At 37.5% G+C, this 127,625-nt stretch overlaps 1 protein-coding gene across 2 annotated transcripts; it reads left to right on the forward strand.

Moving 5' to 3' along the window:
* Positions 1-54,806: 54,806 nt before the first annotated feature.
* KIF3C (kinesin family member 3C) lies at positions 54,807-121,485 on the forward strand. Of its 2 annotated transcripts, none has more exons than XM_051976333.1 (8): positions 54,807-56,333; positions 91,752-91,853; positions 96,113-96,235; positions 97,933-98,051; positions 98,675-98,791; positions 117,525-117,633; positions 118,543-118,715; positions 118,886-121,485. In XM_051976333.1, exons 1-8 carry the CDS (start codon positions 54,822-54,824, stop codon positions 118,977-118,979), a joined length of 2,349 nt encoding a protein of 782 aa, XP_051832293.1. In that variant the 5' UTR covers positions 54,807-54,821; the 3' UTR covers positions 118,980-121,485. The 2 variants fall into 2 exon arrangements, with proteins under 2 accessions (XP_051832293.1, XP_051832294.1); XM_051976334.1 differs by lacking the exon at positions 91,752-91,853 and adding an exon at positions 94,251-94,352.
* The last annotated feature ends 6,140 nt before the right edge of the window (positions 121,486-127,625 follow it).

Raw genomic sequence — 127,625 nt, forward strand, 5'->3', positions numbered from 1 at the left:
TGTACAGCAAAATAACTGTTTGGACATGTATGCTTATATTGTATTTAATTTATACTTTAACATATTTAACATGTATTGGTCAACCTGCCATCTGGGGGAGGGGATGGGGAGAAGGAGAGGAAAAATTGGAACAAAAGGTTGGGCAATTGTCAATGCTGTAAAATTACCCATGCATATAACTTGTAAATAAAAAGCTATAATTAAAAAAATACATAGAGCATCCTCATAGACATAGAGAAATGTGAAAATAGATAGATGTTGTCAGTAATTACTTATTTCTTCCTATAGCTTCTCATTTGCTTTTTTGGGGGGTAAGTAAAGACTTTTTAGTCTTCCTTATTATGGTTATTTTATTGTGATTAAATTTTCCTGGTACTAGTTGCAGTCAATATCTTTACTTTTATCCATTTTCTATTTTCAAAGTGAACAGTTGTCTAAATAAGGCAGATTGGAGTTTTAAAAATTGTATTTATTGTCTTTTTCCCCCTTACTTCCATCCTTTCTTCTAATTCCATGCTAATAACATTAATAATTTCCTTACTCAATAACCCTAAACTTTTCCCTGAAACAAAGACCCATCTTTTTATTTCTTTTTCTTCCTCCTTTCCTTCCTTCCTTCTTTCTTTAATTCCTTCCTTCCTTCCTTCCTTCCCTCCTTCCTAACTTCTTTTGTTCTTTCCTTCTTTCCTTCCTTCCTTCTTTCCTTCTTTCCTTCTTCCCTTCCTATATTTCAGGAAAATCATTTTGGTAGCTGTGTGAAGCATAAGTTTGAGAGGGGAGAAATCTAGGACAATGAGACCATTGAGACTATTTCAATAGTTCAGAAGAGATGTAACAAAGGCCTTAACTTGGGTGGTATCTCTATGAGTGGCGAAAATGGAACACATATGAGAGAGGTTGTGAAGGTAGCAAAGGTGAGATTTCAAGACAGCACTGTATTAAAAAATATTATATCATTTGAACCCTTCAACACTGGGAAATAGGTTCTGTTATTACTCTCTTTTAAGAGTTGAGAAAACTGAGATAGAAGTAACTTGCCCAGGATCATACAGCTATTAAGTATTTGAGGTCAGATTTGAACTCAGGTCTTCTCAGACTTGGTGCTCTATTTCCTAAGCAACCTAACTACTTCTATCACTAGCTGCTGGCAACTAACTGGATATGTAGTGTGAGTGAGAGAGTTAATGAGAGTCAAGAATGACTCTAAGGTTTCAAATCTAGGTGTCTAGAAGGAAGATGTGATACCCTCAGCAGAAATAATGAAGTTCAGAAGAGAGTTGAGTTTAGTAGGAAAGATAATATAATGAGATCCATGATGCAAGTCACATCCTGTGCAAGTTAATCTATCCCATCACAAATGGAAAGGGGGAATAGACCACTGCCCCTGAATGTAGAATCCATACAACCAAGTCATGTTTAACACAAGTAACAGGTGATGGGGAAAGGGGATAGAGTGGGGCTACATTTGTATAGAGAAGTGGTTTGTCAATGAAGTTGCTAATAGGGGTGTCCAAATTGAGAGTGAGTTATAGTTGTTCTGCAATTGAAAGCTGGTGGGAAAAGAGAAAGTTTGGGAACCTGTACAACCACTGAAGATCAGAGACAGAAGGTGTCAGAGTTGGGAAATATTGGGTCACAATAGGTGAAGGAGGTAGTATGATTGTTTTGGAGATGTACTCCATAATCAGCTACCATGGGGAAGGAAGGATATGACCTATCTTCCCACTTTTGATTGGTTGACCATTCATGCCTTGAGATCAAGCCATAATAAACCAGGGGACCAAGACACCCACTTTGAAAATCACTCATAAAGTGAAAACACAAGAGGCATAAATGCTCAGAAAAGAAGATGGGCCAGTCATGTGTGGAGGATGAGAAATTACCAGTGGGCAGTCCATGAGATATTGAGGAGTCCCCAAGCACTTTGGGTGGATGGTGAATTCCGATAGGATGAAAGGGTGTGGATGTATTTCAAATTGCATCAGGAGAAGGAATATCTACATTGATGAAATTTATCAAAGTATAAGAAAATCATAAAGGACAAATATGAAACCCATGCCCAGTTCTCCTAACATAAAGCTATGCTTGAGGAGCCCTATAAACATGCTCAATTTGTCTAAAATTGAGCCATCTATGTCACCTACAATGTAGATGGGTAACCTCTTTAATTAGCTGACATCATCTTTAAAATAATGGAGACTGAGCCATTCACTCTTTTCCCTACCACACTATCTTTTTTATTTTGTCTAGAACAGGACTTAATTTTTTTTTTTTTTAACTAATGACCCCTTTTCCCCTGGGAAATTTTTACATGATCCCAGGTATATAGGTATATAAAATAGATATCAAACATTTACTGGTAATAAATCATAATCTTGTATTCCATCTTCAGTTATGAGACCTTATATGAGCTAGCGACCCACATTTTAAGAAGGTAAGATCTAGAGGGTAAAAATTCCAGTTCACCAACAGTAAGAATCCCATGAGTTGAATTGAATTGAATTGAAAAGAAGTTCAATTTTCTTCCCTCAATAGCTATCTTTTTTTCCTGGCTCCAGTAAATGGCATGGGGTTGTCTATTTCTGTTCTGTGTTGTTTGTCCTTTTTAGTTTCAATTTTAGGTGCTGGAGTTCTTCCAGAGAAGATATTTGGAACTAGGACTGGGTTCTATAGATGGGGGCTAGAGCCATGTGTAAATAGCCTAGCTCCCCAAATCCACTTTAAGGATAATGGAGAAGTTCTGGGGGTGGCATTCAGGCAATGGAGCCAGGGTGCTCTATATTGCACATAGAATTCAACAGCAAAGATATATGGATTATTTGTCATATTCAGGGCCTAAAAAGTATTGGTTAATGTATCTAATGCCCTCAATTTGAACATAAGCTCCTTGAAAGCAGGGAAGGGATGATGAATTAGAGGGAAAATAACAACAACAAAAACCCATGCATTCTTAGTCACTGCCAGTGTGGTGATTTATTTGCATAACCATGTCATTTATTTTTTCATTGCCTATGGCCTGTAGCATACCATGGACTCTTGATAAACATTTTTTGATTAAATGAATGATTTACTCTTCTCCTAGAATTCCTATGGATTTCCTAGCTGCTAGTTGCATAGACTTTGGATATCCCAGCTGAGTTAGCCCTTTCATATGAAGAAGCAAAGTGAATGCTCCTTTCTACTCCTGTTTTAGAAAAAATTATTAAAACATCTTTTTCAGTATTCTAGTTGCATAAGCCTTTGCTTTAATCTGAATGAAAAGCCACATCAGTTTTTCTTTAGCTGGTACTGAGTCTGTTACTTTTGCTCTCAACTTTTGTTCAATCTTGACTATGAAATTTTGTCTGTTTGAAAATATTTTAAATTATAATTTCAAAATGGCTTATTAGAAAGATTTTAGTAGCACAGGGGAAACTGACTACATTTGGATCTCTCTCTCTCTCTCTCTCTCTCTCTGTCCCCTCCCCCTGCATCCCCTAGCAGAAATATTTAGAATTAGTTGAATCTACACCAATAAAAATTGTTTCTGAAAGGTTTATGCCTCAAACTCAGAACATGCAGTTTTCTCACATTTAAATAGAATTTTCACCCACAAGTGTTACATACTTCTAATTTCCTTACTCCAAATGGTTGCCAAAGTGATATTCCTCAAGCACCATCAGGTTTTACCATGTCAAGTTTCACCCTTCTCCACCTGTCTTACCCTCTATCCCCCTAAAAAAATTCTAATGTCCACCTATTGCCTCTAAAATAAAATCCAAATTCACAAAAACTGGCTCCAGCCTACCTTTCCAGAACTCTTCATGTACTTTATGCTATGGTATCATTGCTCATACATAAAATTCCATTTCCCAATACTGTTCATATCTAGCACGCATCCTCTCCTTCCCTCCATCTCTAGAATCTTTTGTTTGTCAAGATTTGCCAAATCCTTTTCAGAACTACTTATTCATCTTTGGCACTCACCTGCCACTCAGTTCTCCCCATATTCATACCTACTACTTTGGTATGTGACATCTTTACGATAGACTAAGATTGAGGGTAATCAATGGGCCTCAAAAAGTTCAGTGAATTAGGGGGAGTATCTACCCAAGTATGTGAAAACTTTCCTCCAAAGGAATGGGTGCATAGCAATAATTTATTCCAATAGCCAGGAAGGCAACTGAAGCAGGTGCTGTGGAACCCTTAGAGCTTGGTCAGATGTGGAAGATGCCAAAAATTATCTGTTGCATCCTGGAGCCATCACCATTTGTCTTTATTTTTGCTTGCCACTGGACTTTGATGACTCAGGAAGAGGGGTAAGGCTCAAGTCAAGACATCACTCATGATGTCATTGTTCCTCTTTGAAATAAAAGGACAAACAGTAACAACATAATACCTGCACTTATTGGTTAATGGAATCTCCTTCTTGCTGGCTTCTGACTCACTGATTTTAAATCTAGGGTATATGTCCCTGCTTCCCCAGATATGATCTCTTTCCCTATCCACTCAGTTCACTGCTACCCAGGATTTAAATCCAAGACTTCTGATTTCCAAGCCTATGATTTTTCTACAGTAGTATGCTGCTTTCTTAAATTAATTCAATGCATTAAACAATTACAAATTGGGCTTCTAATATGTGAAGGAAGCTAGATTAAAGAAATTGGGGTAGGAATGGAGTAATTCTAGGCATAACAAATGATGAGCAAAAGCATCGAAATAGGAAAGTACAGAGTGTAGCAAGTTGTCGAGTAGGACTGAAGCATAGAATAGGTGTTAGATAGACTTAGAAACAGAAAGAGTAGCTAACTGGTCCAATGGATGGAGTACTGGGCCTGGAATCAAAAAGATTCATCTTCCTGAATTCAAATCTGGCCTCAGAAACTTACTAGTTGTGTGTGATCCTGGGCAAGTCACCTAACCCTATTTGCCTCAGTTTCCCCATTTGTAAAATGAGCAGAAGAAGAAAATGGCAAACCACTCCAGTATCTCTGCCAAGAAAACCCTAAATGGGATCACGAGTAGAAAACAACTGAACAACAAAAAAGAATACTAAGTGACAGCAGATTAGAAGAGTTCTCAAATGCCAAGGTAAAATGGTTTACACATTACTGTTTCTGATAGTCTTAATGAGAGTGTCAGCATCTGTCCCATTTTGAAGTTATCTTAGATGATGCAGATTAAAGCAGGGAAAGTCTGATGGGGGAACTAACCATGTATCATTGGTTCTTTATTATCACTCTAACTGACACATCTTGATTATTGCTATCGAATTCTACTTTTATAATTCCATTCATTCTCACATTCCAAGACAACTTTGTTTTGTTTAAATTCTGGGCTTTCCTCTTGTTTATTTCCAATTTAATCTGCTTCAGAGACTGCCAAGACTACATATAAATGCATCACTGACTATAACTGGAACTCAAGTGACTTCCTGAGGGCTGGTGCCCAAGAAACTGGATTTGATTTTCAGTTCAGAACTGCCAACCCACTGAGAAGGAATCAGGCAGTAAGTGAGTCCAATGGTCAGGATCCTGGGTTCTAAACCTAGATTCTAAGACACCCACTAGTAATGGTTGCCAAATGGCTTTGTTTATAACAAAGGATGCACTGTAATTCACTAAAAAGAGCATCTGCTTAATTAGGGGGTGAGGTGGAACCCCAGCCAGGATACAGAACTCCTGGTTATCTCAATTACACAATCCTTGTCCCAAAGACCATCACCTCAATTGCAGTCAACCTTGTACTTTCTGTACTTAGAAGCAGCATTATTAAGTACAGCATTCCCGTACTTAGAAGGCACAATGAAAAGATCACTAGATTTTGAATCAGAGGATGTGAGCTCAAATTATGTCTCTTCCACATATTTGGACCTGAAAAGTTTGTTTTTGTTTTTGTTCTTTTGGGAAGGAGCTGGTAAGAGCTGATGGTTAAAGGGGGAAAAAAAGAGGAATAAATATTTATTAAGTACCCACTATATATCAGGCACTGTGCCAAGGGCTATATATTATCTCAATTGATCCTCACAATTCTGTGAGGTAGCTGCTATTATGACCCCCATTTTACAGTGGAAGAAATGGAGGTGGGTAGAGGTTACATAACTTGCCTAGAATCACACAACTATTAAGTGTCTGAATCTGGATTTGAATTCAGGGATTTTTAATTCCAGGTCCAGCACTCTTTGCACTATACCATCTAGTTTCTAGATGAGCAGCAATGTAAAAAAAATTTTTTTTAAATGTTATCTTCTTTTAATGGGGAAAGCAGGAGGGAAAAATGGGTTACTAGTTGGTGCTTCTAGGATGGGACTGTCATGTCTCAAATCTTTATTATTATTGTTTTTAATATGAGGTTTCTTTTCCCATCTGTTATCCAGGCTTAATTTTGAGTTAGATTCCTATGAGTTTGGACAATAATCCTCATTCCTTGTGCTCTCTTTTCCTTCCCTTCCCCCACCTCATCTTTTGAACATCATCTCCCAGAAAAATAAAGACCTATTGTCCATTTTTAACCTTAGAATCAAACCCATTCTTATAACAACAGAAGCCAAAGTCAGTTTTCTTCTAAAATTAACAACAAATTTTGCTTTTGTGGCTTACTGCTTGAGTGACCTTGTTATTCATCCTTCATTTAAATTTTTTTTTATTTAATAGTATTTTATTTTTCCAATTACATGTCAAAAATCTTCAATACTCATCTTTGTAAGATTTTGAATATCAAATTTTCTTTTCTCTTTACTTCTCACATTATCCCCCTTCCCAAGACAGCAAGCAATTGAATACAGATTATACATGTATAATTATTTTAAACATTTTCCATATAGTCATGTTGTGAAAGAAAAATCAGAACAAAATTCATCTTTCAGTTTTGAAGAGGATCATAGGATTGATATTTTAACTTTTGTGTGAATTGGCTGTAAGTGAGGCAGAGTTACACACACAAAGTCGTCAGCCTCATTCTTTCTTCCAGAGCCATCAAAGTCCAGTGGAAAGACAAAAGTAAACATGACTTGGGATGGCCAGGTTGTAGTGGATGACCTTGGTGTCTTCCACATTTAACCAAGCCTTAAGCTTGGCACACCATCTGCTTCAGTAACGTTCATGGCCATTGGAACAAACTGTTCCCATCCACTTATTTTGCAGGGGGAAATCATCATATGCTTGGAATAAATACCCCCCCCACCACCACCACTCACTGATGAATTTGAGGCCTGTTGGTTATCCTCAACCTGGTTTAGCCCGTTTGTCAAGACAATTTACCAAGGTGTGGCTGCTGATCATTTTTGGAGCTACAGGTTTGAGAACTGAGTGACAGGTGGTTACCAAAGGTGGATGAGCAGCCGTGAAAAGGTTTGTAAATCCTCACGCCAGAGATCCTAGTCCTCCTGAACAACTCTAAGTAAGGTTGGAATGGGCAATATCTTCAGTTGTAAAATGAAGGACTTAGATTATATAAAAACTCATCAATTCTATCTCTATGATCTTATGAAAGCCACTCCTACTGCAGACTCAGCTTAGTCTCTTACAACAAGCAGGACTGGGTAAACCTGAAAGGAAAATCCTATTCCATATTTCCTGGAAGAGGAACCATAGTGATTCTAATCCCTTACATTTTTATGGCTTCTTACAGTTACAAAGCAGTTTCATATTTAATCCCTTGTGAAATAGGAAATGCAAGAATTTACAGGTGTGGAAATTGAGACTGAAAGAGGACAAAGCACTTTCAATCTTGGTAGATCTGGAATTTAGACCCAGGTCTTCTGAAGCCAAGTCCAGGATACTTTCTATTATTTCATGTTGCTTGAAGGCTACTGAAGCTGTGGATAGAGACATAGTCTCACTCTTTCAGTCCTCTAGGCCATGACTTTTTAAACTTTTTCCACACTAGACCTTTTTTTTCTCCAACAAATTTTTACATGACTCTAAGTATATAGTTTTATAAAATAGGTATACAAATCAAACATTTACCTATAAGTCATTCACATTCAGTTATAAAACCCCATATGTGGGGTTATAACTCACAGTTTAAGATGCTTTGCTGTATGCAACTGTCTAAGTTGAAGGGACAGTACCAACTTGCATCAGAAGAGATAATCTCTACAACTAAGAGATATTAGACAATACTGATCTAATCCTATCATCATGCCTTCAAGACCAGTTGGAAAGATAGACTTTCAGTATTCTAAGGCCAGCTAGTCTAATGCTTTTCTGAATAGAAATCTTATAACATTCTAAACATCCCTAGCATGTAGTCATCCAGCCTTTCCCAGTGGTTGGGAAATCTCCACCTCTCATTTCTATTTTTTCCCAATCATTTTTCTTTTGTTGTTGTTTAGTTGTTTTCAGCTGTGCCCAACTTTTTATGATCCCATTTGGGACATTTTCTTTTTCTTTTCTTTTTTTAGTGTGAGTGCTATTACTTTTTAAAATAATAGCTTTTTATTTCTAAATATATACAAAGATAGTTTTCAACATTCACTCTTGCAAAAACTTTTGTTCCAATTTTTTCTCCCTCTCTTCCCTCTACACCCTACCTTAGACAACAAGTAATCCAATATATGTTAAACATGTACAATTCTTCTATGCATATTTATACATTTATCATGCTGCACAAGAAAAATCAGATCAAAAAGGGAAAAAATGAGAAGGGGAAAAAAACAAGCAAACAACAACAAAAATGATGCAAATACTATGTTGTGATCCACATTCAATCTTTACAATCCTTTTTCTTTATGTAGATGGCTTTCTTCATCACAAGTCCATTGGAAGTGGCCTGAATCAGCTCACTGTTGAAAAGCCATGCCCATCAGAATTGATCATCACAAAATCTTGTTGCTGTATACAATGTTCTCTTGGTTCTACTCACTTTACTTAGCATCAGTTTATGAAAATCTCTCCAGGCCTTTCTGAAATCTTCCTGCTGATCATTTCCTATAGAACAATAATATTCTATAACATTCATATATCATAACAGCTATTCCCCAACTGATGAGCATCCATTCAGTTTCTAGTTTCTTGCCACTACAAAAAAGCTTCTACAAACATTTTTGCACATGTGGGAACTTTCCCCTTCTTTAATATCTCTTTGGAATACAGACTCAGTAGAGACACTCCTGGATCAAAAGGTATTCACAGTTTGATAGTCCTTTGGGCATAGTTCCAAATTGCTCTCCAGAATGGTTGGATCAGTTCACAACTCCACCAACAATTTATCAATGTCCCAGTTTTCCCATATCTCCTCCAACATTTATTATTATCTTTTCCTGTCATCTTAAGCAATCCGAGAGGTGGGTAGTGGTACCTCAGAGTTGTTTTAATTTGCATTTCTCTGATCATTAGTGATTTAGAGCATTTTTTCATGTGACTAGAAATAGTTTTAATTTCTTCACCTAAAAATTGTCCATTCCTATCCTTTGACATTTGGGGGTTTTCTTGGCAAAGACACTATAGTGATTTGTCATTTCCTCCTCCAGCCCATTTTATGGATAAGGAAACTGAGGCAAATAGGGTTAAATGACTTGCCCAGAGTCACAATTATTAAATGTCTAAGGCTGGATTTGAACTCAAGTATTCCTGACTTTAGGCCTGGTGCTCTATCTACTATACCACCTAGTTATCCACTCAAGGAAAGGAAGGCTAAAAAAAAATTTCAGTGCCAAATTTAGGAAGATCATTGATCTACTAAATTGTAGTATGCCTGGGAATTAGACAAACAGGATGGTTAAGAGACTTGAATCTATGTCATCTGAGAATCAGTTAAACAAACTAGAGATATTTAACCAGAGAAGAAAAGACTTAGAGAGAATAATAATAGCTGTCTTGAGGGGAGGGCTTGTGGAAGAAGGATTACATTTGTTTTGTTTGACTGCAGAAGACAAAACCAGAAGCAATAGGTGGAAGTAATAGAGGTGTGCTTAGTTGTGCTATCAGGAAAGAATTTCTTAAAAACTATTCCAAAGTGGAAAGATTTGCCTCAAGATGTGATAGGATCCCGTTCACTGAATATTTTCAAGGAAAAACTACTTGTCTAATATGCAGTATAGAAGATTACTTTTTGGGTAAGTGTTCTTGTATTAATAGTCATAAAGATCTGTCCAACTTTAACTATATGTTGTATCAACTTCTATGTATACATGTTGTGTTTCCAAAAGAATGTAACCTCCTTGATCTCAAGGACTTTTTGATTTGCTTTCCCAGTGTTTAATACAGAGGAGATACTTAATTTCTTGTTTGTTGATTCACTGAAATTCTGTGCTTATTGTGGAAGTGAGGTTCCTGAGGAAAGTGTCCCTTTGCCTCAAAAAAAAAAAAAAAATCTCTATCACCTCTCTTCCATTGTGCCTGAAATCCTGACCAATAGAGAAATATAGTGCTTTGAATTGAAAGATTGTGTCACTAGATTTATCCTTCAAATCAAACCAATATTTATTGATCACCTAACCATATAATTGATCCTGTACTAAGAGCTGTAGAGGATCAGAAGAAATTTTCAATGCATTATGTCCATTGAGAATAAGCCCAGGGGCAGCTAGGTAGCGCAATAAATAGCCAGCCCTGGAGGACCTGAGTTCAGATGTGATCTCAGACACTTAACACTTCCTAGCTGTGTGACCCTGGGCAAGTCACTTAATCCCAATTCTCTCAGAAGAGAGAGAGAGAGAGAGAGAGAGAGAGAGAGAGAGAATAAACACAGAACTGAAAAAAAAAATTATTTTCCCCAGTTACATATAGAAACAATTGTTCTTTGGTTATGCATGTACATTCATTTTTTTATGTTTTCTAATGAAGCATGTTGAGAGAGAAAAATCAGAACAAAAGGGAAAAACCACAAGAGAAAAAAAACAGAAGAAAAAGAAAAAAGAAAGTGAACATAGCATGTGTTGTAAATACACTCAGTCTCCATAGTTTTCTCTCTATATTTGGATGACATTTTCCATTTTGCTGTTGCTTTGTACAATATTTTCCTGGTTCTGCTCAGCATTAATTCATGTAAATCTTTCCAGGCCTTTTTATAATCAGTCTTTTCATCATTTTTATAGAACAATAATATTTTATTACTTTCATATATGAAAAAAAAATTTTAGAGAGAAGTTTGTTAAATCATCTGGCAGGAGGAGACCTGGCGACTTGGTCTTCCAAACTGCTATGAGTTACACATTAAATAGAATTCAAACAAAGGAGCAAGGGAACAAGAGCTGATTGGCCAGCACATAGGCAGTTGCCAGGTAAGGCATGTAGGTTACTTGAGATGTATGATGGGAAAAACTCCTTCCATTTCTTGCATCGATCTTCTCAGTGCAAGATTTTTTTGAGTCACTATAACCTAGACATACGGAGTTAAGCAAGAAATACATCTGGTGTCTATCTGAGCAACAAGTCTGATCTCTCAGCCTCGCAGGGACAGGTCCAAACAATGCAACAAGATTTTCCCACAACTTCCTACCCTCATGGAGCTTTTGAAAGCTAGTTTAGGGTTAAATGCTGAATAATTTGATATGGGCTTTGAGAACTGTAGAAATTAAAGAAGAAGGAGAGCAATGAGGCAGGACTGGGAAAACCAGAAAGGGAAACACTATCCTAGTCTCTACTAGACAGGGATCTTAATAATATTAATGCTTGGCTTTTATTTTGCACCTTACAGTTACAAAGTACTTTCACATTCATTATCTCTTTTGAGTTCCCCAATAACTCCACCCCTTGGTACAGCAAGATAGTTTACAGATGAGGAACTAGAGATTCAAGAGGTTGAAGGCTTATTAAAAGTCACACAGTTATTAAGTAATTGGTTTACCTGGGACCTGAATTAAGGTCATAACAGATTTACAGCTAGAAGAGACTTTAGAAGTCACCTCACCTAATTATCTCATTTAATAGACGAAGGAAGCTGGGTTCCAATCCCTGATTTGCTCTAACTCTATGATCCTATGAACTTGTGATAGTAATTAGGAAGGGCATTTCACTCACAATCTGAGACTTCTTTGAAGGCAAAAAGGAAAGTTTCAGAGGAAAGGAATCAAGAAAGATCTGATTTTCTTATACATGCAGAAAAGGATGGGATGCAGGGTATAGGCCTAGGACAACTGAGTAAAGAGAGTAGTTTGAAAAAACTTTCTTATCTTAAGACCTGATAGATGTGAATATTGGATACTTCTCCACTGTTGAACTTTGAGAGAGATCACTGTAAATTTGTTTCTCCCAGTTCCTCATTACCTACTACTCTCTTCCTCATCATTCTGCAATCTAGTTTTTGTCTCAGTCATTCTACTAAATCTCTGCTCCCTAGATTAGTGACCTAACAACTAAATCCCCTGTCTCTTTTAGAGTCACTCTCTTTGAGTTCTTAGCAGCATTTGACACTCTTAAGCATATCATCTTCCTTAAAATCTCTTTTAAGATACTATTTTATCCTCATTTTTCTCCTGCCTGTCTCTTTTTTCTTTCAATCTCTTTCCCTGTTTCATCAATAATATTTTACAGATTTACATGAACTGATGCTGAATGAGGTGAGCAGAACCAGGAGAACATTGTACACAGTAACAGCAATATTGCCTGATGATCTACTTTTTTCCTAGTTAGCCAGTAAACAAAATTATTTCAGAGAAAAGGCATTGATAAAATAAAGAAACACTAGAATATTTCTCCCATAAATTTAGGTCTTTTGACTCATCACAAAAAATGCTATCCACATCCAGAGAGAGAACTATAGAATCTGAATGCAGATTGAAGCACACTATTTTTATTTTTATTTTCTTGTGGTTTCCCATTTGCTCTGATTCTTCTTTCACAACATGACTAATATGGAAATATATTTAATATGATTATACATGCATAATCTACATAAAATTGCTTGACATCTTGGGGGCAAGGATACACAGGGAAGGAGAAAAAATTGAAAGTCAAATTCTTATAAAAGTGTATGTTGAATATATTGTGTTTAATATATACTTTAGCATATTTAACATATATTGGTCTACCTGCCATCTGGGGGAAAGGGTAGAGGGAAGGAGGTGAAAAATTGGAACAAAAGGTTTTGCAATTGTCAATGCTGAAAAATTATCCATGCATATATCTTGTAAATAAAAAGCTATAATAAAAAAGTATATGTTGAAAATTTTAAAAATAAAATTAAAAAATTAATTTTGTGGACATAGTCATACACAAATATATGCAGAGACAGTCTTAAGCTATGTCTCAAGCAAGTGCTGTCAATACAAACAATAAATTTGTAATAAACAAAATGGACTATACCAGTGAAATAGTAATCACATTTATAAATTAGATGATCGAAGCTCCAAAGGGTGAATGAATTCTCTAAATTCCCACAGCTAGTAAGTAACTAGGAATTCCAACTGAAGTCATTTTATTTATTTATTTTTCTATTTAGTTGTTCGTTTATTCACTTAATTATTTATTTTTAAAGCTGATGTACTTTCCATGATTCCACAGCAAGGTTCTTTTTCTGTTTCCTGCTTACTAAGTATGAACATTCCCCAAGGCTCCATCCTCAGTGATTTTCTTTTTACATTCTGTCCCATGTCAGTCTCACGTACTCATATGACTTCGAAGTCTATATATATATTCAGCTCTGACCTCTCTCCTGAGCTCCAGTTTCAAATTTCTTACTGGCAGAGGAATGTTTCTGTGTAAATGTTCCATTTGTACCTCAAACTCAGTAGATCAAAAATATAACTCATCTTCTCCCTTAAATCTTCCCTTTCTCCTAACCTTCTTATTTCTATTAGTGATGGTCACCCAGAGTTAAAACCTCAGTTATTTTTGCCTCTTCACTTTCCTTCATCTACCACATTGTAAAATAGTTAGAAAGTCCCATCTCTATTTCTATAATTTTTTTTCCATCTGTCCCATCCTCTTCATTATTATTGCCAGCACCCTTGTTTAAGCCTATGATACCCCTTTCCTGGGGAGTTGATTCCTGTATCCCATAATTCCAATACACAGCTGTCAAAAAATAATTTGTGCTACGGGTCTGATCATGCCTTCGATGGTTCCCTATTGCTTATAGGACAGGGGATCACCCCTTTCCCTTAATGGATGTTTCCAGCATAGTTTCATTTTACCTCCTATTCAAACAGAAATGATACTGTTCATACAAGAGAGCACCTTGGAGAATGAGGGTTCTTGGTGCCTGGTACCTTGTTTCTAGATATAGATATTTTCCAATCCAGGCAGTACAGGCTAGTTTACAACAAAATAATCCCAGCATTTACTATGAACAATTAATAACATTCTATTCCCATTATATTGGGAACCAAAAAATTAATCTTTAAAAGAAATAAAACTTCAATTTCCTTGTATAGGTCATCAGGGACTGAGGTATTCTGGTCCATATATAGTGGTTACACTGTTTGATGATCACAACAAACCACTCTAGAAACACTGAAAAATCTTCTATCTTCTACCTATGTATTGTCCTCATCAATGAATGCTAAGTAATATTATTTGGGGATAATGTGAATTCGTGAGTCTCAAAAATAAGATCTTGAGAAGCAGAGTGAAAGAAGGAAACCACTTCAAGTGTAAAACAGAATGATGAAATTCAGGGGCACTAGTGAAGAAGTTATATAAATTTATTTCCTTTTTAAAAAGATTTGTTGTTGCTTTTTTATTTTTATATCAGAGTCTTTTGATTCAACTACACTAAATCCTCCTACTCTTAATCTAGGATGACAGTGAAATTTTTTTCTTCTGGTCAAATGCACAAATAAAATTAGATGGGTTTCCTACTGATACATACTTACATATGTATCATATGTGTATCATATACATATCATATATGTATATATACTTACATATATATAAATGTGAGTCACATGAGTAGAGAACAATGCTCTTGCCTCCTTTGTTTACCTTTTGTTCTTGTTCTCTATTTCCTTGACAAACTAGAGAGGGAAAATTCTAATTGAGAATTTCTATCATTAAACCAGTTAGATACAAACAACTGTGTTCTCAGCCCCAGATAGAGTGAGAAGAATGAAAGGTTTAACTGTACCCTGGTTGCAGGCTTCCTGACTTGTAAAGCTGGGTGTGGTCTGGCTTTGATTAAAAACCTATCAATTTTCCTTTATCAGGGAGAAACTTCTAGTCATTAAACTCTTGCAACTCAGATGCCTGGGAAGAGATCCTAAAGAAATAAAATACAAATGTTGGTAGTAGAAAGAAATGCCCAGCAGAAATTGAGACATATTACCTACTAGATGAACAGCAGAAACATGACAGCATATACCAATGCAGTCCTATCAAAGGACATCCATTAAGAATCTGGTCCAAATTGAGTGATTTAACATCAGCAGAAGACATTGGCAACCATAAAACATTTGTGTTTTCTCCTTCATACCTGTTCTCTGGTTATACACACTCTCTGTATAAGTGACCTTCTAGGCATATGCCCTGACTATTCATTTTCTTTATAGGTTTATCCTTCATATGCAATCCCAAGCATTCAGAATGATGTTATATATATTTGTGGGACAGAATAATCTAGATTTATGGAAATATTCTATTGTTCCTTTACTAAATTATACTATTTAATTAATGCCTTTTCTCTGAAATAAATTTATCCTTGGCTAACTAGAAAAAAAAAAAGTAGATATATCAGTGAGGGCTTATGAACTATGATACGTACTATAGGACAGCTATTCCTGGGATTCTGTGTGTGAGAGAAATGGTCCAAGGACCACAAAACAAATAAGAACATTGAGCACAGCATCCATGTTTGACATCATATACCATATTCTATATCCATAGTCTTTCCTGTAAAAATCAGATAGAGGTGTTTCATCATCAGTTCTCTGGGACTGAGATTGGCCATTATAGCTAATTAGTGTTCAACTGCCTTTTTAGTGTTGTTTTTGTTTACCTAATTGCACTAATTGAGCTTATTTCTCTTTTGACTCTATTCTCTTCACTCTGCTTCAATTCCTTTAGTCTTCCCAAGTTTCTCTGAACTCTTCATAATTATTTGTTATGATGTCTTTTTCTTTTTACTCCATATGGGTAAGAACATTTTTCATTTTATTTAATATTGCTACTAAAATTCTTCTTTCTGTATAACTTAAGTTTTTATTCTCTACTAAGGGAAAGAATTGCACTTTTCCCTCATCCTCCACATGTTCTATCTGTTCTTTTTTTTCCCCTTTATTAAATATTTTAAAAGTCTTCCACTAAGCTCTTCCTCCATCACTTCCTCATGGTATGGAGGTGACCCTGAATTCTTAAAAGCTATGTCAGTAGAGCGCAGGTTCTAACAGGTCCTGTCAAACTGGAATGACTTCAAGAATAGGCTGATGGTAAACTACGCCTATCACCCAAGAATCAACCTAGTTAAGTTTGGGAAAACCTATTCACAGGCTCAATGCAAAATGATGAATGTTTTGGCCACAGCATTTTTTGAAGGCTGTCTTCCTAGAGCAAGGAAGATGCTCTCTTTTGATATAGAATCCTTTCATGAAATACCTAATTATTAGGATAGAGCATCAGATCTGGAGTCAGAAGGTATGAGTTCAAGTCCAGCCTCAGCCACTCAGTAGCTGTGTGATTCTGACTAAGATACTTAACTGTCGAGGTTCCTCATCTATAAAATGAGCGGGAGAAGGAAATGACAAACCAATATCTTTGTCAAGAAGAGAGAAATGACAGAAGTCAAATAGAAAATCACACAAAACCATAAAAAAGCTTTTACAAAATAACATCTAATTTGCCATTTTCTTATTTCTGTCTACTTATTAGATTATGTTGTGTTAGTTTTTTCATAATGTCAATGTCTGGACATAGTGTTTGCAATATATATGCATAACATTTCTTGTCATAATAAAGGATTAATATAGTTTAAAAAAAGGACAACTCCAAATAAGGCCACGAAGACTTGGACATAACTGAAATGACTGTATAGCAACAAAACAAATACTACCCTCTGTAATGGTATATTTCTATTCACTTCATCTTTCTGTCTTTCTTTACCTATGTAGAGCAGGAACACTTGGTTTGGTTGCTTGACTCCAACGACAGAATGGTAGATTGGACAAAGCACATGTATCTCTAAGGAGCTAGGGAATCACCTCTCAGGTATTCTCAATCCCAAAAGTCAAACCAAGGTGGATAGAGTTCGAAATTTTCCACAATTGCTCCTGCTATCTCATTGCATGCCTCAAGACTTATGGGGGATGGCATTCGCTTCCTGGCTAGTCACCAGGGCAACTTGAAGTCTGGAGTCTAAAGAGCCAGTAGGATGGTCATCAAAAGTTCTGTGGTCAAGGGGAAGGCATCACCTATTGCTGATGCTACTAGTGATCCTGCAGTTAATCAGAGCATCCAACTGCCAAGCCTCACAGCCAGTGCTATATGTTGATCTGGCTTGGTTTCCATAGAAACTCTGTCTCTGTCTTTCTGTCTCTCTCTCTCTCTTTCTGTCTTGTTCTGTCTCTGTTTCTGTCTGTCTGTCTTTCTTTCTTTCTCTGCACTGGACTTTAGAGTTCAATGTTTATGTGCCAAATAATTCAATTCTTGGCCCTTCATTTCCTTTCTTTTCTTGTTCTTAAAAAACCCAGGAAATTGGAGGGGAGAAAACCCAAGCCATTTCAAAACATGGTTAGAGATAAATTGTGTTCTAATTCATTTTTCTCATTCTTTTGAGGAGTTTAAATGGTAAAGCCTTTGTTGGCTTTTAACAACCATTTTGTCTCCTCTTTTCAATACCTTCAAGGGGTGTAAGGTGTTTGAGCTGTGTCATTGTTATTACTCACATTGGATGTATGAATGTAGACAAACTTTTTCAAATCTTTGAGTGTTATAAACAACTTTATTTTAGGACAAAAAGCCATAGAAACAGCTGCCAATCTATATTGGTAGAGGGAATTTTTCCTTTAGGAGTTCCCTTTCCCAATGAAATCACAATTCTGGGGGGAAAAGACATTCTCACTACCCCTTGAAAGTTCTAAAGGGGCTTGTCAAGGTGACACTAGATGATGTCTATTCCTTTGCTTGTTGCCAACCAGAGCTATCTTTTACACACACACACACACACATACACACACACACACGTCACTCTCTAAGACTATAAGTTTCAGAAAGCGTGCTGACATGTATTTGTAAAAGGAATTTCTTATACCAGTGAAATCCCAGTTCCAGGTCCTATCTCCATCTCTATTACTATATATGCACACCTATCTTTGTATACAACATATATGTGTATATATATCTTTATATATGTGTGCTTTTTGAAATCTTATTTTACTGTATTTTTTCTTAAAGTTTTAAAACATTATTCTAGTATTCTGATGGAATTGGATTTCTTCGACAAAGAGCTCTAACTCAGTTTCAATTGATCAAGGATGGACAGAAGCAGCTACACCCAAAGAAAGAACACTAGGAAATGAATATAAACTGCTTGCATGTTTGTTTTTCTTCTCGGGTTATTTTTACCTTCTGAATCCAATTCTCCCTGTGCAACAAGAGAACTGTTTGGTTCTGCACACATATATTGTATCCTAGGATATACTGTAACCTATTTAACATGTAAAGGACTGCTTGCCATCTGGGGGAGGGGGTGGAGGGAGGGAGGGGAAAAATCGGAACAGAAGTGAATGCAAGGGATAATGTTATAAAAAATTACCCTGGCATGGGTTCTGTCAATAAAAAGTTATTTAAAAAAAAATTATTCTAAGAAGGAATCCATAGTTTTTGCCAGATTCCCAAAGTTCTCCATGACACAAAAAAAGTTAAGAACTTATGTTCTATAGGATATCCAACCAAATGATTGTTGAAATTTGGTCAACAGACATACTTCATTCACCTGGTCTTTTCTGTGTGGATGGACATGCCAAACTCCTTTGAATAATTATATTTCTCTTCTAAGAGACACTATAATGTTATAGGGCTTAATGCAAGCAGCATTAAGTCATCCTTAAAAAAATAGCATTGTGGAGGACCTTACCATCCACAGTGATTTTTTTTCCTGTTTGAACTTTGCACTGAATCTTCCACCTCAGGGTAAAGAATACCACTGGCGAACATATTTTATATATTTTTTAATATTTTGGTTGATGTTTATTATCATTACTGATAATAAATCAGCATTGAAAAGGATTGTTTCTGTTGTGATATCTTCCAAGGAGTCTTGATATATGGATTGGAGGCATATTGCTATAAAAATATTAGGAAGGCTGTGTTTTAGTCTTTGTTCAAATAAGCTTTATTTCAAAGCCTCTTCATAATCAACAAGTGATAAATACAATGAAATCTTAAAACATATTGTCTCCAACAAAAGAAAAAAAAACATACCTGACAAAGAGTTGTCTGGTTTTCTTGAAAATTCCCCAAGAGAAGGAATTAACTATCTCTCAAGCAACTCATTCCACTTTGGGGCTTTATTTGGAAACTTCATTAGGAAGTTTTTCCTATGACAGGGACCTACATTTGCTTTTATAACTTCTCCCTCTGTTCCTCCAAATTTTGTCCTTTGAAGCCAGTTAGAGTGAGTCTAATGTCTTCATATACAATGGTCCTTTAAATATTTGAAGGAGACTGTCATATCCCCCTAAATCTTATTCCCTCCAAACTAAACACGCCCAGTTCCTTTTATCTATCCTTATAACATAAACTCAAGGCCCCTTACCATTTTGGCTGCCACAATTTGGAAACTGTCCAGCTTATCAATGTCCTTTTTAAACACTGCCCAGAACTGAACACAATGGTCCAGATGAAGTCTGATAAGGACAAAACAAAGTGGGACCACCCCCACTCCCATTTCTGGAAGCTCCATGCCTTTTATGGCAGCCTGAAATCAAATTAGTCTTTTTTTTTTTTTTTTGGCTTCCTCATCATCCCACTGACTCATTACATCTTGCAATTCATTAAAATATGTAAATGTTTTTCAGAATAAATACTACCTGATCTTGTCTCTCCCATCTTATGCTTTTGAAGGTAAGGTTTTTTTTTTTTTTTTTTTTTTGGGGGGGGGGGGATTGTATTTAAAAAATCCTTGTCATGTCATCTGCAAACTAGAAATCTTTATTCAAGTCACTGATAAAAATGTTAAAGAACAAAGAGCATGGGATGTCTTGGTGGCACAGTGGATAGGACATTGGCCCTGAAGTCAGGAGGATCTGAGTTCAAATCTGAGCTCAGATAATTACTAATTGTGTGACCCGAGGCAAGTCACTCAACTGCAATTGCCTCAAAAAAAAAAAAAAAAAAAAGAAAGAAAGAAAGAAAGAAAGAAAAAGAAAAAGAAAAAGAAAAGGAAAAAAAAAAGTAAGAACATAGGACCAAGCATTAATTCCTGGGACATCCTGTTGAAGACTTTCTGCCATTACCATTGAACAATTAACAACTTTTGAGTCCGGTCATCATGCAACCATTTCTGAATCCATCTGATTATGTTATCCCCTATTCCTATTCTGCATCTCCTTCACAAAAATAACCTGACTTTGTCAAAAGTTTTGCTAAAATTTAAGTAACCTTATTCCTAGCATTCCCCTCATCTCTTAGTTTAGGAATTTTGGCAAAACAGAAAATGAAATTAGTTTGGTTGCATTTTTCTTGTTGAAGGCGTATAATGTTTCCTTTTTTCAGATGCTCACCTACAATTTCTTTAATGATCCTTTCCAGAACTTTTCCAGGAACTGGAATCTACTGACTTAGAGTTCAAAATTGTGATCTCTTCCTATTTTTTTCAAATTGCTATATTTATCCTTCTCCAATATTGTAGTACTTCTTCTATTTTCCATAATCATTAGGATATCATGGACAATGGCTCAGTAATTACATATTCTAGTTCTTTTAAGATCCAATCCAAATGACCTCCATTCCTTTGAAATATGATATTTTAAAATCATGACTACCTGTCAGACTATAACCAAATTTCTTCTCCTTCATTATAAACTCTAGAGCAGTTGTTAGCTAGTACAGTGGATGGAATGTCAGGTATGGAGTCAGGAAGATTCATCTTCCTGAGTTTAAATTTGCCCTCAGACTCTTAGTAGCTATGTAACCCTGGGCAAGTCACTTTACCCTGTTTACTTTAGTTTTCCCATCTGTAAAATGAGCTAGAGAAGGAAATCCAAATTACTATCTTTGCCAACAAAATCTCAAATGGGGTCATGAAGAATCAGACATGACTGAAACAACTGAACAAAAACATTACAAACTCTAAGAGTCCCCCCCATGGTTCCCATCATTTCTACCTCAGCAACCATTTGTTCCCTTTTGATGGAATTTATAACCACAATAGGATTTCCCTTCATTGGTTACTCCATCTTCTGAAGGATAAACTTATAACTAATATAATTTAAGAAATTATAGCTGGATCACTTCCTGATGATAGAGAGGTGATGAACAACTCAGAGTGTAAATTGAGACAGTTTTGTTTTTGTTTTTGTTTTTTTTGGACCTGGCCAATGTGGGAATTTTTTTTTTTTACTATCTAGTTTATAACAGATGTTTGGATTTTTTTTCTTTTGATAGATGGAAGGTGGAAAGATGGAAGAAGAAAAGGCAGATCTTTATTTAAAAATAAAATTTCAAAAGAGTTACAAACCACTTTGCTTTTGGCAAGGAAAGCTCTCCAGTAGATATCTGGATAATAAAATTCTCCCATTATTATTACACATAATATAGTGTCTCTATGTCAGACTTGTGATATATTTCATTAACTCTTCATCTCCTTCCTCTTTCAGTACAATTGGTATATAGTCTAATCAAATGACAAAAATTACTTCTGTATCACATTTTCCCCCTTTACTTCCTGGATTTCTCCACACAAGTATACTTTCTTTAATGAGGCAGTTAGATGGTAGAAGGGAAAGGAAGCAATGATTTACATAGTATCTATTGTATAGCAGGCTCTGTATTTAGCACTTTGCAAATATCACATTGGATCTTGCACAACAATTTTGAGAGGTAGGTGTTGTTATTATTCCCATTTTACAACTTCATTTTATAGATAAAGAAATCAAAGCCTAGAGAGTGAAATTGTTTTTCCTTTGTTCACAGGCTTGCCAAACCAGGATTGAAACTCAGGTCTGTTGTCACTAAATTCAACAATCTTTTCACTGCATCATGCTGCCTATTCTCAAGAGCAGAGTTTTGCAGGATTGTTAATTGCAATTCATTTGGGGAGAATCCAAAATGAAGTTACAATTCATTAGACTATAAACTGCTTGAGGGAAAGGACTGTATTTTGTATCCCCAGCACTTAACACAGTGCCTGGTATATAATAGGTGTTTAATAAATGTTTCTAGAATGAAATGGTTGCCTTGAGACAATTACTTACAATAATATGCCATTTCAAGTCCATTTCATTTCATCCTATCCTTTCCTCATCTTGTTAGACTGGATGATCTTCTAGATACCTTCTTAATACCTCAGATTTTGGCTTGTAATAAATGTTTTACCAGCTTAAAACCAGATCATTATATAATTCTCTCTATAAGCATCAGAGCAAGAAACCTGATTGACTTTAGATTAAAAACAAAGGACTAAAGCCAAGGTGTGTCCAACCAATCCAAACAGCTGGTAAATAGATGGTGGTGTTACTCATAAAGTTGAATAGCTTTAGCTAGACTTGCCTTTCTTTTCTTTTTTCTCCAGGGGTAAAAAAAAAAAGGAAGGAAGGAAGGAAGAGAGAAAGAGAAAAAGAAAGAAAAGAAGAAAGGAAGGAAGGAAGGAAGGAAGGAAGGAAGGAAGGAAGGAAGGAAGGAAGGAAGGAAGGAAGAAGGAAGGAAGAAGGAAGGAAGGAAGAAGGAAGGAAGGAAGGAAGGAAGGAAGAAGAAAGGAAGGAAGGAAGGAAGGAAGAAGGAAGAAGGAAGGAAGGAAGGAAGAAGAAAGAAAGGAAGGAAGAAGGAAGAAGGGAAGAAGGGAAGAAAAAAGAAAAAGAAATGAAGAAAGGAAGGAAGAAGGGAAGAAAGAAAAAAAAAGAAAGGAAGAAGAAAGAAAGAAAGCAAACTACTGGATACTATTTGTCTTTTAAGTTTTAGACAACTGGTGCTCTTTTTGAAAACTCTGGTCTGGTTGAATTTCCAAGCCAGGCAGAATATGAATCCCTGGGCAAAGCACATAGAAAAAGGCATTGAAGAACAGTTGATAGAAAGTCAGCTTTGGAGTCAGGAAGACTTGGATTCTATTCTCTAATACTATAAGCTGTAGAAGAATCAGAAGATTTTTCCAACACTGACTCGAATCAGTGAGAATTCCCTACCTCTCTGAAATCACAGATTTGGGCCCAAACCAATCAACCAACCAAAACTATGCAGAGCACAATGCTAGCTGTTAAGGGAGATAGAAAGATAGCAGATATCATATGATCTATAAGATGAAGTACTACATGGTTTCTCTGATCCTCAATATTTTTCAAAACTCTCCAAAATAGTAATTATGCACATATAGGTCAAGTAATTATAGTGATTTCCACTAGCTAAGATAACAAAGTAGCAAGCTGATTAATTAAGATTAATCCATGATCCATAATATGGTCCCTCAATAGGTCCACTTCCTACAGGCCCTATACTCTAGCAAGTCGGCACAATGGAACTCATGGCTTGTGCTCTAGGATCTACTCAGCAATTCCTTTGTTGATTCCTCACTCTTTTTTTTTTTTTTAATTTTTATTTAATAATTACTTTATATTGACAGATGATTCCTCACTCTTAGCCAGAACACCAACCTGCCCTTACCCCTCCCTTCTACGGCTATGGAGCAATAGAACACAATTCTGTTGAGCAATATTGCAAAACAAAGGAAATTGAATGCACACATAATGAAAATAAGGCACCATGTGGATTCCCAAGAAAGCATGAAACTACAATAGGATGCTGCAAAATGGTTCACAAAAGAAATGAGAGTCTGAAGAGAAGTTAGGAAGAAACAAATACTGCTAGATAAAATTTATCATCTGTGCAGCAAAAATAATTAGCAATCTAGAAAAACTTGAATTAACAGTAGTGAGTCTCCACAAAAGTGAGAACAACAGATTTGGAATTTGGCAAATTCTACAAATCAAAGCTAGATATATCGTTTTGCTTATTGTCTAGACTTAAGATGTTAATAATGTATATTTTTAAAGTGTGGGTGAGAGGGAAAGGGAGATAGAAGAAGGAAGAGGAGAGAGAGACAGATGGAGAAAGAAGAAGAGAGAGAAATGGGGGAGGAAGGGGGGGGGGAGAAAGACAAAGAGGGGAAGAGAGAGACAGAGAGAGAGAAAGAAGGAATGAGGGAGGGAGAGAGAGGTGGAAGATCCATGTGATACCTGTGAGGAATATGAGAAGTTAAATTTCCACAGATATTGTCAAAACAGGATGAAGGGAGGGGTGAAGTATTTTGTTAAGATATTTCCACCAGTCACTATTATGAGTCACGGGACTGACTGGCTAAACAACAAAATTCCTGACAAAAGGGCCCAGGTTTAAACCAGCCCAAACTGGCTAGTGTTAATGACAGGACAGAAGCTTTTTGAAATATGGAATGGGCAAATAAAGAGGATTGTAAATCTGACTAATTGTACCTCTGATTTTTAGTATGATCTAATTATAATTGGGATTGAAAACCAACCAATTGTAACTAACTCTGACTATAAATCCAACCAATCTGAACCTTGAAGGGAGGGGTAAGGAACAGTATAAAGTTTGTCCCTGATTCTGTATTGAGGTATTCTCCTTGGGAATGTAACTCCTTCTCGCAAGAACTGAATAAAAGGACTCTTCTTTCATTCTAAAAGAACCTTGCTTGTAACTCTATTCCCGGACTAGCTTGCAACCAGGGAAGCAATGGGCAGCAACTCATAACAGGCTTACTCCCCTATCCTGCTGAGTTCCATTGGATCTTTTGATAACATAATCGAATCAAGTCAATGATAACTAATGAAGGGAAAATCACTCCTGTGGTCTCAAGAAGAGAAGCTGTAAGAAAATGGGTAAGGTAGTAAAAGGAAGATCTGAGATGAAAAGAGAGGAGGAAATCTTAATTTAATGGTAGAAGGAGGTCCCATAGCAGAATACTTCCTAGGGAGAAGAGGAAGAGGGGATTCTGTAGTGGGAAATGAAGACATTAAATGTTCATAATCTACAAAGACTTGTTGCTTATTATCCAAGAGAGTGTTATATCTTCATGGACAGCATCCTATACAGAGAGAAGGAGAATCAGACCTGGAGGAAACTGGAATCCAGAAGAGCTAGGGGGCATGGACCTAGAGAGCAAATTTCATGGACAGTGGGGTTAGGGGAGTTGATCAAGGGGATAGCAAAGTATACTAGTGAATTGTACAATCAGGGACACGGGAAAACTTATATCTAGGGCAATACTTCCATTCTTTCTAATTTTTGTAGGAACTGATACTTCTAAAAGTGAGGCACAACAAGAATATTGGTGGGGGCTCTTAAGCTTTGGTTTTAAATGGATTTAAGTGACCCATTGAGAGGGGGTCAATAATAGTTCAGTTTGCACGAGCATATCGTATCCCAGGAGAGAAGTAAAAGAGATAGACCCAGGAAAGGAAGGGTAAGACTGGATGATGGGAAGTGTTCAATGCTAGAGTCAGGATTTTGGAGTAGTCAATTGGGAGTTACATCACAGAGTGGGGTATGGACAGACTTGTAGATAAGGAAGATTCATCTGGCCTTCTCCTGTGCCCAACTGAACAGTGTCTCTAGGAGTAAGTCTATCTCCTGCCTGATGAAATTACTTGCTGTAGCCTTTGGACCTGCTCCCCCAACACATCACAAAAAGAGACTCAGCCTCCTGGGAACATACTGGGGCAGGAGAGTGAGTCAGAGTTGGCAGCTGGTTCTCCCTGCACTGGGTGGTTGGCACATAGAACTAGACTAACCCAGAAGGCAATTCAACAGAGGCTGCTTACCTTGAGTGATACCAGTCCAGTCCTGCTCTCTCCTCCTCAGAGCTCAGGGAAAATAACAACAACTAACATTTATATAGTACCTACTATGAGCCAAAGAACTGTGCTAAACACTTTAAAATTTGATCCTCACAACAACCCTGGGAGGTAGGTGGCCATTATTATCCCCATTTTACAGATGGGGAAACTGAGTGAGACTGAGGCTAAGTGACATGCCCAAGGTCACACACCTAGGAAGTGTTTGAGATTGAATTTGAACTCGGGTATTCTTGACCCCAGGAAGCAAGTTTTTCCCAGGGTGTTGACATCCAAATGGGGAATGAGGAAAGATCTGTTTTCTTCTATTTGCTCCCCTTAGCAAACACTTGACCTGAACTTTGCCTTGAGCTTCTTGGGCACTCACTTAAGTGTGGTATGACCACCACTGAGCTAATCACAGTAGAAATCCATCACTAAAGAGTTAGTTGCTTTTCACCTTTTCACTTTTTCTCTTTTCAACTAAAAAAAACCTATATAGTTCTTACATTTTTTTCAAAGTACTTCTGCAAACAGAATCTCATTTTATTTCAAGGCAACCAGAACAACTATTACTATCTATTTTACAGATAAGCCTCAGAAAGGTTAAAGATAATCTGCTTAAGCCACACAGTTATTTCAGGGCAGAAAGGATCTTTCCACTACATCATTGTGGCCTTCCCTTTCAATTCAATTCTACAACAATTTAATTCAACCAGCATTTATTAAGTTCCCACTCTAATGCAACTCTATTGTTGTTCAGTCATTTTACAGTCTTGTCTGACTTTTTATGACCCCATTTGGCGTTTCTTGGAATGGTTTGCATTTCTTCTAACTCATTTTACAGATAAGGAAACTGAGGTAAACAGGGTCAAGTGGCTTAACCACACAAGGTCATACAAGGAATAATTGAGGTCAGATTTGAATTTAGGAAGATGAGTCTTCCTGACTCCAGATCCAAAATTCTGCCTATGCAAGGCACTGGGGAAACAAGGACAGAATTGAAACAGTCTCTGTCCTCAAGAAGCTTAAATTCTATTTGGAAAACAAAAACAACAATGGTCTTCAGATAAAAAAAAAACCACATCCCAAATACTTTTGGGGATAGAGGTGGAGGTGGAGGAATGGAGCATAAAAGGGTGGAATGAGATTAGATAAGGCTTTTAGTTGGACCTTGAACTTGAATTTGAATTGGATCTTGAAGAATTAGAGACTCCCAAGAATGGGAAGCAATGAGGAAGAGCATTCTATATAAGGCACGCTTCTCTTTGCTCTGCTTCTTCTGTGCTTTGCCTTACAAGTGTGCCTCCCTTCCATCTCCTTTGTATTGTAAACTGGTAGTAAAGTCTGAGTTTTCTTTTTGGATGATTGCCTAACAGGGAGCTTTCTGTTCTGTCTTCAAAGAAGCTGGCTTGGCTTGCTTTGAGCACTGCTGTGGTTAATAAGTAAGCTTTTATAGAGATACAGATAGGAACAAGAACACCAAATAGGTGTTGTAATTAACAGCTCTACATGCAGAAAGTGCTTTATAATTTACCACAGCTGGGTGAAGGGGGAAGAGTAGAAATATTATCTTCTTCATCTTACAGATGAGCTGCAGAAGAGTGAGGTGATTTAGGGTCATAGGACTTATGGTGGGAAACTTGGAAATCATCTACTGAAATCCTTTCATTTTGTAGATGAGGGAACTGAAACAACAAATAGTAAATGAATTTGTTTAAATTAATACAATTAGTGGCAAATCCGATTTGAACCCAGATCTTCCCATTCCAAATCTAATCTTCTTTCCTCTAAACAATGGGTGCCCAGGTTCACATCGTTTAAAAGATCAGAATTAGGGCTTATGCTGAGGTCTTCTGAGTTTACATTTAGTGCTTATGTATAAGGTGTCCTAAAAGTCTTAGGGCACGAAGGGTTTTTTGTTGTTGTTGTTGTTTTGTTTTTATAATAGCCTTTTGTTTTCAAAATATATGCAAAGATACTTTTCAACATCCACCCTTGCAAAACCTACTCCAAATTTTTATCCCTCCCTTTTTCCCTACCCCTTCACTTAGACATCAAGTAATTCAGTATATGTTAAACATGTGCAGTTCTTCTATACATATTTCCACATTTATCATGCTACACACACACACACACACACACACACACAAAATCAGATGAGAAAACAAAAAGCAAACAACAAAAAAGACCCAAATATTATGTTATGATCCACATTCAGTTTTCAAGTCCTCTTTCTAAATGCAGATAGTTCTCTCCATCACAAGTCCATTAGAATTGTCCTGAATCTGAAAAGAGCCACATCCATCAGAATTGATCCTTACAAAATCTTATTGTTGCTGTGTACAATGTTCTCTTGATTCTACTCACTTCACTTAGCATCAGTTCATGTAAGTTTCTCCGAGCCTCTCTGAAATCATTCTGCTGATCATTTTTAATAGAACAATAATATTCCATAACATCAATATATCATAACTTATTCAGCCATTCTCCAGCTGATGGGCATCCACTCACTTTCTAGTTCTTTGTCACTACAAAAAGGGCTGCCACAAACATTTTTGCACATGTGAATTTCCTTCCCTTTTTTATGATCCCTCTGGGATACAGATCCTGTAGAGACACTACCAGATCAAAAAGTTTGCACAGTTTGATAAGGGTATAAGTTTTAATAACTTAAAGCTGCCTTAAGACATTTGAGACACTCTGTATCGCTCACTACTTCTTCCACATAGTGCCCTTTATGAAATGTAACCAGTCATGACAGTATTCTTATTTTATGTTTTAGAAGTTTTATTTTTCCCAGTTACATGTAAAACAATTTTCCACATTTGTTTTTAAAATTTTGAGTTCCATATTGTCCCCTCCCCTCATTGAGAAGCTTCACGTGAAGTTGTGCAAGACATTTCCCTAAAAGTCATGTTGCAAAAGAAAACACAGATCTCCCCTCCCCCCAAAAACCCTCAAGAAAAAAAAATGGAAAGTTTTTTTTTTTTTAAGTATGCTTTATTCTGTATTCAGATACCATCAGACATCTTTCTCTGGATATGGATCACATTTTCATTGCAAGTCCTTCAGGGTAGTCTTGGATCATTGTATTGCTGAGAACAGCAAAGCGTGACAGTATTCTTAATATGTTAACACAAGACTTGAATTTGGTAACTTTTTTGGAGTACCTAACATATGAGCTACACTATGGGTTAGCACAATTTAAGATGCAGTCTCCAATTGTAAGAGAACATTGTCGGGGCAGCAAGGTGATTCAGTGGATAGAGCTTAGAATCAGAAAGACTCATTTTCATGAGTTCAAAGCTGACCTCAAACACTTACTAGCTATGTGACTCTGGGCAAGGCACTAAACTACATTTGTCCTAGTTCCCTCATCTGGAAAGTTAGATGGAGAAGGCAATGGCAAACCATTCCAGTATCTCTGTCAAAAAAACTCGAAATAGGATCAGGAAGAGTCAGATATGACTGAAATGCCTGAACAACAATGGCGATTGTAGGCCTCAATGTCCCTGGAATATGATTTAAAAAATAAAATTAAGCATTAGCTACCTGGGTAGCTTGGTGCTTGGGGTGAAGAATCTACTTCCGAAGAGAAAATGCCCGTTTCAATCAATCAAAGATTAAGGAAACAGATGCTATTCTTATGGAAGAAAAAAGCGTAAGAAATGTTCTTTTTCTTCTACTGACTGGGTATGTGGATTTTTATCTTTTTTTTTTTTTCTTTTTTGTCCAGAGGAAGCTTCAGATGAGGAAATTTCCCTTACTGAGGCATTTCCATGATTATTCTGCTACTTAGAATCTTTCCCAGGACATGAAAAGCAAGGTAACCTGATTAATCACATAGCTACAATATATTGAAGCAGAAACTTAAACTCAGGTCAGCCTGACTGAAGCTGGCTCTATAATATCATGCTCTTTCTAAAAGGGGAGAGAGTCAGCGATAGAGAGACAGAGAGGTAAAGATACACATACTCAGCCTCCAAGGAAGAAGAGAGAGAGCGCATCCCATTTCAGGACTTCAGCGGAAGCCAGAAGCTGAAAGTAGAGAGCACACATCCACAGTCATTTACCCAGTACAGCCTCACCTGGGAATGGCAAACAGTGTCAGTGAGACAGGCATTAGTATTAGCAAAGCAACAGTCATAAAAAGCCAGCAAAGATTAAAGGCACCAGCTATTTGTGCCTGGTAGAAATTAAATATGTGGCAGCTAACCAGTGCGGTGGATAATGTGCTGAGCCTGGGTCAGGAAGACTCATCTTCCTGAATGCAAACCCAGCCTTTGACACTGACTAGCTGTATGACTCTGGGCAAATCATTTAACCCTGTTTCCCTGGTTTTTTTCATCTACAAAATGAGCTAGAGAAAGAAATGGCAAAACTGTTCCAGTATCTTTGCCAAGAAAACCCCAAAGGGGTCACAAAGAGATGGATGCGACTTAAAAAAAGAGTCGGACACAACTTAAAGAAATTATACAGATTTAGAGACCAGTAGGGAGAAAGGACAAAGGAAGCAGTGTAATGTTATCATCAGAAGGTAGCAACAGCCCTGCAATTTCAGAGACATGAAGTATGCTCTTCCACCTCATTGCCTTAGACATGTTTCCCTATGTGGATGCCTCTCAACATATTCTCCATATTCTTCCTCACTAATAATATTTATATATGTACAAACACGCACACACATATATACACATATGTATGCATGTATACATATACACATAAATGCATCATATATATATCTGAAAGTGGACCCCATTTTGCAAAGGGAGAAGAAAAATGTTTTATCATTACTTTTCTTAGTATTTTAGATTTAACATTAATTAATATTAATTTAATTAGATTTCTTCTACTGAAATATCATTGAATGATTTTGCTTTAAATTGCAACATCTAGCTACCTAATAAAATTGGTTGGATCTCATCAGCTATGGCTTTGATTGACTGCAGGCAGGCAGACTACATCTTAAATGTATTTGTGCTAGCCCGTAGTGTAGCTCATATGTTAGGTACTCCAAGAAAGTTACCAGATTCAAGAAATGGTATATCTTGTGTTCACATATTAAGAATACTGTTACGCTTCGCTATTCTCAGCAATACAATGAGCCAAGACTACCCTGAAGGACTTACAATGAAAATGTGAACCATATCCAGAGAAAGATGTCTGATGGTATCTGAATACAGAATAAAGCATACTTTAAAAAAAACTTTCTATTTGTTTCTTGAGGGCTTTTTGGGGGAGGGGAGGTGTTAAAGAGAGAAAGGGTAATTAAGGCAGCTAGAGGAGGTAAGAAGGGTCAAAGATTAAAAGCTTTGATTTAGGGTTTAGCTTTGAAAGAAGAGACACATCTCCTGTGCCAGAAAGAAATAAGGGGGGAAAAAATGGAAATAAAGGAGGAAGAAAAGATACAAAAACAAAAGAAGTATTTGTTAAGCACTTAATCTGTACAAAGCACTGATCTCTGAGCACAGTGTTCCTCCAAAAATTCCAACCGATCTTCCTAAACTAATTGTACAGTGCTCCCCCAGTGCATACTATGTGAACCTATTTGCTTTTCACTGTATATGACTCTCCATCTTCCATGTTCATTCCTTTGCATAGACAGTATCCCATGTCCAGCATGCTCCAATCCCTTTAGTTTCATCTTAGGTGACACCCCAAGATTAGTTGTTAGTTTCTTTACACTTTGTATGTATTTTGAATTTATTTAATCCCTGAATATGATTTGCTTCCCCAATGCTCTTTGAGGGCAGGAACATTTTTGTGTTTGGGTTTTTGAAGTAAACCAACACTGTACCGGTCCCATGACAAGCCCTTAGTAAATACTTGTTGAATTGAATAACACTAATTTTTAAAATATATGCTCTATGCTTACATGAACTGATGCTGAATAAAATGAACAGGAGCAGGAGAACATTGTACACAATAACAGCCAGATTATGTGATGATCAACTATGGGAGATTTAGTTCTTAGCAATGTGGTGATCCAAGACAATTCCAATAGATTTGAGATGGAAAATGTCATCCACATCCAGAGAAAACTATGGAAACTGAATGTGGATTGAAACATATTATTTTCAGCTTTTTTTTTTCCTTCTTACGATTTTTCCCCTTTTATTTTGATTTTTCTTTCACAATATGACTAATATGGAAATATGTTTTAAATGATTGTATATGTATAACCTATATCAGATTGTTGGCTTTCTTGGGAAGAAGAGGAGGGAAGGAAAGGAAGAAAAAATTGATAGTTAAAATCTTACAAAAATGAATGTTGAAAACTATCTTTACATGTAATTTGAAAAAAAAACTTTTTTAGGTTGAATAAATGAATAAATAAATTAGAAAAATAAATGCTATATGTAAGGGACCTGTGATGTGGGAATCACAGAGCTGCCTTCACAGTTAGAAAGACTTTGATTCAAATTGTGATATTAATATATAATAATTGTGTGACCCTGGAACTTAAACTTGTCAGGCAGCTCTCTTAAAACTATAAATTTCTGGGAAGTTACTGATAGAGTGCCCATAGAAAGTCAGGGAGACTTTTCTTTGTGAGTTCAAATCCTGGGCAAGTCACTTCACCCTGTTTGTTTCAGTTTCTTCATCTATAAAATAAACTGGAGAAGGAAATGACAAACTACGCTAGTATCTTTGGTAAGAAAATTTTCAAATGGGGTCAAAGGGAGTCAGACTCCTTACTAGGAGCTCCATATACTGGTGAATTTACAAATCCAGACTCAATATAGATAGATTTGTATCCATGTGTGTAAATATACATGTATGTACCTGTGCGTGTGTGTGTGAAAGAGAGAGGGGTTCTGGTAAATGTTTAACAACTGGATCTCTGGGAAAAATATATACATTACACATTTTTAAACTTAACTTGCATTATCAACACTTTCTTCATCACTTTATTAATTCTAAACAATCAACAAAACAATAGAGTAAGCCATGATTTATAGTATTTGCCCATTTTCAAACTATAAATGCTCAAACTGAAAATTTAACAGTTGACTCCAGCATAATATTATGTATAGAAATACTTATATGTGAGTATAATATGCATATATAATTTCATTTGTTCCTCCCAACAGATCTGTAAAGTGTGGAATATGTTTATGGATATATGATATATATGTGTATACATATATGTATGTATATAAACCACATACATCATATTTTCTTTTTTATTTGTTGTTTCAAATCTTCTTGTACCCAAAATGTTCAGCATTGTTAAAGGCATTACAAAACTTAGTCGGGGAGAACTTAGAAATTTTTGCAGGGTCACAATTCAGAACATGCTCAATTAGACAATTTTCTAGCCTGTTAGTTTGCCTAGTTCTAAGATAGAGTTATAACTCCCTCTCCTGACGACAATTGATATTGCAATATGGGCAAATGCTATTGAACTGATCCTTTACTCTACATCTGAAAATGGTGTAGGAGCTCTACTTGTTCCATCTATCAGCAATCTGACATCAGTTCTTCCTCCACCTTACACTAGCAGAGAAATTTGACTTGGGGCTCTCTGTGCCATGTCAGACTTTTACAGTTAAAGGATTAAGGGCAAATTTTAAGCAACCAAAAAGCATTTAGTGCATTCAAACTTTTTTCCTAAGCACTGAGGGGAACTGGTGATCCACAGGTTAAAAAAAAAAAAAAAGGCAGTTTCTATCCTAAAAAAGCTTATATTCTATATATAGGTGGAGACATGTGTGAAGACCCAGTCCCCCACTACCAGGATTGCTTGTCCCTTTACCTTTTATTACTTCTGGGGACAGGAAGATTGGGTTTGTAGTTTAGCTCAGTTCCCAGCTTCTTAAACTGTGATTCTTGACTCCAAGTGGGGCCTTATAACTGAACATTAGGTTGCAAAGTTATGATTTATTATCATAAATGTCTAATTTCTATGCTATTTTATATACCTGAGGTCACATAAAAATTTCTAGGGCCAAAAGGGATCATGAGTGAAAAAAGTTTAAGCCCTACCATAGAGAACAATCCTAAATTCTGAATCCAAATCCCTCCTCAAATTCAGGTCAAGTATCCTGAATTCTAGAGGCTTCTCTGCCGGACTGGATGGCCATAATATCCTTCTTGGAATTCTGCTTCCAAAGTCATTATGTTCAAACTCATGATGGGGATCACTGAAATCAGGAGATCACCTGACATTGAGAAAGACAAGTGAAACAGAATAGAAACAATAACACACCAAATCTCCTCCTTCATAACTAGAATAAAAAGAGAGGGATCAAGAATCATCACTCCAGCTTTAATTCTGAGCCTGAGCAATGGGTGAAATGTGATCTTTATCATTTAAATGCAATAGAAAAGAAAGTGCAGAAAAGAGCCCATCCCAATCTGGTAGTTTTTAAAGACATAGCCCAATCAAAGGAAACTTCTCTCATCCACGTGGTAGGAGACTGCAGGATGTGGGAGAATGCCTCCAGGTTAGGTGATCTGGACGTGCTCCAAGCCTCATTACTCAGGATTGTTGTGGGGAACCAGGGAGAAAACATGAGTAATGCACTCTTCAGATCTAAAAGCATTGTATAAATATTAAACTACCATGATCATTCTCGGCATGGGGATTAGTTAGTGCAAAGCCATAGAGACGAGAAATAGCACGCCCTTTGTGATAAACGGTAAGATCAGGTTGGCTGGACCAAAGAGCATATGAATGAGAGTAAGGTATACTAAGGCAGGTTGGAGCCAGGTTGTGAAGGATTTTAAAACCCTAAGAGAAGAATTAGTAATGTAACAAGAGCCAGTGGCTCAATTGTACTATAATACCCTCTCTCCTTGTAGGGCTCAAGCTCTGGGTTTACATGGATCAGGTTCAGTTCTGGAGGAGCCTGTTCTCTAAAGGAGGAGTCAAGCTTTTTTGTCATTCTCTAATTCTTTGAATCAGGGTGTATGGGGCATTCAGGGAGGACTGGCACTTCTGGTAGGAGGATTTGTTGAGCCCTTTTCCGGGCTGTTTATTCACCTTTGGTGTCCTCCATCACCCAATTCTTTTTTTTTTTTTTTTTAAATAATAGCTTTTTATTTTCTAAATACATGTGAAGATAGTTTTCATCATTCATCTTTGCAAAACCTTGTATTCCAAGTTTTTCTCCCTCCTTTCTCCCTTTCCCCTCCCCTAGACAGCAAGTAATCCAATATATGTTAAACATGTGCAGTTCTTCTATACATATTTCCACATTTATCATGCTGCACAAAAAAAATCAGATCAAAAAGGGAAAAAATAAGAAAGCAGAAAACAAACCAATAACAATAAAAGGTGCAAATACTGTGTTGTGATCCTGACAAAGTTCCCACAATCCTTTTTCTGGATACAGATGGTTCTCTTCATTACAAATCTATTAGAAATGGCCTGAATCACCTCGTTATTGAAAAGACCTACATCTCTCAGAATTGATCATCACATAATCTTGTTACTGTGTACAATGTTTTTCTGGTTCTACTCACTTCACTCAGCATCAGTTCATTTTAATCTTCCCAGGCCTTTCTGAAATCATCCTGCTGATCATTTCTTACAGAACAATAATATTCCATAATATTCATATACCATACTTTATTCAGCCATTCTCCAATTGAGGGATATCAATTCAGTTTCCAGTTTCTAGCCACTACAAAAAGAGCTGCCACAAACATTTTTGCACATGTGGGTCTTTTACCTTTTTTATGATCTCCATGAGAAACAGACCCAGTAGAGACCCTGTTGGATCAAAAGGTATACATAGTTTGATAGCCCTTTGAGCATAGTTCCAAATTGCTCTCCAGAATGGTTGGATCAGTTCACAATTCCACCAACAATGGTGAGCTAGTTTTCCCATATCTCCTCCAACATTTATCATTATCTTTTCCTGTCATTTTAGCCAATCTCAGAGGTGTGTAGTGGTATCTCAGAGTTGTCTTAATTTGCATTTCTCTAATCAATAGTGATTTCGAGCATTTTTTTTCATATGACTAGAAATAGTTTTAACTTCTTCATCTGAAAATTCATCACCTAATTCTAATTTGTGCTCAAAGAAGCCACAGGATGGACAGCAGCTCCACTCCAGCAAAACTGTGTCAGCAGATGGACAGTAAAGGACCAGGTTGAGGGTAACTAACAGGTTTTATAAGAAACAACCAGAAGGATGATTTCAGAGAGGCCTGGAGAGACTTACATGAACTGATGCTGAGTGAAGTGAGTAGAACCTAAAAAATATTGTACACAGCAACAAGATTTTGTAAGGATCAATTCTGATGAACATGACTCTTCAACAATAAAATGATTCAGGCCATTTCCAATAGACTTGTGATGGAGAGAGCCATCTGAATCCTGTCATCATCTGCATCAGGGTAAGGGGTATCTACCCTAATCATGCAAAGACTTTTCCCTATGAAATGGGTGGGTGAGAACAATTTATTCCAAAGGCCATGAAGGCAGCTGAAGCAGAAGTCTTGGAGTTCTTAAAGCTTGCTCAGACATGGAAGATGCCAAAGTCATCCACTGCATCCTGAGCCATCACCAGGGATCTTGACGTATCTTGCCACTGGACATTGATGATTCTACAAAAGTCTGAGTTTGTGTGATTCTACCTCAGTTGAATTCAATTCAAAGAGCAAATTGAGACATCATTCTCATGATGTCATTGATCCTCTTTGGAAAAAACAAAGGGAGAACAATAGGAACAGCAACAATGATTCTTTGAGTCCTTGCCTCAGAATTTGGTGTAAATTACTTAAATCCAAGGACAGACACATTCTAAGATCTCCCAAAAATGAATTGTCAAGATAATATCAAGTACTCAATGCAAAAGTAAATCAGGCATAGAACACCTATTTATTTCCTCACCCACAAAAGAAATACTTAAAACACAAAAGACTCATAAGCACACTTTGAGAAAGTTTCAAAACATGATTTAGTAATTATTAAGAGGCAGAGCTGGGCCAGCAGTCAGGGAGATCTTCCTGAGTTCAAATCCTCAGACAAGTGGACAAAATCATTTAACTTCTGTTTGCTTTGGTTTCTTTAACTTAAAATGGAGATAATAACAGCACTTACTTCACAGAGTTGTTGTGTGGATCAAATGAGATAATATTTATAAAAGCGCCAGGCATATAGCAGGCACTATATAAAATGCTTTTTCCCTTCCTCCATAAAAGCTTCTATGATACTTTCCTAGATGGTTGGTATTTAAAAGGTTAAAACAAGAAAAAATTTGTGATATTGTTAAATAGCTATCTCACCTTCACCTCAGCTTTGTACTGAACAATAAATTCCCTGAAAGTTCAAAGATTCTGACAAACCAGGACACTCACGTGTCATTTTCTCCAAAAAAGTGCATCCTGGTAGCTGCAGAGAACACCTTGCAAAATATAGCCAGCTGAGGGAACAAGGAGCTTCCGATCTGTTGAACTTCCAAGGCTGTCTCAGGATTGCTATTCAACCACTTGTGCTCAGGGAAAGAGACACAAAGTACAAGATTAGGCTTGCCTAAGCAGCTGTTGTTCAGTAATTTCAAACAAGTCTCTTTCTGACCATTTTCTTGCCATTTCCTTCTCCAGCACATTTTACAGAGGAAAAAACTGAGGCAAATAGTGTTAAGAGACTTGTCACACAGCAAGAGGCTAGATTTGAACTCAGGCTTTCTTTCTGCAGGCCCAATGTTCTGTCCACTGTGCTCCTAGTTACCCTGAGTAGTACATATACTAAAAGAAGAAATCTCTAGCCACAGAAAATCAAGGAGATATACTTCTTTTTAACAAATATTTTATTTATCCATAATTATATGTAAAACCATTTTTAAACATTTGATTTTTAAAATTTTGATCTAAATTTTAACAAAAGTTTAAAAAAAAAGTATGAGAGATCTTTTTCAAAGGAGGAGAAATTTGAAGACATTTTTCTACTGATTAGGTAGCTCTTTCTGTTCCAGTGCCAATCTTTGATGTCACAGTCTATCACAAGAAAGGGAGGCACAGGTTGTTTTGCTACTCTCTAGCAAGAACCCAAGATACTTGTCCCATCCCCTACCTGACAAAAACACATTCTCCAATGAGCTCTCTAATATAGGAGGAGGTGTCATTTAAACTGAACTTTGCTTTCCCCTTCATTTCTAGGAAAAAGAGGCTTTTGGTCTAAGCTGCCTGGAATTCCACCTAATTTAAACCCAAATTGAAAAACCCAGGTTTATTCCCACTGCTTCCTCAGCACAGACGCCCAGCAGGCTGGCTCCCTGTACATGTATCCTAGTTTTTCATTTTTTTTCTTTCTTTGATAAGAGACATGGAGGGTTTATTATCCACAGAGGTGCAGCCGTCATCTGGACCCCAGCACAGATCCTTGTTAAGTGTAGAGGGCAGCAGATTTTTAGAGGCTGAGTCTGGAAACCAGTTAGAGAAGATAGGAGGGTTCAAATCTCAGTTTACATTTTGATCATACTCCCCAGTACAGACAGCAAAGAGTAACAGAGTGAATATTAAAACTAGGAGATAAGTCAGGAATATGTTGGCAAATTTTTAATATTCAGTTCTCAAAACCAAGTGTTCATAAAACATTTTTGAGTTTAATCTGTAGTTTTTTTTTTTAATGAGAGCTTTTTATTTTTCAAAATACATGCAAAGATAGTTTTCAACATTTACCTTTGCAAAATCTGGTGTTTCAAATTTTTCTCCCTTTCTTCCCACCTCCTCTCTCCCCTTGACAGCAAATAATCCAATCTAGGTTGAATATGTGCAATTCTTCTAAACACATTTCCTTATTTATCATGCTGCGCAAGAAAAAATCAGAACAAAAGGGAAAAAATGAGAGAAAAAATAAGCAAACAACCAACAACAACAACAAAAACAAAGGTAAAAATGCTATGTTGTGATCCACATTCAGTCCCCATAGTCCCCTCTCTGGATGCAGATAGCTCTCTCCATCACAAGTCTATTGGAATCGCCTGAATCTCTTCGTTGTTGAAAAGAGTCACATCCATCAGAGTTAAATCTGTAGTATTAACCAAACATTTTCTCTATTATTATTTAAATATATAATATCAAGAAAATAAGTAAAATCTGGTTAGTATTTGCTGATTATAAAGTGTAAATGTTCACATTGAAAATTTAGCAATCAGGCTAGTGAGGTGGTGCAGTGGATAGAGCACCAGCCCTGAAGTCAGGAGGACTGAGTTCAAAGTTGATCTCAGACATTTAACACTTTCTAGCTATGTGACCTTAGGCAAGTCACTTAACCCCAATTGCCTCAGCAAAAAAAGGAAACTTAACAATCAGCTTTTTGCCAGCTTATATGAGGTACTATATGAAGTACAAGTCCTAATGATGCTATTTAGTTACAGATAACTTTGATCAAATTGCTTAACCTTTAGGGACTCAGTTCCTTCATTTGTAAAATGGAGAAATTATACCTGCAGTACCCACTTTGTGAAGTTATAAGAATCAAATGAGATGATGCATGTGAAGCTCTCACAAACCCATAAGTGCTATTGCAGTATAAGCTATTTTTACATATTAATAATTTGTACTTACATAGCAAGTTTAAAGTTTACACAGACTTTCTGGATAATTCAGGTAAAATATTAAAAAGTACTTCTCTTTAGAAATGTTGATATAGCAAATGTACATAGTCTATACAAATCTTATATACATATATGTATATACTATGTCTATATATTATATGTCTATATAGATATGACTATACAGTATTACAGGAAACACCAAATTCTGAATATAGCAAGTGCTTGTAGTAGAAGAACAATATTAATAAGACTGATTTATATAGAACTTCTCATACCTCATCTCATTTTCTGCCTGGCAAATAGTAAGTCTTAATAAATGCTTTTTCACTCCTTCCTCACAGTGATCCTATGAAGTAGATTCTATGGATAGTATTTCTCATTTATATTTGAGGAAACTGAGACTCGGTGAGATCAATTGACTTGCCTAGGATCACATAGCTAGTAAATATTAGAACCAGGATTTTTGCCCAGTTCCTGATTCTAAAACCAGCACAATTCATGAGTCAATGAGTCAGTCAATACACAAACATTTAGACTTAATTATGTAACAAGCATTTTTGCTAAAAACAGGGGTTACAAAGAAAGTCAAGAGTCCCACCTTTGACCTCAAGGGACTCATATTGTGTTGTGGGAAATGACATTATCATCATCATCATCATCATCATCATCATCAAACCAACATTAATATAGAGCTTACAACATGCCAAGGACTGTGCTAGGCACTTTCCATTTATCCCATTTGATCCTCACAACTATCCTGGGAAACAGTGCTATTGATATTGTTCCCATTTTACAGTTGAGGAAACTGAGGCAGAGTTTAAGTGACTTATCCAGGGTCACACAACTAATAAGTGCCTGAAGTTGGATTTGAACTCATCTTTCTAATTCCAGGCCAATGTACTACATCAAATTAATTCATGGGACCTAAGATCAAATGCTAGGTCTACTTCTCTTTTTCTTTGTGACCTTGGAAGTCATTTCATCTATCAGCCTCAGTTTTCTCATATGGAAAATGACAGGGTTGGAATAGATGATCTCTAAAGTCCCTATCAGTTCTAGACCTTTGATCCTGAGCTAGGGTCTGATATATACCTGTTTATCAAGAGATATAGGACTTCATCTCCAAAATGCCTTCCCAGCAAAGCTATTTATACTCCAGTTCCAAGGCCAAATGTGAAAGTCATGCTTTCTGCTTCTAGCAGATGTATTTCCTGGGGGAAAATATTGACTGACCTTGGTTTCCTGTTGAGAAATACAAGGCACATTATTGCTTGCTAAGAATGCAAATTAAAGCAGAAGATACAAGGTTTGGGTTTTTTCCTCAATGATTTGAATTGGAAGTATAAATGTTAATAAGACCCTAATTAGTGAATATACTCTTTTTTTTTTTTTTTCTAGGATGGATTTTTGGGCTCTCTCTTTAACTCTACTAAAACCAAACTCAAATTTTTTTTTTTCCTGTGGCTCTTTATTTTTATTTGTTGAATGAATGAATATTCTAAAATGTTTATAGCAGCTGTCTTTGTGGTGGCAAAGAATTAGAAATTGCAGGGATGACCATCAACTAGGGAATGGTTGAACAAGTTGTAGTATATGATTGTGATGGAATATTAATGCACTATAAGAAATAATGAGCTCAATATCAGAAAAAAAATAGAAAGATCGTACCTTCCTTTTAAAAATGAATATATATTTTCTAATTTGTTTTTATTTATCTAAATTTATCTAAATGTATCTAAATTTATTATTGAGTTATCAATCATTAACAAATAAACATTTTGGTATAAAAAGAATGAAAGAGAAGATTATGTATGTGCCCATGGTACTTAAAAGTGTATATTTAATTTAATATAGCAGTGGCAAAATTGTCCTATTTGCTTCCCCTTCTGAATTTCTTTTGGCTTTCTTTTGTATATATTAAAATATATTATTAGTGAGTTTTTCATTCTTCCTTTTTCCCCCAATCTTTAACTCATCTCTCTCCCCTGCCCTGAATGGATCTTTTTAATACATAAGAATAGTGAAGCAAAACAAATTAAAACATAGTCATTTCTGGGAATATATGTCTCCTTCTGGACTTTTAGGTCATCACCTCTCTGCCAAAAGGCTGAAGGCATGCTTCATCATCAATCTTATAAATTCATGATTTAGCTGTGCATTTTTAAAAAGCTAAACCAAGGAAGCAAAGTTCTGGCAGCAGCTGCTAAGCAAGAAGCACTTTGAGCGCAGACTCCATGTGAGACTGTGTTTCTAACATCTGAAAACCAGCCTTGGTGAGTGCAGAGAGACTCACAGATCAAGTACAAGGCACCAGCTGGTGAACTTGAAAGACCACAATAACTCATAAAGACCATAAAGGAGTTGGGATCTGCTTTGGTTACTGTAATATCTGAGGAGATGAAATCCCAAATCATTTGAAGAAGCAAAGAGGTATTTTAAAATGCTATATAAATGCAGGCTATTATCATTATTGTGGCTAATGCTATTACCTGAAGATCAGCTCACCAGATACTTCATAGTGAATCTAGGGGAAGCCCAAGATTCCCAGGGTCACTTTAGTCCTTCTGTGAAATAGAGCTAAATGAGAAAGCAAATTAAGACAACTCTGAGATACCACTGCACACCTGTCAGATCGGCTAGAATGACAGGGAAAGATAATGCGGAATGTTGGAGGGGATGTGGGAAAACTGGGGCACTGATACATTGTTGGTGGAATTGTGAACACATCCAGCCATTCTGGAGAGCAATTTGGAACTATGCTCAAAAAGTTATCAAACTGTGCATACCCTTTGATCCAGCAGTGTTTCTACTGGGCTTATACCCCAAAGAGATACTAAAGAAAGGAAAGGGACCTGTATGTGCCAAAATGTTTGTGGCAGCCCTGTCTGTAGTGGCTAGAAACTGGAAATTGAATGGATGCCCATCAATTGGAGAATGGTTGAGTAAATTGTGGTATATGCACATTATGGAATATTATTGTTCTGTAAGAAATGACCAGCAGGATAATTTCAGAAAGGCCTGGAGAGATTTACATGAACTGACGCTGAGTGAAACGAGTGGACCAGGAGATCATTATATACTTCAACAACAATAATATATGATGATCAATTCTGATGGGCATGGTCCTCTTCAACAATGAGATGAACCAAATCAGTTCCATTTGTTCAATAATGAATAGAACCAGCTACACCCAGTGAAAGAACTCTGGGGAATGAATATGAACCACTACATAGAATTTCCAATCCTTCTATTTTTGTCTGCCTGCATTTTTTATTTCATTTACAGACTAATTGTACACTATTTCAAAGTCTGATTCTTCTTATGCTGCAAAATAACTGTATATACATGTATATATGTATGGATATATATATGTACATATATATATATATGTGGTATTTAACTTATACTTTAACATATTTAACTTGTATTGGTCAACCTGCCATCTGGGGGAAGGGGTGGGGAGAAAGAGGGGAAAAATTGGAACAAAAGGTTTGGCAATTTTCAATGCTGAAAAACATTACCCATGCATATAACTTGTAAATAAAAAAACTATATCAATAAAAAAAAGAAATAGATCTGAATCAACTTGATCTCTTCTGAGGATTCTTTAGACTAAATCAAATAACAGTGGAGCTATTGGCCTGGTATTGAGTTAATACAGTGAATAGAGGGCAAGGCTTGGAGTCAGGAAGACCCAACTGCAGACATTAGCTAGGTGATCCTGGGTAAATCACTTAACCCTGTTTGCCTCAGTTTCCTCAAGTATCAAGTGATTTAAAGAAGGAAATAGTAAACTATTCCTTACAAAGAAAACCTAAATAGGTTACAGTCAGACATAACTGGATGACCAAAAAAAAAGACTAGTAGGAATCATACACCTAACAGGGACTTGAGATAACTTGTTGAAAAGAATGACCCTTCACAGCAGAGAAGAAAGTCAGCTATGGATACAAGAAAATTCACCCTAGCTGTCAAGAACAGAGCTCTGACTGATGCCAGTTCCAATGATTTTGTGATGAAGAGAAACATCTACACCCAGAGAGAGGACTGTGGGAACTGAATGTGGATCACAACATAACACTCTCATTCTATTGATTTTTTGTTTTCTTACTCATTTTCTTTCCTTTTTGATCTGATTTTTCTTGTGCAGCAAGAGAATTGTAGAAATATGTTTATACATACTGGAATTAACATATATTTTAACATGTATAGCATATATTGTATAGCTTGCCATCTACAAGAAGGGGTGGGTGGAAGAAGGGGAAAATCTGAAACATAAGGCTGTGCAAGGGCCAGTGTTGAAAAATTATCTGTGCATATGTTTTGAAAATAAAAAGCTTAGAAAAAAAGAATAGATCTGTGAAGAAAAGCAAGCTGAGAGAGTCCAGCTGAACAATGTGAGGAGCAGAGAGGTTGCACCCAGAAGAAAATAACATGTGCATACTAGGAGAAGAAAAAGAGTTATGAGATCATGAAATTAGAGCTGGAAGGGATCTAGAAGCCATTGAGCCCAACTCATTCATTTTTATTAATGAACAAATAGACAAAGAAGTTAAAGTGATTCTCCCACAGCCAATATTTGAGATAGAATTTTAATTCATGTCTTCTTGAGTTTGTGGAAGCAATGTTTTCTTATTCTGGTTCCTATGAAGACATCTTAGTAAATGAATTTGAAAAGTGCTACTTGCCCTTTTTATGTGAACATTCTTTTTATTAAAAGGGACAGGCAAATCATAAATGATGGGTTTTTTTTTGATCTGTTGATTTTTTCTTTTCTTATTTAAAAAAATTTTGAGTTCTAAATTCTATCCCTTCCTCCACCCTTTCCCTCATTCATTGAGAAGGCAAGTAATATGATATCCATTATACATGTGAAGTCATGTAAAATACATTTCTATATTAGCTATGTTACAAAAATAACAAGAACAGAAAAGTGAAAAACATGTTCAATTTGCACTCAAGAATTCATTTTGCATCAGCTTATAAACATCTTATGAAGTACAAAGCTGGGAAAATATTTCCAGCCAGTGTTTCTGATAAAAGTCTCATTTCTAAAATATATATAAAGAATTGTGTCAAATTTATAAGAATACATGACATTCCCCAATTGATAAATGGTCAAAGGATAAAAACAATTTTAGATGACAAAATAAAAGCCATCTGTAATCATATGAAAAGATGCTCCAAATCACTATTGATTAGAAAAATGCAAATTAAAACAACTCTGAGTACTACATACCTCTCAGATTGGCTAAAATGATAGGAAAAGATAATGATAAATGTTAGAGGGGATGTGGGAAAATAGGGACACTAACAGGTTGTTGGTGAAGTTGTGAAATGATTCAACCATTCCAGAGAGCAATTTGGAACTATGCCCAAAAGGCTACAAAACTGTGAGTACCCTTTGACCCAGCAGTGTCATTACTGGGTCTTATCTCAGAAATCATAAAGGAAGGAAAAGAACCCCATACATGCAAAAATGTTTGTAGCAGCTCTTTTTGTGGTGGCAAAGAATTGGAAAATGAGTGGATGCCCATCAATTGGAGAATGGCTGAACAAATTGTGATATATGAAGATACTAGAATATTATTATTCTATAAAAATGATAAACAAGCTGATTTTAGAAAGCCCTAGGAAGATTTATATGGATTTACAAGGGTTGTTTTCAGGATTTAGAAATTTATTATTGAGATACTAAATGAAAGATAAGTAGATAAAGTATTTATTAAACATTCATTATATGGAAGGGACTGTGTCACATTCTGGGAAACTACATTTGTGCAATAGTATTCTAATGAGAGAAGGCAACTTATAAAGAGGAGCTAGAAATAAGGGAAGAATCATCAAGTGAAGATGGCCACGAAGGGAAGTGAATGCCTGGATCTAAGCAAGATAAAGTAAAAGCATTCCAATTGGAGCCCCAGAATTAAGGACCACTGTATAATCACTATGCTATCTATGACAGAAATGTAGGTTTAGAGTTTCTCAATCTAAATTAGAGTCTCTCAACAACAAATTATACATAATGAGAACCTGATTTGAGCATCAGAAGCCACTTGAAAAGTTAACTGAGCTCAAGCCAGTGAAAGAAGCTACATACAAAAGACAGAACAGAGAAGCTGATGGAGCTGAGAAATCACAAGAGAAGCTGAGAGGCTACAGAAGCCAAAGCAGCTGGAGACACTGACAGAAGCTGAGCATAACCAATACCAACTGAAGACAGGAAGGCTTTACAGGTGATGCAAGAAACTGATTTGATTGGGAAAAAAGCTTTGCTTCTAGGAGCTGACAATCAAAATAAAAGCATCATATTACACAATGTGAAAAACTGGCTGGGGAAAGGCTGACTTGTGAATCCCTCAAATATTTGCCTACATTGTCTTTGAGTATTCTCTATGTCTTCAGGGACAAAAATATCTCAAAGGCAATACACATAAAGCTATCCATGATTAAAGGAAACCGCTTTTCCCTGAAAGAATGTTATACTATCTCAGCATCTATTGAAGGAAAAAACATTGGGGAAGTTCTGGAAAACTCAGGCTTAAGATTAACTTTTAAACTTAACTCTATTTCAGTGACCCAAGAGTAGCAACAAAACAGTTCAATCTATCAGAAGATCAAAGCGGTTCAGAAGAGAAAGATGTTCTGTATGGTGCAACTGGAGTCCTAAAGGGATCATAGATTTGTAGGCCTACATTCCAGAATTGTGAGATGCTCTGAGTTTCCCTAGTTAAATGCCACATTGCTAGATTTCTATAATTTTGTGTCCATTTTCCTCCTGTCCTTCCAAAGATGCTGTGAATTTGTGGGAGAATGTGACAGGTTTATGGATAGATAATTATTTTTATAATTCTTGGTTTTGCCTTCAAGTAAATGTTATATTATAGCTATGAGTGTTTTTGGCTTTTCAGATAGTAAATGATTCATGATTAATTGTTAATAGGGTATATTAGGGTAGACTGACTAAAGGAAATGAAATACCATTATTAAGGTAGGTCAAAAGAATCTAAGACTTTCTTGCTTATTTTTCTTTTTCTTTTTTTTTTTAATTTTTATTTAATAATTACTTTATATTGTCTTGTTTATTTTTCTATAGGGATTCTTTTCTTGTTCCTGGATACCTTATTGTTATGGGTGCCTTGGAAAGGACTTATCCTTTTTGCAGAATTTTATGCCTTGTAGAACATTGCATCACTTGAGAGTATTCTTTCTTATGGGATAATGAAGCAGCCGAAATTCATATTTAAGACTATTTGACGATATCCATCACTGGAATGCTATTGCATCTTGTATTTACTCTGTGTTCTGCCTTCTGATGACACAATAAGAGATTTGCCCTTTTTTTCAGCATGTTGCAGTCTTTACCCTTGATATTATAGTATGTATAACCTTTCCTTTATATCACTTGCAAGGGATACTGTGAAGAAATATTTTGCTTAAAATATTTGTGACAACCCTTGTTGTAGTGGCAAGAAACTGGAAACTGAATGGATGGTCATCAGTTGGAGAATGGCTGAATAAATTATGATATGTGAATATTATGGAATATTATTGTTCTGTAAGAAATGACCAGCAGAGTGATTTCAGAGAGGCCTGGAGAGACCTACATTAACTGATGCTAAGTGAAATGAACAGAACCAGGAGATCATTACACACGGCAACAACAACACCACATGATGATCAATTCTGATGGACATGGCTCTCTTCAACAATGAGAGGATTCAAACCAGTTCCAATTATTTAGTGATGAAGAGAGCCATATACACTCAGAGATAAGATTGTGGGAGGTGAGTATAGATCACAACATAGCATTTTCACTCTTTTTGTTGTTGTTTGCTTGCATTTTGTTTTCTTTCTCAGTTTTTTACTTCTTTACCTGATTTTTCTTGTATAGCAAGACAACTGAATAAATATGTATATATAAATATTGGATTTAACATATATTAGACTACCTGCCATCTAGAGGAGGGGAGAGGGAAGGAAGGAAAAATTTGGAACAGAAAGTCTTTCAAGGATCAGTGCTGAAAAATTTACCCATGCATATGTTTTGTAAATAAAAAGCTTTAATACAATTTTAAAAAGGAAATGTTTTGCTTGTATGTCTGGCATAATAGGCCAAAAAACACCTTTGAAAAACCCTGGCAATTGCAAAATTCTTATTTTTGATGATTTTGTAAATGTTTTCTTAACTTTGTCTTACAAAGTTATGACTTTTTAGCTTTTAGCAAAGTGTTTCATTTAAAAAACTGATGGTTGTTTTTGTAAGCAATGATATGTTCATAAACCAAAGTATTCCTCCTACCATGTCAGTTTGTATATTCTGCTTACTAATAATATTAATAGTGGAGTATAAATAGCGGTTGTTTCTCTTATAGCCAAAATCTCTGAGCATCTTCCTCTCCCAGATTGATTCTTGTGTGAAGGCAAACTTGGACATCTTTTGCCTCAATTCTTAGCTAGACTTTCATACTGAATGGGCATTTCCTCAGACAAATTGAGACTTTAATTTATACTTTAAGTAGTACTTTAAAAAGGACACGATCTCCCACTGCATTTGGGCCTATCAGCAGGCTTTTGTTTTTTTTTAACTGAGGCAATTGGGGTTAAGTGATTTGCCCAGGATCACACAGCTAGGAAGTGTTAAGTGTCTGAGGTTGGATTTGAACTCAAGTCCTCCTGACTTTCAGGGCTGGTACTCCATCCACTGCACCACCTAGCTGCCCCTGTCAACAGTCATCTTGACCTTTGTCTTGCCATTGGGCTCTTATGACTTGAGAGGAAAGAGAGAGGTTAATGACTACACAGTTTTGCCTCACTTAGATCCAATTCGCTTGCAAGTTAAGACTTCATTCTACTGATGTCACTGACCATCTGTAAGAAATAAGGAGGAACAACAACAATATTAATAATAATAGCTAACATTTACATAGCACTTAGCACGTGCTAGATATTAAATAGCCCTTTATAATTATCTTATTTGATCTACACACTAACCTTGGGTGTTAGATGATATTATTATCCCTGTTTAGTATCCCTTGCAAGTGACATAAGGAAAGATTTTACATATCACATCAAGTTTGAAGATTGCAAAATGCAGAAAATAAGGGCAAATCTCTTGTCATGTCATCAGAAGGCAGAACACCAAGTAAATACAAGATACAACAGCATCCCAACCGTGGATATCAATCGAATAGTCTTAAATATGAATTTCAGCTGCTTCATTATCCCATAAGAAACGATACTCTCAAGTGATGCAATGTTCTACAAAGCATAAAATTCTGCAAAAAGGATAAATCCTTTCCAAGTCACCCATAACAAAAAGGTATCCTGGGACAAATTAAAGTTTATATGCTATGTCCAGTTATACAGCTAGTTAGCTCTAAGACTGAATGTGAACTCGGTTCTTCCTGTATCTAGGCATTGAGTCTGCACCAACTAGCTGCTTGAATTTTAAAGAATAGCATGTCACTAATACATGTAACTCTTTGGTAGATATTTTTTACGATTGTTCCCAAATAAAAAATAAACTTTTGGGCCCCAAAATCTCCCAAATGGCAACAAGCAGCCTTAAAGCAATTTTAGAAAGCATTTCTTACTTAGGATTTTGGATCTTCCTAGAAGGTCTGGGTCACTGGAAATGAATCAAAAACCAGCACTAAGATTGTTCAGTAAAATATCAACAATTTCAAATATGTAGACAATGCCACTCTTATGCAGAAAGTTAAGAAGAATTATTAAGCTTCTTAATGAGAATGGAAAAAAGTATTTAAAAAAGTATCTTGAAGCTTAACATTAAAAAACAAAAACTTAAGTTCTTGGTAACTAGTCTAAAGGACTTCCTGGCTAAAAGAGAGAGAAGAAATGGAAGCAGTTTCAGATTTTACATTCTTGGCCTCAAAGATCACTATAGACAATGACTGCAGACATACAATTTTAAAAATAATTATAACTTTTTATTGACAGAACCCAGAACCGGGTAATTTTTTACATTATCCCTTGCACTCACTTCTGTTCCAACTTTTCCCCTTCCTCCCTCCACCCCCTCCCCCAGATAGCAAGCAGTCTTATGCATATGTTGATTAAAGAAATGAAAATTAAAACAACTCAGAGGTACCACCTCAGGAAAATATAATGATGAATGTTAGAGGAGATTTGTGTGAAAACTGGGACTTTAATGCACTGTTGGTGGAATTGTAAACCAATTCAGCTATTTTGGAGAGCAATTTGGAACTATTATTGGAACTGATAGCCCAAAGGGCTATCAACCTGTGCATACCCTTTGATCCAGTAATGTCTCTATTGGGTCAGTATTCCAAAGATATCATAAGAGAAAGGAAAAAGCTGTTTTTGTGTTGGCAAGGAACTAGAAATTGAGAGGATGCCCATCAATTGGGAAATGGCTGAATACATTGTGATATGTGAATGTAATATTTTTTATTGTAAAATGTAAAAAATGTAAAAATATTTTTGTTCCATAAAAAATGATGAGGAAGCTGATTTCAAAAGAGCCTATAAAGACTTACATGAACTGATGCTGAGTGAAATAAGCAGAATCAGGAGAATGTGTGATGGATTGACTCTTTTCAGCAATACAGTAACAGACAATTCCAATAGATTTGGAGTGGAAAATGCCATCTGCCTCTAAAGAGAGATTGAATGCGGATTGAAGTTTATTATTTTCACCTTTTTTTGTTTGCTTTTTTCTTTCTTGTGCTTTCCCCCTTAAATTCTTATTTTTCTTTCACAACATAATTACATGGAAATATGTTAAAAATGATTATATATGTATAATTTATGTCAAATTGCTTGCTACTTTAGGAAGAGGGAAGACAAGGGAGTGAGGGAGAAAAAAATTGGAACTCAAAATCTTACAAAAATGAAAGTTGAAAACTATTTTACATGTAATTGGAAAAATAAAACACTTAAGTTACAGAGAGAGAGAAAGAGAAAGAGAGAGAGAGAAAAAGAGAGAGACAGAGAGAGAGGGAGGAAGGGAGAGAGACAGACAGAGTGCACTGAGCATTTAGATGATTATTTCCCCCACACCAGCTTTATCTCTAGGACTCTGGGAATGACATAGCCACAGGGATGCCCCTTCTGGCTAACTACCATGACCTGCTAGAATGAATACATGTTGTGGGGGGTATTCTATGTGAATGAGCCAGACTCAGCCCAGGAAGAGATAGAATGAAAAGAGGGTTGATGAGAGTGAAAGTTAGGGCCATTATTTCTATATTTATCATGAAAATGCAAGTAAGGAACAAAAGGGAAAAAAAGACAAGGTGAAGAGATACATTCATGAGCAAAGAGGTAGCCTCAATAATGCTGACTGTTACAGAAAGATAAGAGAGTATGAAAACAAAGCAAAACCATTGCGTTTTGCCAAAAATTAGTCAATTCAGAGAAGGGCAAGGCCTTCATCCAGCAAAATTGTGAAATAGTCATATTTGTCTTTGATGGGTTCCTGGACCCCAAGATTTTCTATTTTCTTTCTGACCAGTCATTTTCTTGAGTCTATCTTATATCCTGTTCCTTCCAGCCTTCCCCATTTCCATACATCACACAGTTGCCAAAATGATATTCCTAAAGCATAGGTCTGGTGATTATTACTCCCCTGCCAAAGGAGCATTAGTGACTACTGGTTGTCACTAGGATAAAATCCAAATTTCTCTGTTTGGCATTTAATGCCCTTCACAATCAGCTTCTCTTTCCAGCCTTCTTACACATTACTCTCTACCATGCACTTTCCTAAGCAGCCAAATTGACTTACTTGCTCCTTCTCAAATCTGATGTTCCATCTCCTGATTTTTGCACAGATGTACCCTAACCTTTGAAAGAACTTCCTCTTCATGTCTCTTTCTTTCTTTTTTTAAAATAACTTTTTATTGACAGAACCCATGCCAGGGTATTTTTTACAACATTATCCCTTGCACTCACTTCTGTTCCGATTTTTCCCCTCCCACCCTCCACCCCCTCCCCCAGAGGGCAGGCAGTCCTATATGTTAAATAGGTCACGGTATATCCTACATACAATATATGTGTGCAGAATCGAACCATTCTCTTGTTGTACAGGGAGAATTGGATTCAGAAGGTAGAAATAACCTGGGAAGAAAAACATAAATGCAAACAGTTTACATTCATTTCCCAGTGTTCTTTCTTTGGGTGTAGCTGCTTCTGTCCATCATTGATCAATTGAAACTGAATTAGATCTTCTCTTTGTCGAAGAAATCCACTTCCATCAGAATATATCCTCATAGAGTTTCATTGTTGAAGTATATAATGATCTCCTGATTCTGTTCATTTCACTTAGCATCAGTTCATGTAAGTCTCTCCAAGCTTCTCTGAATTCATCCCTCATGTCTATTTCTTAGGTTATAGAAAGTCTTTCAAAATCCTTCTCAAGTTCCCCATTTCTTCCCAAAGCCTTTTCTGATTCCCTCCCATTTCAGCTGCTATTTCTTTATATCCATCTTAAATTACCTCATTTTTATGCTTTATATTCATTCTATCTACTACATATGTATATGTGTATATATATGTGTGTGTGTGTGTTGGAACCCTCAATAGAACATTGGCTTCTTAAGGGCAGGAGTTGATTTGATTTTGTCTTTGTACCCCCATCATCTAGCACAGTGCTTGGCATGTGGTAGTTATTTCATAAGTGCTTATTGAATGATTTGTCAATGGCAAGTCACATCACCCTATTTGCCTCAGTTTCCTCATCTGTAAAATGAGCTGGAGAAGGAAACAGCACAAACCTCTAGTACTTACGTCAAGAAAACTGACCGAAGAACAGCAAAGAATGGATTGCTTTTGACTGGTAGTAGCCCAAAGGTTGTCACTCTAATATTGCACTTTAATATGACAATCTTACCATGTAAAAGTCCTTTTGATCCAAAAGAATGAATCTATTGGGATGGAATTTTAGCACAAGTTGAGAAGTCTTCTGGGTGGCAGGGGATCCCTTCCTTCCTCCTGCTGGAGATCCAACCCAGACATGCAGAATGGAGTTCCTCGTGTGAGAGGATGATACAAGGAGACTGAAAGGCAGTTGCTGTTCTCTGACCTCTCTGACTGATACGCCATTGCTTTGTCTGACCTCTCTCCTCTTCCCTCTACCCCAAACTTATTTCATTCTCAGTTTGAAACACCTGTGTCAGCAAAGGCTGCCCTGCAACTTCTTTAGATGTTATGATCCACAGTTGTGGAGGCTCTCGGAGAAATGACCTGCCCCTTAATAAATTCTCAATGTATAAATTATCAGAAATAGAAGGAGTAACCATGAATCACTCTGGCAAGCAATTTCGCCATGAAAGGAAAATAAGAAAGAAGAAAATTAAATAGATTATATTTATATAGCATTTCATACTTCACAAAGTACCTCTCTCACAAAAATCCTCTGAAGTAGGCAAGTGGTATGAATAGGATTGACTCATTTTGGAGATAGGACAATAGAAGTTCACAAAGATTGTGATATACCTGAAGAGATTGGGAGTCACACAACTACTAAAGTTTGAATCCAGATCTTCTGGCTCCAGTTCTAGTACTCTTTCCATTATATAACTCTTGAGGTTCGTGGGACACAGAATCTAAAAGGCAGAAATGGAAGATACTTCATAGGCCATCCAATTTAAGTCTTTCATTCTACTTAAGGAAACTGATTTAAAGAGGTGAAGTAATTTGCACAAGTGTCATTCAGGCAGTACGTATCAGAGACAGAATTTGAATCCAGGTCTTCTGATTCCTAAGCCAGTGGGAATAGACCATCATAGTTTTTGTTGTTGTTGTTGTTGTTTGTTTTTTCTAGCCAGGGAAGACTCACAGATGTAGGCAGAGGTGAAGAACCAGTGGAGAGGAGAGAACATAGGATTTTTTTAGAGCCAGAAGGCTCTTTAGATCTTGACCTTTTTTGTCTCATGGATTTCTTTAGCAGACTTCTGAAGCTTATTTACTCCTCAGAAATGTTTTTAATGTATAAAATAAAATAGAATTATAATGAAAACCAATTATATAGAGATTTTTAAAAAATAAATAAGCCCGGGAACCCCAGATTAAGAACTCCTGATCTGTACCAGGAGTACATTTCACATAGGAGAAAAAATGAGGCCTTGAAATGTTAAAAGTCACAGTCCTGGTCACACAGCAAATTAATTGCAGAAAGAACTAAACTGCAGGTGTCTTTATTTGTAACCCAGCTCCTTCCCACCTTACTACCCTTCTTGATAACTGAAGATGCTGGAGAGGGAGGGGCTAAGTCAGTGAGCTGAAGCCCTCAGGAGTCAGGAAAGGATGGGACAGAAGAATACAGGTCAGTGTTTTAGCCTCTATGGCCGCAAAGCCTCTAGTTTCATTGGATACTGAACACTGGAAATCTGGGGTCCTTCATCCCCCCTGCAACGGGGCGCGCCAGACTGACACTAGGATCCCCAACCTGCCCGAATTCGGTTAACAAAGGCAGGACTACAACTCCCAGCATACCCCGAGCCCAGCCCTGCTGGGGTGAGGGTGGGTGGTGTCAGGCTCTGGCGTGGAAATGATAGAACCCACCGGGCTGGCAGGATTTCTGCAATGAGAGGTGTCCGTTATTTATTTGGAGGAGCAGGGGGCCAGTAGTGGCGCCGGGCGGGGACGCTTGACCATTTCTTTCTCTTCTAGACAGTCCCAGCCTGTCTCCGCTCCCCTCCCCCACCCCCTTACCCCACCCCAGGCGAGTGGGAGAGCTACGGCAGCGGCGGCAGCATCACTCCCCCAGCCGCCGCTGCTCCGCCCCACCCCTGTCTGTTTTTCTCTCTCATTCTCCGTTGGCGGCGGCAGCAGCGGCAGCGGCAGCAGCGCTGCAATGAATGATCCTCCACCCTGGGGAAAGGACTGTAGGTGAGCGTTTCTGCACACGGAAGGGCCATGAAGGACCCGGGACCCCAGCTGTCCAGGACCCCCGGCTCTCCCGATCCACTGCCATAGAACATTGGAGAGGAGGAGGAGGAGGAGACCATATCCCTGCTGCCCACCCCCATCCTATTTTCTTCTTTCTTTATCTCATTGTTGCTGTTTACAGCCCAGGGTCCCTTCTCCCCAGCATGGGCCGGGCTCCGGGGGCTGTATCCTGGCTGGCGATGCTGCTCCTGTCGCTGCTGCCGCTCCTGCCGATGCCTGGTTATTCTGCCTAAGCCTCGTTCCCAGCCCGGGCTGGTGCGGAGAGCTTTGGAGGCCAGAACTGCAGCAGCCGGCGACCAGGCGGGAGGGAGCGGCGGCCACCACCCCAGCCGACATCCCTTCCTCACCTCAGGAAGCTGCATGCACGTTGAGGAGCAGCCCCAGTGGGCCGGGACAGCCCAGTGCATCCAGACTTAAGGGCAGGCAGACAGCCCAGGCTGCTTGAGTGAGGGAGGTGGGGCGGGGGCGGGGGTGGGACAGGGACCTGGGGTGGGGGGAAAGGGACTTCTGTGAGAATGGCCAATAAAGCCAAGCCTAGTGAGGCCCTGAAGGTGGTGGCCCGGTGCCGCCCCCTGAGTAGGAAAGAAGAGGCAGCTGGCCACGAGCAAATTCTGGAGATGGACGTGAAGCTGGGCCAGGTGACCCTCAGGAACCCTCGGGCTGCCCCTGGGGAGTTACCCAAGACTTTTACCTTTGATGCTGTCTATGATGCCAGCTCTAAGCAGGCTGACCTATACGACGAGACAGTGCGCCCCCTCATAGACTCAGTGTTGCAGGGTTTCAATGGCACTGTTCTTGCCTATGGCCAGACCGGCACCGGCAAGACCTACACCATGCAGGGCACCTGGGCCGAGCCGGAGCAGCGAGGGGTCATCCCCAGCGCCTTTGAGCACATCTTCACTCACATCTCCCGTTCCCAGAACCAGCAGTACCTGGTGCGGGCCTCTTACCTGGAGATCTACCAGGAGGAGATCCGGGACCTGCTCTCCAAGGAGCCGGGCAAGAGGCTGGAGCTGAAAGAGAACCCAGAGACTGGGGTCTACATCAAGGATCTCTCCTCCTTTGTCACCAAGAATGTCAAAGAAATAGAGCATGTGATGAATCTGGGCAACCAGGCCAGGGCTGTGGGCAGTACCCACATGAACGAGGTCAGCTCCCGTTCCCATGCCATATTTGTCATTACAGTGGAGTGCAGCGAGCGGGGTTCTGATGGCCAAGAACACATCCGGGTGGGCAAGCTCAATTTGGTAGACCTGGCTGGAAGTGAGCGTCAGGGCAAAGCAGGCACCAACACAGCTGGAGGGACAGCCACCCAGCCTTCAGGGGGAGGGAGTGGCACAGGAGAAAGGCCCAAGGAAGCATCCAAAATCAACCTCTCTCTTTCTGCTCTGGGTAATGTGATCTCGGCTCTGGTGGATGGCAGGAGCACCCACATCCCCTACCGGGACTCCAAGCTGACCCGGCTGCTGCAGGACTCTCTGGGGGGGAATGCCAAGACCATCATGGTAGCCACCCTGGGCCCAGCCTCACACAGCTACGATGAGAGCCTGTCCACCCTGCGCTTTGCCAACAGGGCCAAGAATATCAAGAACAAGCCTCGGGTGAATGAAGATCCCAAAGACACACTCTTAAGGGAGTTCCAGGAAGAGATTGCCCGCTTGAAGGCTCAGCTGGAGAAGCGGGGACTGCTGGGTAAGCGCCGAAGAAGCAGCCGCAGGAAGAAGTCAGTGGCCATAGAGGGGTACCCGGAGGGTTCTGTAACTGAGGCCTGGGTTGCTGAAGAGGAAGATGACAACAACAATAACACCCGACCACCCCAGCCTACTCCCGAGGTCCCTCTGGAGAAGAATATGGAGAACTACCTGCAGGAACAGAAGGAAAGACTGGAGGAGGAAAAGGCAGCTATACAAGATGACCACAGCCTGGTCAGTGAAGAGAAGCAGAAATTGTTGGAGGAGAAGGAAAAGATGATTGAGGACCTGAGGCGGGAACAGCAAGCCACAGAGCTCCTGGCCACCAAATACAAGGTAAGGCATTGGGTGGGGGTACTCTTAGGTTTTCCGATGAACTCATGGGTTCATTGATCCTTCCAATCCTAAAAACTAAAAGGGACCTTAGAGGAGGACTATTCCTGGGGCCTTAACCCTTCTTGTGTCTTGGACGTCTTTACTAATCTAGTAAAATATATGGAACCCCTTTTAAGAATGATTGTTACCTATATTCATAATTGAAGGAAATGCTAAATTTCATTTGAAGGTTAATGAAAATAAAGATGGAATTTTTCTTCCACAGCCAACCTCACAGTCCCCTGAAATCTATTCGGGGACTTCAGATTAAGAACTCCTGATCTGATCCAACCTCTCATTTTCCTGATAGAGAAACTGAGTCCCAGGAACCTAAAATTACTTGCTTACGATAACATAGCTTGCAAATTCCTGGGTCTAGGACCCAAGACTCCCAATTCCCAGCTGTTTTGTCATTATCAGTGACATCCACTTATAGAAAACAAAGGTAAAAATTATTCCTGGAACAACCTTCCTTACTTTCTTTGGGACTAAAGGTTAGTGCTTATCAGTAAAATAGGTTGGAAACCCTCATTTCTGTCTCCTCTCTCTCCCCTTCCCTCCCATGTACTGCTTACTTGGCAGATGCTCCATCAATATACAGATGTTTCTTTTCAGGCCCATAAACTAATGCATAGTTACTTCCAAGGGTTAATCTGGCCCTGCTTGCCCATGAAGTCAGGCACTTTGAAAAGCTAGACAGGATCTTTGACCTCAAAGGGACCCTGACTTCTCTCTCCTATATCACCTTCAGTGACTCTCCTCCTTTCTATACAGCTCTGGACTGATGAGGGAAGCCCTACTATGGACTCATGTACTCCAGGGTACAGTGGTTCATGTTAATGGAAGGAGAGTAAAAGGAAACTTTCAGGTGATGATGATCTGAGAAACAAACCAACAGCCTGAATCCTAAATCTAGTCATAAATATCCATTTCCAAGCACAGTAAGACTTGATCCCTCTGCCTGAGCAGGTCATGGATCAGGATATCAGCAAAGTGAGCAATTCCCAGCAGGGTGTATAAGCTTTAAGGTCACACAAGACTCAGTAATGAATGGTACCAGGACTAGACAACGACCACAGAAGACCCCACACAGGAGCTATGAACAAAGAAAGGCAATGGGGGAATGAGGGGAAGAAGAAAAGAGTAAAAGAGGAAAATAAGGGGGAGGTGGCGATATGAAGCTGTGGGGAATAGTATAGAACAAATCACCAAGAATTGGGCAGCTCATTGATGGAGGAGATGGATCTCTAGCCTGGCAGTCAGAATTATCTAAATTCAAATCCTATCTTTGACACTTAATAGCTGTGTGGATCTTGACAAATCATTTAATCTTTCAACTTCAATTTCCTTATCTGCAAAATGGGGATAATAATAGCACCTATATTACAGGGTTGTGGTAAAGATTAAGTGAGATAACACTTTTAAAAGTCTTTGCAAACCTCAAAGCACTATATAAATGCCAGCTATTATTGTTGTTTCAGGTACCTCTTGGGTGGCTAGTACCTTTGGTTCCTGTGAGAGTTGAAGGTAGGGGTGAGGCTGAGGACTATGTTAGGAATCCAGAGGCCTTAAGAGAAATTTCTGAGGCGTCATGATGACTGGGTGATCCCTGGATTGTCTTCAGTGTAGCAAGCTCCTGGTGAGGAACTTGCTTTATCAGCTCAAATTATCACTTTCTCATAATTTATAGTCAAAAGAGGTACTTGGAATACTGAAAGGTTAAGCTATTTGCTCGTGGTCACATAGCCAATCAGTATGTATCTGAGATCAAACTTGAGCCTGCGTCTTTTATATTCATCTCTAATTGGGAGATTTCTTAGAACTATGAAAATAATGGGAACTTGAGATGTTACCCAGAGCAGATAGTACCCTGGTAAGACCACATCTGGATTTTTGCATTTAGTTCTGGTTTCCAGGGTTATTTGTAACACCACATACTTACTTGAGAGGGGAAGAGGGAGCAAGAAAGTGGGGAAGCCTATCCCTAGCTGATAGTGATCAAGTTCAACTAATTATTATTGCTAACTACAGGTTATGCTAATTATATTGCTAAAAGACTGCAAATATAGTATGTCTGCCCTAAAGTAATCATCATGAGACAAGATCCTGGCTATTCCCTCCTTAATTGTGACTTTGCTGAGCATCATATTTTAGAATGGACATCAATAAACATAAGGACATCCAGAAGAGGGAACCAGAATGATGAAGGGCCTTATGAAGATCCCTTAAAGGATTTATGGATATTTAGCTTGCCTAAGAAAAGACTTAGGGAAACATTATACTTACATATTTTGAAAACCTATCATGTGTAAGAGATTAAACATTTTCTTAGTAGAGGGTATTCCCAGGAACAATGGGTGGAAGTTGCAGAGACAGGTTTAACCTTGATGTCAGACAAAACTTCCTGACATGTAGAATTAGACAAACATGAAATGGGCTACTTCTGGATTTAGCAAAATTTCCCTTACTGGAGGTCTTTGGGCAAGGGCCCACTTGCCTGGTATATTGTAGTGGCACTTGTAGATTTGCTGATTGTCTAGACCTAAGAAAGTGATGATAAAAGATTAATAATGTAGATTAAGCTTAATAGTATGTTCAGGTCTTGGTATGGCCTAGATTGGCCTCTGAAGTCCTTTCCAACTATAAGAGTCTCTTATTTTGTGTTCCTAGATTTAAAGTTTTTATACTTCTATCAGTTCCATAGTAGGAAACATCAGATATGAATAGGTTCCTTGAAACCCTCACTGATGATGGAGTTAGATTGTGTTTTTTGGGTGTCCAGATCTGGTGGAATTTTAGAACCATCATCATCATCTTCTTCATCTTCATCATCATCATCATCATTATTATAATAAGATTTGGATTGTACTTTATTCTTATCCAGATGTGGTCCAATGAGTAACCTATAGTTACATCCCATCCCATTTATTCTTCAGTTTTTTGGAGTGAACCATTTTAAATACTCCAACATAATTTAAAATAGTTGAACATAAATGCATTGAAATGTGCATAGTCCCTTCTTACAAATAATAATCAGGTTGCCCTGTTTTATCTGTGTCCCCCTTCTGAAGCCTATTTCTCTATTTTTAAAGATTTTGCCAGTGTAATTACTGTTATGTACATAGCCATAGATACTGTGGACATTGTTTCCAAATCTTACTTGTTTTGAGCAACTGTACTTTCTAATAGCCTTTATGTTTTATAATTCCTTAAATGGTTACTAATCTTCAATTTTCAGTTTGCGCCACAATTTGGTCAATCTTTCTCCAGTTTTCTGAATTTTTCTTTTTTGTTATTGCAAATAAAGCTGTTGAACCAGATTTTTTGAACCAGAAGGAACCTTAGAAATCATCTAGTCTAATGTCCTCATTGTCCAGGTAAGGAAAGTAAGGGAGGCCTAGAGAAGAGGAGTTGATTTGCTTAATGTTGTCCAGCTACTTTGTAACAGAGCTAAGATTAGAATGTCGGTTTCCTTAATCCTCATTCACTGTTTATTGTAGTACCCTATCCTGGAGGGGGAAAGGGAAGGTATAAATTACTTATCTTCTGATCTTACATAGTTGAACATAAAGTAGGATAAAACAAAACAGAATGAAATGAAATAAAGCCAAATATGATACTGGGATACTTATTCTTGCCTGTTCTGGCATATTTGGGAATTCAAGACAAGGTACTTTGTCAGTCATTGGTGGAGAAGAATGATGTATGTATGTGTATATATTTGCATTCTTTTTTTTTAATTTTAATTTTATTGTATTTATACAAAAAAACAGAGCTATCTGCTAGGTTGTTAGGCGCAATAGCCCTGGAGAATTCTGTGCAGAGTAAAGTGCATTTTTTACTATTAAAGAAAGGTTTCAGATTTCTCATCTTCAGAACAGGTAGTTCCTCCTAGGGAGGTCTGAGGACTGAAATATCTGGCTTCTAAACCAGAAATGCATCAAGAACTGGGGACAGGTTGAACTTGTGTACAAACAACATTCACCTCTACTTTGTGGGCCTCTGCCCCCTTCCTTCCAATCTTGCAAAGGAAGGTTTTGTATCCCCAGCACCTAGCACCGTGCCTTGTATATAGTCCAGGCATCATGATTATGATGACCATTTTTATTGTTAGCAAATGACTAGACCCTTACTATAGAGGGTCATGGAGAGCTGGGCAATTTGGAATAGAATAGGGTATAGGGAAGAGGGGAAGAAGTTAAAGTCTGGAATCTTAGAACTAGAAGGAATTCTAGGGACCACTGAGTCCAGTCTCTTCGTTTTAAAGGTGAAAAAACAAAATGTAAAGAAATTAAAGTGAATTGGTCAAGCTTAGGTGACATTGACTTTGCGCGTATAATTGTATCCTATTTAACTTCTCATTCAGTGGGGAGAGAACAGGAAGGAGGAAGACAATTCAAAACTGAAATTAAAAACATTTTAAAAAATGTTTCATGATAAGTTGGTAGCAGAGGTAAGACTGAAGCACAGGGTACTTGGAGGAGGAGAGAGGGAAAGCCATGAGTCAAGTAAGAAGACCTAGGTTTGCATCCTAATGATGACTCTATCTCTGTGACCCTGGACAAGTACTTCATTTATCTGGATCTCAAATTTCTCATCTATAACATGAGAGACTAGAAGGGACTCAGATGTCCCTTCTAACTCTATATCTATGACCCTATAGCCATAGAAGGCCCGTTGCCTCACCTAGGACTTTTTCCATGGTGTGGAGCAAGTTTTCTTCCCATCCATTCTATTGATTCACTAGGTGGCTTACAGTAAGAACCTTATCTTCTCCATGCTTCAGGTAATTGTCTGCTTAATAGAGAGGAGACCTCTGACACAGCTCCCTAGGGATGGAGGTGACATCATTGTTACATCCAGGACTCAGATCTACAACAAAGATGGAGCTGCCCAGGAAGGTTCAGGATGAGAATAATTTTAAGCACGGCATTTATGATTCAAAATTTTCTCCGCCTCTTGTACTTCTTCCCAGCTATACAGAACTAAGTGTTAGAAAGTCTGGACATAGTTCTGTTACTAGTGAACTATGAGATCTAGCCAAATGAGAGCCAGAATTAGTTTTATCAGGCCTGGATTCAAATCCCATTTCTCTCCTACATTCTATGTGTTTCTTGTTGAGTTATTTTGGTCTTTCTGACTCTTTGTGACCCCATTTGGAGTTTTCTTGGCAGAGACACTAAAACAGTTTGTCATTTTCTTCTCCAACTCATTTTACAGACGAGAAAATTGAGGCAAACAGAGTCAACTGGCTTGTTCAAGATAACACAGCTAGTAAGTTTCTGAGGCCAGGTTTGAACTCAGAAAGGTGGCTTTTCCTGACTCCAGGTACAGCACATTGTCTACTGTATCGCCCAGGTGCCCTCGTTACCTGTGTGATCCTGGAGTATATCACGTAGGCACTCTGACTCTCACTTTCACCATCTCTAAGATGAAGGAATCATTTTAGATGACCTGAACAGCCATTTTATGGCATTGCAAAATCAATTGTGTGGCTTGGAGGGATGTGCAGAGAGCTGGAGTTGTGGGGAGGGACGGATGTGAACAAGGAAATGAGGACAGAGGTAATAATACCTGATCTTAGTGCTGGAGCTAACTCATTAATTTTAAATTATTAAAATAAACAAACTGGACATTGTAGAGTTTGATGATTTCACATGCAGTGTTCTTTGTTTTCTCTTTTGTATAGAGAAATGCTCATGTTTGTTGATATTTGTGAAGTTCATCATTCTTGTCATCATAGTAAAAAGGAAAATTCCTATGTAAATTCCCAGGAGTATTCTAAAAATCAGATAAGATGATAAATGTGATTGCACTTTGAAGAAAGTTAAAAGCATCTAATGAATGGAGGGTGTTATTATTAGGAGTAGTATCTTTTCCATCTTGCTATCCAGGATTCCCAGGATCCCTAGAATTATGGCTTTGGCCTATTAGGGGGTCATCTCATTCCCTATCTCAGTGCCTTAGGCTTCCTGGTATTTCTCAGAGTTCTGAATCATTGTTGCAAGCCTCAGAGAAGGGATCCAGAGCTTGGGTTTCCTTCTCAGAATTAGTTAAGCCCATTCTCTACCCTCAGGCTTATTCTTTCAGTTCTCTACCTCTTTTCCTTTCCTCTTTCCCATCTCTTCACGACATGTCTTGGGGGAACCTGCATTCAACTCCCACCTCTGACATTTACTTCTCCTGTGCAACTTCAGGCAAGTTACATCATATTTCTGGGACCCAATTTCCTCATCTGTCAAATGAGGTCTCTCTTGACCTTTCTAGATCTAGATCCATGATGCTGCCAGAAGCTAAACTAACTCAGTTCTTTCACTCTGGTTCACTTGTTTACCCTCACTCTTCCCTGGGGCCTGGGACAGGGTTGGTCTTGCCAGATTTGGTCTATCTGTGTTCCTCCCATGGTGACGTGTTTTTGTGTTTTTGTTTTTGTATCTGTCTGTAACCCAGGATGTATTGCTTTTCATTAGCTTTAATCGTTGCCAAGAAGTATTTATTGAGTGTCCCTATTGCTATAACTAGGGTGGATTGGAAGGCTAATGTAGAATATAAAAATTTCTTCCTTGCAATCTTATGTTAGAGGTAGGGGTGTTTTGGAGGATTGTTAAATTTTCCGTATGAGTGGCTAGATCTCAGAAATCAGCAAATCAGAACTTGAATTATTGATTTGCTGATTGTCTAGACCTAAGAAAGTGATGATAAAAGATTAATAATACAGATTAAGCTTAATAGTATGTGTAGTACATTTATTTTTGAAGAGTCAGCTGTTTAATATAGCCATTGGACCACTGGTTAAAGTGCACATTGTTGATTGAAAGAAAGTACAGTTTGCAGCTTGATTAGGATTAGCTGCTCAGTTATAGAGATGGAAAAAAGTGAAATAAGGCTGAAGAGAGTGAAATATATAGGCCTGAATGAAGAGAAAAAGCAAAGGCACAGGAGGCAGAAATCACAGGTAGGATTAGATCCTACAGGATTTCATTGGGAAAAGAATAGAGAATTCTGGTTAGCTCCTCAGGGCCTTTCACCATTATGGGAAGTGGGAGGAGTTGGAAGATATATCTTGAAGAAGTAACCTAGGAAACAGATGGAAAATTAAGATGAAACCAGTACCTCAGAACCTAGGAGAGTTTCAAGAGAAACAGGATGGTAGGTGATATTGACCCAACTCTATTCCCTGTTAATGGCTCCTTTTCCTCTCCTACCTTCATAAGAAAAGGAGAGATTCCCCAAGGCTCAATTCTTCTGTATCTTTACATTCTCGTTCTTAAAGTGGGCCATTTTCAAATTTTTTAGTTCCAGTCCTGACCTCTTTTGAACTCCTGGCAGTGGAGGAATATGTTGTATGAGAATAGTCCTGGATTTAGAGTTAGAGACTTGGTTCAATTCCTAGCTCTGTTTCTTTATTACCTAGACCGACCCTTGATAAATTATGTAAAAGATTGGGCCTCAACTTCCTCATTTGTAAAATAAAGGGGTTGAATTAGATGGCCTTCAGCTGGACATCTTTACCAAATCTAAATCAACAATATTCTGAGTTCTAATTTCCACTTGGGTTTCTAGGTGGCTCACTGGGTTGAGTGCTGTTCTTAGACTCAGGAAGACCTGATTTCAAAAAAAGTCTCAAATACTTACTAGCTGTGTGATCCTGGACAAGTCACTTAAGCTGTCGGCCTCAGTATTCTCATCTGTAAAATGGGGATAGTTATAGCATCTGCCTCCCAGGGATGTAATGAGGATCGTATGAGATAATAATTGCAAAGCAGTTAGCACAGAATATAGTAAGTACTCTAGAAATGTAAGCTATTATGTATTAGCTATGATTATGATTATTATATGTTCATATGCTATATTATTATATAATATATTATGATTGTATTAGCAATAGTAGAATTTTTATTGTTGCCTACAACTCTGTGTTTTAAGCTGAACTCATCATTTTTCTCCTATAAAAAAAGCCCCACCATCCCCCAAAACTCAGCTCACTCCAAAAACTCTCCTCCCCTTAGTTTCCTATTTCTATTGGTGATATCAGTTTTCCCCTCATCATCCGGACTTAAAATGATTGAGTCATCTGTGATTCCTCCCTTTTCTCTTCCCCATATAAATTAATCACCAGGTTCATGTCTTTTTTTTTATTTAATATTTCTTACCTTTCTTTTGATTCCTCCTGCTATCACCCTTGTCTAGGACCTCACCTAATCTAAGCCACTGAATAGCCCTTGCTGGTTATAGGGAAGTATTGCTGTTTACTATAGATTTTTATTGTTGTTGTTCAGCTGTTTCAGTTATGTCCAACTCTCTGTGATCACATTTGGAGTTTTCTTGGCAGAGATCCTGAAGTGATTTGCCATTTCTTTCTCCAGTTCATTTTATAGATGAGGAAACTGAGGCAAACAAGTAAAGTAACTTGCCCAAGGTCACACAACTAGTCAGTATCTGAGTCTGGATTTGAACTTGGGAAGGTGAGGCTTCCTGACTCCATCTCTAACACTTTGTTCACTATGCCATCCAACAGCTTCCTCCCACCTGGACTCCTTAAGTTCCAGCTCTACTCCCTCCATTCTACAAGAAGGACTGATCTATCTAAAATGCTGTTTTTATCTTGCTTCTTCCCTGTCCAAAATCAGTTCAGTTCTACAGTACTATTTAGAAGCAGCTAGAGAGCTCAATACTAGGCCTGGAATCAGGAAATCCAGTTACAAGATACTTCCCAATTGTGTGACTCTGGACAAAGTACTTAATCTCTGTTTGCCTTAGTTTGAAGAATTAAAGAATGAACATTAACAACAGCACTTGCCTCCAAGAGTTGTTGTAAGAATCAAATGTAATAATATCTGTAAAATGTTTAATACAGTTCATGGCATAGAGTAGACACCATATAAATACTTATGCTCTTCCTTTCCTGGTTATTATGTAGTTAATTGCATTTAACAGCTATTTATTAAGCAATCATTATGGGCAGAGAGTCCCTAGGTAGCACAGGAAATAGAGAGCTGGGCAAGAACCAGGGTGCTTCACCTTGTTTGTGCCATCAACCCTTTAGTGGTATGGTATTATCTTTGGATCTCTTCTCAAAGTAGTTTTTAATATATAACTAAAGGAGATGCTAACTTTCAGTTAAATTTTAGTGAAAAAGGAGATATTTCCTTATCCAAGTTCCCAGATTCCTTTCTTCCTTCAAATCTATTGATGAATCCATTTGGGGTCTCTGGGAAGTTATCAACAAGACTAGAAATGGAGATAGGGGAAGGAACATTGGCTCTGGAGTAAAGAGCTGAGTCTTCTTTTGAATGTCAACTCCGCCACTTACCTTTATCTTCTTGGAAAAGTCATTTCCTTCTCTGGGCTTCTATTTCCTCTTTCAGAATAAGAGGATTGGATTTGGATGGTCTAGAGGTTCTTTCCAGCTCTGGATAATAATGAAAGGGAAACAATAATCCATAGTGTATTTGGATGATGAGTTTAATTCTATCTGTTACAACCAGGGGAAAAGATTAGGAGTCATTATGTATGGTATTGTTCCCTGAAGACATTGGTCCATTGTTCTGGGTTAGCTTTAAAGGGCAAAAGAAAAAAAAAAGCTGAGTGTTTTGGACACCAAAATAGATTTTTCTCTCTTTTCTGTGAACCCTAGAATCCAGCATTGTCTGCAGCTCTCCTTGTACACCCCTCAAAAGACAAAATGAAAGCTAATTAAAACAATCCAGGGCAGAGATTGTTAACCTTTTCTTGTGTTAGGGATCCTTTTAACAGTCTGGTGAATGTTTTTAAATAACTGAAGGAAATGTTAAATTTCAATTAGAGATCAGTGAAAATTAACCTGTAATTTTCCCTCACTAAGTTTATGAACCCTTTATAAGGGAGAAGAGGGCCAACCAATTAATAAATTTTTATTAAACACCTACTCCAGAAGCAGTATGGTACATTTGGCCCACGTGTTAGCCTTGGAACCATAAACACTTGGATTCAAATCCTGCCACGGACTCTTATTAGTTGTTTGATCCAGGACAAGTCATGTAACTTCAGTTTACTTTGGGAGGATAGGACCAGATGCCTCAAAGATTCCCTTCTCTCTCCAAGCCTATGATCCTGTAATTTTAAGGGCCAGTGCTGGGGATATAGAAACAAAAATAAAACAGTCTTTTTTCTCAAGGAGTTTATATTATAATGAGGGAAAAACCCTGTACTTTTAAAGACATATAGAAATCAAATTAAAATAGACTTGGAGAGGAAGCTACCAGCATCTGGGGCATGATGTAAAGAGAGAACTTTTAAAAAATAGATCCTTCCACTTACAATGGAACTCAAAAGTTGGAAGGGCATCAGTCAATCAATAAACATTTATTAATCACCAGTTACATACGTGCTAGAGAAACAAATATAAAAATAAGACATTCTTTTCCCTCAAGGAACTTTTATTTAACTGAAGTCAATAGTATCATGATGGGCATGGCTAATGGATAGTTGTCAGTGCCTCCCTTTCCAAGGTTACCATGTGATCTAGTTTGTGTATATTGTGTATACACCTATAGAAAGAATGATTTTTAACCCCCCATCTCCACTAACAAGACACTCTATGTCCTGAAACCTTTATTAAGCTAGAACATCTCATTGAGTTATAGAATCAATCAATGAACATAATATGTAAATATGATTGTTTATAACCTGAGAGGGGAACTTCTTTAATTGGATCAAGAAGTGGAGTTAACAAAACAAGTTATCCACATCTCTGGGAGTTTTAATTAGCAGAAGAATTTTAGCACTCCCTGAATCGAAGGGGTTCAATATAGCAGTTGAAGATTTCAGTTTTGGAGTTGAAGATTCCACTTTCCACTTTGCTAGGGAAGCAGCCTTGGGAAGGGTAGGAATTGGAGAGAGATACTCCTTTCTACTTCTCTCAATCCATTGACCATATTGTTCAAGAAAATGGACTAGAAGCAAATAATATACCCATCTAGAAGCAGAGAAAAATATATTGAAGGCAAACATTGATAAATATAGGTCCAAAATAGATCCCTACCTAAGAGAAAAGCATTTACAAGAGTGGCACTTTATGAAAAGAATACTGGCTATGGACTAAGGAAAGGCATAAAAGCTAGTTATACCTAAGGGAAAGTTTATGAGGACTTCACAAAGGAAGAAAAGAACTCCTGATACTGCACTTTAAAAGATGCTTTTTGCTACATGTATTTTCTATGTGTGTGATTCACTATCTAAGTACTTTTAGTTTAAACCCTTTTCTCTAGGAACCATATATGTGTGGGGCAAGAACATGCTTCAGATTTGGGGGTAATGTTTTGTTCCGACTGTAATTACTATACCATCTAAGGAAATATGTTCGTTAAAAACTAATTGAAGCTACGGTTTGATTGTGATTGGGAAATAGCCAGGTGGGTGCTCATGAACAACAGCACTAGAAACCTCAACACCATCAGGTTAGTCCTAGAACCTAGAGTAGAACTATTAAGCTATTCCACCCTGCCCATTTGAATAGGAATTAGGAAAACAGCCTCAGAAAGGGTCCTCTACCATTTTGTCTCTGCCATTAAAATGTAATGTTCTTGAGGGAGGACTGTTTTGCTTTTGTCTTATATTTCCAGTACTTAGTACAACGACTGGAAGATAGTAGGCACTTAAGTACTTATAGATAACTGATTGATATCCTGGAGGTCTAGAAAGAGAGAAAACATAATTTAAAATGTGTGGTTTGAATACAAGTACCAGATACACTATTTTCAGTCAACTTATTGAATTCATCGTACATATGATGCAGCTTAGCATAGTGCAAGGAGTATTAGATTTGGAAGTACCTGACTTAGGTTTGAGTTCTGGCTGTATTACCTATTAACTGCCCAGCAGTGGCCAAGTCACTTAACCTTCTTTGAGCCTCAGTTTTGTAATCTGCAAAATGGGGAAAGTAAATATCCCCACAATAAATCATTTACAAAGATAGGAAATTCTATAGTAACAAATTAATTCAGAAGACAGGAATAGAAACTAGGGAGAATAGGATTCATAAAGGAGAGAGAGAAGCATACAAAGGTTTTAAGAACTCAAGCCTTTAGGAATAAAAATATTGTGGAGGGACCTTAGAGAACATTAAAACTAGCTATACTAAAAATGTGGCTTGTGGACCCTAGAAGCTAAGAACTATTTTCATAATAATGTTAAAATGTTATTTGCCTATTAAAATGCACTCCCTTTTTATAACTACACATCTGTGTGAAATTAGATTTTTTCCATATCTTTTAATCAAATAACATATCACAACAGATTGAATATAAAAGCAGATATGAGATTTCAGCTATCTTCTCTTAAGCCAGACATTAAAGAGATTTGCAAAAATATGTAAAATAATACTGATTTTCTCATTAATTTTTTGTTTTAGAAAATATAATTATTTTGCATAAGCTATGTTTTTATGTTAATGGAATGGATTTATTATTGATATTTATGTGAATAAACAAACATAACAAAAATAACAAATTGAATGTTACCAATATGGTAAATATCAGTATACATAACTCAGATAAATCAAAAGATCCTCAATAATTTTTATGATCATATAAGTTCTCAGCCTAGAAAATTAGAGAACTGCCGATCAACAAACTCATTTTATAGATGATGAATTCTTGAGGCCCAGATAGATTATATGACTTGCTCAAAGTCACATAGCAAGTAACAGAACTTGGATTTGAACTCAGATTGTCTGAGATACAACAACCTCAGAGGTCTGTTATTAGGAGTATCCTAAATAGTCATTATTTTATTTCTCTTATTAGTTCCTCTGCTTCTATGCCTAGTCTGAGGTAAAATTCTCCATAAGTCCTCCTAATTACTGAGATAAACAAGCTCCTTCTCTCTGGTTCTCCTAATTGCCAGACCCATTTCAGACTGCATGGTATCCCAGATGTTGTGTCTTCTCTGGCTGCAGCTTTCATAGAAGGCTCTGGCAGTCTCTTTTATTTCCCTGAGAGTTCATCCATCCAATTGAATTTAATCCAATCCAACCCAACCCGACTCAACCCAATCCAATCTAATCAAACAAGCATTTATTAAGGGCCTGCTCAGTGTTGGGCAGTCTGCTAAGCATTGGGGATATAATGATAAAAGTGAAATGGTCCCTTTAAAGAATTTACATTCTATATTGCTGTTTAGTCATTTTTCAATCATGTCTGACTTTTTATGACCTCATCTCTTGGCAGTGATGCTGGGATAATTTGCCATTTTCTTATCCAGTTAATTTTATAGATGAGGAAACTGAGGCAAACAGAGTTGAATGATTTGTTCAGGTCCATATAGCCAGTAAATGTCTGAAGCCAGATTTAAACTCAATAAGCTGACTCCAGACCCACTGTTCTGTGTTCTGTGCCACCTAGTTGCCTTTATATTCTACTAGCAGAACTCATATCTACATTGCTTCTGCTCACTGTTTTCTCATCCTCAGATACATTAGACTCAAAGCTTCCCAGTCCTCTCATTTAAGAACTTTCCTGTCCTAAAGGCTGAGTACTATTTCTCCTTGCTTCCCAAGGACCATTTTTTTTTTTTTACTTAACACTCAAGTCTAGGCAATTAACATATACTTATATTGATTTCCAGAATATCTTCAGGTTAAAAAACAATTTAATGAGGGAAATAACAAGCAAATATTTTCAAACAAGTTATATATATATGTGTGTGTGTGTGTGTGTGTGTGTGTGTGTATACATACATATATATGTGTATATGTATATATGTATGTATACATACATACATATATAAACTACATAGGATATATACAAATATAAACACATACATATAAACATATACATACACATATATAGGATAAGCAGGAAATAATAAGACAGAAGATACTGGACTTTAGGGGATGGAGTAGACTTCCAGTAAAAGAAGGGATTTTAGTTGGGACTTAAAGAAGCAAGGCAGGTCAGTAAAAATAGGTAAGAGTATTTGAAAATTGGATCTTGATGAGTATCTTGCCCTTTACAATTTATGTTCTTGTTGATCTGAAGACTGGTTTTGGTTGGTTTGATTTGGTTGTTCTTTGTTCTCAAAGAAGACCAAAATGACATCACTATATTAGAATCAAGTTAGTGTGTCCAGTTGTATTGGTGTCAGACCAATATGGATTTGGAATGCTCTGCCACACATTGGACACAAATGGTCCCCATAAACATTTGGGGTAGGGAGCAGTCTGATGTGTGTGTATTTCATCTTGCAGCAGAGTTCCTTTTTAATCTTTCATGGGATTCATTTGATGTAATAAGTGCATTATCATATTGCCTTTAGCTATTTCCAGTTCCTGGCTATTCCAATAATAGATGAGTTGGCAGTGATGATGCACTTATTGTACAGGAACCAAAAGGATCTGTAATCTAAATGTGTAATTCTTTCAAACATGTTTCCATATTTGCCATGTTGTGCAAGAAAAATCAGACCAAAAGGGTGAAAAAAAATGAGAAAGAAAAACAAGGACATTACTAAGGTCTCTCCCAAGAACTTCAGCATCGATTGTATGAAGTAGGAGACGCTGGCACAGGACCACTAATATGGGGTGCTCTTATTAGAGAAAGTGCTGTGCACTATGAACAAAGCAGAATTGAATTAGCTCAGAAGAAATGCAAGATGTGCAAAGTTAGGGAATCTAGCCCTAAGTTTTTTGAGGGCAGAGCTTGTCTTTTGCCTCTTTTGTATCCCCAGCACTTAGCAAAGTGCCTGGCACATATTAGATGCTTAATAAATATTTATTAATTGATTGGTTATATTTGAGCAATCAATCATATAACAATCTACTCAGAATTCAGCATCAAGTTCTTCATTTGTAATTGCATCCACTTCCCAGGGTTGTTGAGAAAAATCAAATGAAATAGTAGATGAAAGGAGCTTTGCAAACCTTAAAGCAAGATATGTAAATGTTAATTGCTAATACTGTTACTACTATTACTATCACCACCACCATCACCATCTTATCCAAACTTCTCATATTAGGATGAGGCTGCCCAGTAGAGTGTTAGACTTGGAGTCAGGAAGACATGAATTAAAATCCTGCCTCAGATACTAACTTGCTGTGACCCTCGGCAAGCCATTTAATCTGTCTCAGCCTCAACTTCTTCACCTGAAAATGAGTGTAAAAATACCCGCCTCTAAGGGCAAACTTCTTAGCCTCTCCTACTCTCAATTTCTTCTTCTGTAAAATAATGAGAATAATAAAAATATTATAATGAGAATAAAAGCATAATAAAAGTATTCACTTCTCAGAATTGTTGTGAATTTCAATTGGGATTATCTGTAGAGTGCTTTGGAAACCTTAAAGAACTTTGTAAAGATGAGCTATTTTGAGGACCCTGAAGCTCAGGACTTATCGAAGGCCATGTGGCAGATTGGTCTGATGGATGTTTCATCTTGCAGCAGAGTTCCTTTTTAATCCCTCATGTGATTCATTTGGTGTAATAAGTGCATTATCATATTGCCCTTAGCTATTTCCGGTTCCTGGCTATTCCAATAATAGATGAGTTGGCAGTGATAATGCACTTATTGTACTCTGAGTACAGGGACCAAAGGGATCTGGAAGAGAGCCAGTCTGTGGTGTAGCCTGCCAGGCCTGCCGAGCTTCATGTGCCTACGCCTGGAGCCAGGGGGGCTTAGGGGCAGCAGAACCAGGGAGGAAAAGCATAGATCAGAGGAAGAAATAGTCCTTCTTTATCGTTCCTTAGCACTTGGTGTAGTGGAGAAAAATGTATTTCTCTGATGATGGAGCTAGGAGAGGACAGTCTCTGGGCTAGAATCCTCCAAAAAGATCCTGGCTGTATTCCAATCAGTGTAATTAGACTCTTTGATTTCCAACAGAATCTGAATCCCTGAGCATTCACTGGATGTATCTATTCACCCAGAGAATCAATTTTCACCCACTGTTGTCCATTTTGTTCTCTCGCTGGAGTTGGAGGGGGGTCCATCTTTTTCATACTCAGCAGAGCAGCATGAGTTGCTCAGTAAAGATATTTCTGTTCTCTTCTGCTCCAGATAACAGTCTACAGCCTCTCCCCTTTCCCAGCTTCCATGGCAAGGGAGCCAGAGACAGAGCTGTGTAGGATGTGCATGGCTAATAGGCCTCCCTGGGAGCTCTTCCCTCCTGAGATATTTAGCTCATCTCTCTCTTCTGAAGCTAGGAAAGTATGATGCAAAATCCCAGCCTGTGATCTCATTCCAGACATCTGCCCTCCCCATTCAAACATGCATTTATTCAACATCTTGGGTGCATGTGGCCAAGGGAATGGGTCAGTGGGTATTATTTATTTAGAATTTGAAAAATCCTTCATTAAATATGCTATAAGTTAAGATAGGAAATTACTTAGAGAATTATTACGGCATTTAGAGGAAATTGTTTCAAGGCAAGAGTCAAAAAATGTGGACAAACAAGTCCCTTGGATGAAAAAGTGTAAATACAAGTGTTCCCCCAAGAATTGATACTAAGAATAACATTACCAAGTCACTTGATGTTTCTAGGCTTGTGCTTCCTCATCTTTAAAATTGAACAGTTTGGACTAGAGGATGCCTAAGACCATTTGAGGGTTAAAATTTGATGTGACAGGTTGCAGTCAGGAGTTCAAAATCCAGTTTCCGACACTTACTAGCTTGGGCAAGTAACTTAGCAAAAAGTTGTTTGAGGCAACTGGGGCTGTCTCTATAATTCAATTTAGAAGCAGCACAGGTGCCTCAAAAAATAGGCTAGAAATAGTGGGAAAACAGTGTGGTACAGTAGAAAGAGCACCAGACTATAAACCAGAACTGAGGTTCAGCTGTACCACTAATTAGCTGTATGATGTTAGAATTATCATTCTGGACCTCAGTTTCCTCATCTGTAAAATGAGGGGATTGGACTGGATCAACTCTAAGTTTTTTCTGACTTCAACCTTCTGTGTTCTTTCTGGCTATTGTTGCTGGCTCTGGCAAAAAGATAAGGCTTACAAATCATTATCCACTAGACTCTCATTTTTCCACTGACAGGAAAAAGAGGAGAATTTTCTTCCCATTTTGATTTGGAGGAAATCAAGGTGAGGTAGTTTCTGGCAGCTCCAAGTATGTCAAAACTGGGACTCAAGCCCAAATCACCTGACTCCCAGTCTCATGTTCTCTTCACCCTGACAATATTTCTTTACCGGTGAGAGACATTTTTGTCTCGTGGAACAGAGAGTGATCCCTACTGTGCTTTTAACCTGAGCCTTTTGAGAAAGAAGGCTAAATTTGATCCTGATTTATATTCTCCAGGGCTCAAGTTCATTGTGTTTTGTGTGTGTGTGTGTGTGTATCTTTCTTTTCCTTTCTATCTCCTACAATCCCAAGTCTCTGAAAAGCCATGGAGAGAGAAATAATAACTGACATTTATTTGGTACTTTAAAGTTATTTCATGTTGTTTTATTTGCTTTGTATAACTCACTGTGAAGTAGGCACTGCTAGCCCCATTTTACAGATGAGCTGAAAATTGGAAAAGTTTGTGGCCTCTCTCCCCGAGATGATGTGAGTAGCTGAGATTCCAAATAGAAGGAACTAAGGCTTGAAATGGGCTAGACCTTATAAACTTTGGATTTAATATCTTATTGTTATTTGTAATTTTGTTTCATTTTGAATGAGTGAAGAGGGTCAAACTACCAGATTTCCCTTTCTATCAAATCCTGGGGTTTAGTTTAAGGACACTGCGGCTGAAAAACAAACCTGTGGTCTCTTGATTCTTGTATCCCATTAGCTATAATAGAATACTTTTAGAACTGAAAAAGGAATCATAGAGATCTCCCACACACACTTGCTTTTCAGATAAGGAAACTGAGGCATGGGGAGAATTAAACTCCACAACTGTTTTCATTCCAGATCCAGGTGTTTTGTCACAGTTGAATCCAGACCTCTTGAGTTTCAATTCAATCATGAGATCCTGGATCTAGAACTGGAAGGAATTTTGGACACCATTTAATCCAACCCTTTCATTTTACAGATAAAACTGAATCACGGATAAGGGAAATTATCTAAAGTCACACAGGAAATTAATATCTGAGACAGGATTTTGAGAGACTTTCTCTTTATGTGACTTTACCAAATCTTAGTTTTTTGGTTCAGATTGTGCTCTGGTGGAAGTCGTCAAACTTATATTGCTCCAGGAGCCAGTTTTTAGCTTCCACAAGTTTTCTTCTAGCTGTCCCAGGAGTGACTTGAGTACTGAGCTTCTTCTACTTCTTAGTTATCTTTTGCCCTCTTGAGGGATAGATATAGAGAGTATGCCCAAGCTTCATCATCTCTTTCTGTCAAAACCTGGCAACTAACTCCCTGCTAACTTTTTAAACCACCCAATAACCTTTGGTGACACCTTGTTTGCTGAAGATGAGGAGCAGAGTAGAATTTCCCGGTCCTACTCCCCTGAATTGCCCTGACCAGCCAGGTCCCTTAATTTGCAGGAGCCTCAGTGCCTAATTCTGCTGCTCTTTCCAAACTATTTTATTTTGTCTGAGGCTTTTCTTTTCCTCCAGGATCTCCAAACTTAATCCACAATGTTCATTTAGAGTCCATTTTTACTATTTTGTAAAAGTCAGGTCTTGTATGTTTTATAAATAAAAAGCTATAATAATAATAAAAAATTTTAAATTAAAAAAAAAGTCATGTCTTGACCATGTAGCCTGGACCAGCATCTCCTAGGTTTACGGTTCCCATTCTTTTTCGGACTGAAGGATTCTCTTTTTCCTTTTTGTAGTTCAATCACATTTGACTCTGTGACTCTGAAGACCATACTGTCCATGGATTTTCTTGACAAAGATACTGTAGTGGTTTGCTGTTTCCTCTCCAGCTCATTTTACAGATGAGAAAACTGAGGCAAACAAGGTTAATCCATTCTCCCAGGGTCACATAGGCTTGTAAACATCTGAAGTCAGATTTTAATTCAGGAATATGAGTCTTCCTGACTCCAGGCCTTGTACTCTATCCACTGTGCCACCTAGCTGCCTCTCTGTTTTCTCTAGAATCTTTCTAATTGTTATTTTGTTTGTTTATTTTAGAGTTCTTTGTCTTTCATAGGAAACTTCCTGTACTTAGAAGGTTGGCTTCTCTGCTCAATATTAGTGAATTGCCAATTGCCTCGAGGACAAATGCAAATTCTTTCCTTTGGCATGTAAAGCCATTTAGGATCCCATGCTATCTTTTCAGTCCCGTTTTAGATCGGTCCCCTTCAAGTTCTACTGGTTTTCTTGAACTTCTCTTCACAGTATTCCATCTCCCATTTTCGTGTCTTTGCTTTGGGGGTCCCTCATGCCTCAAAAGCACAGCCTTCTCCAGCCTCAGAGAATCCTTTGTTTTCTCAAGATTTCATTCAAGTACCATCTTGCCCATGAAGCCTTTTTTGATCTCCTCCCTTTCTCCCCACTCATATGCCCCTACTATCAGTACTTTCCTTCCTCAAAATACTTTGTAATTTTTTAGATTCATTCTGTATTTGTGGGACAGTAGTAACCACAAAAACAATCAGAGACTCTCAGAGTAAGAAAAGCAAAAACGGGTTTATTATGATCTCATGAGAAAGGGCAACTCCCAAAAGACAAGATTTCATCAGTAAAGGAGTGCATAGTGCAAACTGCTAACACAGGATTATATAGACCCTAACCAAAAGCTCCACTCGTCCCTCTCACCTTTTCTTCCACTGTCTGGAGAAATCTAATTTACCCAGAGACTAAATATGTATACTTGTTTCAAGTATACTTCTCCAGATTTCCAGCCCTCTACAAATATGGATCCCAGAACATACTTTACCTTATTAGATAGTTAAATGCTAAAGAAAAGGGGGGGAGGGACAGGAGGGAAATGTTTGTTTATCTAAGATAATTGAACGAACACCTGGAGCTTTTAGCTCTAGCTCCATGTATTATTGCAAAGTCTCAAGTCACAGTTAGGGCATAGGTCAAGGACACATTCTTATGAGTCGTCTTCACTCACTTTATCCCATACATGTATATTTTTTTATATGTACTTATTATCTCCTGTGAATAAATGTAAGCTCCTTGAGGGCAGACACTATTTCTTTTTTCTTCCTATCTCCAGCACCTTATGCAGTGTGTGAAGGCATTGAAATGTTAAATGAACTATTCCTGGTCATACAGTAATATGAATCAGAAGTAGAGTTTGAATGCCAGTATCCCTGATTTATGTCTGCTTTATCAACTATGCCATATTGTTCATACACTTTTCTCTCTCCCTTTCCCACTTATCTCTTCATTTCTCTCCCTTCTCTTCCATTTTCTCTCTTCTCCCTTTTTGAATCTTTCTCCCTAATTCCCTTTCTTGACCCAATCTTTTTCTCACTTACTCCTTTCTCTCTCTCCATTACCTTTCCTTCATTCCCTTTCCTCCCTTTCTTCTTTCTTTATTCTCCCCTCTCTTTCTTCTCTTCCTCTCCCTATGCCTCTTCCCCTTCTGTCTCTTTGCCTCTCGTCTCCTTCTCATGTTCCTGTCACTCTCCTTTTTCCTCCCCTCTCTTCTTCTTCTCCTGTCTTGTTCTATCCTCTCTCCTCCCTTTCCTTCTCTTTTTCTCCCTTTTCCTCCCTCCCTTCTCCTTCCCTTTCTCCCCATCTCTCTTTCTCTCTCTCTCTCTCTCTCTCTCTCTCTCTCTCTCTCTCTCTCTCTCTCTCTCTCTCTCTCTCTTTCTCCTCTATCTCTCCATGTGTGTCTCTCTGTCTGTCTCTGTTTCTTTCTCTCTGTCTCTGTGTGTATGTGTCTCTCTGTCTGTCTGTCTCTATCTCTCTTTCTCTCTCTATGTGTCTTTCTTCCTCTCTCTCCCCCTCTGCATATTATCTGTACAGAATTAAATTCACTCTAGAGGACATGTAGTTTTCTTTCAATTCAGCACCATTGATAAATGTGTTGATTTTTGCCGAATACCTAGGTTGCTGGCATAGTTGATTAGAGAAACTAATTAGGATGCTAATCTTCTATAGCTAGAGCTACAAGGTGTGAATCAATCTTAGATTCTGTCAGAATCCTAAATTTAGGGTTTTCATCTGTACCTATCAGAATTTCTAATTCTGAAGGTTTCAAACTGATGTTTAGAGTAATAGACAAGCATTTTAAGAATATTAATGACTTGTCCAAAGATACCATCATCCCCAAAGTAATCCTAGCTACTCTGGCACTTTTTTTTTTTTTTAACTTCAGGGAAAGTTGCTGATGTCATCACTCTGGGCTCTAAACTGGGAAATGATTTCAACAGCTACATTATTATTTGAAAAACAGGTCAAGAGTGGAGCACTGGTTTCACCAGTTTTCTTATAGCTTCCTAGGAGAGACCTGGCCATTGAGCTTCTCCTTCTTTATCTCTTATGCTCTTGAGGGGTAGATGTAGAGTACCCTCAAGCTTCACCATTCTTTCTGTCTAGACTCAGCAGCTCCCTGTTAGCTTTTTAATCATGCTGGAGTTCTTTAGAACCCTGTCATATCCACAGCCTCCTCCCACCTGTTCTCTTTTCCCAGTAGACAAAGGGAGCATTGACTTAAAGAAATGAAGACAGTGGATATCTTTTCCAGGCAGCTAAGCATTTAAGATTCCCAGTTCTTTCTCTGAACAATACTCTCCTCTAAGTCTCATGCCCACTCCAAAGCTTGGAGACAGTGGCCAGAACAGATGGCCTGTTGACCACCATTTTCCCTTTCTCTTGCATATGCCATAGTCTAAGGATATAAACCTTTGAAAAGGAGGAGGATGTAGAGTCATTTGCCTATATTAGTGATTATCAATGTGAAATAATTTTGTGCAAGGAAAAAAAGTGTTATACTGGGTCAGTTTCATCTTCTACCCAGCCCAATATTCTATCTGGTGGGAGCATAAAGGGATAGTCTGTGGAAAGGATTACATACTAATCATTATATTACCCTAGCCAAAGAATTAGTCGTTGAGTGACCAACCTCAAGTATATATCGTCCTGTCCCATCCCTTCAGTCTCCCAAACTTCCCTTACAATTTGAGGGTAAATTTCTTTAAACATTTGTGACTGAACTCTACTGAATGAGACCTCTTGGGCTAACAAATCCCCAAAATTTGCTATCTGTCAAGTAATGTAGCATTTCCTTTTGTTTGTCCTACAGATCCTTCTTTTTTTTTAAAAAAAAAATTACCTACTTAAATATATATTTTTTCAATTACATGTAAAAACAGCTTTTAACACTCATGTTTGTAAGATTTTGAGTTCCAATTTTTTTTCCTTCCTCCCCTCCCACCCCTTCCTAAGACAGTAAACAATCTGATCTAAGTTATACATATTACAGTTCCTTCTTAAAAACTTCAGGGGGACTTTCCTAGTCTTCATGTAAAAAAATTTGATAAGAATGCCCATTTTTATTTTACCCATGCCATATACGATTGCATAGACTTCAAGCCCTTCTGGAGTCCATATTGATATAATCACAGATGTCCTTTACATTCTGATCCCCTTTTGATCATTTCTTTCCAGACCAAAGAAGCCTATCATTTATGGTCATTCTCCTATGCTGTGCCTCTTTCCAATTTGCCCGTTCTAGTAATAACGAATGACATTTATGTAGCACCTTTAAGATTGCAAAAGACTTTATACATATCAGGAAAGGATCAAATGTGTTAGTATATGCAACTTAGAACTCTATAGAAGTATATGAACTATTATTATCTCATTTGAACCTCCCAACAAATCTATGAACTATTATGCAGTTGTTAATATGTTATTAGTCATGAGAACCTGTACAAGAGTGATGAAATAAAAAAAATGAAAGGATAGAAATAAGAAACTTGATAAAGGTCAACTGCAAAAGATTTTGTACTTTATTTAACATAGCAATGTTAATGTAGATACATTTCACGTACAAGAAAATAGATTCTCGTAGAGATTAAATAATTTTCTCACTGTCAAAAAATTAATAAATATCAGAGGATTTTACATTTGATCCTAGAGATAGGAGCCTCTAGAATTTATTGAGAAGAGGGATGATATGGGCAAATCCAAACTTTAGGAAAACCATTTTGTTGACTGTGGAAAATGGATTGGAATGAGTAAGACTTGAGAGAGAGAGATGCATAGGAGGTTGTAACAATAGTCAGATCAAAGGTGATGGGGAATGGAGAAAAGGGGACATAGCAAAGAGATGTTGTGGAGATACAGAGGATTAGAATAAGTAGCATGGATATGTGGAACAATGGAAAATGAGGAATCAAAGATGGCACTGAAGCTGTGATCTTAGATAAGATGAATAGTGGTGATCTTAGTTGTAAAAAGTTCAAAATAGGGGTGGGTTTGGGGAAAAGATAATTTCACACATGCTGACTTTGAGATTCTTAACCAAATATCCAATGAAAAAGGACCAGTTGGAGCTCAGGACAAGATGAAATATGTAAATCTGGGAATCATTTGCATAAAGATAGCAATTCTACACTTGGGAACTATGAGATTACCAAGTGAAAGAATGTCAGGAAAAAAGAATTGAGTCTAAGATAGAGATATGGAGGATAGCTATGATTAGTGGACATAATGTAGCTAAAGAGTCATAGAGAAGAAATAGTCAAGCAGAAAGAAATATCCAAGAGTGATCAACAGTGTCACATGTTACAGAGAGATAAAGTAGCATGAAAATTGAGAAAAGATCCTTAGATTTGGTAATTAAGAAATTACTAGCACCTTGAAAGAAGTTATTTCAGTTGAGTGATGAAACTGGAAATCAAATTACAGAAAATTTCTCAAAAGGTGAGAATAGTGAAGGTGAAGGAACCATACACAGTTTTTTTTTTTTTTTCATAGTTTGGCTGAGAAGTGAGAGTTGGGGGGAAGATATAAAATGATAAGCAGGTGGGGAGGGTAGACTCTTGGGAAGGCTTTTTTTTTTGGTTTGTTTTTGAATAAGGAGCAAAACTTAAATGAGTTTATAGGCAGCAAAGGAGATGGAAAACTAAACAAAGAGAATATGATAATGGGGACACTGTACTGGAGAAGACAGAAATTAATGGATCAAGATTCTAGTTCAAACATTTCCTGGTTGTTTGACAGCAGGCAAATCTCAAACCTTTGAGAACCTATTTTCCCCATCAATAGAATGGAGATGATTTGACGTCCACTACCTAATTTACAAATCTCTTATGAGTAAAGTGCTACATAAATATGAACTATTGTTAATATGTTATTAGTCATGAGAACCTGTACAAGAGTGATGAAATAAAAAAATATGAAAGGATAGAAATAAGAAACTTGATAAAGGTCAACTGCAAAAGATTTTGTACTTTATTTAACATAGCAAATAGAGAAGATAGGTACGCTAAATAAAAGTAGTTAACATTTATATCATGCTTTAAGGTTGCAAAAGGGCTTAAACATATTATTTTGTTTGATCTTCACAAGTCTGTTAGGAAGGTGCTATTACTGTTACCATTTTTTCAGATGAGCAAACAGGCTGAGAGGTAAAGTGACCTACCCAGATATTTATCTGAAGAAAAATATGAACTTAGGGCTTCCTGACTTCAAGAAGAGCCTCTGCATTCATAATGCCACAGTGGCTCTTTAAGGGTGACCCAGGTTCAAGATTCCATTCCAATATTTCCTGTTGTGTTACTGTGAACAAATCACTTAATTTTTGGAGCTTGCATTTTCTCTTCTGGAATACGACAATTTGACTTACATTACCTTTGTCCCAGGGTTGTTGTGAAGAAAGAGTCTTATAACTCTGCAGAAGTAGGAGTTGTTACTATTTCCAAAAACTCTTCAACATGGGTAGAGTTTGCTGGCTTCAGAGATACAGTATCTTTAGGGAACAATACAGAAATTTAAAAAAATAACAATGACAATAGTAACTAACATTTTGAAAGTATTGATTTCAGAATCAGAGAATTTTAAAGCTAAAAGGAAGCTAAACATCTGCCTGACCCACATTTAAAAAAGAAACCCTCCTATAACATATGCAGCAAGCAGTTATCCAGACTTCCAACAGGAAAAATCTGCCACCTCTCTAAGCCAATCATGTCTTTTTGAGATTCTCTAAATTGTTAGGAAGTCTGTCTTTGTACATAGCCTAAATTAAATTCTTTGCAGTTTCTGCTTGATATTCTTGGTTCTTCTCTCTGAGATCAAACAGATCTAATCTCAGGTTCCACCTAATAGCCCTTTAAATTTTTGAACATAACTATTATGATTCTCCTAAGTTTTATCTTCTTTAGGCTAAGGGTCCTTTAACTATTCCTTCTATGACATAGACTGAAGACCTTTCACCTCACTGCTGAACCTATTTGGACACTTTCTATGTTATCAGTGATGACTAGAACTAATACTCCACAAGTGTTTGGATCAAAGCAGAGTACAAAGAGGCTATCATTTCCTTATTCCTTGACAGTATGCCTCTCAATTAAGTCCAAGGCTACATTACTTTATTTAGCCACCATGGCACATTGTTGGCTCATAATGAATTTATGTTCCACTAAACCTCCCCAGATATTTTAAATTTTACTTTACTTTTAGAATTTTTTATTTTCAGTTCCTAATTCTTTCCTTCCTTCTTCTCCTCCCCCAACCATTGAGATGGAAAACAATATGATACCTTTATACCTATTATTATGCATATAAATCATGTAAAACATATTTTGCTTTAACTAAGCAAAATAAATAAATAAAAAGTAAAAAAAAATGCTTTCATCTGTGCTCAGAGTTTATCAGTTTTCTCTCTGGATGTGGATAACATTTTTCATCATGAATCCTTTTGAATTGTGAATCATTGTATAGATCAGAATAGCTAAGTCTTTCACATTGATCTTTGTTACATTATTGCTATTACTGTGTATGTCTTATTTTACTTTGTATCAGCTCATATAAGTTATCCCAGGTTTTTCTGAAGTCATCCCCTTTATCATTTTTCATAGCACATTAGAATTCCATCACTATCATATACTATAACTTGTTCAGCCTTTTCCCAATTTATGAAAGGTCCCTCAATGTCCAATTTTTTGCCATCACAAAAAGAACTGCTATAAATATTTTTGTACATATAGGTTCCTTTGATCTCTTTGAGATACCCAGATCATTTTTAGACCAACTGCTACTGTCTAAGCATGTGAAGTTGATTTTCTGAATTCAAACATAATACTTAGAATATTGCTACTTAATTTCATCTTCTTAAGTTCAGCCCAGTGCTTTAGTCTGTCAAGATCTCTTTGAATCCTGAGTATATATTATTTAATTCATCTCAGCTTTGGGTCATGTGCATTTGTATCATTTGATCCTTACAACAACCTTGTTATTATCTTCTGAACACTACTTAAAACAGACCAAGATGGTAGCTCCTCTATCATATTTGGTCCATTCATAGAATCTTGTGAAATGCTTTATTTTATTCTAGGAAAGTAATTAGTATCATTTTAAAATGTGAATGTTTCCTTTTGTTCTCTTTCCTTTTATAATTTTCTCTTTTCTTATAACTTATAAAAAAATTTTTTTGAGACTAGTTTTACTGCCCAGGCTTTGGATGTTCTTAACACTTATTATCCATAAAGAAATATACTTCCTAGCCCATGACAAAATATCCTCTCAAGCCTAAACCAATAATTAACTTTTGAAATTAATTAAAAATTTTAAGATAACGTTGGTGTAGAACTTTGACAGGCTTTTTAAAAATCTAAATGAATTATTTCTGTTGGCTACTCCACATATTTACCATTTTAAAAGAAGTCTATCAGATAAGAGGAATCAAATCTAATTTCCTCTTATTGGAAAAAAATTTTTTCTCAATGGATTTTTTCTTTGATTTTATTGATATGGGGAACTTTTAATAAGGAAATTTCCTTTACTAATGTAACTTGGCAACTATCCTGTGACTTAATAGCCTTACCAAATTGCCTGGGGCAAACAATTGAGAAATTAAGTGACTTGCCCAGGGTCACACAGCCAGTATGTGTCAGAAACAGGATTTGAATCTAGGCCATCCTGATTTTGGATACACTATTACTGTCACTGTCAATGATTTTAAACTTAAATAGAAAGGGATTGTTGCAGGATGCACATTGACTTAGAAAACCACAAATTAATGTTATTTATATTATATTGTATTTTTACTTTTTTGTTGAATATCTCCCAATTATATTTTAATCTAATTTTAAGTTTGATACCCCTGTATTCCATCACACTGTCTCTCTAGGCATAACAAATAGGTTTTTTTTGTTTAAGTGTTTAGATCCTAGAGTACTGATTCTGGAGTCAGAAGGATCTGAGTGCAAACCTTGCTTCAGACACTTGATTCTTCTTACTAGCTGTATAATTCTGAGCAAGTCACTTAACCCCAATTGCCTCATCCGAAAACAAACAAAAAAGTATTTAGATCCTATCCTTTATTTTTGATTCCCCATTCGCTAGTGTTCTCCAATTTCCCTGCCATAATGTCAACTCTGGTTGACACCGTAATATTCGTTTTTTCTAAGTCCTCTCAAAAGCATTTAGCTCAATAATTCACTTGACTATTTGTAGAATTTATTGTTTTTCATTATAATGGTTCAGTTTAACCACTGTTTGTCTTGGAATTTAAAATATAGGCTCCCCACCACCCCAGAAATCTGTGGATTCTTTCAATTCATATGTCTTATATTCTATATTGAGATGTTCTCGAAAGTTCTCTCAAATTATTTCCTACATTATAGTGTTCAATTTTTTTAAAAATTGTTATATCTTTCTAGGATAACTTTGATCCTTAGGTTTTTTCTGTTCATCCTATCTTGATAATCAATGGCTTTTGCCTGTAGAGAGGTGATGTGCTCTTTTAACATTATTGTCTCTTTCCTCTCTTCTTCCAGATTATTCTTCAATACAGTATCTTGCTATTGTTCTCTCTAATTCCTGTGTAGAAACTTACTACTGTGAATTCAGATTTTCTATTTTACTAATTATTTCTGCTCTACAGATAATAAATTCATATATTTGTTCCTTCTAACATCTTCTCTTAAGAGTCCCATTTCTTTTTTGAACCTTTCTGGAAAATTCTGTTATACTTCCACTCTTTCTTGGAATTCCACAGTTTCCATCAAGTATTGATTCAATTTTCTTTGCCTTGTGATATTTATTTAGAAAAGTTTATAATCTCTTAGACTCTATATTACTCTTTTCTACTTTAAATACCCTTCCTATTGACTTATTTGCTTATTCCTTAGACTTTTAATTAAATTTTCTTGATTTTGAAATCTGTTGTGATTTTAGCCTTTTTCTTCTATAATCTATCACTTTCTTATTTTTTTTCTTTCTTTAGAACTAGGAATAGGATGGGCTAGTCAAGCATTCTACAATTTGGGGAAATTTACTTTTCACCAACCTTTGTCATTGTCTCAAGTAGCTTCTGGTGATATAGTCCTGGTCCTTAAGTGGATTCGTTTCCTTTCCTTTAGGACTGTTATAGCTACTCACATTGGCTTCCTGCTTCATTTCAATCTATTCTTTAAATCTCTATGTGTGTTGAATTAGTGTATGTCACTTTTTACAAAGTTGGAGGAATGTAGTTTCTGAGGTCTTGGAGATCGTTACCTAGGCACTACCCAAGTTAGAAAGAAACCCATTTCTCCTTTCTCTTACTCATCTCCCTCCTCTCTATGTGACTGAGTACAGTCAGTGGTTAGTGAGGCAAAGTCAGAGATGAAATGCATCTTGGTAGAATCTCTGCAAGAGAAAGAAAATTCCTTAGAAGGTCCCAAAGCACAGACCAGTGGGTTACTTTATATCTCCTGCAAGGGGAAAGGCACTGAGTGAGTTGAGATTAATGTTCCCTGCTATTAATTCTAAGAATGTTACCTTAATGGGATTTTTGCTTTCTTTCTCCTGTATATTCAGCTCTAATTGCTCCATGGCATATACTACCTTTGGAGGGTTTTTTATTTGTTTTTGAGAATTAGTTAGGAATGGAAAACATCTGGTCCTCCATTTTGTTTGTTATGTAGCCTAACTTCTCCACCCAGGAAATTTCATTCAACAATGATAACAGCAATAATAGTTAGCATTCATATAGCACCAACTATGTGCCAGGCACTGTGCTAAGCACTTTCACAAATATTATCTTATTTGATCCTCAGGAGATAGGTGCTATTATTATTCCCATTTTGCAGTTGAGCAAAAAAAAAACAAAGAGTTAGGTGACTTGCTCAGGGTGACATGACCACTAAGTATCTATAGATGAATTTGAACTCAGGTCTTCCTGACTTCCAGCTCACATTCTATCTACTATGTCACTAACTGCCTTAGCAATGAAAACATCTGGGATCATTCTCCTTTTTGTAAGGTGGGGAGAGACACTGAAAAATTAAAATTATACAATTTATCAGGGAGCATGATGCCAACTTTAAAATTTTTTTTTAAAATAAGCATTTATTTTCTTCCTCTCCCATGTTGAACCAAAAAGAGAGAGAGAGAGAGAGAGAGAGAGAGAGAGAGAGAGAGAGAGAGAGAGAGAGAGAGAGAGAGAGAAAATCCTAGTAACAAGTAAACATAGTCAAGCAAACTCCTGCATTAGCTATGGCCAAGGATTATATCTGATTCTGTATCTTGAGTCAACTGCATTTGTCAGGAGGTACATAGCATGTTTCATCTTCATTCATCTGAAATCATTATATATCATTGCATTTACCAATTCTTTCAAAAAAATTTATATAATATTACTATTGTATAAATTATTCTCCTAGTTCTGCATGCTTCATTCTGTATCAGTTCATATAGATCCTCCTAATTTTTCCTAAAAACTGTTAATTTTTTCATTTCTTTGGTACAATAATTAATATTCTATTATATTAATATACAATACTTCGTTTAACTCAGTAAATGAACAATCTATTTCCAGTTTTTTTGCTACTACAAAAAAGAATGAACACAATGTCTTAAATTTTTACATCTTAATTTATATTCTCTACCCTACACACTCATCCAAGGTATGCCAGGCACTATGCTAGGTGCTGGAGATGCAAGTACAAAGAAAGGAAGAGAAGCTTTCTCTTAGGTGGAGTTAAGCAATAAAGTACATTCTTAGTATGTTAGCAGGATGGCTGGCTATTGGTAATGCATGAAGACAGGCAATGGAGTGTAGTGAGTGAGGAACTGATAGAAGGCCAATTTGGGGGGAATAATATCTAATGAGACTGGGGCCATATTGAACAGGATTTAAAAGTAAAATTAGAAGAGTTTATATTTTATTTCAGAAGCAATAGGAAGCAACTGGAGTTGATTGAACAAGAGAATCACTTGGTCACAGCTTTACTTAAGAAAAATTACGTGTAATTTGGACTGGGATGGTAAGAGACTTGAGGCTAGGGGACCAATTACAAAGTTGTTCTAATAATGTAAGCAAATGATGAAGGACTGAACTAAGGCTATATGAATGGAAAGAAGATGTAAGAGACATTGTGAAGATTGACAGAGCAAGATTTGGCAACTGATTAGATAAGTGGGGTGAGAGCAAGAATGTAAAGAATCAAGACGAAGCTGTGATTATGAACTGAGGAAATGAAAGAATGGGTATGCCTTCTACAACAATAGGAATGTTTAGAAGAAGAGAGGGTTTAGGGGGAAAGATAATTCAGTTTTATATATGTGGAGTTTTAGATGTCTCTGGGATATCTAGTTTGAAATGGGTGAGGTAATGGGACTGGATATGGAAATATTGGTATCACCTGAATAGAGATGATAGTTAAACCCAAGAGTGCTGAAATGATTGAGGAGAGGAAAAGGAAAAGAGAGCAGAGGAAGAGAGGAGAAAAAGAGGAGAGGCAAGAGAGAGAGAGAATAGAAAGAGAACAGAACCTTGAGAATCCTATAATTAAGGGCCACATTGTGGATGATGAGCCAGCAAAGGAAACTGACAAAAAGGGACCATACAGATAGGAAGCAAACTAGGAGAAAGAGGGTTATGAAAACCCAGTGAGAAGAAGATATCTAGGAGGACAACGTAATCAGTAGTATCAACTATAGCAGAGAGGTTGAGAAAGAATGATTCTGAAAAAAGACCATCAGATTTGATCATTAAGAGATCATTGCTAACTAAGGAGAGAATGGTTTCACTTGAATGATGAGATCAAAACCAAGGAGGACTGAAGAGTGTGAGAAAAGAGAAAAGTAAAGGTAGCAATTATAACTTTTTAAAAATAATATTTTATTTTTGCTATTACATGTAAAAGAAATTTTTAAATTTCTGATTTTTTTTTTTTTTTGCAAGACAATCGGGGTTAAGTGACTTGCCCACGGTCACATAATATGTGTCAAGTGTCTGGAGCTGGATTTGAACTCACATCCTCCTGACTTCAGAGCTATTGCTCTATCCATTATGCCACCTAGCTGTCCCTAACATTCAGTTTTTATTGTTTATTTATTTATTACGCAAATGATATTTTTTATTTATTTTTTTAAATAATAGCTTTTTATTTTCAAAATATATGCAAAAGTCTTATGTTCCAAATTTTTCTTCCTTTCTCATCCCCTCCCCCAGCTATCCAATATATCATTCATTCAGTTTTTAAATAAAATTCTGACTTCCAAATTTTTTACTTCCCTTCTTTCCATCCTCCCTCCCTAAGACAATAAGCAACTTATACAGGCACAATCACATAAAACATATTTCCATATTGTTGTTTATCTTTCATTCTGGAAGAGGACCATGACATCAGGAAGGAGATATTATAACTTGCAAGTGAATTGGATTTAAGTGAAGGAGGGTTGTGTTGAGTCACCAGCCTCACTTTTTCTTCCAGAGTCACATGGAGGATGCTAGTGGCAAGATATAGATCAGGGCTGCTGGAGTTAACCCTGAATATAGTGGGAGGCCTTGCCCTTTTTAAACCTAAGGTTTTCCCCAGATCTCAGTTTGTCTGAGAAAATAATGAAAGGCTAGTTTAAAAGAACAATTATGCAAAACCAACTAACTTAATGCCTGAATTTCTATGGAAAATTCTATACCAACATATTTCCATATTAGTCGTGTTGTAAAAGATGAAACAGAACAAAAGGAAAATACACACACATGCACACACAATGTGAAAACAATATGCTTCAATCTACATTCAGACTCTATCCTTTCTCTGGAAGTGGATAATATTTTCCATTATGAGTCTTTTGGAATTGTCTTGGATCATTATATTGCTGAGAAGAGCTAAGAGAATTATGGCTGATCATCTCACAATGTTGCTGTTGCTGTATACAATGTTTTCCTGCTTCTGCTCACTTTACTTTACATTAATTCATGTAAGATAGACAGCTTTTTCAAGGAGTTCAGTTGTTAAAGGGAGGAGAGATATTGGATGATAGTTGTAGGGAATGGTAAGATTTAGTGTAGGTGATTTAATGATGGGAGATTGGGTGTATTCAAAAGCAACAGGGAAGTAATGAATTGATAGGGAGAGGCTGAAGATTTGGGCAAGGCAGTGAGTGAGAACGTAGTTTACTTGAATAATTGGAAGAGTCAGATGAGAACAGGTACATGTCTGGCCTCAACAAGGAGAAAGATCCATAAGTGGGGGGTGACTATTCACCATTCAGGGTCTAAATTTTCCAGTAAGTAAGTCCTGAAATCTACTTTTCTGTTCATTCCATGTGCACAAGAGGAGGTGGCTACCATTTCTCCCTTCTCTTTTTTTCTAGTCTTACCCTTTCTGCCCTGACTTAGCCTTCAGTTACCTAAACTACTGAGTCCAACTGCCATATTGTTGTACTCACCAATAGCAGTGAATGTGAGCTGACCCACTAGAGAAGGGCAGAGAAGAAAGGAGGAGTTTAGTGTGAATTTGGATCCAAGGACAGGAAGCGTCCCAAACTTTTAGTTGGGGGAAGTGATTAAGGAAGCCTTCGGGAGACCTTGCTGCTCCAGTCTTGTAGTCCAGTCTTGGCTCTGCTACTGATTAATTATGTGATCTCAGACAAGTCATTTCATTTCTCTAAGCCTCAGCTTCCCCATTGACAAAATGAGAGGATTGAATTCTTAGCTCTCTTCTTCCCCACCCCTCAAATGGCTACTTGAATTTATTTGCTTGATGCTTAATAATCTTGGCATAAAATAAAAATTAGCCAACATTAATAAAATGGAAACAATGATTAAAAAATCATAACAGCTTGACAGAAATTAGTGTTTACACAAACAAAAGAATGACTTTAAATATTTTTGTCAGCAAATAAAAAATGAATGTAACAGAACACTAAGAAGGCTTTATATATTTACATTCATTACCTGATCATATTTTAGTCACTATAACATCTTTTCTCCATATTAAAAAAAAAGTATATTGTTTTCTATAACATATCAAAGTTTTTTTGGTACAAAATCAAATAATGGCCCACAATTTACAACAGTGCAATAGGTAAAGGATACAACCACATCCAAGAGGTGCTGAAAATAAATACTCAAAATTCTAGAGAATAAAGATTGCCAATGCTTTTGGGATTCATTTTCATTGACATGTGTTGAATATTTGACAAATGTCATGGACATCATTTAGTCTCTAATAGAAAAGAACGTTCTTGTCTTAAACAAAAAATGCCTAAGAAGACAGGTGTTAGGGGAAACATCACTGCTTTTAGATGTAAACCTCAATGAATTGATAAAGGAAAAGAACAGCATAGCAACTATTAAAATTGGTTTTCTATTGCTGAATCCTATCAAATGGGAAGCTATAAATCAGACTCACTTGAAAGATAGAATTTAAATTTTTGTTCAAGAGAGTATATGGTTAAACTCCTTCTGATTATAATATCTAAGATTCTCTGAAAACCCACGTAGTATATGTGGGGAGAGGAGACAGCACCCCTCTTACATCTTTCTTTATTATGGGTACTTCCAAATTTTCCCTGCTCTGTGCACCTCTCAGCTATATTTGCCCATTATCCAAAAGAATGAGGACAGTCGAAGGGCATTCTATATCATATAGTGCTATGTGATACTGAAGAGTGCCTACAGATACCATGGGGATGATTCAAGGGATCTTCTTGCAGTGACATCTCCAGATTTATTTTTTGTGGTGGTTGTTGTTGTTGTTTTGTGTTGTTGGGCGAGGCAGTTGGAGTTAAGTGACTTGCCCAGGATCATACAGCTAGTAAGTATTAAGTTCTGAGGTCACATTTGACCTCAGCTCCTCCTGACTCCAGGATTGATACTCCATTCACTGTTCCATTTAGTTGCCCCCAGAGACCTAAGTCTTCTCCTTAGCACATGACCTAGGTCATAGCAGCTATGCAGTGCCATAGTGCTTAGAGTGTTGGCCCTAAAGCCAGGGAGACTCATCTTCATGAATTCAAATGCAACCTCAGATACTTACTAGTTGTGTAGGAAAGTCACTTAATTGTATTTGCCTCAGTTTCCTCATCTGTAAAATGATCTGGAAAAGGAAATCCAAACTACTCCAGTATTTTTGGCAAGAAAATCCCAAAAAGAGTCAGAAAGAATTGGATACTACCAAGATAACTGAACAATACAAAACGTTGTTAGAAAGTGGGACAATGAGGAGAGGCCTCCTATACAGGTGGCACCTGAGCTCATTGCTGGTCTTTGCTCCTATTCTTTCCCTTCTCTTGTGTTTCAAGGTCCTCATCAGTAACTGGATAAATTAAGACCTCTTTTAACTCTAAATCTATGACCTATGATTACATGACTCCAGGGTTTGTGCTTTTCAACTCTGCTCTTTTCACTCCTCCACATTACACAATGGAAAAGAAAAGCTCTTCATTCTTTCCTAAGCCAAGAAGCCCCTTTCTGATACTTCTAATCTTTAAGCAAACTGGTTAGGAGTTAGATAATGATAATAATAGTTGAATTACTATAGTGCTTTAAGGTTTGCAATGTGCTTTACATTCATCAGTTCCTTTTAGCCAGATAGTAACCAAGAGGTCCCAGTACTAGTTTCCTAATGGAATGAAGGCTATAAGTTATTCTTCCTAACTCCAACTGGTACCTTCGACTTCAGTACAGAATGTTGTAGACAATAATCTCCCCTTTTTCCCCATTCTACCTTCATCTATCTGCCCTCTCTAATAGAAGTGCACTTGCCAGGTGCCCTATTTTTTCTGTACAATGGTAGGTGCACAGAACAGGTGCCCTGATTTTCCCCAGGTTCTGGGAACAAGGAGAACTTTTGTGTGAAGCAGAAGAATCCAGGAAGAGACAAGAGAGGAGACAGATGTTGGATCCCACTGAGAGACTAATGGCACAAGGCCTAGGATGGGATTTGGTATCGGTGTGGCAGGGACCAAGCAGTAGAGGAAACAAGAAACCATCAGCTTATTGCTAAGATCTTTTGGACTCTTACTCATTTCTCTCTCTCTCTCTTTTTCTCTCTTTCTCTCTCTCTCTCTCTCTCTCTCTCTCTCTCTCTCTCTCTCTCTCTCTCTCTCCTTTCCTCCCTCCCAGGCAATGGAGAGCAAGCTACTGATTGGAGGCCGAAACATCATGGATCATACCAATGAGCAACAAAAAATGTTGGAGCTAAAAAGACAAGAGATTGCTGAGCAGGTAAGGATGTTGTTTTTCTAGACCAATGGGCTGTGGCCAAAAGGTTGAAATGAGAAAACTTGGGTTCAAATGATCAAATAGCCAGTTGGTATAATGGATAGAATGATGAACCTGGAATCAGGAAGACATGAATTCAAATTCAGTCACAAATATTTCCTAGTTATGTGACCTTCAGGCAAGTCATTTAACACCTATTTCCTCAACTATAGATTGGGGTCTCTAGAGTTGTTGTGAAAATCAAATTAGATAATATTTGTAAAGAATTTACTACAGTGTCTGATATATAGTAAGTGCTTAATAAATGTTTGTTTCTTTCCTTTCTTCCTTCAAATCTCACTTCTATCTCCTGTATTACCTTAGTTCCTTATCTGTAAAATGAGGGAATTGTATTTGACAGCCTCTAAGGCGCTTTTCTTTTTTTTTTTTTTTTTAAATTTTTATTTAATAATTACTTTATATTGACACTCGTTTCTGTTCCAATTTTTTTTCCCTCCCTCCCTCCACCCCCTCCTCTAGATGGCAAGCAGTCCTTTATATGTTGGCTATGTTGCAGTATATCCTAGATACAATATATGTTTGCAGACCCGAACAGTTCTCTTGTTGCATAGGGAGAATTGGATTCAGAAGGTATAAATAACCCGGGAAGAAAAACAAACATGCACATAGTTCACATTCGTTTCCCAGTGTTCTTTCTTTGGGTGTAGCTGCTTTTGTCCGTCATTTATCAATTGAAACTCAGGTCTCTTTGTCAAAGAAATCCACTTCCATCAAAATATGTCCTCATACAATATCGTTGTCGAAGTGTATAATGATCTCCTGGTTCTGCTCATTTCACTTAGCATCAGTTCATGTAAGTCTCTCCAAGCCTCTCTGTATTCATCCTGCTGGTCATTTCTTACAGAACAATAATATTCCATAACATTCATATACCACAATTTACCCAGCCATTCTCCAATTGATGGGCATCCATTCATTTTCCAGTTTCTAGCCACTACAAACAGGGCTGCTACAAACATTTTGGCACATACAGGTCCCTTTCCCTTCTTTAGTATTTCTTTGGGATATAAGCCCAATAGAAACACTGCTGATCAAAGGGTATGCACAATTTGATAATTTTTTGGGCATAATTCCAGATTGTTCTCCAGAATGGTTGGATTTGTTCACAACTCCACCAACAATGCATTAGTGTCCCAGTTTTCCCGCATCCCCTCCAACATTCATCATTATTTTTTCCTGTCATCTTAGCCAATCTGACAGGTGTGTAGTGGTATCTCAGAGTTGTCTTAATTTGCATTTCTCTGATCAATAATGATTGAAACACTCTTTCATATGGGTGGTAATAGTTTCCATTTCATCCTCTGTAAAATGATCTGGAGAAGGAAATCCAAACTACTCCAGTATTTTTGGCAAGAAAATCCCAAAAAGAGTCAGAAAGAATTGGATACTACCAAGATAACTGAACAATACAAAACGTTGTTAGAAAGTGGGACAATGAGGAGAGGCCTCCTATACAGGTGGCACCTGAGCTCATTGCTGGTCTTTGCTCCTATTCTTTCCCTTCTCTTGGTTTCAAGGTCCTCATCAGTAACTGGATAAATTAAGACCTCTTTTAACTCTAAATCTATGACCTATGATTACATGACTCCAGGGTTTGTGCTTTTCAACTCTGCTCTTTTCACTCCTCCACATTACACAATGGAAAAGAAAAGCTCTTCATTCTTTCCTAAGCCAAGAAGCCCCTTTCTGATACTTCTAATCTTTAAGCAAACTGGTTAGGAGTTAGATAATGATAATAATAGTTGAATTACTATAGTGCTTTAAGGTTTGCAATGTGCTTTACATTCATCAGTTCCTTTTAGCCAGATAGTAATCAAGAGGTCCCAGTACTAGTTTCCTAATGGAATGAAGGCTATGTTATTCTTCCTAATTCCAACTGGTACCTTCGACTTCAGTACAGAATGTTGTAGACAATAATCTCCCCTTTTTTCCCATTCTACCTTCATCTATCTGCCCTCTCTAATAGAAGTGCACTTGCCAGGTGCCCTATTTTTTCTGTACAATGGTAGGTGCACAGAACAGGTGCCCTGATTTTCCCCAGGTTCTGGGAACAAGGAGAACTTTTGTGTGAAGCAGAAGAATCCAGGAAGAGACAAGAGAGGAGACAGATGTTGGATCCCACTGAGAGACTAATGGCACAAGGCCTAGGATGGGATTTGGTATCGGTGTGGCAGGGACCAAGCAGTAGAGGAAACAAGAAACCATCAGCTTATTGCTAAGATCTTTTGGACTCTTACTCACTTCTCTCTCTCTCTCTCTCTTTCTCTCTCTCTCTCTCTCTCTCTCTCTCTCTCTCTCTCTCTCTCTCTCTCTCTCTCTCTCTCCTTTCCTCCCTCCCAGGCAATGGAGAGCAAGCTACTGATTGGAGGCCGAAACATCATGGATCATACCAATGAGCAACAAAAAATGTTGGAGCTAAAAAGGCAAGAGATTGCTGAGCAGGTAAGGATGTTGCTTTCTAGACCAATGGGCTGTGGCCAAAAGGTTGAAATGAGAAAACTTGGGTTCAAATGATCAAATAGCCAGTTGGTATAATGGATAGAATGATGAACCTGGAGTCAGGAAGACATGAATTCAAATTCAGTCACAAATATTTCCTAGTTATGTGACCTTCAGGCAAGTCATTTAACACCTATTTCCTCAACTATAGATTGGGGTCTCTAGAGTTGTTGTGAAAATCAAATTAGATAATATTTGTGAAGAATTTACTACAGTGTCTGATATATAGTAAGTGCTTAATACATGTTTGTTTCTTTCCTTTCTTCCTTCAAATCTCACTTCTGTCTCCTGTACTACCTTAGTTCCTTATCTGTAAAATGAGGGAATTGTATTTGACAGCCTCTAAGGCGCTTTTCAATTCTAAATTCAAGATTCTAGGACATTAAATCAGGCTTCCTTCTGGGGAATAAAATTATCTCCAGTGGAACTCTGCAAACACCTAGAAGTCCAGTATCCTTTGCTCTCTTCTTTGACTAGAGGGAATGACAGTGATTAGTACATGAGAAAAATCATGAAGAACCCAGAGTCTTTTTAATCCAATAGTCTGTCTCTGAGGTTTGTGGGAAGGCAAGGTAGTTGCTTTCCCTGATATCAGCATGGGAGGTCAAGAACTATATGACCCCCATCCCTAAATCATCAAAAGTTGAAATAGATTTAATTTACTATTATAACTTTGCCCTTAGTGTAGGAGAAATGAAACTGAGATTGTGCCTGGGTAAATCAGGGAACGTTCCATATCTGAAGTCCATATGGAAACTAGAGAATCAACAGAGAAATGTGAAAAAGGGCCCAATAACTGTCATAACAAATAACCTTGTCCTAGTAGGGGAAGCTGAGAAGGAGAGGAAAAGTCTCAATTGGGATTAGGATAAATGGCAACATGAGGTCCATAAGGAATCACAGAGGATAGGAAGTAGTTGGGAGATAGTTACTGTCTCCTGAACTCAGGACCCTACTCTTTTTCATTCAGTATATAAGTTGCAAAGCAGGTGCAGATCTTCATTGATAAAGGTTGTTTTCTTATAGGAAGTGCCCTGGGGTCAATAAAATCATAGATCCAATTTATTGTTAAAATTAATTTAGCCTAAGGATATGTAAATAAAAGCATAATAGTCACTGTCCTCAAGAAGCTTTGAAGAGTAGGAAGAAATTGGAGGAATCAGAAAAGCCTCCTATGCAAAGAGACATTTGAGCCTGTTGTTGCTTACAAGCTTCTCTATCAGTCAATCCATCAACAAACATTTTTGAAGTGAAATAATACCGATTCTCAAGGAGTTGATTTCCTATGAATCAGGAAATCTAGCAGGTTTCTATGGTAGGGGGAATGGCCTAGCTTCTCCTTCCATGCAAGTTTTCCTAAAAAAAAATACTGAGGCCATCTTCACATCTTTGGTAGGTTCAAACCCTTAACAACCCTTCCTGGTTGTCTGAGTACAGAACACCCATACGGGGTCTTCTGATGTTTAGCTGATGTGCATCTCAGAGGAAAGGGATTCTTATTGAATATCCTTTTATTGCTATGACTAAGTAAATCTCCTTTTGTTAACTATGGACTGACCATAACTATCTCCTTTTCTTTCAGTATCTAGATAATCTAAACCACCAGGGGACTGACTTGAATTAAGCCCAGAACAACTTAAATATTCTCCCTCCTTTTTTCATGTATTACTGTGCTAAACATCTTCTACATTGCTTTGTCCTAGAAACGCAGAGAGCGGGAAATGCAACAAGAGATGTTGTTGAGGGATGAAGAAACTATGGAGCTCCGGGGAACCTATACCTCTCTGCAACAGGAGGTTGAAGTTAAAACAAAAAAACTCAAGAAGGTGAGAGTTACAGAGTGGCTTGGTAAAGGGGCTAGGGCAGTTAGGTGGTGCAGTGGACAGAGCACTTGGCCTAGATAGTAGAAAATTGAAATCCAACTTCAAACACTGGCTATATGACCCCAGACAAATCACATAATCTTGTTTATCTCAGTTTTCTTTTCTGTAAAATGAGCTGGAGAATGAAATGGCAAACCAATTTTTTTTTTTTTGCCAAAAAAAATCTCAAATGGAGTCACAAGGAGTTGTACACTTAACAAAAAACAACTGTATAAAAGCAAAGAGATTCTGAGAGGCAAAAAAAAGGAGGGATATCCCAGACATTAAAGATAGCCTATACAAAGGTAATTTGGTTGGAATTTAGGGTGTCCAAAGGCCTCCTTCTGCTGTTTTGTGTGAATGCGCATGTATTCTTTTTGTCTCCTACACTTCTAATTAAAGTTATTGGTGTCCATGAGAGTGAAGTGTACTAGTCTATATAAGTGGTCAATGCTCCTCTGAGCCAGCCAAGAGATTGGGACATTTTCTCTCTTTATCTCTGATTGGTCCTATCCTCAAAGTCTTATTGTTATTTATTGGTGTCTGACTCTTTGTGACCCTGTGAACATAGCCAATACTGTCCAAATCTTATAGATAAAAACAAATTACCTTCTTTACCATGTCATTCCCAAAAAATTACTTGGATCTTGTTTGTTGTCAAATTATTCCCAGAGTAGTGGAGGAAGCCTTAAAGAGACCTCAGAGTGGGGTGGATTACAAAAACTGGAAAAGGGAATCTTGGAGAACCTCTAGAATGCTGGGAAGTTCATTCACTATCAGCAAGATACCAGGTGCTCTTAACAATTTGAGATCTAGAGAGGCCTGTAAATGGATGCAGAGTTTCTGTTAGGGCTTGGTCAGTGAGGCTAAAGTCCAGCCAATGGGCAGATGTGCCTGCTGGAGGTTCTCAGGGCCATAGCCATCTGACAGGTTCCTGAACAAAGATTTGCCACTGTGGCAGTTATTATGAACACACTTTCCTCAGAATCTGGACATACTCTCTGAATGCTCTCCATTTTGTTGCTGACAGGAAAAGGGGAAATATGATTAATAATAAATATCTCACCACCAGGAGCCACACTCTCTCTACTTTCTCCCAATGTGGTAAAGTGGGAAAGGACCAGCTCTAAAATCAGAGGACCTAGATTTAAATCCCATCTCTATGTAATACTGGACCAATCACTTCTGCTTCCTGGATCTATTTCTTCAAATGCAAAATGAAGGGGTTCATGATTTCTGAAGTCTCTTTCACCTCTAAACCTACGATCTTATGATTTTTCCTTCTGGCTTTTCTTCACTATAATGGACAGGGCAACATAACTTTAAATCTTGTAGTCCCTGGTGTGATGGGAATGCCAGTTAGTTTCAAAATATCCCTGCAGGCTCCTCTTTCTGTCTCTCTGATCATAGCCATGGGAGAGTGGGGTAGGAGCAGTATCTTTAGGGAGAGGAAGAGATGGCAGTAGACCCATAGCCAGCTTATTTGCAATAAGAAAGGATCATCCTTGCACTCATCCTTCCTTCCCTTTTGAGGAAGGAAATGGTTCTTTGGGAACCAGGTAAATCCTTCCTGGGACCAGTGAGAGGTAGATGTTGTTGCTATCACCCCATCCCATGCTTGGCAGGGCTCACTTCGACTACATGGTCTGTCTCTTGTCTAGCTCTATGCTAAGCTGCAGGCAGTGAAGGCAGAAATCCAGGACCAGCATGATGAGTACATCCGTGTACGACAAGACCTGGAAGAAGCACAGAATGAACAGACTCGGGAACTCAAGCTCAAGTAAGATGCATCTTTCTTCCTCCTACTCTATCACTTCTGACTACTTAGAAACTCTAGCTCCCTCTATCATTCTCTGTTCCTAAAGGTTTTTATTACCAAGTTCCTTTGCTAGAACTTTCCCATTGCAATGCTGATTATTTCCACATGTAGCAGTGAATTGAGAGAACTCATACAATTCAATTGAGATTCTTCTAATTATTTATCCTCTACTTAAGTCTCATCTTCCCTAAAACTAAGGCTGGAGAGTCAGGGCTTGGTATGGCATAAAATAGAATAATGTGTTCCATTAGGATAGGATAGAGGTCAAATAGACCTAAAGTTAAAAAGTAAAGACTCTGAGGATTTTCTCCTCCTATTTGTCAAACATTCTAATATACATCAGCCCACACTTGATGCTTTCCAGTTACAACTGCTAGGCCTTGTTCTGTGATTCCAGAGATGCTGAGTTCTACTTTTTTCTTTAGTTTTTACTAATGCCAGCTTTCCTTCTGTTTCCCCCACTAACCTCCCCTTTTTGGCTCTGGGGGATATGTGTCTATTATATATTCTCCAATCCCTCATCTATCACCTATATAATACTTACTTTTCCTCTTGCTCCTCCTGCCTCCTTTTCCCATTCCCAGGTACCTGATCATTGAAAACTTCATCCCTCCTGAGGAAAAGAATAAGATTATGAATCGTCTTTACCTGGACTGTGAGGAGGAGCAATGGAAGTTCCAGCCATTGGTGCCAGCTGGAGTGTAAGTATATTCTTACCCAGGAAGCAGAAGTGGGGCTCTGAGACAGGGTCAGGAGGACCTGGTCATGATGGAAGAATGAAGGAAGATATAGAGCTGTCTGTGATCTGAAATATGGTTTTTTCAAGTTCTGATGTAGAGAATCTCTACCAGGAAAGTAGATATCTAAAAGGGAAGAGTTGGTGGGCATATGATATAGTAGATAGAGCCTGAAATACTCTGGTTCAAATCCTGCCTCTGATAGTAGCTTTGTGGAGAGTGAATGACTTAACCTCCCTATGTCTCAGTTTCCTCAAATGTAAAATGAGGAGATTTGAAGTCTTGAAGTTTTGTTTTGTTTTGTTTTTTTCCTTCCAGTTCTATATCTATGATTTTATAAGTTCCAAAAACATGATATCTTAGAAAACCAGAAGTATTGTTGGGGAAGGAGGGTGTCCTTTGAAGAGATGAAAATATCAGCCTTCTAGTAGGTCCTTTTTTTGGGTACAACTTAAAATAGGGGAGAGATTTGACCATCATGCCTCTCTTCAGCCTTCAGGTATAGAGCTCCCTCTGCTGGTGATTACATAGAACACATCTCCTTATTTGTGCTAGAGAGACCACACCCAATCCTGTTATAATGCCAAGGAAATTACTAAATGGCATTCAGAGTTCTGCTTTAAAAGTTTCAGAAGCCATAGCTTTGCCTCTGTTCCAGAAAGAACCAGGTCTACTGGTAGGCAATATAGGCAGTCACCCAGAGTGCAACATGCAGAGGACACAATGAAGTTCATATTTTAAAATATTGTTTTGACATTTTTTTGTTTTTATATTACTTTTATTTTCCAACATAGCCCTCACTTCCCTCCACTCAAAAAGCTCTCTCTCATGATAAAGAATAAAAAAGAAACTTTTAAAAATCTGTTCAGCAAAATTACATATCAATTGAGTGTTCCCTACCCAGAACCTCTTACTTCTCTTTGGGATGCTCTTAAATATTACTTAAGATCACACAGATCTTATGTTATATGCATGGGTAATTTTACAGCATTGACAATTGCCAAAACTTTTGTTCCAATTTTTCCTCTCGTTCCCCTCATTCCCTCCCCCCGATGGCAGGTGGACCAGTACATGTTAAATATGTTAAGTATAAATTAAATATAATATAAGTATACATGTCCTAACAGTTATTTTGCTGTACAGAAAGAATCAGACTTTGAAATAGTGTACTATTAGCCTGTGAAGGAAATCAAAAATGCAGGCGGACAAAAATAGAGGGATTGGGAGTTCTATGTAATGATTCTTAGTCATCTCCCAGAGTTCTTTCGCTGGGTGTAGCTGTAAACCATGCTTTTTTAGCTATGCTAGTTTCTCAGTACTTCAAGCATCCCCGTTTTCATTGGTGTAAATATCTTCCACTGACACAGATTTCAGTCCCATTGTTTTAGTTTTTACAAACACATTGATAATGCCAGAAAATGCCATTTGCAGCAGCATGTAGGTACATAGTCTTGTTGTGGTTAAAGCTCAAAGCTTCCAACGGACTCCAATAGATAAAGTAAGGAAGAAAATTTCCCTAAGCAAGTCAATCTCTCTGGTCCTCTGTGGCTCCTAAGTTGGGGGGAAAAAAGGAGAGATGAACTAGATGCCTTTGAGGTTTTTCTGAGCTTTAGATCTTTTCTCATCTGACATCAGAATGGCTGCAGCTAGAGTAGGAAGAGAGCGAGAAGTTTTCTCACCTTCTCAGGTGGAACTCGGGGAGCTCCTCATTCCATGATTCAGACTGAGAAAGTCACACCCTTCATTTGCACAAGCTAAGGTAGTGACCCTGCCCTGGGGGCAGGAGAGGCTGCCACAGTATCTTTTGTTTGTATAGATTCGGTTTCCAAGGGAATTAATTCCCTGAAATTTGGGTATGTTGCCACCAGGTGGTGGTAGGATACCTTGTTCACATGAGCTACTGCAGGTGGATGCTTCTCTTGAGATTCATATGGTAGTTCAGAATCATAAATGAAAAGATGGAGAAATCCCTAGAGATTGTCTAGTTTCCAGATTTAGAAGCAGCTTTTTTATTTATGATTTTTATTTTTAAAATAGTATTTTATTTTTCCAAATATATGCAAAGGTAGTTTTCAACATTCACCTTTGTAAAACTTTTTGTTCCAAATTTTTCTCCCCTTCTCCCTTCCTTCCCCCCTCCCAGATAGCAAGCAATCCGATATAGGTTGAACATGTGAAATTCTTCAAAACATATTTCTCATGCTGCACAAGAAAAATCAGATTGAAAGGGGAAAAAATACGAGAAAAAAAAAAAACAAGCAAACAACAACAGCAAAATAAGATGAAAATATTATGCTTTGATCCACATTCAGTCTCCATAGTTCCCTCTCTGGATGCAGATTCCATCACAAGTATATTGGTTCTTTGAATTACCTCATTTTTGAAAAGAGCCAAGTCCATCACAGGTGATCATCACATAATCTTGTGGTTGTTGTGTACATTGTTTTCTCAATTTTAACGATGAGATTATTACTTTTAAAGAAGCTAAATTGAAAAACTAAACTCATATAAAAACAGATAGGATTTTTTTGAATGATTTTTGAAAAAAAGGAAATAGATTCCTTGGGATATAATTGGGTATTTTTACTTCTATCTATTAAATGTTACCATTCCCAGGACTTTTTCTCTTTTATTTATAGGGTCATAGATTTACAGTCAGAAAAACCTCAGAAAGCATTTAGATCAATTTTGTCATTGTATTGATGAAAGTGAGACCCAGAGATGTTAAATTATTTGCCCAGGTGGGATTTAAATCCAGAGCTTCCAATTCCAAATTCAGTACTTCTTCCTCTGTACCATATTGCCTGCTGCCTATCTTTTATTCTTACCTCAAATAAGACAATGTATACAAAAACTTTGCAAACCTCAAAGCACTATATAAATGAGTTATTATTATTTTTGCTGTTTTTATTCTTAGTTTTAAAAAGATATTTGATGGCAATGGAAAGAATCCTGGAAAAGGACAAAAAGGTGTCAGGAGATTTGTGTCCCCTTGGTTCTGCCACTAGCAAAACTGTGTAACCTTGATGTGATAGTTTCATTTCTCTGGACCTCAGTTTGCTCAAGTAAAAAATGAGGTGATTGAACTAGAATAAAGTTCCTTCCAGTTGTGGTGGTCTGTGAATCTACTCTACTTAATTTTGGAAAGTTGGGTCCAGTAGCTTGGAGAATCTCAGAGCTATAAGAAAACTCCAAAGCTATTTAGTCCAACCCATACCTGAATTAAAATCCTTATGTGACTTCTCTAACAAATGGTTATCCTGCCACTGCCCAATGACTCTGTGGAATGGTGAAGCCCCTTCCATTTGTTAAGATACCACGTAAAAGTATCTAGAACTAAACCTAGAATTAAATATAGAATTCCAGATGGGTTTTGACCATGGTAGGAATATCATTTTATGAGATTTTGCCTCTTGAAATCAAGTATAGGGCTTTACATTTATGCCTATAAATTTATTCAATGCCAATTTTCTCCCCCTCCCCCAATTGTTTTATTTTTTTCTGGTTATACATCTATATTAACTTTTTAAATACATATTTCTTTATGAATCATGTTGAGGGAGAAAAATCAGAACAAAAGGGAAAAACCACAATTGAGAAAATAATCAGAAAAAAGAAGCGAACATAGTATGTGTTTAATACCTATTTTTCTATGTATACCATGTGCCAAGTATTGTGATAGGTGCTGGGAATACAAAGATAAAAATTTTTTTTCCCTGGAAGCTTATAGCTTGCCAGTATACACACACACACACACACACACACACACACACACACACACATATATATACATACATACATACACATATATGTGTGTATATATATGTATAGTGTCACATATACATGCATTTGTGTATATATATATCTATACACACATATGTATCCATATAGATAGAGATATATTGATAACCAAATGCTTAGTATACACAAAAATAATACAAAGCAATTTCAACGAGAGACTGTTAGCAACCAAGAAGAATCAGGAAAGCCCTGATCTAGAGGACAACACCTGAGCTAGATCTTGAAGAAAGTTAGGGATTTCAAAAAAGTCAACATGAAAATGAATTGTGTTCCAAATATGGGACATAATAGGAAGATTGGGAGATTGAACACTGTGCAAATAGTATTTTTTTCCCAATTACATGTAAAGACAATTTTCAACATTCTTTTTTTTTTCCCCTGAGGCAATTGGGTTTAAGTGACTTGCCCAGGATTAAACAGTTAGGCAGAGTTAAGTGTTTGAAGTCACATTTGAACTCAGGTCCTCCTGACTTCAGGACTGGTGCTCTATCCACTGTACCACCTAGCTGCCTCTTCAACATTCATTTTTTAATAAGTTTTTGAGATCCAAATTTTTCTCCCTCCTTTCATCCTTCCCTAATCCCTCCTCAAGACAGCAAGCAATATAATGTAGGTTATACATGTACAATCATGTAAAACATGTTTCCACATTATTCATGTGGTGAAAAAAGAAACTGAACAAATGGGAAAAATCACACACATACACACACACAAAAACAAAGAAAGTGAAAACATATACTTTGATCTTCATTCAATTCTTTCTCTGCATGTGGATAGCATTGTCTATCATGAGTCTTAGAATTGTCTTGGATCACGAAATTGAATATCATGTATAGGAACAGCTAGGAGACTAGTTTTAATAATATGTGGTAAGATTGGAAAGGTGAGTAGGGAGGATCTAGTTAATGGATAAATTTAATGGAAGACTATGAATGATGGATTTTATCCAGAGGTAGTAGTGAGTCAATGCAGACTTTTGATTAGAGGAGTGAAAGGGTCAGATCTGTTTTTGAAATATCAATTTGTAAAGAAAACACCAGAGAAAAGAAACAGGAAGCAGGAAATCTAGTCTAATCGAGAAGCAATGAAGGCCTGACCTAGAGCAATGGCTATATGAATGAAGAGAAGAGGACAGACAGAAGAAATGATTCAGAGGTTGATTCTACAAAATTTGGCAACTGATTCGATATGGAAGTAGAAGAAGGAGGAGGAGGAAAGCATTATTCCAAGGTTAGAAATCTATTTGATAGGAAGCATGGTGATATCATTTACCTAAAGAGGGAAGTTTGGAGGAGAAATGGATTTTGGGGAAAATTTAATAGATTCTGTTTTACATGTGTTGAGTATGAGATGTTTATCAGACATCCAAGAAGAGATGTCCAGCAGAGAATTGGTTATGCAGGAAATCAGGAAAAAAAATTAGAATTGCATATGTAGATTTGGGAGTCATTTGCAAAATGATAATTAACCTCCATGGGAACTAATGAGATCACCACGGGAGAGAATAAAACTCAAGACAGAGAACTGAGTAATTCCCACACTTGGGGGGCAAGAAAAGGTTGTGATTGAAGGCCCTTGATAAATGTTTGTTGATTGATAGATTGATCAGCAACAAAGACAGAGAAATTTCAGTCAAATAGTCAGGAAGAAAACCTAGAGAGAAACGAAAGGAGAGAGCAATTAGGGGCATGGAATGGTTGACAGTCACAGCAGAGAGCTGGCGGCTGTTGGTATAGAATTTTCCATATAAGTTCAGGAACCAGATTTTTTGTTCTTACCTAGCCTTTAGTCATTGAATGGGGGTGCCTCAGACAACCTGAGACCTGGGGAAAACCTTAGCCTAAAAAGGCCAGGGACTCCCACTGCGCCTTACTCTGGAGGAGTAAGGCTGATTACTTTGCACAGCCTGCCTCACTTACATTCATTTCACTTGCAAGTTAAGACATCATGGGTCCTCTGACAACAACAGTCTTTGTTACAAGGAAGGATTCCTTGCTGATGTAAATATGGAGGGTGGGAGGAGGGGATAAATCCAGAAATGATCGCAATGTAAAAACAAAAACAAGAATTGTTGGAAGGAACTTAGTGGAGGGGGAGAAAAGGGCCCCTGAGAAGTCAAAGAGAATGAGGACTGAGAAAAGGTCATTGCAGCTTTCAGTTAAGAGCCTGCCGGTTACCTTGGAGAAAGCAGTTTCAGCAAGGGCTGAGGTCCGAAGTCAGTCTGCAAGGGGTTGAGATGCAAGTAGAAGTGAGGAACTATAAGTTGAAAGAACAAACACCCTTTAGGAGTTTAGTTGTGAAAAAGAGAAGAGCTAGAAGACAATAAACTAGATCCAATCAGACCTGTTGAAAGCTTTGAGGATACTGACTGTCTCTCATTTGTAAGATGCCATCTTCCACAGCCTACTTTGAAGAATTAATTTACCTGAAATCTCAGCTCTGCTTAAGTAGTATCAACTCTCCTCCAGGTGTGCAGCATGTTGCTGCTGGAAGCCAGAAACTCCTAGGCATCTCCCTGACCAGTCCTGGGAGGCTTCTCTACCTTAGATTACCTCTGTTGTTTATTTAGGGCTTTTCCATATCTTAAAGAAGACACTCTTAGGGTTCTAACATCCGACTTAATTGCATAAGGTATGCTAATATTTACTATCCAGATTTATTTTACTGATCTCTCTTAGCAACCCCTTTAGCAAGGGCTGATTTGAGTTCTTGGTCTGAGAAAAATTCTATTTTCCAACATTTATATTACTACTTTTGGAATTTGTCCCCTTCAATAACCTTGCATTAAATTTGGTGTGTCCTTAGGCATGACTGGTTTAGTGTGGTTACAGATTAATGTTTAACAATATGTCTATGAACAGAAAATATTCAAGATAAAAGCATGGAGGTAAAATATATCAAAATAAGTAAAATTAATTTTAGGGGAAAGAAGTATGTTTCTTTGTTATGTTTAATTTTAAGGCAATTTAAAAAGTATTTATTAAGCACCTACTATGTGCAAGACATTGGGGATAGAAAGACTAAATGAAAAATTTGCTCTTCTTAATGAGTTTAAATTTTACTGGAGGAATTAAATAAATTAATTAAATAATTAAGTGCTCAGTCAATAAGTATTTATTAATGGTCTGTCATGTGCTAGACACTATGACACTAGACACACAGATTAAAATTAGACAGTTTGAGCATTGAAGGACATTACATTGCATCTACTTTTTTTTTTTTTTTTGGACATGCATTGCATTGGTGTAAGGAGCTCTAAAGAAAAACTACCACTGCTTAGATAGATTTGTCACTTATAGTCTTAAAAATTTTCCTGGGGCCCTGAGAATGAAGTGATTTGCTCAGGATCATCTGGATAATATGTGTCAAAAGCAGGCCTTGGACCCAGCCCTTGGGGCTTACAAGGCCTGCTCTCTTTGCCCACACCACACTGTCTCTTTATATACAGTAAATACAAGATAATTTGATAGGGAAAGCATAAGCAAATTAAAGAAGAATTACTAAAAAAAAAAATAGGGAGATCAGGAAAGGGCCTAATTTGGGAAGATAGCAAACTTATAGAGGAAAAAAAAGTCACCTTAAAAAAAAGAACATTGAAAAACAATTGTCTTTAACAGGGCTTATTAATAAATCCAAGCAAAATAATTATATAATGGAAAAAGCAGTAAACTAAGAGTCAGAAGGCTTGAGTTCTTGCCCTGGTCTTTCTAGCTAGATGTATGATTGTGGAAGATTTGTGTTACATTTCTTGGCTTGTTTCCTTAAAGTGTAAAATAAAAGAGTTAGATTATATTATCTGCAAGGCCCCTTCCAACTTGACATTATTGTGAATTATATGCCATTTTGAAGTGGAAAATATTAGACTTTCCTACTATTTTTTTTATTACCTAAGTAATCCATAAGAATTTAATAAAGTTGGCTGGACCAGATAAAAAGCAATGGCCCTTTTGACATCTAAAATACACCATGGATCTATGATTTCAGCCATGTTGGTTTTCCCTTAGTTCCAATGCAGATTACAATTATCCCCTGTAGCAATGGAAGTTTTAACAAGTTGTTAGTTAATGAGTTGCTGAAAAAATTTATCTCCTAGCAATGGTCACATACTGACTTAAAAAATCCCACATGTTTTTATCTTTCTTTTTCATTAATATATTAACATATTAAAATCACTTAGGAACTCTATTTTAATCTGTTTTGGGCCATACTGATGATGAGTCTTATTGAACTCAGGTAGGTTGGTGCTGAGACCTCAGACTTCTGATCTGTCCCTGATAGAACCTATCAGAATTTGTTCTTTGCTGACATAATTTTGAGTAATCATAAATAGCTGACATATATATAGCAAAGTGCTTTACATAGAATCAAAGATCTAGAAGTATAAGAGATCCCAAATGCTACCTACTTTATCTTCTTCTTTTTATAGCTGAGGAAATTGAGGCATCAAGAAAGTATATGACTTTTCATATTTTTTAATCTATAGTATATAAATTATCCCATTTGTCTCTGACAGCATCCCTATGATGTAGGTGCTTTTATTATCCCCATTTTACAGATGAAGAAACTGGGACTCAGAGAAAGTGACAGAATAAGTTATTTGGGGTAGAAGTTGACAACAAGTAAAGACAGGAGAAAGCATCTAAAACCCAGCTCTTCTTCATTCCAAGTCTAGCACTCTAACCACTAAAAATTTATTTCTGCCCACAGAAAGGCCTTCCTGCTGCAGAATTATTGCATGTTGCTAATGCAAATGTTTGCTATTTCAGTTTGTATTAGGCCATTAACAAGAACAGTTCAGGTCATTTAAGGGTGAAAAAAAAAAGATAGTATTCAGAAATATGTGCCTCTTGTTTAAATAGGGTTTTCTCAGTTAGGAAATGGTTTCATATGCATTTGGTTCTCAAAATAACCCTGTGAAGTAGCTAGTGTTAAATATCATTATTCCTATTTTACAGATGAAGCAACCAAGTCTGAGTTTCTAGCTTACTGGAAATCATTCAAGTAGCAGACAGTCAGCACCCAGATCCTGTTCTGTTAACTCCAAGTTTTATATCTTTGTGTCTCTGCATTATACTACCTTTCATATTTATTTTCCTATTAACAACAATAATAATATATCAATAGCTACTACAAGATCATGGACTACTATATGTAATAAAGATCTGCATTGAGAGGCAACAAAACTCTTTTGTAATCTCATGGTCAATGATATCATCATATGATCAAATGTAAAGAACACATTTTTCCTTTCTCTAAAAGAAAAATATAAAAATAGGGTGGGATAATTTTTTGGGGGGAAGAATTTGGGGTTTTATCAGGGTTGAAGCTGAAGCTCAGTTACATACAGTTAGTGTTCGAATCCAGGTCTTCTTGATCCCAAGTTCAATCAGCACTTAATATTTATACTGCTCCTTGCTGGCTCTTAAAACTGTTTTGTTGTTGTTGTTGTTGTTGTTATTTGTTTGAGTTCTTGGGGCAGCAATTAAGGGTAAGTGACTTACTCAGATTCACACTGTAATTTTCTGAGGTCACATTTGAACTTGAGTTTGCCTAACTCGGACCTAGCTGCCCCCTCCCAACTGGTTTGTAAAGAACTTTCCATGTGTTTTATTATTTGACCTGTGCAATAGACCTATGAGGTAGATGCCATTATTAACTCCATTTTACAAATAAGGAAACTAAATCTAAGAGAAGTGAATTGACATCTTGTACTGTTTGTTTTCTAGTACATCAGCTTCCTAGAATTGCCCTCCCACCTTTGTTTATAAATATATGCCCCATCTCATCTTTTAACTGTATTTCTCATACACAGTAAACCTGTTTGTTATGCGTTGATGACACATAAAAGTAAAAGGGACCTAAAAGAGAAGCATTTCTAAAACATTGGTATGAGGGAAAGAAAAGGGGAAAGAAACAGTGTTTAGCCTGGAGTCACGGTAAAATAACATGGAATCTCAAGGTACCACAGAAAACAGAATGCAAGGGACATTTTTAATATTTTTTTATAAATGTACATTTTAATGTCAGAAATTCTGTCCTCCATGGCACAGATGTTTATTTTGTGACAAGTCAAGAGTGTTATGTTAGAGTGAAGTTATTATTCATTCAGCAGACACTGCATGGCCTGTTAGGGATACAAAGGTAAAAAAGAACATTCCCTACTGTTGATGAACTTATGATTCCATGGACAACTTGTTCTCAAATAAATGTTACACAAGACAGTGTGAAAGGGCCAAGGGATCAATTCAACAAAGTGACTGAAAAATATGTAAGAAGCAAGAAATCACTTCCCAGTCATGCTTGGAGGATTGGAAGTGAATCAGGGAAAGTATATAATCATGAAGGATGATCATGAAGGAAGAAAAAAATTTCAACAGACAGAGATGAGGTAGGAATGTATTCTATGCCTGATTCATATTCAATGTATTCAAATGCATAGAAGAAGAAAATTATAGGCTAAGATAGAGGAATAAGTCCAATTTAGATGTCAGTAAGAATGTGAAGTAAAGATGGAAAGGTAAATTGGATCTAGATGATTGTATAGGACTTTAAATGTCAGGATAAAGAACTTGTATTTTATTTGGAAAGGAATAGGAAGCCATTAAAGATTTCAGGAAAGGGAACTTAATAGTCAAAGCCTATATGTAATTTTCAAACTTTGTCTGAGCGATGCAAATATCTTATACTGCTAGTGAGTTAGATATTTGGATGGATGGAACATACTGAGAACTAGTTCTTAATACAGTGCCTGACACATAGAAGATAATGAATGCTAGAAGTAACAAATGTGAGTAAGGGCTAGCCATGAAGAATTCTGAATTTCTGGTACAAGTAAAGGACCTGGAGGAGAATTCCATTTAAAACCATCTCTAGCTATGATTTGATATAATGGAAAGAGTCCTGGTCCTTTGAAAGAGTCAGATGAGCTGTGTTCAAATATCTGCTCTTCTTCCTTTCTTGGGTAATTTTGGAAAAAATCACTTAATCTTATTAGGTCACAGTTTTTTTATTTGTAAAATAAGGAGTAGAATAAACTGATCAGTTCCAAATAGAGATTAAGGCCACTACATGAGGATTCCTCTGGGCCACATATTGACTTAGAAAATGACATATACGTGTGTGTGTGTGTGTGTGTGTGTGTGTGTATGTATTTTTTTTTTAAATTAACACATTAAAATCAAATAGGAACTCCATTTTAATCTGATCCTAGGTCATACTCTAGAGTGTTACAGGCCCCATGCCTTGTTTGATACCTCTGAATAAGGAGAAAAGTGACACAATGCTAAGAGCTAAATGGCAGTTTAGATCTAAACATCCAAAGATAGATGAAGAGAGAAGAGGCAGCAATGGTGAAACATGGCCTATAATGGAACAACCTTCAGTCATTGAGATGAAACATAAGGGATAAATGTAAGTTAGTAAAGATTGCAGAATCAGAGATTTAGAGCTAGAAAGTATCTTAGACACCTATTCCTACTTGTATTTCACTAGTAAGGAACTGAGACTCATAGAGATAACGTGACTTCCCCACATCACAGAATAGCTAAGGATGAAAAGCCGAATTTACACATTTATCTTCCTTACTCCAGCTCCTGCACTCTAACCATTAAGCCAGTATCAAGATATGGTCACTGGGCCCCTTAGGATTCTAGCCTCTATAGTGAGGATGCCCTCAGTTCTGTGCAGTCAGCCCTAAGTCATACTCCTTGCTTAGAGAAAGAACTCAGGAAAGAGAGATCAACCAGCAGAGTTTTGTGTTCTCTTTGCAAGGCAGACTTTTCTGCACTCTCCCAGAATACCCATGGCATCTTTCAATGACTTATTCTGCCAGCAGACATTTGACCTACAACACATGATGTCATGAGACAGAAAAAACATAGCACATTCCCTCCCTACCCCCCTCCCCTCTTCTCAACCCCATTCTGCTGCCAAGCCTTGGGTCAATTTGCATGTCCTGGAGTTGACATTCACTCAACCGTCCTGCCTGCCAGCTCTCAGGGACTCTGTCCATTATTGTTAACTGCCTTAGAATTGTCTCATAACTTATATGGGATGGGTCGACTGCCTGGTCCTAACCCCTGGGATCTCTCTGACCTATCAAAGACCACACTGACCCTTCAGCCACTTTTCTGGGGATTTTACTTTAACCCAACACATATCAGCCATGTGCTATTTATAATTCATTTTCTAAAGAGAGCCCTAGCAGTCAGACATTTTTATCATTATCACCTGTATCATTTATAATGTTAACAATAACACTTGGCATTTGTATTGTATTTTTTTTTAAGCTAGATGGTACAGAGGATAAACTTAGAGTCTTAGAGCTTAGAGTCATGTTTGAATTCTGTTTCAGACATTCTGACATTAGCTTGTGACCTCATTTTCTTCATCTGTAATCTAGAGATAATAATAATGGCAATTATTACCTCACAAAGTGAATCAAATAAGATGGCAATATATAATGTGCTTTGCAAGCCCTATAACACTATAAATATGTTGTTGAGTTGTTTCAGTCATGTCCAACTCTTTGTGACCCCAATTGGGGTTGTCTTGGCAGAGATACTGGAGCGATTTGCCATTTCCTTCTCCCGCTTATTTTACAGATAAGGAAACTGAGGCAAACAGGGATTATGTGACTTGCCCAGTGAGCCAGATCTGAACTCAAAAAGATGAGACTTTCTGACATCAGACTGAGCTCTATCCTTTGTGCCACCTACCTGCTTCTCTTTGAATATATACATAGACATATATACACACACACACACACACACACACATACCTATTTATATATGTAACCTATGTACATATTTATTTGCATGTTGTCTCCCTCTTAGATTGTGAGCTTCTTGAAAATAGGAACTGTTTTCTTTTTTATGTCCATGTTAAGGACCATGCTTAACGTGCAATATGTTCTTAATAAATGTTCTTTGGACTAAAGTGTAAAAAGATATAGCGCCTGAGGTATCCCCACAACTCATGGTCCCCCAAAGAAAGCCACTTTAGGTTCAAAAAAACTCTGTGGGTCTATATTTACTAAAACTATGGCATATTAGCCCCCATCAATATTTATCTTTAATCATTCACCAAAGAGCACAGTTAGTTCAAAGCAAAGGCATTTAATGAAATGATATAGTAGAAAAAGGAAATAAAACATTTTTCTCATAAACCTTAGGCACCCTCTTCCATAAATATACAAACCAGCAGTAGGAAGTATAGACAAACAACACTCAGATAGAGATGAATATACATAGAAAATACATGGTTATTGGGTCTATCTATATCCCAAGGAAATTATCAAGGAGGGAAAAGGACCCACGTGTGTAAAAATATTTGTAGCAGCTCTTTTTATAGTAGCAAAGATTTGGAAAATGAGTAGATGTTCATCAGTTAGGGAATGGCTGGACAAGTTGTGATATATGAAGATAATGAAATATTATTGTTCTATAAAACTGATGAACAAGCTGATTTTGGAAAGACCTGGAAAGATTTACACGAATGTATGCTGAGATAAACAAACAGAACCAGGAATACATTGTACACAATGACAGCAAGAATGTTCAATGATCAACTATGAAAGACTTGATCCTCAGTGCTCAGTGATCCAAAGCAATCCCAATAGACTTTGGACAGAAAATACCATCTACATCCAGAAAAAGAACTAAGGACACTGAATGTAATGTAACACATGCTATATTCATTTCATTTTTTTTTTTTTTTTTATCTCTCCCATGGTTTTTCCCTTTTGCTCTGCTTTTTCTCTCCCAACATAATTCATAAAGCAATGTGTACTAACTAAAAATAAATAATTTTTCTAGGGGGAAAAACCCAAAAATCCATTTGTAATTTCTGCTTGTCTTTACTTGGTATTAAATCGCCAATAAAGGTTTTTTTAATGTTTATAATCAAATTTTAAAAAAGAAAATTCATGGCTAGGATAGGGACCATAGCATATGTTTGGCCCAAATGTTCACTTAGAGAGATGGATATAAAGGAAACACAAGTGACCAAGGCTCACATATATGGAGGGGCAACTCATGTCTCCAATTTCGAAAAGTCTTAAATGTCTTCTAGTAATATCTTCATGCTATTCTTGCTGGACTTGTTCCCTGATAGTCTCTTTTGGAGGTGCTGGCTCCCACCTACTAGCCATGTGATATCAGGGCTTCTCTCTGCTTCAGGTTTCTGTTTCCTGACTTCAGCTGAAATCATTAGTAGTAATATCTTTTCATCATGAGAAAAGTGTATTCTGCTATGCTTTTGGTTGCAAGCTGGTAGCATTTTAAATAGTTGTTTCAGAAAAGCTGCTGCCTTCACTTCAGCCATATAGTCCACAACTAGCCTTTCTCAGCATTTTTCCTTTAGGAGTTGTTTATCTGTCCTCTTTGAGATTCTTGGCTAGAAGTCTTCTGTGTCCTCAGCAGGACATTTCCCCCCAGACATCAACTCCATTAATTGTTTTGTTGTTGTTGTTGTTACTGTTGTTTTTAACTGCAAATCCTTTCCCCTCTTGCATGTAGGTGAAAGAATTGGGGAAAGATAGAGATAAAACTGATCAGAGTGAGAAAGGCTTTTGTCTCTTCTGTTCCCCCACTTACATTCTGAAGCTTTCATATGTAGATATAATCAGTCAAAGTCTGAGAATTCTTTCTTTCATAAATGTGATACCAGGTTTGAAGTGCTGAAGGCTGAGGAAGAGATCCAGACAAAGTGCTCTAGGAAAATTTGAGGTGGGGGAAGGAGAATGGGAAATTAAGAAAGTCTGCACAAAAGAGGTAGCACCAGAATTGAATCTAGTTATGTTTTCACTCCAACTCCTTCTTTCTGGTGTATTTCTTTTCCTTTCCCATTTTTCTGCCCCCCTCCTTTTTTTTTTTTTTTTTTTTTGCTTCTTCCTTCTTCTACCTTTCTCTTTCAATCCCTTTCTCCAAAATTTTTTCCACTTAAAATTATTTCATTTTTTCCAATTACATGTAAAAACAGTTTTTAAGATTCACTTTTGTAAGATTTTGAATTCCAAGTTTTTTCCCCTCTCTCCCTTAACTCCCCTTTCCCCAAGAGAGAAATAATATATATTACATTATATATAATCATTTTAAACATATTTCCATATTATTCTTGTTATAAAAGAAAAATATGAACAAAAGAAAAAAAACATGAAAAAGAAAAAGCAAACAAAATAAGTGAAAATAGTATGTTTTCATCCACATTCAGTCTCCATAGTTCTCTGGATGCGGATGGCATTTTCTGTCTTAAGTCTATTAGAATTGTCATGGATCACTGTTGCTGAGAATCATAGTTGATCATCACATAATCTTGCATTTATTGTGTACAATATTCTCCTGGTTCTGCTCACTTCATTCACAATCAATTTATGTAAATTTTTCCAGCCTTTTCTGAAATCAGCCTGCTCATCATTTCTTATGGAAAAATAATATTCCATTAAATTCATTTATCACAGCTTATTTAGCTATTCCCCAATTGACGGGCATCATTCAATTTCCAGTTCCTTGCCACTACAAATATTTTAAAAGATCTCTTATGATCTCTTTGGGATATAGACCCAGTAGCAACACTGCTAGGTCAAGAGGTATGCACTGGTTGATAGCTCTTTGGGCATAGTTCCAAATTGCTCTCCAGAATGCTTGGATTGGTTCACTACACCATCAATGAAGCATTAGTATCCTAGTTTTCCCACATGCCCCCCACATTTATCTTTTGTCTTTTCCAATTATCTTAGCCAATCTGATAAGTGTAAGGTGGTTCCTCAGTTATTTTAATTTGCACTTCTCTAATCAATAGTGATTTAGAGCATTTTTTAAAAATATGACTACAGATGGCCTTAACTTCTTCATCTGAAAATTATCTGTTCATATCCTTTAACCATTTCTCAATTAGGGAATGATTTGTATTCTTATAAATTTGACTCAGTACTCTATATATTTTATAAACATTTCTCTTTCAACATTGCCAATTTCTCCAACATTGAGAGAACTAAGGTAGTAATGAAAATTTAATCCCTTCCTGAAAAGAAAACAGATACATATTTTCCTCACACCTCGATAGATAGTTTGGTATTCTTTGCTTTCTGTCTGGTTCTCCAGTAAAGTAAAATGGTAGATAAATGTTGGGTTAGAGAAAGAAAGATCTGGATTCAAATTATCTCTCAAATACTTTCTAAGCTGTGTGATTAAAGGCAAATCATTTAATCTCTCTCGATTCCCAGTATTTTTTGATCAAAAGTTTTTTTTATTTTCATAATAAAATGTTGATCTCCTTAATATTGATCACAATATTATTGATCTATCTTATTGATAGATTGTCATCTGCACTGATAGCATTCCCACCCCAGATGCTTCCTCCACTGATGAAATCAAAGGAAGAGCCGCCATATATATACATAATCTTCTGGGAGTAGGTGTTTAATAATTGCTTGTTGGATTAGAGCAGGACTCAGGGAGATCTTTTACTTCCATTTCATTCCTTTCACTTCAAGATGGCAACCATCGGCATTTTTCCCCTCTGTGCCAGCCAAGAAGCAAAAATACCTTCCCCAGTTGCTTCCACTATTCACTCTTCCTGTCACTGCCCCAAATGCTTCAGAGGCAGAAGCCAGACTCATCCATTACCTCAGTCTGTACTCCGTGACCTATCTTGGTCAATGCCAAAGGATCAATGGGAGCTACCCAAGTGGGAGCTGCCCTATTGGTGGAGACCAGAGCTCCTCGCACATGATTGACTGGTCGGTAGTTGCATAATTTTCCATTACTTTCCCACTACAGAAATAGAAGCATTGTTGAGGTCTTCAGGGCTATCTATTCAGTTGCTGCAGAACTGCATAGCCAAGTGAATGAATAATCCAGGTCCGTTGTTTCTGTCTTCTTCCAGATGCCATTGCTAACTGGTATCATCTTTTAAAGGCAAACAAAGGTCGTAGGATTTAGGTTAATGCAGACTGTAGAATCACGGTATCACAGAGCTAAGTCATAGAGGACATTTACTCCAACTTTCTCATTTTTCAGAGATTTGGAGGTTGGAGGTTAACCTTTGGAGGTGAAGTAACAATTGTGAGATCATAAAAGTGGGAAGCCATCTAGATAAACCATCTTTTTTGGCAGAAAAGGAAATCAGAGACCTGAGGGGTGAAGGACTTGGCCAAGGTCACAAAAGTGGTCGAACCAAGGTTATTTACTTCAAGTTCAATGTCTTTGCTATAAATAGCAAGGTGGCACAATAGCTGGAGGGCTAGAGTTTAGGAAGGTCTGACTTCAAATCTGGACCCTAACACTTAGTAGATGTGTGACCCTGAGCAAGGTACTTGATTTCTATCAACTTCCCTTTTCTTATCTATACAATGGGGATCATAATAGCATTATCTCCCAGGGTTCTTGTGAGACAAAACAAGATATTTGCAAAGTACTTTGCAAATCTAAAATTGTCAAATAAATACTAGGTATTGTTATTATTAGTAAATATTGCTATTTAACAATTCCACCTGTGTCTTTCCAATAAATCTGTAAGTTCTTTGAGGAAGAGGACCTTATGTACTTCTGTGTTCTCACTGTGCTTTTATACATAATTTTTGTTTACTCATTTTTCATTTGTGGTTGACGCTTTGTGACCCCATCTGGGGTTTTCTTGGCAAAGATACTAGATTGGTTTGCTATTTCTTCTCCAGATCACTTTACAAATGAGGAAACTGAGCAAATAGGGTTAGGTGACTCACCTCCTGGGGGAAAAAATAAAAATAAATAATATTAATATTAAATAATAATAATATATTATTATATACATAATATATAATAATATAAATAAAATAATATTAAATAAATATTTTAAAAATTAAATTAAAAAATGACTTGCCCAAGTCAAACAGCTAATAAATGTCTGAGGCCAGATTTGAACTTAAGAGAAAGTGTCTTCTTGACTACCCAGACCCAATACTTCATACCCTGAGCCATCTAGCTTGGTCCCCTTACACATAGTAGGCCCTTAAATACTTGTTGAATTGATTTGAAACCACATTCCTGTCAAAAGATTATGGAGCATAGAAGTTGGCAAAGAATTCATCAAAACTTTCTTCATCTGTGATATTAACAATATTAACTTTATGACCATTTAAAAAGATAGTCAGCTCCTAAAGGGTAGTAATTATCTCATGTTTGTATCTCTATCTTAACTTTAGATTCTGAGCACCTACTTAGTTATTTATTATTACATGTAGGGTTACAAAAAATTTGGCAATAGTAAAAGGTATTAAATATTCCACCAAGATTTAATTCTTATATAAAAATAATCAAGCCACATAGATTTTATTAATATGCAAATTTTCTTTCATCTTTAATAAATAATAAAATTACATGTATATCAAAGAATTATTTTAAAATAAATTTCTTAATGATTTATTATCAGTAAATGTTTGATTTATATACCTCTTTTATGTATCTATATGCCTGGGACCATGGAAAAATTTCTCAAGCAAAAAAGGGGTCATAAGTGCAAAAACTTTAAGACAACCTGGCCTAGATGACCACTTGCTTGGTATGTTGCAAAGAGTATAATTTGGGGGATGATCTGGCCACTGAGTAAGTCTCTTTAAATCTAGATTCTAAAATTTTGTAAATCTCTTGGCTCGTATAATACTGAATTTCAGTTACCTATGTTATCCCTTTCCCTCTTTAGCTTGGAAAATTGGGAACAGATGGCATATATGAAGCTATCTGGGCCAGGTTCAGATTAGTTCAAATGGATAGACAGCAGCAAAGTGAGAAAAAGGAAATAATGGAGCCTGCGGGGCTGGAGGTCTGCTGGGCACATTAATGACCACTTAATTCCTCATGATGTCACGATTCCTTTGTGCACACAGGAAACTCACCCTGATACCATCTCTCCCTTACAGTAATAACAGCCAGATGAAGAAGCGGCCAACCTCAGCAGTGGGCTACAAGAGACCCATCAGCCAATATGCCCGGGTTGCCATGGCAATGGGGTCCCACCCCCGATACAGGGTAAGAAATTAGGTAATGGAGAAAAATGGAAAGGTTTCCTGGAAAGGAACGACACTCAGGTGCCACTGACTGCTTTATTCTACTCATCACTATAGGCAGAATTAGAACCCAGGGCTTCTTGACTCTGAGACTGACTTTCTATCCACTATACCTCTTCTATATATTTTCACACTAAAAAATTCTACTCTTCATGGCACATCAGAATTTATTTTATGATACACTATGTATGTGACCATGAAGGCTTTGGGCTTCAGCTGAGCAGTAATCTGGGGGTATTCAGTTTAAAAAATTCAATAAATAGCTAGACACGGTAGCATATGCCTTCCTGCCACCTGGGAGATCTGGCAGGTTTCTTGGACGTGGGAGCTCTGAGCTGCGATGGACTAATTCAGTTGGAAGTCTGGAATCAGTAGGGTGAGCCTCTGTGAACAGGGAGCACCAGATTGCCTAAACAGGGATAAACCAGCCTAGGTCAGAAACAAAGCAGGTAAACACTCTCATGGCAGCCAGAGGGAGATTCAGCATGGTAATGGTCCCTGTTTTTCCAGCCCAAGCTAGAAGGAAGACCCAGTCTCACAAAAAAAAAAAAAAAAAAAAAAAATCAATACATATTTTATTGACATTAAAAAAAAAAAATTCTATCACTTCCCAATGACCCCTTTCCAGCCTACTAGAACCCTCCCTCACCACAAAAAAAGTACAGCTAAGGAAAACGTAGCAATACACTGGCCACACCTTACAGTGCGGGCCTGGTTTAGATCTGGGGAAACTTAATTTCCAGACCTTCCAGACCCTTGTCCCAGGTCTCTTTGTTACCCCCATCGTGGGTCAGTATTAGCTGTGGGCAGGGGACGCACGTGGCGCCAGGCACTTCTATCCCTATATCTGGTTTTGTTTTCCTGGGGACAGGCAGAGAACATTCTATTCCTGGAACTGGACGTGTCCCCTCCAGCCGTCTTTGAAGTGGAATTCTCTCATGACCAAGAGCAAGATCCTCGGGCGCTGCACATGGAGAGGCTCATGCGGCTGGACAGCTTCCTTGAAAGACCTTCCACCTCGAAAGTCCGAAAGTCCAGGTCCTGGTCAGTATATCCAGAGCCCGGGGGGGACGAATTTGATTTAGGGACTAGGAGAACCCAGAGGTCTATTGGGAGGTACAGACTCTGAGTTCTCTAGGCAGGGGACACGTGGATGGGGAGAATGTTGGATCGCCAGACCTAGCTGACATCTCTGTCGTGTTCCTTCCCACCAGGTGCCAGAGCCCCCAGCTGTTGCCCTCTTCCACCTCGCATGTCCCGCTGGCCTCCAGTGCTCTGCGTCCCTCAACGATGCTGGCCCATGAGTGACCGCCTCCAAGGCCCGTGCTGCCCGGCCCCGCGGACCCTGGGGATCTGGCAGCCAGCCTCCAATCATCTCATCTGCGGCTTTGTGTGTGTGCATGTGTGTGTGTGCGCGTGTGCGTGTATGTGTGTGTGTGTGAAGGGGTAAGATCCTGCAGACTGTCCCCCTGCCTTTAACTGTTAGCCTCCTTTATTTATTTAATGTTATTTATTCATGGAGCTCAGCTGGTATGGGGGAGAATGACCTTCCCTGAGGCCTTTGGGGCTGGCAGCAGCCACGGGCAGCTTCCTTCCCCTCTTGACAGCACCTCTGAGAGGGCCTCAGGCCAGGGCCCGTATCGGCTGTCTCTTGAAGGGAAGGTGGCCAGTGCCTGAGAAGAAGTGTTCTTTGCTACACATCCCATGCCGTGGTTTCTATCTACTTCTCTGTGGTACTCGGAGGCGCCACCGATCAACACCTGATGGTGGAAGAAGGTTGGCTACTCAGAGAGGAAAAGGAACTTCCCAATAATGGCAGTTGCTGAAGGCCTGACTAACCAGGGGACCCTGAAGTGCTGCTGAGCTGTAAGGGCTGAAGCCCGAATTCTTTGGGGCCCAGGTAGCCTCTATCCCTAGGATACTTCCAAGGACTCAAATAACCTCATTGCTTCAGGTTTTGATGCAGAATCCTGGCTCTTTACAAACTGTTTCCTTCATTCTCTCAATCCTTCTCTTGGATTCTGGGACCAGGGCTAAAGAAGTCACTTGTTGCCATTTATAAGAGCTCTAGTTCAAATTGAAGACATTTGGAGAGGGGGCAGTAATAGGCTCTTCAAGTCTTAAGATGGGGTATCTTGCCACAGCCCTCAAAAGGACCCAAGCTCTAAGAAGCAGGAGGGATCTGTATCTGCCTGACTTTGGAAAAAAAAAAATCAGTCTTTATATCTGGTGCTTCCCTCCATCTTTCAGCATAGGGATAGAGGAGCCTGGCACTTTCTTTACCAGCTTCGCTTAATATTATTAATTGCTTCTGAATCCAAGTTCTTTGGGGACATTGCCTTCTTGAAAATGTACCTATCCCTTTGCAGCTGTCATGTGAATTAGCCCCTAGAACAGTAATTCCCAAACCTTGTTATATTGGTTGATGGTGTCTCATGTCAGATGATGTACAGAATTCTAAAACAAAAACAAAAACAAACAAACAAAAAAAACCACCTCAAACTTTCATTTCACTTTAACTTTGTTAAATACACATTTGAGAAGGAGGGGCAGAAATCATGAAATCAAATAAATGTTTATAGTGTCAAGACCTTCAGAAGGTTGGGAATCACTAGTTTAGGGATTTCTTTATATCTGCCTCCATTCTTATTCTCTCCTAATTTCATGTGACTTCTTTTCATAAAAGCTTTCAGATTCTCTTGGTGATACCACCAATAGAATGGGAATCCCCATCTATTGAAGGAAACTCAAGACCTACCATACCAAATTGCATTTGGTATGTTCAGGGGTGCCACTGTTCCCTCACATAGTCCTGCTCCCTAGCCCCCAGAGAAATGCACCCATCCACAGTCCCTGTTCTTCTCTTACCTCTCTGAACTTTGCCTTTCTTTGGCTTGAGATATTTTCCCTTCAAGCTTCCTTAAGGGACCCAGCCCTTGTGGACCGTCTACCTAGTTTGCTTCTGGTCACAAGTCCCTCTTCTTCGAGGGAAACAGTTATATTTTGGAGCAGGAAAGAACTTGAATCAGAAGGCTAAGCAGGAAGGTTTGACTTGGGCTGAGATGGCAACTGGCTGGAAGTTTTCCAGGTGCCATGGGAGGTAAGGGTCTATCTCCCTGACCATACCTCCTGGTCTTGGTATAGAAGCAAGGAAAGCCTTCTCTCTTGCTTGAGCCTTCGAAAGGTGCAGGAGATAGAGATATTGTCATCTTTTCACATTTGCTCAAGGGTGGGACCCTCTTTCTGCAATTGCTTTGTTCATTATCTGGTCATTTGGTCCCTCTGTCTTATAGCACAATCCTTGACTTCCCCACCCCCAGCTCTGAGGTTCTGGACCTGGGGTCATGAGAGGAGCTTCCCCTCTGCCTGTCACCTGTCTGTGTATGCGTGTATGTGCGTGTGTATATGTGTTTACCTCACTAAGGGGACTCTTCACACTCAGTGTAAAATATCCTGGGGTCAGGGCTGATGGGGTTGGCAAGGTCTCAGTCTCTCTCTTTTCCTTCTAATGGATCAGTCATTTGATTAACAAAGTGCAGGCCTTGATTAGGACCAAATTTCTGTGCCTGTTGCTATGGTATTTATTTAGAACTACAGCGTTAACCGTATGATGGCCCTCTTGTCACTCTATACATATGAATATACAGGACGTATTATAAATATATATATAAACATTATCCTCTGTCCCCCCTGGCTTAGGATGGAGGCCTTTCTGTTGAGCTGTTGTGCACCTGCCACTTGGTGCTGCCAGCAAGCCATCAGCCCTACTCTATTCAAATGAACAAAATCAACAATAAAGGAATGAGTATCATTACTGAGGCGGCTGTTCGTCTTCCCTTCTGCTTTGTTTCTTTTATTTTCTCCCTTTCCCTTTCTTCTTTCCTTCCCCTCCTCCATTCTCTTCCCTTCTTATAAAGCAATTTGGAAATGCAACTGTGGTTCAGTGCTAGTAAGGAAAAGCACTCCTTGTTTGACCATGGGATCTTAGATAGGAAGAGGTTAAAAAATCGCCTTGACCACAAGGCAACTGCTCAACCTTCTGCAAACAACTTGTTGCCAGCTTCTCCATGGGCTGGGGCACTGCCTTTAGTGAGGGTGCTGATGCTCTAGGTCAGGGGATCCCTATCCACATCTCTGGAGAGCTCTCCGAACCAGAAATGGAAGGTCGCTCAGTCTAATGTTGTCCCCAGACTTCTGCCGTGTCTCCCCCCTTTCCATGGTTTTCCACACTTCTGGATGAGGGTGTCAAAAAATGCTCATAGCTGCAAGTACCATCTCCTCTTCAGCTCCATCAGGGCTCCTTTGTCTATGTAAGGACTACTCTAGAGTTTCTTAACCTTATTGTGTTACAGATGCTTTTGGCAGGCTAGTGGAACTCAAAGACCCAATCTCAAAATGTTTTTAAATTCCTAAGATAAAATACAGAATTAAAAAAGAAATCTATACTGAAATACCATTTTCTAAAAGGCAAAGTCAAAGATCCCATGTTAAAACCACTGGTACAAAGAATCTGAGGGAGAAGAAAGAACACTGACTATGGGGGCAGAGGATCTGGGTTCTAATGCTACTACTGGCACTTATTATTTGTAAGTCATTTAATCTTTTTAGGACTCATCTATAAAATAAATGGGCTGAACTCTCTTGGGTCATTTCCAATTCTAACCCTATGGTCCTAGTTTATACAATCCCACTGTTACCAGAACAAGAATCCTCTCAACAATACCCCATGTGGGCATTCAGCTTTTGCCTAAAGTTCACTCCAGCATTAGGGAAATATATTCTTTCCTAAGGTATCCTAGTCTACTTTGGAACTATATATATATATACACACTTTGGAACTATATATATATATATATATATATATATATATATATATATATATATATATATATATATATATAATATATAAACATATATATCATGCTGCATAAGAAAAATTAGATCAAAAGGCAAAAAATACAAAAAAACAAACAACAACAAAAGGTGAAAATATGCTTTGATCCACATTTGGTTTTCATAATTCTCTCTGGATGTAGATGGCTCTTTCCATCTCTGGAATTGTGAGGCTAATTTTGAATTTAGGTCTTCCAGAGTCCAGGTGCAACATTCTCTCCACTGTGCTGCCTAGTAATATCCCAGGTGCTAGCTATTTGATCAAGATGCTACAGTAAGTTTACTCATATTCATTACCAGGCTACAAATGTTATTCTAATAGCTTCAAACAAATATGAAAAGGCGGAAAAACAAGCACTTGAGAGAGCAGGGTCTGGAGTTCACTATCCTCTAATAAAATGTACGTCTTCTAAAATCAGAACTCCCTCCTCCACTCACAGAATGCCATCTTTTCCTATTCTACCATGTCGTGTTTGTCATATCTTCTCTCAAGTCAATCTGTCGTATTAGAAGTCCCAGTACTAAGGAAGCATGGTGTAGAAAGAGCTTTCCTTTAGAAGTCAGCAAACTCACATTTTAATCCTCATAACTAGGTATGTGTTTCTGAGGAAGTTACCTTAGGACTTCATTTTTCTTATCATATAAAATGGGAATAATAATATTGTTCCTATTTAGCTCATAAGGATATTCAATCAAGCATTGAATCAATAATTGTTAGTTGCCTACAAGATCACAGTTCTTGTAGGAAAAACAGTGGATAGAGCACTGAAGGCTTGACATCAGGAAGAAATGACTTCAAATCCAGCCTCAGACACTTATTAGTTGCATGATGCCAGGCAAGTCACTTGAGCTCTTTTTGCCTCAGTTTCCTCAACTACAAAAATGGGAATAATAGTGTCTATCTTGCAGGGTTGTTGTGAGATGAACTAAGAATATTCATAAAAAGCTTTTAGTTCAGTGCTTACTAAATGTGTATAACCTTTGTTTCTATTTTCTATATTCTAGTCACTATGGAAGGCTTTGTAGGTTCAAAGACAAAAGAGAAACAATTCTTACTCTCAAGTAGTTTGCATTCCATTGAATGAGATAACAAGGTCAGCAATTTCTTAGAGATGGAGTACCATGCATACAGAAAGAAAGAGGTCTGCCTTGGCTGGGATATAGAATGTAGGGAAAGGGACAATGTAATAATGAAAATTTAAAAAGATAAATTAGAGCCAGATAATGAATGATTTTTAAAAGTCAAATAGAGAAGTTTTTATTTGATCCTACAGACAAAAGGGAGCCCCTGAACTTTATTGAGAAAAGGAGAGACAGGTGCAGCTAGATGATGCAGTGGGTAGCACACTAACCCTGAAGTCAAGAGAAAGGGAAAAATATATGCTCAGAGATCAGTGATACTCGATGTAAAGAAGAATATGACTATCCTTCTGTATACTTGAGATCAATAGGACTTCTTATGTCTATGCAGATAAATAGGTGGGGAGCCTAACATAGCTCAGCCTTTCATCTCTTCAGCACTTTCTTCTTCATTCAATTATGGATTCTTCCTATTTGATACAATATTAAGCACTCTGCAAAGAGTACCTTAGCTTTGGGTTTTCGCATATTCTCTTTATAAAGATGCTAAACTTAAGAGGAATCCCCTTCTTAGAGCAGTGACCATCCTGAGATGGATGGGATTAGAAGTAATCTAAATTTTAAAATATTTGCCTGGCTTTGGGCAGTTCATCTATAAAGACACGATTCTTGCCCTCATGAAGCTCTTTACAGAAGGACTAGAGAGCCTTTTTTTCTATTATAAGTCACTGACTCATAATGGAGGAATGGAGCTCAGAGAATCAATTGGAAGGTTTATGTGTGAAAAGAGATATGGTGTTCTGTTTTTCAGAGAGATATGTAAAATACTTTATCTTTTAAGCTAAAAGCAGAGAGAAAAAAAACTTCATTTAATTAATATACTTTGATCTATGACTAAGAGAGAGGGAAGATGAGAGATGAAAAGGAAGAAGGGGAAGGGAACTTGTTTGTGTAGTGTGTGTGTGTGTGTGTGTGTGTGTGTGTGTGTGTGTGTACATGCATATATGGAGTAAAATGAGGGAATGGAGGAAGGAAAGAAATATTAAACACTGGAATCATGGTTTAAAGTAAGAATAGAGAACAAACAATTCCATTCAATAAATACAACAATTATATTTATTGACTGACTGATTATAAAGTATATTTCAAGTCTACATCAGGACCAGTTAAGAAAGAGAGAGGAAGAATGAGAAATGAAAAGGAAAAGGAACGAGGAGAAAGGGAATATGTTTGTGTATTCATATACACGTATTTTGTTTGGTTGGTTAGATATTTCAAACATGTCTGGCTCTTCATGATCCCAGTTAGAATTTTCTTGGCAAATATACTGTAGTGGTTTGCCATTTCCCTTCTCCAGCTTTATTATTTATTATATACAGGTAAGCAAACTGAGGCAAACAGGGTTAAGTGACTTGCCCAAGGTGACACAACTAATAAATGTCTGAGATAAGATTTGAAGCTGAACGGGACTGTCCTGCTATTCACTGAGCCACCTAATTGGCCCCATGCATACATATACATATATGCATATTCATATATGGATAAGGAGAGAGGGATATAGAGCTGGTGACATACAGCTGAGAGGGACACGATACTGCACAGAAAAATGCACAGGCATAGACACAAGTAGAAAGAGAAAAAGTCATGGAGAAAGACACTGAGAAGATACAGCAAACTTTGTATTGAGCGTTCTAATATCTCATTCCTCTGTTCACTAAGGGAATCAGAATGAGTTCTTATCCCTTTCCACCATTCACTACAAAATGCTGAGGAGCTGTCCAGCCACTTCAAAGAGTCCTTTCTGCATTGATCAACGGTATTTTTTACTTTTATTTTCAAACTTCAAAGTTTGCTCTTAAAACAAATTTATTTATCCAGGGAATTTTAGAAGTTTTGCATATATATTAAGGAATGATTTAGATTTTAGAAATGTATTTTCATTACAAATGGTTTCATATTTTAAAAGCCCAGTGGCTGGAGAATACAGATCTTCACACACACATACATCAAGAACAAAAATCTTGGACAGGTACTATAATTAGACAGAGAGGTGAGTCCAGAATTGAATAGAAGGAAAAGAGTAAGCTAAATCATATTTAAGAAAATTGAATGTTTTTTTTTTAGGAACTCCCTTCCATCATAGAACATTTATATAACATCAATATTATCTTGGCAGTGCTAAATGGCTGAAAATAGTGAAACCTCAAGATCTCTGAAGAATCAAAATTACAAATGACTCAGATAGCTGTGAAAATCCCATGTGGGTGTGGGAGGGCTGCAGAACATTTTTGACAATGACAATGTATGGATGGGAAATCACATAAAAGAACATATTCCTTTTTTTACTTTGGGAATTTGAATAAGTCACCTAACTTCTCAAAAGACTCAATTTCTTCACATATAAGATAAGGATGTCGGACTATTAGATGGCTTCTAAGGTTCCTCCCTGCTCTAAATATGCCATATAATAAGCACTTTTAAAAGACTCTTTTTTTCTTCCTTCTTCCCTCCATTTCCCTTTCTCCTTTTTCTTTTTATCTTTTTATTTTCTTTCTTTCCTTTCTCTCTTCTTTTTTTCCTCCCTCCTCTCTTCCTTAGTCCTTTTTTTCCTTCCCTTCCCTCTTTCTTCTATCCCTCACTTCCCTTCTTTCATTTCTTTCTTCCTTCCTATCATGTAGGAAATCAGGGATAATAGTTGGAGTGGCATTAATAAAACTTTAAAAGATCAAAAAGGATCCATCTTTGTGTGATGGTTTAATCTCTACAAATGGTTTATGAAAGGCCATGGAGGAAAATCACAGAGGATAAATAAGTATGGCCAGGTTATGATCTGAACAGGTGTACAGAATAACCACACTGATCAGTTCAGGAATTCATTGATGTACTGGAATTAAACTTAGAGGCAAGAGTGTTCTGGCAAATGTTTAACAACTGGCTCCTCCTTCCCTCCTCAAAAGTGTACTCAATACAATTTAAGTTTGATCTGTTCTTGACATTTTCCCATCTTTTTTCTTAAGTCTAGAAAATCAGCAAAAAAAAAAAATAATAATAATAATAAGTCATGGTCTGATTTGTAGCATGTGCAAATTTCAAGATGTAAACAATCACATTGAAAATTTAACAATTGGGTCTTTCAAGTTCTTGCAAGCTGATTCAAGGGGGCTCTGGCATATTCCAGCTTAGCTGAGTTAGTTAGTCAGAGTGGTAACAAGGAACTATAGCACCTAGGCAAATCTAGGCTAACAGTAGAGTGGTAAGTAATGGCACAATGGCACAAAGAAAATGACTGGAGATATAATTAAATGAGGAAAGGAGACAACTCATTCCCTAGAGTCTAGTGCTCTCATCTCCATCCCGAGGTGTGAAGTGCAGAGAGGGAAAGCCAGGTCCAAAGAGTAGGATTCCACAGTGATGGCACCATGGGGATTGTGACCTGGGAACAATTGGACAATACAGTGGCTTGGGCCAGAGAAGGTCTGTGATTTGAAGTGTGGAGACTATAGTCAATACTAAGTGAAAAGTGCTGTTGGGTGAAAACTCTAGTTACTCTATCTATAGCTCTAACTGAAAAGCACTTTTGCTTGTAAAATGTGAGGAAGGAAATGCCTCATTTTGAAATCAATAGTCACTTCATTCCCCAGCCCTCCCTCTACAAACACATTATCCAATTTTATTTAAAAAAAATTTTAATGGAAGTGAAAAAAATAAATAAAATAAATAAAGGCTCCCTCTGCTCCAAAAAGAAAAATCTGAATGGGTCCTAGGAAAGATAATAGAAGAGAGACAGAGTAGAATAATGAATGGATGGAGAGCTAGTTTTCAACAAGGAAGACCGCCGTACCTCTGGGACAACACTGGCTGTATTATCTGCAAATTATTATATATATATATATATATATATATATATATATATATATATATATATATATATATATGAGAGAGAGAGAGAGAGAGAGAGAGAGAGAGAGAGAGAGAGAGAGA

This window comes from Antechinus flavipes, chromosome 2, assembly GCF_016432865.1.
Source record: "Antechinus flavipes isolate AdamAnt ecotype Samford, QLD, Australia chromosome 2, AdamAnt_v2, whole genome shotgun sequence".
NCBI lineage: Eukaryota > Metazoa > Chordata > Mammalia > Dasyuromorphia > Dasyuridae > Antechinus > Antechinus flavipes.

What these genes read in the sequence shown, in the direction of transcription:
- KIF3C (XM_051976333.1), top strand. Translation starts at nt 54,822, where the DNA reads ATGGCCAATAAAGCCAAGCCTAGTGAGGCCCTGAAGGTGGTGGCCCGG. An exon ending in ACTCGGGAACTCAAGCTCAA is followed by an intron (nt 98,052 to 98,674) that starts GTAAGATGCATC and finishes TCCCATTCCCAG; the next exon opens with GTACCTGATCATTGAAAACT. An exon ending in CCATTGGTGCCAGCTGGAGT is followed by an intron (nt 98,792 to 117,524) that starts GTAAGTATATTC and finishes TCTCCCTTACAG; the next exon opens with TAATAACAGCCAGATGAAGA.